We start from the raw sequence: 137,728 nt of genomic DNA on the forward strand, positions 1-137,728 counted from the left end.
CATAGTATATATCTCTGTTTCTTTAAGTATTTTTTGAATTCCTTTCTTTATCGTTTCGTAGCTTTCAGCATGCAGATCCTTCTTCACATACTTTTTCTGAGGCTTACACCTAAGTATTTCATCTTTTGGGTGCTATTGTAAATGATATTTAAAAAATTTTTGGCTTCCCAATGGTTCATTGCTAGTATATGGAATACAATTAGTTTTATATATTGACCTTGTATCCTAAACCCTTGCTCAACTTACATATTAGTTCTGGCAGGTTTTTACAAAAAGATTCCTTGGGATTTTCTATGTAGAAGATACTGTTTTCTGAAAATAGAAACAGTTTTATTCCTTCCTTTCCAACCTATATGGCTTTTATTTCTTCTTTTTGCCTGAGTTCACAGGCTAGACCAGCTTGTATAACCCTGACTAAGACACCCTTATCTAGTTTCCAGTCTCAGGAAGGAAAGAATTCAGTCTTTCACTGAACTGAGCATGCTGTTAGCTAGAGGGTTTTTTTTTTTTTTTTTCATAGATGCCATTTTTTAGGTTAAAGAAGTTCCCATCTATTTCTAGTTTGCTGAGGGTTTTTATCAGGGGTAGATATTGAATTTTGTCAAATGTCTTTTTGCATCTATTAAGATAATCATACAATTTTCCTCTTTAGTCTGTTGCTATCATGTATTACATTAATAGATTTTTTAAAAGTTGGGCCAGCCGTGCATTCCTAGGATAAACTCTACTTAGTTATGATACATTATCCTTTTATTTGCTGCTGTATTCAATTCGCTAGTATTTTGTTGAAGATTTTTACGTTTATGTTCATGAGGGATATTGGTTTGTAGTCTTTTTTCTTATAATGTCTTTGCCTGGTTTTGGTATCCGGGTAATGCTGGTCTCATAAAAGGAGTTGGGAAATTTTCCCTCCTCTTACGTTTTCTGGTTGAATTCTTCCTTAAAAGTTTGGTAATATGCAGTGGTGAAGGTATTTGGGCCTGACATTTTCTTTGTTGGAAGATTTAAAAGTACACATTCAATTCTTTCTGTACATATAGAGCTATTCACGAAGGACTGGCTACACAATTTGTGGGGCTCAGTATAAAACAGAAATACAAGGCCCCTTGTCAAAAATTATTAAGAATTTTGGTGCTGGCCCATTGGCGCAGCAGTTAAGTGCGCACGTTCTGCTTTGGTGGCCCGGGGTTCGCAGGTTCGGATCCCGGGTGCAGACATGTCTCCGCTTGTCAAGCCATGCTGTGGCAGGCGTCCCACATATAAAGTAGAGGAAGATGGCATGGATGTTAGCTCAGGGCCAGTATTCCTCAGAAAAAAGAGGAGGATTCGCAGCATATGTTGACTCAGGGCTAATCTTCCTCAAAAAAAAATTATTAAGAATTTCAAGATCCTGAAAATGGTCATTAAACCATGCCTGGGGACTGTCTGTGGTATAGGATCCTGTGTGATAGCATGGGACACACGCCCATGGAGCCAGCCCTGCATTCAGGTGATCTATTTCTTCTTGAATGAGCTTTGTAGTTTGTGTCTTTCAAGGAATCTATCCACTTCATCTAGATCCCCAAATTTGTGGGCATAAAATTGTTCACAATATTCCTTTATCATCCTTTTAATATCTGTTGTGTCTGTAGAGATGTCCCCTGTTTCATTCCTAATATTGCTAATTTTTGTCTTCTCTCTCTCTCTCTTTTTTTGCCTTCATTTCTGAAGGATAGTTTTGCTGGATTAGAATTCTGGGTTGACAGCGCTTTAGAGATGTTGTTCCACTGTCTTCATAGCCTTCTGTCATAGTCCACTGTCTTTCATAGTTTCTAACAAGAAATCTGCAGTAATTTGAATACTTGTCTCCTACGCATACTGTCATTTTTCTCTAGCTTAAAAAATATTTTTTCCAATCTTCTTTTCTCCTTATTCTTCAGACTGGATAATTTCTATTAACTTATCTCTAAGTCATGGACTCTTTCTTTTGTCCTCTGCTTTTTGCTACGGGGCCCATAGGTGATTTTTAAAATTTCAAATATAGTATTTTTCAGTTCTAAAATTTCCATTTGGTTCTGTTTTTGTGGTTTCTATTTTCTGCTGGGAACTTCTGTCTTTGCATTCACTTCAAATGTGTTTACTTCTATCTCATGGAACATAATTATAACAGTGCTTTTTCTCTGTGTGATAATTCCAACAACTGTATCATCTCGGGATTGGCGTCTGTTGATTTTCTTTCCTCTGGAGAATTGGCTGCATTTTCCTGGCTTCTTGAATGTCAAAATAATTTTAGATCATATCCTGGGCATTTAAAATATTGTGCTGTGTAGAGTATCAGTCCTGCTTAAATCCTCTGGAGAAATTTCAGATGGGTTTTGTTTGGTTTTAGCGGGAATCAGCCTAATTAGGTTCGGACTGAAAGTTCTTCTGTGGGCAATGGTTCCACACGCAGCTCAGCTGCCCAAGCTTTTGCTTGCTGCTTTGTGTCTGCTCTGTGCATATCCCGCTTAGGCGTTTGTCTGAAACTCGGGCCATGGTTTCAATCTCATTGCAGTTCTCAAAGTCATTGGCACACCGCTTTGGGTCTCTCATGCACATACAGCTCCAGGGAGAGCCCAGGACTTGTGTGGATTTATGCACAGAGGGATCCCCTCCTCCAACTTTCCTCTCCCCCGTCTGCTTTCTTTTACAGGTGTCCCTTTTCCTGCTCCCTCCGGTTAGAAAGATGAGCTTTCTATTGGAGTCTTAGCTGGTCATGCTGATGGTTCACAGCCCCACAACTGGAGCCGACCCTCAGCTCACAGCTGTGTACGCAGAAGGAAAAAAAAGACAGGGGTCACTGCTTCGTGCTTTGTCCTTCTGCTACAATCTACCTGGTTTTGCTTACTTTTCAGAGTCTTCCAATCATTGCTTTTAAATTTTATCCAGAGTTTTTAGTTGTAATCAGTGGGAGAGACAGGCTCTAATCGGCTTCCTCCAACATGGATGGAACTGGAAGTCGACTTGATTCTAACAGGACCCCCTGGCTGTTTTTGAGGACAGACTGAAGGAGGGTGAGTGGAGAAGCAGAGAGCAAGAGTGATGGCAGTTTGCCCTCAGTGGTGGCCGTGGAGGTGGTGAGAAGCGGTTGGATTCTGGATATCATTTGAAGGCTAAAAGGACAAGATTTGCTGATGGATTACATGTGGGGATGTGAGAGAAAGAGAGGGAGTAAGGATGACACCAAGGCTTTTTTTGGCTTAAGCAACTGAACAGAATTGCCATTACTATGGGGGGGAGCAGCATAGGAAGGGAAGAAGGAAGATGAGTTTGTTTTTGGACATGTTTAGTTTGAGATGCCCATTCGATACACACACGGAGATGTCCATGAGCAAACTGGATATACCAGCTTGCAGTTATTGGAAGGTCTGGGCTGGAACCATAAGCTCAGGGGTTCCTGGAATAGGGAGGGCATTGAAAGCCACAAGACTGACTGAGAGAGATCACCTACAGGGTAGCATGGAGAGGGAAGAGAAGAAATCTGATGACAGGAGGTGAGGAGTCCAGTGTTGGCATGTCTGTTGCAAGAGTTTGGAAGCAATACCGTCCAGGGGGCACGTGTCAGTCAGGGTCCCATGAGGGGACAGTGGCACACAGTAACTTGAACAGGGAAAGTTTCATATGGATAATATCAGGGGTTGGAGTGATGAGGGGCTGGCTAGTGAGAAGCACAGAGAACTCTAAAGAGTATACAGATGACGATGTGAGGAACAGCCACTACCCCTAGGGCTGGGATCGAGGCCCCGTGGAAAGGCCACAGCTGAGGTCCAGACCTCGTTGGGGAGGGCACAGCCAGTGCTCACTGGATTCTGGAGAAGCCATGTGGTGCCACACCAAATGAGCTTGCTGGAGGTCTTCCATCCAGAACTGACCTAAAGCCCACCCTCTAGGCTGCCGGGGAAAGCTTTTCACAAGGAGGTGTCTTGCTGGAAGCCCTCTGCTATGAAACTGCCCCAGAGGGATGCTGAGGGAGCTGCTAGGTGCTGCTGCTGCTGCTGTGCACTGCAGGGGCCTGATAACACAGAGGCCACCTGTGCTGCAGCAATCAGGTGCTAGAGAAACCGCTGAGCGAGGGCACTGGAAGCAAAGTCCCCTACTCCCGTGAGGTCTCTCCAATGTCTATGGAAATGCCTACTGACAAGGCTTAATGTGCCAACTGGCAAAAGAAATTATTTAAAGGGATCAGCTCCCTTTCCACAGAGTAGGCAATAAGGGTGAATTTGGAGTGGAGGCAATAAATCGACAACTAGCACAGGCAGACGTGGGTCTGGCTGAGGAGACGCACCAAGGCCAGAAGGAGGCAGCCTTGATGTTGCCACCACCTGAGGGATGTGTGGGACTTTGCACACGGGAGATGAGCTGGGAAGCCAGGAGCCTCTGGAAGCGGGAGGGCAGGTGGTTGGTGAGTCCAGGGTCGGGCAGGCCTTAGGCCGTGAGCAGAGGAACCCTGTAAGATCTCAGGTTGCTGGCTGAGGCCTGGGCAAGGCAGAATCTATAAAGACGGAAGATGGGCTTCCTCCTTTCTAAGAAGGAGCAAGCTGGGCATGATCTCTCCAACCTCTTGGTTTCTGGGCACACTGTTGCCTCTGCCCGGGACACTTCCCTTTGCTTAGTAAGGCTAATTCCTTATCCTTCACATCTATGCGGTGACATCACATCCTCCAGGAAGCTTTTAAGGATGCCTACATCTGGGTTGGGCCTCCTCTGTGCACAGCAGCATTGATTCTACTCTTCTTTTTTTTTAAAATTCTTTTTTTTTTGTAGGTAAAGATTCACCCTGAGCTAACATCTGCTGCCAGTCTTCCTCTTTTTTTTTTTTTTCCATGCCCAAAGCCCCAGTGCATGCTTGTATATCCTAGTTGTAAGTCCTTTTGTGTGAGCCGCTGCCACAGCATGGCAACTGGCTGATGGGTGGTGTGGTTCCCTCACCAGGAAATGTACCTGGGCTACTGAAGCGGTGAATGTCAAACTTTAACCACTAGGCCTTCAGGGCTGGCTCACATTGATTCTACTCTTAACACAGCAATTAGTGTATCAAGTCATAAATGCTTGTTTACTGGCATGTCCATCAGGCCTGAGTCTAAGCTCTTTGAGGGCAAGGACCCAGTCTTACTCTCTGCAGTTTCCCAGCATCATGCTTGGCTAATACAGCAAGTGCTAATCAAGCGTTTGTTGGATGAACGAGTAAAGGGTGAGAGGCCGAAAGCGGGGTGCATGGTGGGGGTGGGGAAGGCAGGGGGTGGAAATGCATGAGCCCATCACCAAGGGCTCATATGGCACATTGAGAAGTTTGGGCTACTTCTGGAAGGCAATAGGGAGCCACTGAGGGCTCTAAGCAGAGGAGAGCTATCATCAGTTTTCTGTGTGAGAAAGACCTCTCTAGCAGCATCATGGTGAATGAGTTGGATGCGGACAAGAGTGGAGACAGAAAGATGAGGAGGCGCCTGCAATGATCCCAGTGGAACTGGGTAGGGGGAGGTGGGACCTGGGGAACAGGTGGAAGGGTTTCCCTTGGTCAGGAGGAGGGTACCTACGGGGTGTAGGGCCGTGTCTGGAGAGAAGGTGGCTGCTCAGCCCTTGTTCAGAGCCTTTTCCTGTGCCTCCTCTCCCTTGCTGAACTGTGAGCCCCTCTGGGGAGGGGCCTGAGCCCTCTTTCCTCAGCGCCTCCCCGGTGCCCAGGACACTAGCCTCTGCCCTTTGCAAGTCCCCAGTGGGGTGGCCTGGTGAGTGTAGGAGGCAATCTCTCTCCTTCCCAGTGTGATCCAGAAGGACAGACCGGAGTCCTAGCGATGTGAGCTTGGCAAGTTTATTGAAAACCCAGGAACACAGAGAGCAGTACAAACAGGCCCCTCACCCACCCCAGGCCTTCCTGGAGGGTACAGACAGAAACCCTCCGGCAGCAGCCAGGGCTGGGCCTCCCGCACACCACAACAGGGCGGGGCCGCCCGAGCGTTGCAGAGCCCACCTCTCCACCAGCACGCCACCCGCCTCGTGGACACACATGCCAGAGTTAAGCCAACAACCCAGGAAGAGAAGCAGCCAGGACATACGCCGCTCGGAGAAGAACCATCTCAGGGGACTTAGGGATCCTTTGGGCCACCGAGGACTGTGGGTCCTTCTGGGTCAGGAAGAGAAGGAAAGAACCTTCTCCTGCCAAGGAAAGGAAGAGGAAGGAAGCAAAGGACAGTGGGCTAAGGGTGCTCGCGGTGTGGACGGTCAACTCTCCAGTTTCCAAGTTGCTCCAAAGCCATGGATGGTGGTGGTGCCCAAACACATTCTTTTTGGCTTTGAACGGTTCCTTTTTCCCCTGGCGCCCTGATTTTGGTAATTGTATTGAATCTGCATTTCTTGAGGCTGTTAGCTGGATGGTGGGGAGTGATCCAAAGGAAGGAAATTGGGAGTCAGGGAGAAGCCCGTCTAGGGGGTGCTGTGGATGGAGTGCTTAGCTGGCGACAAAATCCCCCCAGAGGATGGTGGCCAGGCAGAGCAGCCCTTGGGGCGGGGAAGGAGAGCTGAATGTGGCTTCCTGGCAGGAGTGGGGGTAGCTGGAGACCCCTCGGGCTCAGAGTCCAGGCGCTTTGGGGACAGAAGCAGGAGACATTGAGCTGGTTCTTCTCTGGGTGGTGGCTGGCTGGGGCTTGCATCTCAATATTTGGTTCTGCGTGAGGTGGTGGTGGTCACGAAGCGGACGCTGGAGCTGCGGCTGCTGCGGCCCCCGCTACAGCTGCTGAAGCCCCCCTCGGTGGGCAGCGGGCAGGGGACACTGGGGGCGCAGGCGTCGCCCACCAGCACCGAGCACCCCCGGGAGCCAGCACTCAGCAGGTCACCACTGGACCGGATGCTGCTGCCGCTGGAGAAGGTGAGCCCACTGCGCGAGAGGGTGGAGCTGGTGACTAGGGACTCAGGCCCGCATAGCACGCCGCCCCGGGAGCTGCTCACGGCTGCGGGAGGAAGAAACCATCAGTGGGGCTGCCATGTCCCCATGCTCCCTGCTGCGGGGGAGGGGAGGCAGGACTGGTGGCCCCAGGGGGTCCTTATTTCTACACAGTCAGTGCCTACTTTCCCTTCTCTTGTCTCGGTGCCTCAAAGGCTGTGACTCCATAATGTCAAACACTCAGATTAAAATGGAAGAATTCACCCAATTCCCCAGGTGTTTGCATACAGCTATCTGCTGACTATCATTTATTTGTGGCTGGGTGGTCTGAGGGAGGCGTGAGCTGGACTTTCCAGACAGCTGGAGCAGTAGCCCGGGTAAAGCCCCGGGCTTCTCTCTCAGTTATATCGAGCCCCTTGGTGTTCCCCACGTTGCCCCTCCAAGAGTCCTCGTCAGTTCTGTTCAGCCGCTGATAGCTCTGCTCTGTAGCCCTGTGGTCTCTACTGGGCACACCTCCATGCCTCGGGACCCTAATCCGACTAAATTTCGCTTAGACATGCCCCGCCTGTGGAGGGGCCCCCCTCTTCTTCCCAGAATCCTTCTCGCCACCTGTGACCTCCACTCAAGCTTGACCTTCTGCAGAAAGCCATTCCTTGCGGCTTCCCCCTCTCTGTGGCGCTGTCCTCTGACCACATGAAGCTCTGACCATCTAACCACCCAGCTTAGGCCTCAGTTCCACGACACATCTGCATATATTTGTGATTGGGGTCAGAAATCTGGGTTTGACTTCTGGCTGTGCCACTGACTAGCTTTGCGACTTCTGGCAATTCACGTATTTTCTCCGAATTAGCAAAAGGGAGATGCACCAATGCCTAGGCACCCCCCCCTGCCCCCGACCCCCGGGCTCTGAGGATTAGGCAGACAGTGGATAGGACTCATCTTATCAAGAAGACTGTAATTCTAGGGAGCAGGGCTGGGGCTCGCCTTCTCTGTGTCCCCACCCGGCAGTGCCCAGCACAGCATGCTCTGCCTGGCAGCAGCCGGGGGACTTCTGCTCAGCCTTGTCCCATCCCTCGCCATCTCAGGGGGTGGGTGTCGGGGAACTCCTTGGCACAGGCCTTTCACTTCCTTCCCTGGCCTTTGCCCTTGAAGGGCAAAGCCACTCAAAGCAAAAAGGCTGCCTCTCTTCCGGAACCCTCTCCCACCAATAAGCCTGAAAACCCTCGCCATCGCTTAGCTCTGGGGAAGGCGGGCTCTGCGGAGATCTCAGACCTGGGCTAAGGGGATGCTCCCCGTCCAGGGCCCAAGGTGGTCCCTGCTCCCCTGACTGTCACAGCCAGCCCAGCCATGGGCTCCTGATCCCAAGGTGGGCCTGAGTTTAAAGGAAATTGGAAGGGCTCCAGGAGATAAATGGGAAGAGGAAAAGACTTAAGTTTCTTACATATGTTTACTGGTCCAACACCTTCGCAGATCCTGGAGAGAGAAAGAAACAAGTCAGCTCACAGGGGGGGTTCTTCCCTGGAAACCTGCTTGCTCTCAGAAGGGCTTCTCCGCTGAGTGGACAGTGTGGACCACTGGCTCTCACCCCTGGCCATACAAGCTTCTGGGGAGCTTTGAAAAACTACGTGTTCCTAGACCCTACCCCAAAGCTGTTGAATCAAGATATTTCAGGAAGTGTGTTATTACTATTATTTCTAATCAGCTAACCAATCAAGAAAAACTCCTTAGGATTCTGGGGCAGCCTGTCCTCAAACTTGGGTTCAGCAGGCACAGACCTCCAGCATTCTTCTAAAACCCTGCCAAGGGCAGAAAAGCTACTGTCACCTCCAGAGACCGCTTATTTCAGAGATTCACCTGGGCCCCTCCCCCACTTAGTCTCTTGGGGTGTCTGAGTCTGACCCCTAGCCCTCCCGCTGCCCTGAGAGCGCTCACCGGATCTCCTCGCCCTCCAGCAGGCGCCTGTAGGTGGCGATCTCGATGTCCAGGCCCAGCTTGGCGTTCATGAGCTCCTGGTACTCGCGCAGCTGCCGCGCCATGTCCTGCTTGGCCTGCTGCAGCGCGCCCTCCAGATCTGCCAGCTTGCACTTGGCGTCGTTGAGGGCCGCCTCACCCTGCTGCTCCGCCTGGGCCACCGCGGCCTCCAGCTTGACCCGCTGCCGGGGGAGGGGGCAGTTGGCAGGTGGGCTTTAGCAGGGACTAGGGGAACCCCGGGGGCGGGGGGCTGGGGGAGAGGCTAGAAACACTGGCCTCTGTTGGTGGGGACACAGCCTGGTGCCAAGTCAGGGATGGAGCCCACGGTGGCTGCTTTCTGTGGGATTGTGATCCTATAGTTCGAGGTCGCTAGCGGGTAGGGCATTGCTTTTCTGCTGTTTCCATCCCCACTGATTTTATACTTCCTGATTTCTGCTACTCCGAGACCCATGGGGTCCAGAGAGTAAAGCTATTCTTTCTGCTTCACCTGCCTCTCTAAGTTGGCCCCAGCCTTTCCTTCTATATGGGAGACTCCTTCCCTTTCACATTTTCCTCCTCCAGGAAGTCTTCCTGGACTAATCCCTCCATTCCTTTGATCCTGGGTCTTGGTGGTCTCCCCATGTCTTCAGACTTGGGGCTCCCCAAAGCTTGGGGGCCCTGCCTGTCCTCCCTTTGGGGCTTTCTCTCCTCTCCTTTGCCCACCTGAGCCTTAGCGTGCTCGATCTCCGCCTTCAGCCGCTGGATCAGGCGAGTCAGCTCATTGATCTCATCCCGTGTATTGCGCAGGTTGTCACAGTGTTGGCCAGCTGTCACCCGCATCTCTTCATACTGGGGGGGAGAGAAGATGTTCCGAGGTTTCAAAGGTTGGGTCAAGACTACATCCCCAACTGAGTTGGGGGCCTCAGACCTTCACTGAGTCCACTCCGCAGTACTCGAGTCTTACCCAGGGCTGCTACACCCCTTCCCAGCGCCCCTGCCCACCTTGGTCTGGTACCAGGCCTCAGCATCAGCCCGACTTCGCCTGGCGACCTCTTCATACTGGGCCTTGATTTCGGCAATGATCCCGTCAAGGTCCAGGTCTCTGCTGTTGTCCATCTTCACGATGACCGATGTCTCTGAGATGTGTGACTGCAGCAACTGGATTTCCTGTGTCGGAGGATCAGCAAGAGAGAGGGGCTCAGAATCCCCTCAGTGTCCAGGACTCTGTATAGGGTCCCCAGGATGCAGTGTCAAGAGCAGAGAGCATTGCTCACTTGTTCAGACCAAAGCAATGGAGCAGACTATCCAAACCCAGGGCAAAGAAAGAGATGACGGAGAACCATTTCTCTTTGACTTTAAACATTTCTTATATACTTGGAGACCTCGCTTTAACCCCCAACTTTGCTTAGGTGACTATTAAGGCCAGGCGGGCCTGGGGCCTCGGAGGAGGGATGAGAGCCATGCTGGGGCTTAAACTCCTCTTTGGCTTATCTTCAAAGTGGCTGTGCTGGTCATAGATCATTGAGAGCTGACAATATTTTAGGACATGGTGGTCTAGGAGTTCCTATATCCCAAGTTCTTAATAGAACTGAGGGTCTTGGAACTGGCCTGTGAGGTGAGGGCTCCAGAGGAGCTTTTTCAGCCTTTCCACTCAGAGCCAGGCATTCAACTCTGGCAGGGTCTGCCCCAGACCAAACGGACCACTTACGGAGCAAAAGAGAGCAAGTTCTTTTGGCTAATCAGGTCAAATGCAATTTTTCTTATATCTCCTAGCAAATCGGTTTTCCAGAGTCTTCTCAGCAGATAGGAAGTCTAGACATTCCTAGACTCCAGTCTTTGATTGGCCAGCAAGGAGCCGGATCATAGATCCAAGGAGTATATTCATAGACCTGAGTCAGGCTGCTGAGAAGCCTGCTTACCTCACTTCTCCACCTGTAGACACATCGACACATAGGGGACATGGATTTGGGTGGGAGGCAAGATGCATGACACCAAATGTTAGAAAACAGGCTAGTCCAGAGGAAGCCCCCCGGGTGTCCGGGCCAAGCTGATCTCCTTGGATGGCTCAGAGGGGAGGAGCCCTTACCGCCATGTAGAGGGTTTTCAGGAAGTCGATTTCCTGAATTAGGGTGTCCACGTTGGCCTCTAGGTCAGCCTTGTTTAAGAAAGCTGCATCCACATCCTGCATGAGAGAGAGAAGGATGAAGTGCTCATTACCCGTGCACTACTTCACCGTCCCCCATTGGCAGGGTCCAGAGGTGGGTGGGAAGATCAGGCCAATCCCCACAGGGCCAGGCCAGGCTTTGGGATGGGTGGTGAAGGCATTGGGTGGAAATGCAGCTTAGTGACTCCTGTTCTTCTCCCCACTACAGCTTGAAAACTCCCCCAGGGGCTGCTGGACATTTCCTGATGCTTATTTAGAGGTGAGGAAAATCTGGATAATCCAAGACTCTTAAAATGTCACTCTTCAGACCTCTGCTTCACGAAGATCTGATCCTAAATAATCTGAGGTTGAATCAGAACTTCTAAGGGAGCCTGTTGTGCTTTTAGGGGTTCCACTCTGTGTGAGTGATCCCAGACTCCACAGGGCTTCCCGGGCAGTCTCCTGGGGTGTCTTGAGAACATTTGCCTGTCTGGAGGAGGAGTCTAATCGGCTCTGTCGCTCTCCCTTACCTTCTTCAGAGCCACAAACTCATTCTCGGCATTGGCGCGGAATCCTACTTCCTCTTCATACCTGGATGACAAGGATTAAGAGAGTGGGTTCTTGCCCTGAACTGAGAGCCAATTACTCCCAACCCCACAGTGAGCCTCTTCTGCTCTCTCTGCTCCACCCAGAAGCATGGCGCCCTGTTGCCACCTATACGCTATCCTCCGCTCTGTCCCATCTTTAAGATCTTTATGAGCCAGTGGCCCTCAGTTTCTCCAAATCCCTTTTACTTTCTCCAACTGGATGTGGGGGTCTGAAAATCTGGACCACTGCTATGCTCCTCTGCTGGAGAAGACTTAGGGTCATTGTGCTTGACCATAGAGGAGGCAGGACCCAACTCACTGCTGAACCTGGGCAGTGTTCTCAAAATCAAAGGGTTCCTTTTTCTGGGGTCAACTACCCATTCCCACAGGCAGGATTAGGGACAAACAACGCCCAATTGCAAATCTCCTTTCTCCTCAGGACCCATGGACGGCCTTCTCCTCCTCCTCCACACATCACTGCCCCCACCCCTGTCTCCAGGCTGGGGACTGAAACCCGCATTCAACCCTGATCCTTCCAGCTCCTCTCCTCTGAGCTTGGCTGCTGCTTTGGGGATGAGCCCATGCCCGTCCTTGGTCAGGGCAGTTAGATGCCACTCACTTCTTCTTGAAACCCTCAAGGACATCTTGCAGGTGGTTCCTCTCAGCCTCGAACCGGGCCTGTTCGCTGGTCACTACGTCCAGCTGCCTCTGCAGGCTGGTGATGTAGTTCTCGAAGAGGGGCTCCAGGTTGCTCTTGGCACATTTCTGCTCTTGGAGGAAGCTCCACTTGGTCTCTAGGAGCTTATTCTGCTGCTCCAGGAACCGCACCTAAATCCACGGGGGCAAAGAAATAGTGATTGAACAGCTTGATAGGGTCATCTACATATTGACCTGTACTTGAGTTGGCTAGAGATGACTCTCAACCGTGTGTTGACATCGTTCTCTCCAGTAGGAGCTGGAAGAGCAGGTCTGTGAGTCCTCCTCATGCTCAGCCAGGATTAGCTACAAACAGAGGCTTTCAAACCAAAGCACTTCAGTACCATTTCCCCTTCTACCTTCTGAGAAGGGTATAAGCCAGTTCACCGGGAAGTTGGAGAGACTGATTCTGCCTGGGCTGGGGTTTTGCCTCTATCTAAAAGCAGATGTCAACAATCCCTGGCAGGAATGAGGAGCAGAGTAAAGTACATATGGGGTGGGATGCGGCATTAGGGAGTGGGAATTCTCAGCTCGTAAGTCATCCCCACCATCCCAGATATTCCGTCAGCTGAGACTTGTAGGCTTGGAGGAGAAACTGGAGAGCATTTGCTCCAACCCTCGTTTAGAGATGAGGAAACTGAAGCTCACAAAGGTTAGTTTCTATTCTCTGACACAATCACCACATTCCTGCCCCACGGAGACGTGGTTTGTGGGACGTCAGTTCCACATCACTGGTCTTCTCATCAGCCTGAAGATCAGGGACTACCCGAGGTGGTGCCTAACTCTTTCCCTCATTCCAGGCAACTTAGCTGAATCTTGGGCGATTAAATTCTTTGTTTTGTACAAAAATCACTCAGCTCCATTCACCACTTTCCTAAGCCTGAACAGATGTGGCCACCCAACCTCAGAAACTATGAAAACCTCAAGAAAAGCATGAAGACCTCAAGGATAAAACCTTTAAACATATCCCAGCCAACACCTGGCCAAAGTCCTAATGTCTCTAGCCTGTTTGGGGGATATTTCTAAGTGACTAGGTGGCGGGTCTTAGTTTGTCCGGAGACCCTCAGACTTGGATGGGTGTTCCGCTTTCCTCCAGAAGACACAACCACTGTCTTAGTCTATCCCACTGCACAGCCTCTCCTCAGGCTTGTCCTTGCTCTGCAGCAGAGCCACCCAGAAACCATACTGCAGCGCCTTTGGTTGACACCTGAAGGATCTGGGGTCAAGGTCAATGTCCCAGCACCCCAGTACATTTTAGCTCTCATCATCCAGATCCAGAGACTGAACTGTCATAGGTACCTTGTCGATGAAGGAGGCAAATTTGTTGTTGAGGGTCTTGATTTGCTCCTTCTCATCCCTCTTCACCCTCTGGGCGTTGGGGTCAATCTCCAGGTTGAGGGGGGTCAGCAGGCTCTGGTTAACAGTCACTGCTGTGATAGATGGAGCCGCCGGGATGCCAAATCCTCCAACTCTGTAGCCAAAGCCAGGGCCGCCGAAGCCATAGCCAAGGCCACTGCCGACCCCACACCCCAGACCAGCACCAATGCCATCACCAAAGCCAAAGGCCACCCCACTGCCAGCACCAAAGCCGACTCCACAGCGGATGGGATGAGGGCCTACAGCCGCTATCCGGGGTGAGCATGATCCAAGGGTGATGACGCTCCGACTGCCAAAGCCGCCGACGCCCCGGAAGCTGGGCCCACTCCTGCAGGAGACAGAGCTGGCCCGGAAGCGGTTCAGGTTGGGGAGGGTCCCTGCTGAGCAAGAGCTGAAGTTGCCCACACGGCGGCAAGAGCTGACTCGGTAGGAGCGGCAAGACATGGTGGCTTCCTGGATGAGAGCAGAGGTGTGATCGCAGAGTGGGGCGAGCGGGAGCTGGGAGTCCTCTGAGGCTAGTGGATCCCTCTCACCCCTTTTATGTGTGTGGGGACCTGAGGACTGGCCCCATAAAAACGAAAAAAGCCATTTGGCAGCATTTATGAGCTTGGGGAGTTAGCAGAAACTCTTCAAGCCTATAACCTCCTCAGCAATGAGCTAATCACAGACACACCTATACTCCTCAGGATCAGGGCTATAACATCAAACCTATAAACATTAAAAACACATAAACACATAAATATTATGGTCCTATTGTTTCCCACAAGTCCACCACAATTGCCATTATGGGGACGTTAATTTGCTTTAGCCATAAATCCAATAGATTTTTTCACTGCAAGTGTGGCTAACCACCAGAAAGTTAGGGTGGTAACAGCTCCAGCAAGAGGCTTGCAAAGGACGCATCTACAGATAGAACCCCCTAAATAGATAGAGGGTGCGCAGGAGAGGGACAGGGCCTGCACAGCTCTGAGTAAGAAATGATACGGTGAGAATACAGTTTAATGCATCTCTGTAGATGGGTTAAAAAATCCAGAAACCTTTGGCAGTGTTTCATCTATCCTCCATGAGCTTCTTTGGCTGTTTATGTAAGAGTCGAATCTTCAGTAAAGCTCTTTGGGTTACTGTAGACACATCTCTGATTTGAGACACTCAAAGGAGATTCATTCATTCATTCACCAATCATCAGGTGCCTACTCTGTCCCAGGCACTGTGCCTGGTACTGAGGGTACAGAGATAAAAACGAGAGTCTCTATCCTCATGGTGGTGGTGGAATATTAATCCAGAGGACTTCTGCCAGTCAACACTTTTGGGGCATAATTTGAGGCCAAAGCGTGTCAATAATTTGGCCATGTGTCTGTGTGAAAAGTTAGCCACATGATTTTGAGCACCCCACATACACTTTAGGGCTGATCTGTAGTCCAGCCTACGTAGGTTCCTTGAATTGTTGATGAATCGTTGGTTAGGATAGAGAGACAAAAAGCAGATAGAAAATGCAAAGTTCTAAGTAACTGGGTATTATCAATATGGCAGGCCGCTGTTTACCTTTTCTGTTCTAGTGTGTGATGTGGCTCGTCCCACCTGTCTTGTGCCTGGGGAGCTCGTGTTTGACTGGACCCTTGGAAGGGGATGAGTACTTTGGATCAGCTCACATCTTCACTATTTCCTTCCTTCCCAATCTCTATAACTTTTATCTCCTTTTCTTGTCTTATTGCATTAGCCAGGACTTCCAGGACAATGTTGAAAAGCAGTGGTGAGAGGGGACCTCTTCGCTTAGTCCTGATTTCTTGAGAAAGCTTCAAGTTTCTCACCATTAAGTATGATGTTAGTTGTAGGTTGTTTGGTAGATACTCGTTGAGGAAGTTTCCCTCTGTTCCTGGTTTACTACTATTTTTCATAGACCCACCTATCAGGTGTATGTCTAAAGGGAGAAGAAGTAGAAAAATGATATTAAGGGAAGACTGCTTGTGAAGGTTACCGGTGACCTTCATGTTGCTAAATTCAGTGGTCTGTTCTAGCCCTCATTTAACTAATCAGCACTGTTTGACTATTTTACATGGCTAGTTGATCATTTCCTTTTCCTTGGAACACTCTCTTTTTTTGGTTTCTAGGCATCCTGCTTTCCTGATTTTCTTGCCATTACTGGCTGCTTCTTTTCAGTCTTCTTAGCCAGTTTCTCCTCATATCCCCAACCTCTCCACTCCACAGCATCCTTGGGCTCAGCCCCTGTACCTGTTCACATCTTTATCTACACTCTTTTCCTTGGTGACATCGTACAACCTCATGACTTTAAATACTATCTATCCACTGATGACTGCCAAGGCATATTTCCATCCTGGACATTCCTTCTGTGCTCCACATGTATATTTTGATCAACATTTCTATTCGGATGTCAAATAGGCATCTCAACCTTAACAGATCCAAAACTGTTCTCCTAATTGTTCCTACTAAGTTTGTTCCACTTGCCACTATCCCTGCAGTAGCTTAGGCCAAAAATCTGGGAGTCATCCTTTATTCCTGTTATTCCATATCCCACATTCACTGCACTGGAAAATCCTACCATCAAAAGGTATCTGGACTCCTACTGCTTCTCACCACCCCCACTGCTACCACATTGGCCCGAGCCCCTCCTTTCTCATGGGGGCAGTTCAAGTGACCTCCAGCCAGGTGCCCTGCCTCCTCCTTTACCCCTTCAGTCTTTTCTTAACACCATAGTCAGAGTGATCCTTTTAAAACACGTTAGATCATGTCATTTCCGTGCTCGAACCCCTCCAGGGGTTTCCCATTTCACTCAGAGTAAATGCCATACAGGACTCGACAGAGTCTCTCCCCCCTCCCTTCACCTCTATCCATCCCACTGTCACCCCACCCTAGCCACCCTGGGCGCCTGGCTGTCCATCAGATGGGCAGGAGAACTCCTGCCCGGGACGCTTTCCCACCTGTTGGTTTCTCTGCTGGGAAGTGTTTTTCCTCAGATAACTGCAAGCCCAGGTCCCTTAATTCTTCCAGGTCTTCGTTCATACGTCACCCCCTATTTAAAGCCCCTCCCCCATACACCCCACATCCCGCTCCCTGCTTCTTCCCCTTCTTAGCAGTTCTCGCCATCAGAGAGCCTCTCCTGCCCGCTTGCTTGTTCCCTGACTGCCCTCCCCGGCTGGGGCACAGGCTCCAGAAGGCAGGCACGGTTGTGTGCTTTGTTCTTCCTGTGTTCCCAGCGCTCAGCAGAGCGGGGCCACGAGGTGGGCGGGCTATGTAGCTTTCCTGAATGAATGAACACACTGCAAAGATTAAAAGCAGGAGGGAAAAGGGGAGAAAGGAGCAGGGACGAAAAAGAAGAGGAATTCTGGCTCTAGCTTTCACAGATCTTTCGGGAAGAGAAGTCTCTAGTCTCCAAAATGGAGAGGAACGGGCCTGAGGATGATCGCGGTGCAGGAACTCAAGTGCTCACAGAGGACCAACCCTCTTTGCCCTCCAGCTCTGGCCTCTTGGGCTGCTGGACGAAAAGGCATCCCCTCCCCCAACGCCAGGCAAGGGGATCCAGGAGACTGGGAAGGGGCCCCAAGGCCCCTGTGGAGGTGAAGGGGGAGGGGAGCAGGAGGAACTCCAGTGAGTGGAGTGTGCCTGGCCGAGGACAGAAGAAGCGACACCGCCCTCTGAGTCTCACGGACCGGGTTCAATCCCAGTTTTCCCACCTGCCAGCAGGGTGACCTTGGACGGCAGGGTGGTGTCAGGGCTCTGCTCTGGGCACAGGCGATAAGGGGGCTTGTCTGAGAGCATTTAAACACAATAATACAACCAACTGAACATCGGTCTGCTTTTCATTATCACTGTGCACCAGCCACTCTGAACAATGTTAGTCAGCAAACGCTCCCCTCCACGGTACATGATGACCTGGGGGAGCTGCTTAACTTCTCTAAGCCTCAGCTTCCTCGTCTGTAAAGTGGAATGATACCTACGTCGAGGTACAGTCACGCGCCGCAGCACGACACTTCTGTCAGCGAGGGACTGCACATACGACAGTAGACCCATTAGTACCGTGCAGCCTAGCTGTGCAGGAGGCTAGACTATCCAGGTTTGTGTGAGTACACTCTATGATGTTTGCACAACGACAAAATCGCCTAACGATGTGTTTCTCAGAGCGTAGCCTGTCATTAAGTGAGCCACGTCTGTACAGTGAGGATTAACTATGAAAGTGTTTGCAGTGCACACTGCGTGGGCCTGGCGTGGTTCTTGTTGTCCATTTCCTCCCCTCGCTCTCTTTCCTCCCTCCCTCCCTCTCTCCTTCTCTCTGCCCCTTCCCCTCTCTTGTGCACAACCCTCCCTTCACTTCTAAGCAGTGGGCCCTGTTCCCCTCCGGCACCCCACCTCCCTCCTGAGCCCGCAGCTGTGGCATTCATTACCCATCAGCCATTCCTGGGGCTGTCCCTAACCTGTCTCGGTTTCCTCCAACCCTGACCAGGCTGGGCGCGGTGGGGGTAATTGGGACCAGTCAAGCGTAACCCCTGCTCTGGGATGAGGCACCACCATCAGCAGTTTTCAGTTCTGAGGCATTATTTCGCCAGGTGATGCATAGCACCGTCACTTACTAGGGGTGGCAGGTGGGGAGGGGGGAGGAGTTGCCCTGGAAACACCGGGTGGAGGTTTTGCTGCCCTGACAGTTTCTTCTTCCTGTTGTCACCCCCAGATCTGCCGGCTGCGCCCAGCGACAGGCTTCACCGGGCCACCGCAGGACAGCTGCTGGCTCATGGGGATGCTGTCTGCCTAGCGGGGAGGAGGAAGAACTGCTGACGAGGGGAGGGGAGGGGAGGGGAGGGGCGGGGAGGGGAGGGGAGGGGAGGGGAGGGGCGGGGAGGCGGGGGTGGGGGCGGGGCCCTGTCCTGGTTGGTTAAGCAGCGTCTGGGAACACCGGGCACAAAGCTGTGGCTGCGAGTGTGTGTGTGTGTGTGTGTGTGTGTGTGCGTGTGCGCGCACGCACGCACCCGTGGGAAGGAGGGAGAGTGACAGGAAACCCCAGGTGCTGAGAGAAGGCTTTCCTAAAGGATGCCTTCTTCAGAGTGTTTCCGTCTTGCTCCGGGACAAGTTTGTGCTGAGAGAGGCGCTCAGTGGGAGGTGTTCATGTTGAGACCTGTCTCTGGGGAAGGGAAGCTCCGGAGTCCCCAGAAGGAGGGGGGCGGTGGGGAGAGGCTGAGTCCACCCCTGCGTAGGCCCTCCAGCCGTCTGCCCTCTCGGACGAATGACGCTTGGATGGAATCCCAGCACGTCCCAGGACGGACAAAGTTGTTGGGCCCAGCCCCACCCTTCCAGGCAGGATGATTTTTTTCAGGTTTAACCTAAATTTCTCGCATTGCCCACACAGCCGTCACCTGTCCAGGGTGAAAATCTTGCTCCTGGAACAGGGAAGGTCTGTTTGCTTCAACAGACCTTTTTGGGTGCCGATGGGTGCCCGGTGTGGCATTTAGATGCTGGGGCGGCTGCTGGGGCGCAGCCCTCTCCTTCTCTCAGACTCGGCGATGCTAAGTGCCCCCTCCTCTGCCCACAGTACCATTTCTGAAGCCGTTTCCCACAATCTGAGTCCTGAGTGGAGAGTGGCAGTCGGGGGTGCGCCCGGGGCCACTGAAGGAACTGGGATGAGGAAGGGATCCTGCAGACCAAGGGCCTCTGGGGGCAGAGGCAGAGGGGACCTGAGGGAGAGGGCAGTGCGGCAAAGAAGAGCCACGCGGGGAGAAGAGAGGCCCCGGGTCAGAAGAGGGACGAGGAAATGGGAGAGATTCTGTGGGGAGAGACACAGAAACAAGGAGGTCCCATCCGGTTCTTCCAGCCTTCCCCAGGCCTCCTCTCTGTTCCTCATCTGTCCTCACGGGGGCGCTCTGGAAGGGGCAGGATTTGGATGAAGCGGAAGGCACCGAGGCTCTGGCTTCAGGCAGAGGTCTCCCTTCCTCCCCAAGGCCAGGAGGCCGGGCCTGACCATGCCCCTCCCTGGATCCCAGCACTGGGCGTGGGGCAGGCCTCCTGAGGAGCTCAGGGGATGTTTGCCCAGGTGAATGGAGTGTGAACCAGGCCACCACCAGGAGGCACTTTTGTCCCGCCTGCCTTGAGTCACCTCCTCCCTGGGGACGGAGGGAGAATGGGGGCACTGCTGCCCAGAAAGGAGGGGGATCCCCAGGTGGAAGCCCTGGAGCGGGGTTGCCCAGGCCCCTGAGCCTGTGTCCAGGATGGAGCTGGGGCGCCCCCACTGTTGGGATGAGTCATGCCTAGTGGAAGGTTCCAGACAGCCGCCCCTCCCCAGGGCCTGGGCACTCAGAAACGGGAAGTTCTGCAGGGCTCATGGCCAAGCCGATCTTCCCTCCCTCTCCTCCTTTATCCCATAGGCTGTTCCGGGCTCGGGTTGTCATCTGTGGGGCAGAACTGGGTGGTCTATGGAATCTCTCTGTTTTTGCCCGGGCCAGAGCATCCTTGTAGTTTTCGGAGCTTTGAGTTATTAATCAGCAAGGAACTTAGCTGGCTCCAGGGCCAGGTCCAGAGTGACCCAGCTTCAAGTGGGAGCTGAGGCTGTGAGGCCCCACTGTTCCACCCGCTCCTTCCCTGCATGTGGACTTGAAGCCCTGGAATCACGGATGTTCACCGGGGCAGGCGCCGTGCACTCTGGCTCACAGCCACCGATCCCCTAGCCTGGAACCTCCTGCTTCCTTCCGCTAAGTTCTGCTGTCCTTCAGGACCCAGCTGGCCTGCCCCACTTCCTGGGGACCTTCCTGACGCCCATGACTAGGGTGGGACCCTCGGTTATGTCCCCCTTCACAACAGTCCCCGCACCTATAATTTCCTGTTCCAGGTCTGTATTCCCTGCAGGGCTGTCAGCCTCATGAGTACGGACAGGGGCCAGGGCCCCATCTTCTTTAAACAGCATTATTGAGATATAATTCACATACCATATCATTCATTGAAAATGTACAATTCAGTGGTTTAGTATTTTCCCAGATATGTGCAACCATCCACCACAGTCATCATCGTCCTGAGAAGACACCCTGAGCTATCACCCCGTTCCTCTACCTCACCCCGTCTTCCCCTCCCTCCAGCCCTAAGCAACCACTGATCTGCTTTCCGTCTCTGCAGATTTCCCTGTTCTGGTCTTGCATGTGAAGGGAATCGCAGAGTACGGGTTTTTGTGTCTTTCTGCTTTCATTCAGCATAGTGTTTTTGGGTTTGTCCGTGTTGTAACATGTGTCAGCACGCCATTCCTTTCCAGGGCTGAATCATAGTCCACTGCATGGATATACTACATTTCGATTATCCAGTCGTCCATCGATGGACATTTGGGTTGTTTCCACCTTTTGGCTACTGTGAGCAGTACTGCTGTGACCATTCACCTACAGGTTTTTGTGCGGATGCGTGTCTTCACTTCTCTTGGGTGTAGACCCGGGAGTGGAATGGCTGGCTCTTGTGGTAACTCCATGTTCAGTATTTTGGGGAACTGCCAGACTGTTTCCAAAGTGGCTGCACCATTTTACAGTCCCTACCATGGGCTCTGGGTACTGTACCTACTGGGTAAGTTGCCCTGATGGGGTTGTCTTGTCTATCACCGTCGGTCACTGCCAGCCCCTGGGTGGCCTGACCCATAGCAGATGCTTGATAAATATGTATTGAGTGAGTGAAAAAGTGAATGGGTGGGTTCTTCTGAATATGCCGCCCACAAATCTGTAAGCCCAGACTTCCATTCAGCCTCCGTCCTTACAATCTTCTCTGAGAACCTCCCTCTGACCCCCCTTCCCGGCATAATCATTAGCAGCTTTTTCTTGTTGCTCCCAAACTCTCTGGTTCTCATTATTTATGACTCCTCTGTGAGGCCGAGAGTCCCTCCGGGGATAAGAAGGTGTCTTACTCACCTCTATATCACCAGCTTTTAATGCAGAGGTTGGCACAGAATAGATGCTCCATGTGGGCCTGTGGGGGAAGAGGAGCCGCACCCCAGTGCTTAGGAGACGGGAGCCCCAAGGTGGAGTTTGTGGTGGGGGGATTGTTACGGGGGATCAATGAAGCAACGGGGAGGGCATCGGGGTCCCGCAGAGGGGAGAACTGATGCTACCAAGTCCCATCTCCAGGGGTGGGGCCCCCTGAGAGGGAGAGGAGACTAGTGAGTCCACCTCCCTGGCCGGCTGGCTGCCCATCTTCAGTGCTTTCCCCAGGCTGCACCTGTCCTGCACTGAGAGGGGTCTAGGACGGGGAGGCAGAGCCCAGGGCTCGGAGGCTGCTAAGTGTAGATGTGTTGGGGGTCCTGCAGACTTTCTCCAGGGCGTATGCAGGGGAGCATGTGGGGAGCAGGCCTGTGGTTTTTAACACGGCAAGTGATTTGCAAACTTTTGGAGTGTGATGTGCAAGTTTTAAGTGTGATATGTATGGATCCAAATTTATTTATTCCACAGGCCACTTACAAATCATTCGTATGCAGTTTTCTCATTTGTGTAATAACTTTCATTTCTACTCCCAGGTCCCCAGCCCGCAGCCCCCAAAGGCTGCTCATCGGTCCCCCCTCAGCCTTATTGCACCCCACAGAGTACGGTAAATAATCCTGATTCCTGTAGCCTGTGAACAGTCAGTTTATTGGGAAGAGATAAGCCCAGAGGCTCACGGCAGAGACAGGGGACCCTTGCGTGGGTATGGCTTCTGCAGGACGTGGCACGAGGGGCGGGGCCTCTGGGGAGGTGGGGTCAGCCCAGCGCCTGCTCCTCCCTCACAGACCCCGAGCCAGAGCCTCGGAGTCCACAGGGGCAGCCCCACGTCACTGTACTCAGGAAGACATGTTCACATCAGACCCAAAGCCAGAGAACTAAAGGGAGAGAGAGTAGGATCAGGGAAGCTATGTACAGAAGGGGGGGGGGGGGCGGGGCTCGATCCCATTGAGCGATGACGTCAGCTCCTGAGTGTCCCTCTGTCCAGTAAATGCTCCATGTTCCCTGCCTTTGTTCTATCCGTTTTCCCACCAGCAGCTGCCAATGTGAGCTCAGGAAAAAGACGTATTTTTGTAGCGTGAGTTCCACACACCTGAGCAAGTGGGTCTACCGCCCAAAGACCACCTCTTGATTCTGTGTGCTAACTGGGAGGAACACGGACAGGCCCTGAGTGACCCTGAAATCCTGGCCTTTGGTTTTGGAATTCATAATGGGATTTCGGAATGTCTCCTTTTGATATTTGCAGTGAGGCGTGTTTGAGGTGGCTCTTAAAAGTTCACTTTTCTTAGGGGCATGAGAGCCAGAGGTAAGGGAGGCGGGGACCCTCTGGGGGTCAGGGAGAGGCCGGCTTTGTGGGGAAACTTCCTTGGGATAATCCACCAAGCAGAACTGTGATGCGCCCAGTTGGCCTTCTCATCCGGAAGAGAAGCCGTTGGGGACTATTGCTCTTCTCTTGGTCATTCTAGAGCCTGACTGTCAGCAGTCCAGGGGACATGGCGACTCATTCTCCTTCTTTGCATCCTCCCACCCCCACCCCCAGGGCCCAGCTGATGGTCTGCATGCAGCTAAGCGGAAGCTGACTCTTGAAGACATGGATGGACCTGAGGGGCAACTGCCAGTGAAAACCCAAGGGACACCTGGGGTCACTACAGGAAGGTGTGGGTTTGGAATATCCTTGTCTTCAGCCCTGATGGTGGGGGCAACATCCAGGCTGCAGGCTGGTGCCCTGACCCGGGGCTTCCAGCCGCTGGGGCAGTGTTAACACTTGTGGCAGGAGGAGCTGCCCCCAGCCCCCAGCTTTGTGCTGGGGCCTCGCCTGCTCCCACAGCCCAGTGGTCCCTGGGGCTCGCAGGGGATGTAGAGTTCACCGGTGCCCACGATGCTGCAGCTCCCACTGCTCTTGAGGACACCGGCGCCCCCTGGGCAGTACTCGGTCCTCAGCACGGGGGTGCTGACCACGCATGGCTCATACAGGATGGCACCTTTGGAGCTGCTCACGGCTGTGGGGACAGGAAGGATGCTCAGGGCTCTGCACTGTGTGGCCCTGACACATCTCAGCCAGGACACGCCCCCCACCTGCCACCACCACTCCCTTCTAAGGACACCTCCATCCCAGCTACCGGCTTCTGTGTCTCCCACCCAGCCACAGAAAGTGCTTAGAAGTTCCCTAATGTCTCTCCTCTTTCCCCAGAGCCTCGGCAAGGCCGGGCCTGAGATCTCCTTCCCGTTCTCTCAGTTTCTGCTTGTCTGAACCTGCTGCAAATCCTCTTTCTCCAGAAAAGCATCCTCTTGGCAGGATTGTTCCTGGCAGCTTCTGGGCCCTGAAGCACTGGGACCAGGCTGCACATCTGCTCCTCATTCAGACTCCCAAAGACTTGGACAGCCCTGGGGAGAGCTTCTCCATCCAACTAGGAGCTCCTGGCAGACAGCTCCTCCTTGGGTTGGGGGAGGCATGCCGAGGTCTGGGTAGGGGTGGTGTGGTCTGTGTTGGGTTGATCAGCCCCCAAGACCCCAGAACCCTCAGGGAGGGCTCATCTACTCACAGATATTCACGGGTCCGATGCCTTCGCACAGCCTGGGGGTGAGAGGAGAAAGAAGACGCAAGATGACGGCATCTAAGAGAACAAGGCTGACACACGTGTGGCACCTGCCCCCTCCGCCCGCACCACAGACTGTGTTAGTGAGAAGGGCCTATGGACCGCACGCTGTTTTGGATTTTCCACAACCACAGGATGGGCAACGGCAGTAGCAGCCAGGGGTCAGGTGAATAAACATACCTGGCCCACACTTGACTCACCTGTGCTCCTCACCTTCCAGCAGGCGCCTGTAGGTGGCGATCTCAATGTCCAGGCCCAGCTTGGAGTTCATCACCTCCTGGTACTCCCTGAGCAGGCAGGCCATGTCCTGCTTGGCCTTCTGCAGGGCCTCCTCCAGCCCGGCCAGCTTGCACTTGGCGTCGGTGAGGGCCGCCTCACCTTGCTGCTCTGCCTGGGTCACTGTGGCCTCCAGCTTGCAGCGCTGGGGGAGAGGGCATAGAGAGACATTACTGGGGGTCCCTGGAGCCCTAGGTGGACTCTCAGAAGAACAGAGAGAACATTGTCATTGTAAGATAATAGAAACTATATATCTTGGTCTCTGTGCCCAGTTCCTGGCACAGGGCTCCTAAATCCCTTGGAATTTCCTGATTACAGCAGTCAGTGTCTTTTGTTCTAATGAGGTGGCTCTCGGTGGGCTCCTGGACGGGGTTACTCACCAGAAAGAACAAGCCATGATTAGAAGCTTGGAACTTCCAGAGAGGGGAGAGAGGGGCTGGAAATGGAGTGAATAATTGATCATGCCTCAGTGAGGATGCCTCCATAAAACCCCCATAGTACGGGGTTCGGAGAGCTCCTGGGTTTTGGTGAACACGTGGAGGTGCTGGGAGGCTGGTGCCTGGAGAGCGTGGAAACGCTGCCTCCCTTCCCATTTACCTGGCCCTGTGCCTCTCTTCCATCTGGATGTTCATCTGTACCCTTTATCATATCTTTTTATAATAAATTGGTAAATAACAAAGTACTTTCCTGAGTTCTGTGAGCCACTCTAGCAAATTAATGGAACCTGAGGAGGGGGTTATGGGAACCTCAGATTCACAGCCCATCGGTCAGAAGCACGGGTGACAACCTGGACTCGGGATTGGCGTCTGAAATGGGGGCAGTTTTGTGGGACTGAGCCCTTAACCTGTGGGCTCTGATGGTATCTCCAGGTAGAGAAATGTCAAAATCGAGTTAAACTGTAGGACACCCAGGTGGTGCGGCAGAATGGGTTGGTGTGGGAAACCCCACCCGTCTGGTGTCAGACGTGTTGTGGGTGTGGTGGCAATGTGAGAGGAGAGGAGAGACGCAGGAGGAAGGGTGAGTTTTCCTACAGTCGTGTTTAGATGCCAGATGAAATCCGCTGTAGGTTTCACCCTAGGCTTGTGACATGCCCTTCCTCCAGAGAAGCGGGACCAGTTCTCCTGTCTACAACACCTCGAGGAGATCTGAGGGTTCCCTCTTAGACAGGCTGAGCAATTTCTTCGGGGCTGAGAGATTTTAAGTGTCTGGCTGGTCTTCACCAGCCTAGGAGAACAGGGCGGGCCTGATTTTATGGACTCCTCAGTGTCACCTTAAATTTCAGGATCATGGAATTACAGTCTCCAGGTTGGAAGGGACTGTGGAGACCGTCTTTTTGATGCTCCGCCCTCGTGAAGCATCCTTGCTCTGTCGTCTCTGACAGCAGATCTCCCAGTCTCTGTTGGGGCCTCTTGTCTCCTGAGGCAGCCCCTCCTGCTGTGGCTCACCTGTTTTGTAGACAGGGCCTGCTCCCTCTTAAGTGAGGCAGCTTATTCCCCCTTCATCAGTGCTCCCAGGGAGGAGGGGGCCGCCCCACTTGACCAGACGGTGGCTCAGCCTGTGAGATGCCCTCAGAGCCAGGTCTCCCCTGGCCTCACCTGGGCTTTGACGTTCTCAATGTCCTGCTGCAGCCGCTGGATCAGCTTGTTCATTTCCAGGATCTCGTTCTTGCGGGTTCGGAGGTTGTCGCAGTGGTTCCCGGCTGTCAGCCTCAGTTCCTCATACTGCAGGACTGAGAGATCAGAACCCCGGCGCCCACACCAGCTCCCTTCCGCACTGTCCCCCCCTCCTCCCGGGACTTCCTAGCTCATGTGCTCTCCGGATTCTGACACTTGTTCTGTCCCCATCCCCTTTCCATTTTGGGTCCATTTTGGAGTCCTCTGTGGGTGGCTTCTCACGCCCTTCTCACCTCCCAGCCCAGAACCTTCAGGCTTGTTAAATTCTCCTCCGAGCTCCAAGCACCCCTCCTCTCTGTTTAGCTGTTTTACGTCTCGTCCTTTTCTCTCTGCCCCAGAGCCCCAGGGTCTCCCTCCCTGTTAGATGTCGCTCTGGACCTTGCAGGGGGTTTCTGTGCTCGGCCTGGAATGCCTGACAGACCAAGGACAGACAGACTACATCGGCCCACCATGGTGAGTACATTTGTATATTCTCCTTTGACATAACTGAAAACAAAATGCAATGTTACTTCCTACCTTGGCACTTTTTAATACAAGCTTTGCACTCTGAATCCAATTTCTGAATAGTGTGTTGTAGATTATATTTATGGATTTTAAAAAATCAGCCCACTTTAGATTTCCTGCACATAATGGGTGGGAGCATTGCCATAGAAAGTGCAAAACAGGAGATAGGCATAAATCACTCTCTTTGGCTCTTCTGTTATCTGGTTATTGTGGGAAAGCCTGTAGTTGCCTAATCAATATTCACTGTCCTCTTCTTCAAACAGAACCCTGCTTTTATGTGGGGTGGCAACAAGCCCAGAGAAGAGAATATTTTTCAGCCTTCTCATCAATGAGATCTATGGCTGTTGCTGGGTAGGGCTTCCAGGAAAGTGGAGGATGACTCAGTTGGCATGTTTCTTTTGCCCTCTGTTCTTCTTCTTGCCTGGAATGAGCATGTGAGATTGCTGGTATGGCAACCATTTTGGGACATGAGGCAACCATCAGGATTAAAGCCATGTGTTAAGGATTGCAGAATAGAGGGCTAGAAGAAGCATGTGTCCCTGATGGTGACAGAACCCCCATGTTATCCAGGGGCACTATATTTCTGTACTTTAAGTTATTTGAGAAAAAAGTAAAAACTGAATATGTTTCAACTATTTTTTCTTTTGATTCTGATCTTTGCAACTAAATACAATCCTTAAATAATAGAGCTGTGTTTCTGGTTCTGACTTAGGAGGATGGAAACTGAGGTGGTTTTCCCCGAGCCCACCTGACTGATGGGCAGCCCAGGACAGCATCCAGAGGTGGCATCAGCAGGGTGAAACCCAGCCGTGGATGGGCCATGGACTGAGTCACCAGGAGCTGACTCCAGGCCAGGGTCTGATGCCTTTGCCCGCCATGGATCTCCAGAAAATGGGCAGAGCATTGCTTGGGACACTCCCTGGGCAGTGGGACCCTTTGCCTTCAGGACAATTCCACAGTACTCAGCACGGCTCTGCAGACCTGCCTTATCTGACTGATGCCAGCCCTCCGGCCCAGCCCCTTCAGAGGGCTCCACGCTGGGCACCTGCCCTGCAAGCTTCTCATCCCGGCCCCCGCTACCCCTCACCTGACCCTCCTTCCCCCATGCTCTGCTTACTGAAATCTTACTCGGCCTTTGAGATAAAGATCGAATGCCATTGCCTCTGCCCTCCCCCACACCGTCGGCCCTCGCCCTCGGCCATCGTCTCACGCTGCCTTGTGTTTCTTTGGTTGGTTACATGTTTCTCTCCCCTGGACTGTAACCTCCCTGAGGACAGGGATGGTCGACTCAGTATCCTCCTGGTGCCACATCCGTCCCTGGCCACCCTATTTCAAACCACGTTCCTGCACACTCCCTGGGCTTCACCTGATTTGTTTTCTCCACAGCACGCCGTCACCATCCAACACACACACACTCACTCGCCTTGTCTGCTCTCTGTCCCTCCCCGGCCCCTGCTCTAGAACGAAAGTGACATGCAGGCTGGGATGGCTGTCTGTTCTGTTCCCTGTTGGATCTTCAGCATCTAGAATGGTGACTGGCACATGATGGGTGCTCAGTAAACAGTTGTTGAATGAATGAATGAATGAGTGAATGAATGAATTCATGGTGACTTTCGCAGACAGGCCAGGTGAGACTGGGATGATAATGTTTGTAAAATCAAATTGCCCTTGGGGCCACCCACTGCTCTCCCAGCAAGCCCCTAATTACCGAAGTCTGGGGCCACCTTAATCACCGTTTCTGCTCCACCATTGTAACCACTCTGTGCCATTAGCCTCCTCCCACGCCTCGACGCCCAGAGCCCTCTTTGCCATCATTGCCAATTATTATTCCTTGAGTGCTGCTTAGGGGAGCACTTCCAGGGAGTCTGTGGGTGAATGAAGCTCAGGCACCTGGCACTCTGATGACAGGCCTGGGATGTCTGTGGGGTCCCCTCCCACATGCTCCACAGGGACCTGGCAGAGGCAGCAGGCGCTGAGGTTTATGGGGCTCTCTGTCGCTGTGGCAGGGCACAGCTCTGTCATTATCTCCTCACCCACTTCCTGGGGGACAGTGGCTCTGCGGTCCCCCCCCAGCACCGCCCGGGCCTCACCCGGCACTGGTACCAGGCCTCTGCTTCGGCTTTGCTGCGGCTGGCGATCTCATCATACTGGGCCTTGATCTCGGCAACGATGCCATCCACGTCCAGCTCCCGGCCGTTGTCCATCTTCACAATGACCGAGGTTTCTGAGATCTGAGACTGGAGCAGGCAGACCTCCTGGGGGAGGGGCCCCAGGGGAGAACGGGTGAGCTCTCTGAGGATAAAGTGGGGAGGACAGGGGAGAGCGGGCTCTGCCCTTCCCAGAGCAGCTTCGCATGGGATTTGCATAGCTGTCCCTGGCCTTGCATCCCCAACCTGCTCCTCGTCCGCCCCCTGAAGTTACACAGAGACCAAGAGCCAAGGTCCAGGTGGCCCCACTCCCGGGGCATCACTGCCTGAGAGCCGCTGTCCCATGCTGATCGCTTCCCGGGCTCACTTCTAAGTTAGCTAGCCCTGAAACGCGTCCACTGGCCAGGGCTTCCCCGCCCAGCGTCCCACGGACCTGGCCCCTGACCGACCACCTGTGGTTGGCGTGGCTGCAGGTACCTCCTCATACAGGCTTTTCAGGAAGTCGATCTCCTGGACCAGAGCCTCCACGTTGGTCTCCAGGTCGGCTTTCGTGAGGAAGGCTGTGTCCACGTCCTGCGGCCAGACCAGTGACAGTCATGACCTGGGGTTGGGGAACGTGCACGGGCCATCCCCTCCACCAGCTTGCCTGGGAGGTGGCTGGTGTGGGACACACTTTTCCTCACTCAGGCCCACGTGGAAGTGAAGGGGTGACAGAGCCGAGGATGGAGGGAGGGGTCCCCAGCCCCAGGGCCCCATGCCTTGGCCTGCACCCTGCTGGGAAAGATCTGAAGGGAGTGGCGTTTGAAGGTGCCTTGAGTGCAGCGTCTCAGAGCTCACCGTGTGGAGCTCGGGCCGTCAATACCTCCCTATCTGTCTAGGAATCATCACTATTGTTTTCACCTGTTGGGGTTTGAGTCAGAGTTTTTGTTTTTGATTTGGCATTAGCCACATCTCCAGCTCCTTAGGCAGGTGTAGACACAACCCTTAACCAGGTTTGGCCCACATGAGTTGGGAGGCGGAGGCCAGGTGGGTCATCGCCCTTTAGCAAGGCGTGGGGGTAGGCTGGCCTTCCTCTCTCCTGGTGTCCACTGGGCAGCGCGGGGGTCCGGGGGCTGAGAGACCCGTTGGCGGGAGCAGGGGCTGCAGGGATGTTTGGACACAGTCGTGGGGCTGAGCATGCGGGGGCCGGCCGGGCCAGCTCTGGGGCTCCCCCTGCAGGGCCGCCCTCCCTCACCTTCTTCAAGGCCACAAACTCATTCTCAGCGCAGGGCCGCAGGGCCAGCTCCTCCTCGTATCTGGTGGAAAGGGCCAGAAACAAAGGTTTCAGTGGGCTTGTAGGGATGGAAGGGGCCTGGGGGCTAATCGGCCTCTGTGACGAATGCCCTGAGGAGCCTGCAGGGCCGGCTCAGGTCTCTGGACACCTCTAGCTCCTCCAGCCACTCAAGAAACATGGTCACGATCAGAGCCTCTTGTCAGGCACAACTCCCCCCCGCCCCCCAGCAGCCTGTTCCTGGATGAATCATCCTCGGGGAAGTCCTCCTTAAGGCTCCTTCCTCTGTCTTGCTGCTAAGGAACCCACTTCGTCTGGCCGTTTCCTCTGGGAAGGTGGTAAACAGCTGGCGGCCTGTCGCTGGCACAGCCGTCTTTTCTGAGTTGACCCCGCGTCCCTCCTCACAGGGAAAGCTCGGCCCCTGGCCTCCACAGCAGCTCCCCGGCAGAGGTACCAATTACCCACTTGACCAGACCCACGGAGACAGCCCGGCTCTTTCCTCTGGGCTCCGAGGGAGCTCCTCGCCCACACACTGCCCCTGAGGCAGCGGGATCAGCGTCAGGGGGTTCAGTCTGGCGGAATGACTCAGTCTGATGAGCGACATTGATCCATTAAAGCCTGCACTGTGCTTCCTGACGCCCATGCTTCCTTTTGCCAGAAGAACTCTGCTGGTGCACCGGCCTTGGACGCGGGAACCTACCGCTGGCGTTTGAATCCCGGCTCCGTCACGCGCTAGTCGTGTGACTTTGGGCAAGTGACTTGGCCTCTCTGTGCTGCTGCTTCATCGTAGAGCTGTTGTGAGTTACGTGTCACATGAGTTAACGTCTGCCAAGCACTGGGCCAGGGCCTGGCACGGGGTACGTGCTGTGTAAGCGTTGGCTGTTGTTAAAATACCACTGATCTCCTCCTTCTCCTATTGCCCCACGTTTAAAATCCAGAGTCCTCATCTTGAGCTGCAAACTGCATCTCCTGATCATCTTGGATCTTATGCGATCAGAAAGGCGTTGCTTCTGCTGAGAGGGCTGGCCTTCACCCCTCCCATGGCCTTGCCACATCTCGCCTGTCACAGTCTGCCTGGGTTGTCCCCTTTCAGTTGGCACATGCTGGCCTCGCTTGTCACCTGTTCCTGTCCCTTCCCCCTTTTCCGGGGTCTACTTTGGACTCCTCTTTAATAAGAAGCAACTGGAATGAAACATATCCTTCAAGACCCCGGGCAAATGACACCTCCCCTAGGAAGCCTTCCCGGGCCCCTTGTGCTCGCTCACTCTCTTGGAATTCCTCTCCCCTTTTGCCCTGCACCACGTTGTAGCTGTTGGTGTGCAGGCACGGAGGTCTGTGCTTCCTGGATGGAGGCATCTGGAGGGAAGGAGCTGGCCGAGCCTGGTGTCTGGCACCAAGTAGGCAAGTGGTTGACACCTGGAGTGTGAGTGACACCCACGTGGCTCCCTTCCACTGACCCACATCCTTGATGAACCTTGCTCTCAGCAAATCACACTATTTCTTGTCACTGTCTCTCTCAACCCTCCCCACCAACGTGCGCTCCATGAGACTCTGGGTCAGAGAGACCCACGCAGGACCATGAGGCAATTTATCTGGGTCTCAGCCTCTTGCAAGCCCTGGATCTACTAGCCTGCAAGCTCTGCGTTAGTACATGCTTATCAATTACATTCTCCCCTGTGAGTCAGGCCCCGGAGCCGCCCTCAGCGAGGACAAGTCTAGCAGCTACAGCACCTGAGCCACAAAGAACCGGGAAGGGAGCGGGGGAGACAGAGCCCTGACAGTGAGGGGAGGGGTGATGACTTCCTGCTGTGACAGGGGGGATGTGACATGTTAGCCTGGATGTGACGTGAAGAGATGCTGAGAGGGGCTCACCGGGAAGAAGAGACAGTGGGAGCAAAAGCTTGGAGGGAAGAGGGTTTGGGGGTCTGTTTTGGGAATAGAAGTAGATCAGGATCTGCCAAGGGATGGATGGAAATAAGGCAGAACAGGTGGTTTGGAGCAGAGCCCTGGAGCACCGCAAATGCTGGAGAAAGACCTTGTCCTATGTTGAGAGAGAGGGCGAGGGGCCTGCTTAGCCAGGGTGATGGGAAGGGAGGTGAAGACAAATGACAATTTCAGAGCTCCTACCGTGTGCCAGACGGGCAGTACACTCAATGCGCTGCTGCATTATCCCACCCAATTGTTCTGCCACCTAAGCAACTAAGTTTCAGCTTTCTGTTTTATAGATGGGGAAACTGAGGCCCAGACTGTTGACATGGCTTGCCCTAGATCCCCTGGTGGGGCGAAAGCTGAGAGACTCACTTCTTCTTGTAGCCCTCCAGCGCGTCCTGGAGGCTGCAGAGCTCCGACTCCAGCCTGGCCCGGTCCCCGGCCACGCAGTCCAGCTGCCTCCGGAGGGCACAGATGTAGGCCTCGAAGATGGGCTCGATGTTGCTCTGGCAGCACCTCTGCTGCTGCATGAAGTTCCACTTGGTCTCCAGCAGCTTGTTCTTCTGCTCCAGGAACCGGACCTGCAGCCAAGAATGGGATGTCACAGAGCAGCAGCGACCCTGGGGACCACGGCTGGGAGAGAGCAAATGGTGGTGGGGGCATGGAATCAGTTCGCGCTGTCTCTCTCAATGCACCGCTGCCTATGTGCTAAAATTTGCAAAGATTACAGTCTGCATAGACTGGCACCTGAGGATGTGTCTCTGGGTCTCCCCTGCCTGGGGGAGCTTATAGGACCCGATCTTCTCCTCAGGGGGGTCCACATGTTATAGTGGAAAGAGTGTGCTGCCCGAAGAGCCCGGGGCAGGTCTGCCTTCCAGCCCTGCCCGCCTGCCTCCCCGCAGCCTTGTAACCATATCGGAGCCAGCACATCCCTTCGAGCCTCGCTTTGCTTCCTACAGCTCCTCGTTGGGATGGTGTATGGGAACACTTTACTAGTGTAAACCAGTGGCGTTATACTGGGGAGTCGGGCCCGGGGGCCCTCAGGGGAGAAGGGCAGATCAAAGGCTCTGTCTCGGCACTCTGAGCTCTTTTCACCCCCTTTGCTGTGTCCTGCGTGGCTGCCTCCAAAAAACGTCCCTGTCACAGCAATGTGGAGAGCGGCTGGCCCACCTTCTCTATTTTCGTGGCCTGGGGACCCAGATTACGAGAAGCTGGGCGAGGTGACCACGACCCCCTAGCTGGTCACTGGCAGAGGGAGCACGGTCTCTAGGGCTCGCCCTGGGATTCCCCAGATGGCACATTGTCTCTCAAGAAAACTGCAGAGGAAGTGACGTTGCCCTACTTCTGGTCAATGGCCGGGTCCCCAGGAGGCTCCCAGCCTCAAGGAAGGTGGCGTGACACATCTGACAACCAGGGCCCACGTCATTAGAGTGAATTTAGAACCAGTACTTAACACACCTACAAAACAAAACCCAGAGTGTAACAGTTCCCATTCACTAAAACAAATTTCTTTTTGGAGCACTTTTGCATATACAACTTCCTTTAATTCTTCCATCAGCATCACCCCTTCCCCACGGGCAGCAGGGTCCCTGAGGCAGGGGGTGAGGGGTTTGCACAGGGCATCAGGGGAACAGGCAGGGGTGGTGCCAGTGCCAGGCCCCAGGTCTCCTGACTTCCGGCCCAGGACTCTGCCTTAAACCTTGGGGTCACTGGAAACACTGGCTCAGCCCGTGGCAGGTATTCTGACCCCAAGGGGCTCCCTGGGGGGTGGGGACAGGCAGCTGAGGGTGACAGGCCATCTCAGTGCCTTCCACAGGCCACACATCCCCCTTCCACGAAGCCTCTCAGAGCCGTGGCTCTGGGGCTGACATGCGTAAGACTTTGCTCATGGCCACACGTCCTTGGCTCTGAGGCCTCCACCTTCTCCTCATCCCAGGTCTAAGGCAATGGCAAATTTGGGGGTCACAGCGCCCATCCCCACGCCCAGGCCCAAGGGTCTCACTGCAGCTCATGCACTCAGAAGGCAGCTCTTTTGTTAAAGTCTCATTGGGAAGGTCTTTGGCTGTTCCTTTTCAGTGTCTATCACTGTTTTGGAAGTTCTTCTTGTAGTCTGACCTTAGGCAACCTTGGGGATTTTATCAGATCACATGCAGAGAGAGACGACATATTAAAAAAGAGCTAGCCAGGGGCTGGCCCCGTGGCTGAGTGGTTAAGTTTGTGAGCTCTGCTGCAGGCGGCCCAGTGTTTCGTTGGTTCGAATGCTGGGCGCGGACATGGCACTGCTCATCAAACCACGCTGAGGCAGCGTCCCACATGCCACAACTAGAAGGACCCACAATGAAGAATATACAACTATGTACCAGGGGGCTTTGGGGAGAAAAAGGAAAAAATAAAATCTGAAAAAAAAAAAAAAAAGAACTAGCCAGCAGAAAGGTTTAGTGCTGAGGCTGATCTGACCAGCTTTCAACGATTAGCAGTTGTGGAGTACGGGAGAGGCCAATGATCAATGTGGCTTCTCCATGGCCGTCTCTTCCTGGCCCCCTGGACCAGACAAAAGGCGTTCTCTGCAACCCCCAGCCCTGGACCACTGGGCGCTCCCTCTTACCTTGTTGATGAAGGATGCAAAGCGGTTATTGAGGCACTTGATCTGCTCCTTTTCGTCCCTCTTCACCCGCTGAACGGTCGGGTCGATCTCCAGCTCCAGTGGGACCAACAGGCTCTCATTGATGGTGACGGGGGCGATGCAGGCAGAAGGTCCACAGGTGGCCCCCAGTCGGTACCCGAAGCCAGGCAGGCTGCACCTGGAGGCGACCCGGGGCCTTCCAAAGCCCACGTTGCACAGGCTCCGAGAGCCGAGGCAGCCCAGGGCGCGGAGGCCCCCGCTGCCTCCGAGCTGGAATGGCCCCTTGCTCACTGTGTAGTGGGTGACCATCCGCGGGAGGACGGCCGAGTTCGAGCTGAAGCTCCGACTGCCACATCTGGAGCCCTGCTGGAAGGAGCGGCAGGACATGGCGGAGCGCAGAAGAGAGACCGGGCCTGGGGGGAGAACAGGAGGCTGAGTTATCAGGCAGCTCGGCTTCCACCCTTATATCCGGTAGAGGATAGAGGGCTGAGCTGGGTCAACCCCTAAATCACCATTAAATCAGGTTTATGAGCTTGGGATATTGGCAGCTGCTAAGTACCAAGGTGGATAATTAGGGTAGCGAAGAGCAAAGGGAAGGAACCAGTGGCCGATGCCGGTGGGCCCTATAAAAGGCCCATTTGTCCTCCTTCCTTGTTTATGGGGGTGATGAAAGGGGCCAACTGGGCAGATGTGTTGGGTGTATGCGGTGGCTCGGCCTCAAGGAAAGGGAGAGTTGGGACTTTGTGCCATTTCATGGGGTGGGGAGCATGAATTATACACCCTGCTGCTCCGGACTAGAGTCTAAATTAGACAAGCTTGAGGATGCTCTGTTTCCCCAAGGCTGTTTTTATGTTTTTCTGCAGATGCTCCAGACCCGAGGGCCTTCCACGGGCTCCTGGGTGATCCTAGAAGCTCCCAGGGAGGAAGGCTTTTGGGGTTGGAGAAGCCTCCCTAAGCTGGCTGGGCCCTGCCCCTGCTCAGGCCAGGCGGGGTCCTGGCTCTGGCTCAGCCACCCCCCGTCTCGCTAGGGCTCCTGCGATAGGAGGCTCCAGACATAGACTTGTCTCCAGAGCCCGTTTGGTCCAAAATAGCTGCAGGGGCCTCAAGAGGAGATGCCTTGTGCTTGAGCAACGAAGAAGAAGGGATGCTCGCCCAAAACATGCGATGATGTCAGCCACTAGGTTGGGGTTCCACGTCACTGTTCCTTTCCCTTTCTTCTGTATCCCGAGCCTCCTGGAGGTAGACAGAGCCTGCTCCGGCCCGAGGACATCTCTGGGGACAGTCGTTGTCCTCTGGAACTGTTCAGGTGGGTGCAGAACACAGGCTTTCTCCCCAGCACCTGGGTCACAGCTCTTTGGAGATGCTTGAAGCCTCCCCCTCCGCTTCTCCTCCCTCCCTCTTTCCATCAGTCCCATCCGTGAAACCTCTGCTGTGGCTGCCTGGTCTTTCCCTTCCACACTGTGACTTTGTTCCAGGTCAAAATCAAGGCAATAATAGTAATAGTAACATCTATTGGGTGCTTACTCTGGGTGGGGACCACTCCGAGCTCTCCATCCATTATCTCATTTAATTCTCATGACATTATGATGTAGTTTCTATTTTACAGATAAGTGAGTGGCCATCACTCCCCAAGCCACACAGCTTGTCCCTGATAGGCTGGGATTCAGTCTCATTCTTTCTGATGTCACCAGACTCTGCTGCTCCCGTGGAGAGAAGCCTGGACTAGGATTCGGGGGTCTGCCGCCTATATGCATGACGTCAACCCTGTTCCTCGGCTTCCCCGCCGGCAGATTAGGAGATTGGAACTCAAAAGTTTCTTGTGCTTGGAAATTCTCGGTCTACTTGTGACATTTCACACTGACCCCTTTTACAGAGTCTTGACTTTGGGTCCTAGAGTGCTTGGAGGGAAGGTTGGGACCTGGGGAGGTAAGGGGTGTGACATGAGACCAAGGGCGGGGGGGGGGGGGCAGAGGTGGAGAGGGGTGGGGTCCTGGTGCATGGTGTGGGGAAGGTGATTCTTTTTTTTTTTTTTGTGGTGAGGAAGATTGTCCCTGAACTAATATCTGTGCCCATCTTCCTCTATTTTGTATGTGGGATGCTGCCACAGCATGGCTTGACAAGTGGTGTGTAGGTCTGCCCCAGGGATCTGAACCTGCGAACCCCTGACCACCAAAGTGGAGTGTGCGAACTTAACCACTATGCCACCCTGGCCCCAAGGGGAAGGCGATTCTCATTCCCCACTGGAGTAAGCATCACAGAAGTGGGCCCAGGAGATGGTGTTAACAGTGATGGTGACCCTAAGAAGCCAGACCGGAGAGCAGACTCCTGCCAGAGGGAATGGGTGAGACAGCGGGCAGAGCTGTGAGCCAGGGCTCACGGGAGCCATGTGGACACAGCAGAGCCTCCCCCACTGCACCTGGGCTGGCGGGTGGTCTCAGTGACCGTGCTGGGCTCCCTGCAGCCCAGGGCCAGAGCTTGTGAGCGGATGTTGGACGGTTCACTGGATGGGTTGTGGGCAGAAGGCACCTGCTCGGAGAGAACACCAGTTCCAAGGCTGCCTTCTGAGGGTGAGGCAGGACAGACGCAGCCAAGACCCAGAAAGCTCGGTGACATTTTATTGAAGCTATTTCAGGAAACAGGCAGGCACAGGGAGCGGGCAGTTCAGGAGGGTTTGAAACGATCAGAGCCACATGGGAGGGACATTTTTCTGAAGCAGTGAACTTCCTGTCCTCACGTCAGCAGCATGGCGCCAGTCTCTACTTGCCCTTGGCACGCATTCTGATCTTGATGCCTGGCAGGTGTTTTGAGGGTTTCTAACTCTTCAGACTAAGTAAGGAAATCACCCCGTGAATGCCAGCCTCACAAAGGTCTCCGGCCTACCCCACTCTCCTATTACACCCCCACCTCTGCTTCCTTCACGGGGCTGAGCAACGCGTCCGCTCTGTGCGAGGAACAGATAGCGCCCCTCTTCCCAGTTGGCTCCCTGTGGGGCAGGGAGTCCGGTGGACTGCCTTCAAGAGTTTCGGTTCTGGCTAGGGCTGGTGGGGATGGGCAAATCCAAACCGCGGACATTTCAGAGACAGGCAGATCGAAAAAGAAAGGTCAGGAGAGAGAGCAGGAAATAACATTGCCAAACAGATGAGTGGGAGAGGAAGAAAAGGAAGAGGGAAAGGCGAGAAATAAAGGCAAGGAGAGGGGCTGCGAGTGGACGCTGGGTGGTAGAGGAGGACAAGGAGGTAGAGACGAAAGGGACTTTCCAGAAGAGAGACGTGGCTACTGCAGAGGAAAGAAAACAGGTCCTGAGCCTTGATTACTTTGCAGGAGAACTCTCCCACGGGGTCCTAACACAGGCTAAGGGGGGTCCTTTTCCTGGTGCCTCTGCTGCAGGCGTCTGGTGCAGAGCAGCCGTCCACACGCCCTCACGTGGCCTCCTTTCCTCATGGGAATTTTGGTTTGGGACAGTAATTCTAATGTTGGCTTAAATGGGGCCAGTTTGGAAGGAATTTGGCTATGAACTATCAGCTAACGCAGCCCCAGGCCATGGAGAACGTTCGAGTTCTTGATAAAATTATTCCATTCCAGTCTGAGTCATCGAGTTGGTCCTATTTTGAAGGGCGTTGATTTCTCATCAAATATTCTGCTGGTGGGAGGTGACAGGGGAAGTGGCTGGGGGCCCGGGTGAGGACACAAAGAAGGAGGTGAGGAGGCAATATGGAGGCAGGGTTTGCAACATTCCCTGGCCTGAGCGACCTGTAGGAAAGCGTTCTGTCTGCGTGAGAAGCCGCACAGGTGGAGGCTCCGGCGCAGACTGCGCCTACTTCTTTGGGGGCACCAGGTCTGTTCTAACCCCCCACCCCCCAGTGAAGCACTCTGGCCGCAGTGGATGGGGGTCAGACAGAGAGAGGAAGGCCACTGCACCCACGCTCTGGAAGGGCCAAGTCCTTGCCCTGGTCTTGGCACAGAGCAATCGAGGCAGTGTTAGTTGGAATGGATGCCTGTGGACCCTGGAGGGTCTGGGATGAGGAGCGAGTGGGGTACCTTTGTGGGGACCTGTCTGGAGGCAGAGCGATGGACGAGGTGACCTGAGAACTCACAGGCCACTTCCCTGCTCCCCGTGCCTTCTGCTATTGATTGTGCGTGGGGGGCGGGTCAGCAAAGCGGCAGGCCCTAGGGCTGGGAGCTGGGGCCTGAGCGGGGAGGCAGCCGAGGCGAGGGTGGGGCCTTTAGCTCCTATAACTCCTCTTGGTCGAAGTCTTGGAGATGATGCGCATGCTGGAGGTGCTGCCGCCCATGCTGCGGCCACTGGTGGAGCTGAAGCCAGCGCCATAGCCGCTCCCGCCCACACAGAGGCCGCCGCCCCCGCTGTAGCCTGTGCCCCCGGAGGAGGAGACCACGGCTGTGGAGAGAAGGCACAGGGGCATGGCAGGCTCCTCTGATTTCCCAAGAGCCACCCTCCCTGGATCTCCCGCCCAGGCCAGCTCCCTTCCAGGGCACTTCCTCAGGGAACAGGAATCTCCGCGTTCCCCGGGGGCCAGGGTCAGAGCAGGTGGCAGGGACTCCCCGTCCCCATCCCACGCTGCCTCAATGTGAGCATCGCACACAGGGCGTCACAACTTTCAAAGCACTTTCACAGCTGTGATCACGAGGATCTCACAGGCCGGAGAGGACCCGTTGCTAAGATCACCCCCATTTTATAGAGGGGTAAACGGACGTGCAAGACAGCAAGTGACACACCCAGGGTCACACCACCTGCCAGGAACCGAGGCTTTAGGCTCCTATGCTGTGTTCATTCCACATTAAGACCAGGGGCTCTCATAGTGGATGGACCGCGAGGCCTCACATCTCTGCGGGGATCACAGACTCCCATGCTGGAAGACGCCCGAAGGCCGTCCAGATGGCCCTCCCCCAGGGCTGGAATCCCCTTGACTGCATCCCTGAGAGGCAATCACTCAGCTTCTGCTCAATGCTTTCAGCGACGGGGAGCTCACTACCTCGGGACATAGCTCTCCGCAGCCTGTCAAATGTTCCAAGATGGCTCTTTGGCTGCCCCACTCAGTGTCCATTTCCCCAGGGGAGGCACACCTGTTTCTCTTATTCATTGGTTTCAAGTTCCTGATCCTGGTTTTCCAGCCTCCCTCACGTGCTCTGACCCCCATGGGGCCCAGGGGCCTCTCCTTCCCCTGCCCAGGACTCGGGGCCCCACGGATGCCGCCTAAGTCCTGCTGGGTAATCTGTGAGATGACTCCTCCCCAGACGGGGAGCTCCCCTGGGAGCTGAGGCCAAGCCGGATCAGTCGCTACTCTACCTGTTCAATTAATTTGCTTCAATTCTAAATACGGGTCTGTACATTTAGCCTGTTTGATAGCCTCTTGTTAGTTATGTGAGTTTGGATTCCTGCCAGAACCAGCTGAGAAATCAGGCATTCGGACTGGAGACCTATTGCTCTGTGGGTAGTCCCGTCCTGTAACTGCAACCCTCCAGGGCCAGGGTGGAGTCATTCCTGTGGACATGTGACCCCACTGGGACTGGCCCTGGGGGTGAGGGGTCACCACACATCTCTCTTGACCCCACTGGGAGGAAGGGCCAAGGAAGAGAGGGGCCCCCATAGGACCCCTAAGAAGGTCTTAGTGCCATCCCTGCCCAGCTCGTGCTTTATCATTCACCAAATCCTTGCTAGTGACGCTATTAGCTTCCACTTTGTCCCCCACTTTTCTATCATCCCAAGACATTTACTCACAGATGTTCACGGGTCCGACGCCTTCCCCAGTGAGTCTGTTGCAGGTGGGGAGAGAAAGGGACATTTCATTTGCTGAGAAGTGAAAGGGCCCTGGGTTCTTTGTGTTTGAAGCACCCAGCACTGAGTGCTGACTGCGTGCGGGCTCTGTGCTTGGCGAGGCTTTCGTCCACCTCATTAGCTTTAGGAAGCTACTGTGGATTTGTGAGGGGACATCTAGAGAGAGATCAAGTCAAGATACACAGAGAAATGGGGAGAGGGCCCGTGCTCACTAGGTGCAGAGGGACTGTCAGAGGGTAGGCATCTCTGGGTAAACAGGAGCCGCTGAGGCTCATCCCAAGTGTGGCCTCCTTTGTCAAAGGGTCTGGGCAGAAATGTCCTTATGGCCTTCCAGGTAGTCACAGGCCACCTCTCCCTGACAGCTTTCCTCCCGCCCCCTGCCCTGGGTCCAACAGGTGCTATGGGAGTGTCTGCAACTGCTGGACGCCTCCAGGCAGCAGCTGCATTTTAACTCCATTTCCGCCCCTGCAATTTCCATCTGGGTCCTGACACTGTGGGGTTCTGGCCCTGCGGCATTGCTAGTGCTCTGGTGGCATCTGTTGGAGCCACGCTGGGAGAGAAGGCTGCCCACCTGCACTCCTCGCCCTCCAGCAGCTTGCGGTAGGTGGCGATCTCGATGTCCAGGGCCAGCTTGACGTTCATGAGCTCCTGGTACTCGCGCAGTTGCCGCGCCATGTCCTGCTTGGCCTTCTGCAGGGCGTCCTCCAGCTCGGTCAGCTTGTGCTTGGCGTCCTTGAGGGCCAGCTCCCCACGCTGCTCGGCATCACTGATGGCGGCCTGGAGCGTGGCACACTGCCGGGAGGACACAAGAGTTTGTGAAATTGTCCAGAGGGAATGCAGTACGATGTGGGCTTTGGGTTAACAATATGGAAGAACTTCCTGAAATGGATTTCACGCAAAGGAGGTCGGAGCTTCATCATCTTTAAAAATAAGATTAATCTCTGTCCCCCTTGGATAATTTGAGATGTAGCCAGGATGGAGAGAACAATTTTGGGGGTCCTTTTCAATGCTGAACTTCTCTGGGCAGTGGGGAAGCAAAGTGGTTCAACGTTTTGCCCCTGTATGCGTCCAGAGGACAGAACCTTTTCTAGAGGGAATGATGTTGGACTGATCTCAGAAAGAAGGTCCTGACCTCCCTGGTGAGGTGGGAGACCGCAGGTTTCCATTCCCAGAGGGTCACTCATCTGGGGAGGCTTCTCTCTGCACGGGCTGAGTTAGGACAAGGCCCAGCTCTGCCCCGGGGACAGGGGCACGGATGGGACGCACTGGGAGCTCAGCCCCACCTGCTTCTTCAGGTTATCGATCTCAGAACGCAGCCTCTGTATCATCCGGTTCAGCTCGGAGATCTCCATCTTGGTGGTGCGGAGGTCGTCCCCGTGCCGACCAGCGGACTGCTGCAGCTCCTCGTACTGGAGTGAAGGAGAAGCAGGAGGCAGCGATGGTTAGGCCAGAGAAGAGAAGGCGGCGGCTTCCCAGGGCCCACAGGCTGCCAAGGCGCTGCATGGAGACGCCTCCCTGTGCCCCCCTCCATCAAATCCCTCCGCGTTTTCTCTTGGCTCTGCCCCTGGCTGTGTCCTCAGGCTCCACCCACAGCCAGACTCTAATTGTACTGGTCCTTCTTCCTTCTCCCTCCACACCAGTATCTCACCCTCACAAACTCAGCATCATGCAGGGATGCCTGTCGCTTTCTGATTTTAAAGCTCTTTCGTGTTTGTTTTCTTTGGCATCACATCTCATATCCCCGAGTGACCCCGCAGCTCAGAGTGTTTGCTCTAACCTGGAAACTCTCACCGTGTGCCCCATATCCAGCCTTTGCCCCCAGCCCCTCCGCCCCAGCCAGTTCCACCTGTCTTCTCTGGATGCACATTCCCTCTCTTGCTCCTGCTGGCACTGATGGCTGGTACCGTCCCTCCTCTCTCCTCTACAGGGCACTGGAGGTGTGTCCATCCACCCCCTGGAGAAGGACTGGCCACCTCCTGCTTTCGTCTGGCTGTTCCCCCAGGGCCTGACGGTACTGCTGGAGGCTGAACTCAGTTCTCTTCGACCCCATCAGACTGGACGTCCGAGAGGACAAGGCTCTTACCTAATTTGCCTTTGAAATCCCATTTCTGTACGATTATTTCATGAACTTGGCCTTGACACCTCACCTTGATCTGGTACCAGGACTCAGCCTCCGCCCGGCTGCGATTGGCAATGTCCTCGTACTGGGCTTTGACCTCGGCGATGATGCTGTCCAGGTCCAGCTTGCGGTTGTTGTCCATGGAGAGGACCACGGAGGTCTCGGAGATCTGGGCCTGAAGCTGAGCCAGCTCCTGTGACGGGGCCCAGACAGGAGAGCTGAAGCAGGGTGTGCATGTGCGTGTGTACATGTATGCATGTGGATGTGCAAGTGCATGCATGTTGAGAGACTGTGACTAGGCTGCTGGAACAGACCCTGACATCAAGGGTCTCACTTTCACTGTTGGGGTGGGGCATCCTGCTTAGGTCTGAAAGGGCTGGGAAGGACATTAGAGAGGTCACAGAGTTTACTCCGTTCTTTATCGTCTCGTCATCTGCACAGAGGGAGCAGCAACACAGGTAACTAGCCAGAATTCTCCAGAAGTCACTCCCATTGTCAAGGAAGTGCACCCTGCCGTGACCTGTCAATGCCGTGACGTCTCGTGTTCTGAGAAAACACAGACTTTCACACCAAATGAAGAAATCATCTTGTGAAAGAAAATTGAGTCAGAAGGAGATACAAAGCTCTGCTCCCTCCCAGTCCTGTTTCCCGACTTCGCTCCTCCCTGCTCCTTGGGCATGGGAAATGGAAATCAGCTGGAAATAGCACAAAGGGCGCCAGACTGAAAAACTCAAGTCTTGGATCTGCCAAGCGGGTTGGATAGCATCGCGGGGTCCCAGGGGACTTGTCATAGCACTGCTTCGTGTGCTCTCTATGAGGATCAAATAAATTCATGGCCATATAAGATGGTTGTTGAGACGGTAAACCCACAGTTAATTTGTTAATAATCACTTTTCAGAGTCACCTAAGGCGGTGGTTCCCAAGATGCGATCCTCGGACCAGCGGTGTCAGCATCACCTGAGAACTTGATTGAAATGCAACAGTTTGGGCCCCACCCAGACTTGCTAAATCAGGACTGGTTTTCCAATAAGCCCTCTAGAAGATTCTGATGAGCTGTAAAATTTGAGAATCATTGGTCCAAATCACACATCTAAGCGAAAATGTCCCTTTCCTTTCTGTATTAGCAATTGGTTCACGCATTTCCTGCTTCCAGAAATTATTTTGTTGTTGTTGTGTGGCAATTTGTTTTCCCCGAGTAGTTTTTCCTAGTAGCTGACCTGGCTTGGAGGGGGTCTCAGCCCAGAGGCCTGCTGTTCGGAATTCGGAGCCAGCACCACACTGGTTGTCAGCATTGAAGTGAATAAGCAGAGGAGGTGATGCTTTTCTGCTCCAGGTGGCAGTGGGGTGGTCACTGAACTTACCCGAGGACACAGAGCCCATGCCCCTTCTCCTGGAACATGACCACCTCTGTTGGGCACCAAACATATGTAACCCCATGGGCATATCACCTGTCCTCACCAGGCCTGCCTGGAGGTACACGATGCACCTATGGCCCAGCCGCAACATTGCCGACCCCATCTCCTCCCCTCACTCTACTCCAGCCACCTGGGCCTCCTTCTGGATTCCTCAGTCCTCAATTCCTTCAGACTTCTCTTCAAATCTCACCCACCGTCTGCCTGCCTCTGCCCCCTGTTGTATTTTTTCTCTGTCGCCCCTACAGTGCCTGAAATGGTGTGGTTATTTGATTCTCTCTGTGCGGCCTGCACCTCCCACCGTCATGGAAGCTCCAAGACCTTGGGGGCTTGACTGCTTCTGCTCAGTGCTGTACTCACAGCCCCGAGAACAGTGTCAGGCGTACAGAGGCACATGGCAAAACCTGTCTTCAGGAGAGCAGGGCAATTGTGTCGTGTACTTTGAGAAGCACCTGAGGGCTCACTAATTGCCTCAGTTTGCATAATTGCCTCACCCTGCAGCTGCTCTAAGAAGAGGAGCAGGTAAGTCTGAGCAGGCCTGGTGAGCCAGGTGGGTTGGATAGTTCTGCGGAAACCATGCATAATTCAATGACAGGTGGTTCTTCTGTCTGGCCAACAGAATATGCCTGGTCCAGGTGGTCAAGTTTGAATTTCTCCCCTCGTCTGACCCATCAGCTGCCCCAGGGACCCTCATGGTCTCCCTTGGTAGGAGAGGCAGCATCTTCTCCATGAATTTCCAACTCAGGGATGGAGTGAGGAGCTGCGGGGAGACCAGGGAAGGAGCCGGGAGCCTCTGCGCCCAGTGAGGCCCCTCGGCCTCCAGCCCTCCTGAGGGGGAGCACCTGGCACCGCTTACCGCGTCATAGAAAGCCCTCAGGAAGTTGATCTCGTCCATTAGGGCGTCCACCTTGGCCTCCAGCTCCACCTTGTTCATATAGGCGGCGTCCACGTCCTGGGCACAGAACAAGCTGTCACTCTGGGTCCCATCCTTCCCGCTTAACCAGCCCCTCTGTCTGTGAGTGAGGCGAGAGATCTTCAGGAACCCAGGAACCGCGGATGAGAGCCTTTCTCTGTTCCAGGCAATGGGGTGGGACTTGCAGGGGGTCCAAATGGTGTGAGGACTAGAGCTCTTAGGGAATGCCACCTGCTCATCAGCTGGTGCCACCTGGGGAGATCTCCGATGTCCCCTCCTGGTGATGAGGATGACCCCATCCTGGGCACTTGGTCCTCTGCTGCCTCTGGCCTCTCCCAGCCTCGGCATCCCCTGCTCCTCACACTCCGCCCCTTCCTCCCCGTCACCCACTGCTGCTCCATCCCTCCTCCTCCAGCTTAGCTGGGGGGTGGTTCTCCCCATCCCTTGGCCCAGCCCGCTAAGCAGGAAGGATCCCTGTCCTGTCCCGATCTGTCCTCCCGAGACGCACTCTGCGCGAGGCCCAGTTGGTTCCCTCTCCCCGCACTGGACTCCGTGTGGGGCGGGGCTGGGGTTGTGATTTACAGCTCAGACTCTGGAGTCCTGGATCCTCACTCCCTCCTGATTATCTGGGTAACCGTGGGCAGCTTGCTTAGCCTCCCTGAGCCTGAGTTTCCTCACTTGTAATGTAAAGCCTGCCTCCAAGATTGCTCCGGAAATTAAATGAAGCCTTGCACGCAAGGCCCCTGGCTTAAGCGGCAGCTGTCACTCAGGTAGGGCTGCCTGGGCCCTGCAGTCAGGAGGGAGCATCCCCATCCCCTCACCTTTTTGAGCACCACGAACTCGTTCTCGGCCGCTGTGCGCCTGTTGATCTCTTCTTCGTACCTGCAGGGGGGATCAAGGAGCGGACCCATGTGAGGAGTGGAGCTCTGGGGGTGAGGGCAGATGGCAGGGGCTATAGTGGACAGGCGATGGTGCGTCTCCAGAGCAGACTTGGAAAACGTGCGAGGATGGCCTGGCTCCTTTGGCACGTGTGGGCCCGCCCCCATCCCAAATCAATCAAGCAACCCCTTCTGTCCAGACAAACCCACACCCCAAAGGACAGCAGCGCAGGACCACCCTTGTTCTTTCTGAGGCCGTTTCCTTGGCTGTGCTCCTGAGAGTGTGCAGGTCCTTAGCAACCCCACGCCCTCCCTGCCCCCAGGGGCACGTGGAGGTGCCCCCTGCTCACTGATCCCTGAGAAGGAAGGTTCCCTTCTGCTCCAGGTGACCCGCTTCCCATCCAACCCTCCTGAGTGTCCGTGAGTCCCACCCCCTCAGCGGCTCGGGACAGCTGTCATTTGGCTTCGTCTCCTTCACCACCCAGCTGCGTCCCCCGGGCGGTCACTTAACCTCGGAGCCCCTTCCCATCTATGAAGCGGCCTGTCCATATTCTTTTAAAACCACCAATACTGTCGCACATGACGTTCACAGCCAGGATCTCTCCTGCCTTTGGGTTGCTCTTCTGTCCACTAGAATCTGAGAAAGGCTCTTTCCTGTCACTGGGTCTTCAGTCCTGGCCTTTCTCCCACGTTCTCTGGGAAAACTGACCTGGTTCTCCTTACTGTCTCCTCCTGTCGCCTTTCCGTTAAATCTTTTTGTCACCTGATCCCATGCACCTGTCCTTGTCTCCTATGTTCCCCAGCTCCCAGGCCCTTTGCCAGAGGGCAAGCATCACGTGGCCCTGCACAGGCCTCTTACATGCCTGCCACAGGAACGTTGCCGTCCATTGACCGGACCACGCTCTCCAACAGATCCCCCCATAGTCCTCTCTGTGCCTCTTTCCTTCTCAACCTTGACTTTTCATCTTCTCCTCCAGGAAGCCTTCTTGGACTGAAACACTATTACTCCATGTTTGCATACATATTATAAATTATCTGTCTGTGCTTGCTTCTCCTGTCTGTGTCTGCGTCACTACAAGCATGTACCTCATCATCAATACAATAAGATTAGCCAGCACTTATTAACAATCTCCTCTGTGCCAGGCACTGGGCACCCCACCAAGTATTACACATCTAAGTTTTGATTTAATGCTCTCAACCCCTCTATAAGGTGGGTGCTATTAATACCCCCTTTAACAGACAAAGGGACTGGGGCTTAGAGAGGCTAGTTTTCTTTAGGTCATCCAGCTAGTAAGTGGGGTTGAGCCAAGATTCTAAATTCTAGAACTTTCTGCGATGATGGAAATGCTCTATTTCTGCATCCACTAGGGGACCCATTAGCCGCATGTGGTGACTGAGCACTTGAAAGGTGGCTAGTGCGATTGAGGAGCTGAGTTTTAAATTTTATTTAATTTCAATTAATTTAAATTTAAATAGCCATGTGGCTAGCGACTACTTGTTAGCACAGCTCTCAAACCTGAAACTCTTACTATGTTATACAAACAGAAACCAACACTGCTTCTTTAGTCACTTATTTTGTTTGGATCAAGACAATTAGAAATAAATTAGAACAATAAAAATAAGAAATTACTCACATCTACAGGCACAAGCATAATTGTATGATTAGTGGTGTGTGTGTGTGTGTGTGTGTGTGTGGTTCTAGGGAGAGGGCAGCAAATATGTGTATTTTTCCTCTCTTCCCCGGCCCCTTGGCCAGGGTTGGGGTGGATGTGTGAACACCGCGTAAGGCAGCAATGGAACTGAGCTGAACAATGTGGGAGTGAGTTGAGTTCCTAACTCACTTGTTGCCGCCGTATAACCTTGGACGATGGGTTGCTATCTCAGACCTCACTTTCCTAACCTGCAGAGTTTACGAGGTCGTTGTGTATAACGTGTTCTTTGTGCCCATGTGAGTTATGGGCACCTGTAACCCAGCTCCTCCCCTCCACTGCAGGGTCCCAGTGCTTGTTCTGACTCCACCTCCATGCCCTAAGTGTGCGCCCCATTTCCTCGCTGCACGGGGCACTTCCGGAGAGCAGAGCGGCCCCAGGCGCCTCAGGGAAGGCCCTGCATGGGGGTGGCTGGACATCCACTCACTTGTTCTTGAAGTCCTCCACCACGTCCTGCATGCTCTTCAGCTCCGTCTCGAGCCTCCCCCGCTCTCCGCCCAGCCCCTCCAGCTGCCGCCTCAGGTTGCTGATGTAGGCTTCAAACATGGGCTCGATGTTGGCCCTGGTGGTCTTTTGCTCCTGCAGGAGGCTCCATTTGGTCTCCAGGACCTTGTTCTGCTGCTCCAGGAACCGCACCTGCCCCCGCCAGAGATGAGAGACTGTGAGGGCTTCCCGGCAGCAGCCTCCCGAAGGGCTCTGGGATGCAGGACCCCCTAACAGTGCAGTGGGGCCCTGCGAGGCCTCAGAGTCCAGGTGGCAGGCTCCTCCTCTTCCTCCACCCGGAAGGAGCCTAGAATGTAGAATGCCAAGCAAATGTTGGTGCAATGGGCTTGGGAGATAGGTGGTGGCTTGGTTTGTAGGTAGAAGCAAGGAGGGCCACAGAGGCTGGAAACCATCTGAATACACCAAACCATGTCGAGGTGTGGGAGCTGAAGAACAGAACACTGGGCCATCACATTACCAGGTGAGATTCTGATTCCCGTTAAATGGGCGTTTTCCTTCTGCCGTGCTTTCTCTGGTTCTAAAATCTGGACTTGGTTGCCCATAGACTCCAGGGTTGCTGGAATGGGTCACTCTGGAGTTGCATTGAGGGGACCTGGGCACAATCCCAGCTGTGTCCCCAACTAGCTGTGTGGCCTGGGGCAAGCCCCTCCTTTTTTCTGCTCTCTCAGGTCCCTTGTGGTCTTGTGCTGCTAATTTCTCGAATTGCACTCATCTGCTCCTCAGTCTGGGAGGCAACCTTGGGGATATGCAAAACCTTGCTCCTCAAACAAAGTCCTACCATTGGGAAAAGCTGAAACGACAGCCTCAGAGAACGAGGGAACAGAGACTCCCAGACCTTGGAGGTGGCAGAGTGCCTACAGAGGGTCTTTAACAACACCCCCTCGGGGGCCCCAGCTTTCTCTTTCATTGTCAGAGGAAGGAAGGCAGTCCTGGCTCTGAGTCCCTCCCTAGTCACATCCCCTCCTTCCCTAGGTCCCCTCCAGACGAACCAAAGAAAGGCAGGGCCCACATCTTCTCCTCAGAGCCAGGCTCCTGGAAATCTCACGTCTGTTGGTGCAAACACCAGGCCAGGTGGGGTGACATGGGGGATAAAGGTGAGGAACCAGCGCCTCAGCTGTCCTGTGGGTTAGGTTTACCCATTCGAAGAACTGGGTGCATGGGATGAGACATTTCACAGCCCGTCAGATCTGCAAAGGGACCTCAGAGTCCATCTGTCTGACTCAACCGAGGACCGAGCAGCTATGGCTGCTCCTAGCAGTAAAGCCAAAGACAGAACCCAGGCTGGTGGCCTCGTAGGCTTGCCCTCTTCCTTCCAGATCCCAGGTATGGAGCCTTAATGATCCAGATCCTTGATTTGCTTCTTCCCAGGCAAAAAACAACGAGCTCAGGTGTGCACCGGTGATGGTGCAAAAAGAGAATCATTTCTTTCGCCAGAACTGGGCAAATCCCCAGGATTCCAGGCCACACAGCAGGGTGGCCTCAGGACTGATGTCGCAGCTTCCTCTCAATACAAGAAAAGTGCGGAACGCTTTGAGCACCCGTCTCACCAACCACCCAGATTCCCAGATACCCAAATCACAAGGGATGTTGCCACGGGAGGACGTGCCCCTGTTAACCAGGCAGGAAAATGGGACCCCAGCCCGTTGCTGTGAACAAAACTCATAACCTTTCGTTCTTTGATCCCCTTCCCTCCATGCTGGTCCCTTCCGCTGACTAATTTTAAGCCCTGTACATGATCATCATCCATGGAAAGAGCTGTGTCCTTGCAGTGGGTCAGATGGCTCTGGAGTCTGGAGATGGACATTTTTCTGCTCCTACCTCAGTAAGGTGGGAAACCAATCCCCCCCACCCCATCAGCAGTCTGCATGGCCCCCAGGATCGCAGGTCCTGGGCAAATCACAGTTGACCTCAGAAAAGCACAGAAAGCAGAGATCCCCGTGGGAGCCCCCTGCTCTCATGGTGGGGACCCCACTTGCCTCTCACCTTGTCGATAAAGGAGGCGAACTTGTTGTTGAGAGTCTTGATCTGCTCCCGCTCCTCCTTCCGCACCCGCTGGAGAGACGGGTCGATCTCCAGGTGGAGGGGGGTCAGGAGGCTCTGGTTGACGGTGACCTCCTGGATGCCCCCAGCGCCAGACATCATCCCACTTCCAAATCCAAACCCACTGCAGGCTCCCCCGACTCGGTACCCTGTGCCCCCAAGACCCAGCCCATAGCCAGCTCCACCAAAGCCGGCACGGCTGGAGTGGTAGCTCCCGCTGACGGAGATTCTCTTGCTACCCCCAAGGTTGTGGAGACTCCTGGTCCCAAAGCCGCCCCCAAAGCCACCTCCGAAGCTCTTCCCGCCCTGGGACACGGAGAAAGAGCTGAAGCTGGGCCGGCAGCCTGAGAGGAGGCTGGCTGAGGAAGCGCTGAAGTTCCGGGTGCCCCCGGACTTGATGGTGACAGAGGACCGTTGGGTCATGGTGGGAGCTGGTGCCAGAGTGTCAGAGGAGCAAAGACGTCAAAGAGATGAGGAGCCTTCACAGTCTAGCTCTCCCAAACCCTCCTTGACTTTTATCCCTTGCAAGAACTGGGCTTGTCCGGAGAAGATCAAAGGCCACTCTGTTGAGTTCATTCCAATGGCATGTCTGGCCACGGCCCATCTTCTGCCCCGCTAATCATGCTGGGGAACACCCTACCAGGGCAGGACCAGGCCTGGGGATTCGGGCCTGGGGCAGGCCACAGGGCCAAGCCCCCCACCCACCCAGGTTCTCAGCCTCATGCTGCAGGCACTCCCACTGCCTCTCATCCACTCCTCTCTTCTCGACTCCTGGATCTTGCACTCCGAACCCGGGCATTGATTATGCCCCTCCCAGCACGGGCAGTTATGAAGGAAATAAACCCCATTTACTGAGGTCCAGACCGTGTGCCAGACCGTGTGGCAGGCCCATTGCAGGCATTATATCATTTGATTCTCATAATGACATTGGGGGTGGGCAGTGACACGTGTAATAACAATTGCCAACATTTACTGAGCAGCTATGACAGGTCACTGCTCTACACCCATCTTCTCAGTAATCTGTATGCAGCACCAGGGGATGGCTATTATCATTATTCTTGTTTCGCGCAAGAAGCAGTCGAGGCATAGGGTAGCTAAGAGACCTGGTGGTGACGCCACAGGGTGAGTGCCGGGCTGATGTGAGGCCCAGTGGTCTGACTGCAGATTCCCCCTTCACATCTCCACAGCTCATGTGATGGAGAACAAGAGGTTGTCCAAGGGTGGCAGGCTCAGATTTCACTCCAAATTCCTGTTCCTGCTACTCTTCTCGTCCCTAGGGACGAGAAATGTTTAATAATTGTCCCCAGTGTCATTTCTCTCTTTCCTGCCATCCTCTCTCTCCCAACCCTTCCAAATTTTAGCTCCTGGCTTTACCCTCATCTTCTCTCGTCCTGGTTCATGGCCCGTCCCTTCCCTGCCACTTAACTTCCCACTCCTTCACCCTGGACAATTGTGTTTCAGATCCCTGGTTCCCACCAGTTGCGAGCCTGGTCCTGAGCACTGAACTCACTCCCTCCAGGCCCTCCGGGGCACCGCCTGGGGCTCAGGCCTTACGGGAGGGGTTCTGGAGACTGTGGACTCAGGAATATGGGAGCTCCCTGGGTGTCTCACTGTTGCCTGCAATTATGGGCCTAAATGGCTCCTCTGCTTGGCGCAAGCATTGCCCCCAGGGCTGACTTTTAACTCCTCTCCTGGCCTGTTATTTCTCTGCTTAGGTCTGCAAGTTTGAAGCTGCCAGGGAACAATCGGCCCCTTTTCTGGAGGAGGGCTGAGCCGCCCACCCTGCGTCAGTGTCCTCGGAACACAGTTTGGCGTTGGGAGGGGATGGCGTCAACCTGCATGACATACGGAGCGGGGAGGCTGGGCAGAGATTCTGCCTAGGGCCTTGGGCTCCTCAAAGAAGGCATCCTACAGAGAGGTAGGAGGAAGTGGGCAGAAGCTCCAGGAGGGAGGACGGCTGGCAGTCTGCCCTCGGGTCCCTCTCATCTCCCAGTCCCGCCTTCTTAGCTCTGAGGGAGGGGGTAGGTCTGACGTGCTCTGAGCTCTCCTTGTGTGGGGCCCTGTGCTGGGAGGAGACCAGGAGGAGAAGAATTTCTCTGTGCAACATCACCCCTCCAAACAGAGGGCCGGACACCAAACACATTACACATGCGTTTAATTGACACATTCCAGGGAGGGAAGAGGGGAGCCCTCACTCCCAGCAGACAGCTTATAAGCACCGTGAGACAGGCGGGCTGCCGACCTGGCAGTGAGATGGGAGACACAGGCTCCCCACCTGTGCATCTGGAGTGAGGAGGAGAAGCCGAGGGGAGAGTCCCCACAAGACAAGCTGAATGTGAATCTTGAAAGACAGCGGGCTTGGCACAGAGAGGGTGTCAGGAACGGTCAGGAGGGCAGAGGCTGGTTTAGGTGGGGATGGGGTTTAGCCAGGACCCCAGGCTTCCCAGCAGCACAGGTGGGCCTTGTGGAGGCAGAAGACGGGGAAGGACCCAGGTGTCCAGGGTGATGCAGACAGGCCAGGTCAGCGGGCAGAGCTGGCTTCAGGGCAGGGGTGAGGGAGCAGGCAGCTGCACTCAGTGCTTGTAGCTCTTCCGGCTGGAGGAGGTAGTGGAGACGAACTTGACGCTGGAGCCACTGCCCCCGGGGCCCCGGCTGCTGCTGGCACTGAAGCCGGAGCCCCCCAGGCCCGCCCCCAGGCCGTGCCCACCGCTGGTGGTGAAGGAGTAGCCGCTGCCCCCGCTGAGACCCAGGCTTCCACCTCCAATGCCGCTGCTGCCGCCATAGCCACTGGAAACGGTGGAGGTGACCACGGCTGCCGGAAGAGAGGAGACGTGGTCAGAATTTAGGGCAGGACAGAAGATGCCCGTGGTGTCAGGGCCTGGGCCCTGATGGCCGTGGCGTGGGGCCAGGATGGTCTTGTCGGGCAGCTGTTTGCCTCTTCTCAATTTTCCCACCCACTTGGTGAGGTCACTGTCCTCTGTCCCAGCCTGGTTTTCCCTGTGCTGTAGTGCCGTCATTCTCCCAGTCTGGAATGGCTTCTTGCCTCCCCTCTGCTACTGGGTGCCTCTCTTTTCCTTCCAGAACTTCCTGGGGACTCTCTCCTTCAGGAAGCTCTTCTGGTCCTCCTGCCTTCCCTTTTCATCCTGTCACCCTTTCCCCTGCTGCTCTGTCCCCATCTCCCTCTGTGGGCCTGGCTCTGGTGTCTCCCTTCCTTCTGAAAGCTCATGGCAGGGCACGTATGTGCTTCCCTTGGTGTCCCCCAGCCTCCGCACTCTGAATCCCAGAGGGAGGCTGGAATATTCTTAACAGACCAAGTGATAGATGATGCCTTTTCTCCCCTTCCATCTGCTCTTTTCCTAATTTTTATCACCACCCATCATCTTAAACATCTAGTACCCTAGATGGGCTTTTCAGAAGGAAAATAAAAATGAGAAAGGGACTCTGTTATGGGATGAACTGTGTCCTCGAAAAAGTACGTTGGAGACCTGACCCCCCAATACCTGTGAACGGGACCTTATTTGGAAATAAGATCTTGCCGATGTAATTAAGTTAAGGTAAAGCCATTAGGGTGGGCCCTGAGCCGGTGTGACTGGCGCCCTAGAGGAAGATGGACACCGTCACGTGAAGACACACGCGGGGACAGGGCCACATGATCACAGGGCAGATTGCAGTGATGCAATGCGAGGGCCCCGAGGACGGACAGCTGCCACCAGATGCTGTGAAGAGGCAGGGAAGGACTGTCCCCTGCAGGTCCCAGAGGGACCATGGCCCTGCCGACACCTCGATTTTGGACGTCTAGCCGCCAGAACTGGGAGACAAGACGTTGCTGCTGTGTTCAGGTGCCCAGGGTGTGGTCCTTTGCTGCAGCAGCCTAGGGAGCGAGTACTGACTTCTAGGTGCTTTAAGAGAAAGGAAACTGTAGAATTTATACTATCTATTCCCAAAATTAGCTGTGAGGATCTCTGGAGCCACTAGACAGGGATATCAGTGAAGGAGGACACCACACCGGGGTGGTTCAGAGGCCTTCGCCTTCTGGAACCCTCAGTTAATGTAGCCATTGCTATTATGAAGCCTGTGCTGAGAAAACCAAGCTCCCTTGTAGAGCGTAAGTTGCAAAGTCCTTTCTGTCGGCCTCATGATGCCAGCGCTGAGCTCTGAGTGACGACTTCTGCTCTTACTGGCTCGGGGCCGGGCCAGCTTGCTGACTCCTCACCCGTTTCCAGCAGCTGCCCCCACCGCTGTGTCTCACAGTGCCCTTGCTGCCTTGCAAACCCTTGGTGACTTTCTGCAGTGATGCTCTGAGAGTTAGCAAGCAGTGGGGCTTCTCCCCACACTGTCCTGGGAAGAGGCTGGCCTGTCGGCCATGCTCTTGTGTCCACTGAGAAGCCTCCCTCCAAAGGTTGAAGGCCGACCGGGAGTTTTCATAAATCCTGTCGACACTGAACGCTCATCTCTGAGCTGGACTTGCAGCCCCAGCAAGAAAGGTGTGGCATCCTGGGTGGCGGGAGGTGTGGCTCACGGGTCTTCTAAACCCATGCAGAAGGGTTACAGCAAACCTCCCACGGCCCCTCTGTGGTGCTCTCTCTTGCAAAGAGGTCAGAATGGTGACATTAAATACTCTTTCCCATATGGCTCTCTTTTTAAAGAATCCAAAACCTCAAAGCTTCTCAAAATGAACCTTACCAGTGGGATCCCCTCCAAGGCCCCATGTGTGCCCTCCACCCTCTGGCTTGCCCACCACCTTCCCAGCCCGCCAACCACATACACTCCAAATGGCAGAGGGGGCTGTCATACTCACAGATGTTGACTGGAGAAACGCCCTCTCCGCTCAGCCTGATTGGGAGGACAGGGGAGAAAGAAGGTTACTATTGCGTCCAGCAGCTTGCGGGCCTTTGAAATGACATTTTTGTAACTGTTTTAAATTCACTTAAAAACCCGTTATTATTTTTATTGCAGGAGTAATGGAGGTTGAAATATTTAAATACTAGTAGTATTAAAAATAATAATCTAATGACTGAAATAATATGGAGTTTGAGGTTCATAGGAGTAAAACCTGTAATCTTGGAATTTTTGATTTAAAGTAGGTAGACAGCTTACGAAAATTAAAGGAATCGTACGCCGGTCTCAGTTGGAAAGCCAGGGCTTGTTCTAGAACAAGAAGGGTTCTGTCAACAATGGACTGTTGTCATGCACTGGGCAGTGCTGAGTTATTACAGGTGTGGAGAGACTCTGAGTCATAAATGTAACAATAGCAATAATCGGTCTATTCTTGTGGAAGCAACTAGAGTAATTTTGTTTTAGCATCTTGAGGACAGAACTGGCATTCATTCATAAACACATACCTAGAACCTTAATAAGAGCTAACATTTATTGAGGACCTGTTCCCTACATTTGTGCCACTTAATTCTCTCAACAACCCCACTAGGTAGGTATTATTGTCCCAGTTTTACAGATGGGAAAATTGAATCTCAGAGGGGTTAATTAACTTGCCTGTGATCACAAAGCTGGATTTGAAGCCAGATTCATTTGACTCCAAAACCCGTGTCTTTGGCCCCTAAACTGAAGGATAGCTAACATTTGATGGACACTTGGGTAACATGCGTTAGTTTAAGAGCTTCACGTATATTCCATTATTTCAACCCTCTTAAAAACATGTGAGAGAGAAACTGTGCTTATACCCATTTTACAGATGAGGACACTGAGGAGTGGAGAGGCTAAGTAATTTGCCCTCGGTCATACAGCGGGTAATTGGCAGAGCTCAAAGCTCCCATTGAGGTTGGGGATCATGTGACCTGGCTTCTTTATTCCATTGTTGAAGAAATTGAGGGCCGGAGAGAGGATACTGACTTTCCTAAGGTGACGGCGCTGGTTAGTGGCAGACCTGTAAGCCCCCATCCTAGGGCAGTTTATTCTCAGTCCAGAGCCTTTCATACCACATTCCAGTCCTGCTATGTAACCAAACATCTCCTTTGATAGAACTTGATTACTTAGACCTGGTCAGGTCCTGGATTTCCATGGGGTGCTAAAAGTAGTTATACCTCGAATATGGGAATCTGATAATGATTTACTAGCCTGGAAAGAAATTGCTCTGTGTACTTTGTCATAGCCCAGTTCCACCTGCATCTTGCTCCCTTTTCCAGATGATGAGGGGGCTGCAGCAATCTGAGCCCAGGCAGCCAGGATGGAGTCAGCGCCTCTGCCCTCACCTGCACTCCTCGCCCTCCAGCAGCTTCCTGTAGGTGGCGATCTCCACGTCCAGGGCCAGCTTGACGTTCATCAGCTCCTGGTACTCCCGCAGCAACCGGGCCATGTCCTGCTTGGCCTTCTGCAGGGCCTCCTCCAGCTCCACCAGCTTGGCCCGTGCATCCTTGAGGGCCAGTTCTCCACGCTGCTCTCCATCGGCGATGGCCGTCTGCAGGCTGGAACACTGCAGGGAGAGGAGGAAGCCAGGAGCCTTATGGGCGCCCTTGGAGGTGTGGTGCTCCTTGAGGCCTGTAAGCATGGCAGAATGACCCAGAATAATGAGTGTGTGAGCAGCTCACGGCCCTGGCATGACTTTACCTGCTTCTTGACGCTGTCGACCTCGGCTCTCAGCCTCTGGATCATTCGGTTCATCTCGGAGATCTCTTGTTTGGTGTTTCGGAGATCATCGCCGTGTCTGCCCGCCGTGACCTGCAGCTCTTCGTACTGAGAGAACCAGAGCAGACCCAGTCCCCGCATCAAACGCCTGACCTGGGCACTCCCTGTGCACACAGCCTGGCCCTTGGTGCCACAGCAGGCGTATCCACACACAATCATTCACGCCTACACTTGCTCATTTATTCGGGTGACATTTCTTGAGCACATCTACTTGCCAGGCATGTACTAGACTCTGGGAAAATCATGAAAAGCATAATCAGACTCCTTGTTGCAGTTTATTGGAGGGAGATAGACATTAATCGAATTAGCATATTATCAAATTTATAGTTCCAAACCAAGATAGCACCTCTTAGGAAACGAAAAGGGTCCTACGAGAGTGTAATAAAGGAATCTGACTCAAATATGGAATTGGGGGGTGGGGTCATGGGTGTCCTTCCAGAGATGGAGGTGCTCCAGCTGTGCTCTGAAGATGGAAGGAGTGATCTAAGTGACCGGCTCGGGGAGAGAATATTCCAGGCAGAGGAAACGGCCTGCGTGGGGCAGGAAGGACATGGTGAGCTCTAGGAGGGAGAGGTGACTTGATCACTGTCCCTGAGGAGTTCCTGATCACGGGGCATACCTCCAGACCAATTGTGACCATGAATTTTGGTAGCCCTCCAGACCCCAGGGCTGGGGCAACAGGGAGGAGATGCAAGGACACGGCGTTGGATGGAGCCGAGGGACACAGCTCTGAAGACTTCGTAACAGGATCCTCTATCTCAGGGAGCTCTTTGTCTAATGGCGCATATCCAAGATACACTCATTTAGGAGAAATAAATGCAGCCTGTCTCCTCCCGCAGACGGAGTACACCTACACCTCTCCCAGTGGAAGCAGAGCGCCCGCCGGAGTGAAGATGTGCCCGGTTTTGAAAGTGTGGACTAGCTCAGGTTTTGTATTTCTAGATGCACATGGTTAAAGGGAGCAACAGCCTTGCCAGCAAAAGGAATCATTCCCTATAAACTTCAAGCACTCCACCTGGGGGTCAAGGGGCTGCTCTGCACTGGTCACCCTGGCCCCTGACACCCACACTGCAGTGGTGGGGACTAAGGCAGTGCACAGAGCAGGACAAGGGTTGGAAGCCAGCTTGCAGGGGAGCAGCTGCCCTGAGAAGGGTCTGGATGTGGCAGGGAGGTGATCCCAGGGGCTGGACTCTCCAGTCGCCCACACCCTCCAGAGCCAGGGCTCCTGGCCATCTGCGCCTGTGGACACCAGCTCTCTATGGTCATCCGCACCTCACTCTTCCTGATGCAAACTCTCTTGCGTGGCAAAGTGCTCACTTCTGCCTTCGAGCCCCGAAGGGCTGCCTGCTCAGCCTTAACACCTCCCCCCTCCTTGGCAATCTTTTGTCCCCTGCTGTTTCCAAAATGGACCAAAACCCCACCTCTTCTTGGAAGGTTTTTAGTAATGCTGTCTTTTTCCCTCCCATGATTGTCTATTTACTTCATGGCCTCCCAGACCTTGGAGTCTCTGTTCGCAGTTTGTTTATTTACGACTCTGAACCCTGCTTGGCGTCCAGCGGGAGCTCCGTAAACACGCGTTGAATAAATAAGCCCTTTAGAAACAGCTGTGTGGCTGTTTCTTGGTTGTTTTGGAGTCTCACCCAGCTCCCAACCAGATCATAAATGCCACGGGCATTGTGGCTGTCCTGAGCACCCCAGATCATGTGGCCATGTGTTAGTATGTATGGTTGGATTTCCACATGCATTTCAAGCTAAGTTTTCATAGCATCAAAGATGCTTCTGCCAAGATACAAGAAATGGAATTGCTTGCATGTTTCCTGAGGCATGTAGTGAATGGTTAAATGGTGATTTGGGGCTTCAGAGAGCACTAGCCCTGGAACCTATCACGGAGGTGCCCACACCCACCTTGGTCTGATACCAGGACTCTGCCTCTGCCCGGCTGCGGTTTGCGATGTCCTCGTACTGGGCCTTGACCTCGGCGATGATGCTGTCCAGGTCCAGGCTGCGATTGTTGTCCATGGAGAGGACCACAGATGTGTCTGAGATGCGTGTCTGCATCTGGGATAGCTCCTGCAGAGCCAGTAAACTCAGCGTCACCGAGGCATAAAGAGAAGGGATCTTGAAATCACACGGTTGACTAGCCATCTAGGTCAGGAATCCCTTTGGCATCCCTGGCAAGGATTCTTCTAGCTCTTCCCTGGGCACTCCCAACCATTTAGGGGGTCTCATGCCAATCCCTGAGAAGTTCCCGGGTCATAGATCAGTGTGACGGGAGTGTGTCCCCCAGTGTCCTTCCCAAGACTCCCATCTCTGTGCTTTCCCTGAGTGGGAAGGATGGGAAAAAGTGCTCTGATCCAAATTACATCGACTTGAATACGACATATGTCGATTCGTATGCCAGCACAAAATATTTCTTCAGGATCGTGTGGTTTTTAGGACCCTGTTGCCCTCCCACACAGCATGACGTCACCACTCCCTACCTCTCTCTCCCTTTCCACAGACCGGCTCTCTGCCTTCAGTGTGGCAGTGCCCAGAACGAGGCATCTTCAGAGGGCACGACGTGCCCTGACCAATGAGCCGAGGGGGAGCGTGCCTTTTTGATCTTTTCCAGGAGAGGGAAGGGAGAGGTGGCTCTCGATTCCTTGGGACTGTTACCCAGTGACCTGGAATTTGGGAATCAGCTCTCCCTCCTTGCTAGGCCACGGGGTGGGAGGAGAAGCCTCAGAGCTGGGGTAGGGTTTACTGTGGCAAGATTTCAAGTGGTTCTCCTAGGACCCTCCAACCCCCAGCTGGGAGTATCTGGGACGCGATGTCAGGTAGGGGCCCTGCATGGATGGCACTCTTTGCAGCACCCTTTCCTTCCCAGGCTCCAGACCTAGGAGGGACACAAGCATTCACAGGCTCTTACTGTCTCAAAGAGAGTCTGGAAGCAGTTGATCTCGTCGGTCAGACAGTTGACCTTGGCCTCCAGCTCCACCTTGTTCATGTAGGCGGCGTCCACGTCCTGGAACGACAGCACAGGATGCTCCTCTGAGACCCTGACCCCAAGCAGTGAGTCCAAAAGAAGCTGGGCAGCTCCTCCCTGGCCCTTCTAGGTTGGATTTCAGCCAACTCTGTGTCTGGGGACTGCAGTCGGGAGTGGATGACTGCTGGGGACTGGGGGCTTGAGTTCCCCGGGTTACAGAAACGCCAGCAGGGTCAGTGGGACCGTAAACACCGAGGGAACATTTTGGCAGGTTTAAGCTCTCTAGATACTCTCAAGGTTGATGCCACATTTCTTGGGTGGCCTCAGGGTCAGGTCACCCCACACTCCAAGATTCAGCTTTGGATCTTCTCCTTTGAGAGACGTTTCCACCCACCTTCTTCAGGGCCACAAACTCATTCTCAGCAGCCGTGCGCTTGTTAATTTCATCCTCGTACCTGTAAGCACAGAGGAGAGGGGGCGTGTGGTTGAGCAAGGGTTCGATTGAACTCTTCCCAGGCTGAGGAGGATGGACTGGACTGCAGGAAGACTTAAGAGACCTCAGATCCTTCTCAGCTCTTCCCTGACCTGCGTGTGACTTTGAGTGATTCACTTAACCTCTATTTCCCCCTCTATAAAAGAGGAATCATTTCTTCTGCCAGAAGTTTTTTTCTTCTTTCTTTTGTAAGACTAGAAGGTGAGCGTGGAACTTACAAGAATAGAAATATGTACTTATGCAACTCTATCTTAGAGATGCACAATTCCAATCTTAAAAAAATTTTGCTGCCCCAAGTGCCTGCTTGAACAGTGGGGTAAACTATCCATCAGGACACTATTCCCAGTAGATTTTGATATATTTTCTCTGAACCTCAGGGCGGCCATTGAGCAGTGTGTTTTTTGTAGCTAGGTGGAACCCAAACGAAGAAACCAAGGGTCAGCCAGCTAAGGGGTTTCCATTGGATGTCTCAGCTCTGCAACCCAGATGATGCACAAAGCTCGCCTCCCCGAGGAGGATCAGACTGTCTTGTTTGTACTCTAGTGCACATCCTGGAAATGCAAGCCATCTCAGCAATACAGCCCACATCCAGAGACTTAAATAACACGCTGACCATGAAATCATATTATACTTCCCAGAGTAGCAAAGTTTTGTTAGATGATACAGATATCCCTTTGCAGTCATGGAGGCAGACAAAGAATAGGCTTCTTGTTAATGGTGAGGCATGAGATGAGGGTCCCTTTGTCACCCACACCAGGCTGTCTTCCTCTTACAGGATAACGATGGCAGGCTCCAAACCTCCCGATGACATTGCATTGGGTCCTTTGCATCTCTCTGGTCCTCGTTAAAAGGAGCCCTGGGAGGACTGTGTGTCACCAGACTATGTGTCTGCCCGTTTCCCACTCACCTGACTTTGAAATCCTCCACGACGTCCTGCATGTTCCTCAGCTCGGCGTCCAGCCTCCCCCTCTCGGAGGTGATGCTGTCCAGCTGCCGGCGGAGGTCATTGATGTAGGTGTCAAATAAGGGCTCCAGGTTCTGCCTCACCGTCTTGGAGCCCTGCTCCTGTAGGAGGCTCCACTTTGTCTCCAGGACCTTGTTCTGCTGCTCCAGGAAGCGCACCTGGAAGGGGGAAGAAGAGAATGAAATCTTGAGAAACTAGGGAGGCAGAGCCAGACGCTCCAGTGAATAAGGGAGAGAAGAAAAATATACTTTTCACCTGACACCCATCTGTCCACTATTGTATTGACAACTCCAGCTCAGAATGGGAAAGCCCTTGAAGCTACCTTGGAACTCTTGGGGGTTTCCATAGAGCTAGTGTGGTGGGGCTTGGAGGCCTCTGTGGGGAGCCTCTGCTGTTGGGTTGAGTGTCTAGACAACGCCTGCTCTGGGGTAGGTCAGGTTGCTCAGAGGAAACTCCTGTGGAGAAGAACTTAACTCTTCCCTTGCTGTTGACTGACCCGGGCTGCATGGCTCCCGAGGAGGATGAGGGGAAATTTCCACAATGTCTTGTGGGACAAGCTGGAAAACGCTTCAGCCCCTGGGAGGTACTTATCGAGCAGATGAGCTTCCTCACAGGGAGGACACTGCATTACTACTGCTCGCCCTCCGGGCCAGGGCCTCTCCAAGAGTTCATGCTGCCCTAACCCAATGGAGGAGAGGCAGCTCCCGGCTCACCTTGTCGATGAAGGAGGCGAACTTGTTGTTGAGGGTCTTGATCTGCTCCCGCTCTTCTTTCCGTACCCGCTGGATGGTGGGGTCGATTTGCAGGTTGAGAGGGGTCAGGAGACTCTGGTTGACGGTGACCTCTTGGATGCCTCCAGAGGAGGGGAAGCTAGAGCCCCCATAGCCCCCTCCGACCCCACCCCCGTAGCCAAATCCACCGCTGACCCCAAACCCGCCGCTTGCCCTGCCACCAAAGCCACTTCGGAAGTTGCTGCCACACCCACTCATGGAGACCCGCTTGGTCCCCCCCAGGTTGTAGAGGCTGCGGCTTCCAAAGCCGGTGCCAGCGCCACTGATCCTTCCCAGCCCTCCACTGCCTCCTGTGGAGCGGGTCGTGGAGACGGAGCTGAAACGGGAGCGTCCGGTGGCTAGGGTGGTGGCCGAGGCAGTGCTGAAGCCCCTGCGCCCGCTGGTCTGGAAGGTGATGGTGGACTGCCTGGACATGGTGGCTGAGAAAGGCTGGCGAGAAGAGCTCCTGAGGTGGGTGCGTGAGAAGGCGGATAGAGAGGACAGGGCATCTGGGGAGCCCCAGGCCCCTCTGCTTTTATGGGCCTCAAGGAGGGGCGGGCACTGCTAATGGAGGCCTCTGATGGCATCCCCTAGGCATTCGCCAACCCTGAGCTCACACTCACCTCCCCTCTGGAAATGATAAAAGCTGCTGGTTGGTTCCCCAGCACCCCCTCCCCCCCCGTCCCCATGTGGAAACACATTTCTAGTTGCAACTTGATCACCAGACGAATGAGAAGCACGTTAATTGCTTTCAGTCATGTCCTAATCTTGCGTCTTATATTGGACTCGAAAAACACTGCCTCATTTCTATGCCGCTTTCTTAGGCCTGGGACCGACTCTCTCCTGTCCAAACATCTTGTGTCAACACAAGAGACTGCTATTCCCTGTTTCCTGCCCCTTCCTGCTCCTTGGATGAGCTTCCTATTCTGGAGCGTGTTCTCGGCAGTGACTGCCCAGTCCCCTGCCCCCCACGCTGTCCCTCCAGATCTTGAAAATCCTGCTTTAGCTCATCTTCCTTAGGAATCCATCCAGTTTTGGTTGCCCCTTTCTCTGACTCTTACGCTTCCATCTCTGTGGTGACATTGATTTTCTGGAGCAGGAGCATGTGCATGCATGTGGGTGTGTGCGCATGTATGTCCTGTCTCCTCCAATCTCACGTGACTCTCAAGACAGGTCCTCTGTCTGTGGGAAGAAGCCATGAGGGTGGGAGGACAGGGGTCTCGATCCCAGCCCTGCCATGTGAGACCCGGGGCCAGTCATGAAAATTCTCTGAGTCTCAGTTTGGGTGTCTGTGAAGTGGGGTTGGTGACGAGTATTCATGTGGGAGAATGACTTTCGTGATGCCCAGGGGACATGTGAGCACTGAGCGTTTGTTTCATCTTCTCTCCTTCTGATGCCATCAAGCGAGTATGAATGAGGCGCCAGCAGTGTGTCCATCCCGTGGCAAGTCCTGTGGGGATTTGAAAGAAGCGCAATACACGTTTTTCCTTTACTGGTGGGCTCATGATCGTCTTGGGAAGGCAGCACTGAAGCCTGTTATGTAATTTAGGGAAGGGTGGTATACGATAAAGTGCTACCTCCCTACTCTGTGGGAGGCTGCCATACCCCAGAAGTCCCAGACTAGCCACCCCACCTGCTAGGGGCCAGGGACCCCAACCCTGGAGTCCTTCGTGGAAAGAGCTCCAGTGGTTGCACTGAGTAGAGGAGTCCTTTTTTCCCCTCGTCTTGTGGGCCGTGCCCTACATCCACCATCAGTCTAAAGCTGGTATGGCTCTACAAGCTCCTCGTCCACTTGGCTCTGCATCTCATCTCCCCGCCTCTCCCGTGGGGGCAGCCGGACAGAGAAACTGTTAGATCTTCTTCCGCCTGGCGACGTTTTGCTTCTTGCAGTTTTGAAGGATGGAAGAGTGAGAGAGGAGCTGAAATGTATTCGTCTCCATCTTGTGGATGAGGAAACTGAGGCCCTGAAAGGGACACTAAGTAGATCAACATCGCTGGCTAGTGAGAGGCAGAGCTGGCTTCCGCGGTCTCTCCTCACAGGCACATGGGGAACCAATGGGTTGGCGGATGCTCACCTGCCTGGAATGGCGCTTGGACCGGTGGTTCTCTGTTCTCAGAGCTATCTCCTCCTTGGGGCTGAGGCCAGGAGGTGGGCCTCTCCTCCATCCAGAGACTGTTTGAGAGTCTCAGTTTCCACAGGGAACCTATGAATCATGGCTTTTGTTGACACAGGCCAAGAGGAGTGCTGGAGCTCTCTCGCCTGGTTGCCAGTGTCCTGGCTAGGGTGGTGCATGCGGCTGGGGTGGGAAGAATAATCGTCGTTGTGTTTTACACTCATTGCATGATAATCCTTCTCCCCGAAGAAGGGACACTTGTTTCCTGAGCCGTGCCGACTAAACCCTTCGAAGTTTTCCATGGAACAAAGGCTGGTGGAGGGTCAAGGCCTGGGGACCGCCTTCGCGGGCACGCCCTTGGGAGTGGGGCCCACCGCGGCTTTCTCCCATCAGGCTCGGTGAGGAAGCTGGCTCCAGTCTCCTTCAAGCTGGGGCCAGGCCTTTCCCACACCCTCTCCCGGGAGCCGTGGTCCCAGGCATTGCCGTCTCATTCTGTTTCCTCTCAGCCCTCACCTCTTGTCTGGGGCTGCCCGCTTCCTTCCTTCCCTCCCTCCTCTCTCTAATTTTTCTACCTGGACTCGTTTCTGAAGCTGGACTGTCGCACTCACTGACTTTGGTGAGATAGATGGAAATAGAGAAATCTTTCACCTCTCTTCCTCCTTCACTCCCTCTTCTGTGACCTTCACCTGGTGGATGATGTCTATATGAATGCCTAGGATTCTCTGGCCTCCCTGACAGCCTGTGTCACCACCCCCTTTAAAACCTCAACGCTTCGAGACTGCTAACACCTTCTTCTTTCCTTTCTGCCAAAGAAGGTCTTCTGTTTTAATTTTAACTTCCTTTGTAATTCTGTCTAGAACTCTCCCCCAAGAAGCCCTCCGAGATAAACTGTGTCCAGGTATCAACCCCCTTACACCTGTTCCCTGTGAACGCCTGTGTGTGGCTTGCACGTCAGTGTATTTGTCCACCTGCTTGGTTTTCTGGTGCTCTGGGTGTCGCTTTACCTCTGGGGGTCAGGGGTGCTTCTCCTGGCCCCAGCCTTGTCTCCTGGCACCCTACGTGGAACTGTTGCAGAAGTTCAGCCAACACAGGTTGTCTAATTTCAATAAGAGCTACGTATTCCTTTCTGTTTTCAAATCTGCTGAGTCTCTCCCACTCAGGGTTATTGGGTCTGTCTGGAGGAATTTTCTTGAGGTTTTGGGAGTGGTGGATTCAAGAGCTATGGAATGTGCTCTGGTGCCCCAGGCTGGCAGTGCCAAACCTCTCTGTTTCCCTGTCCCCTGCCTGTCCTGCTCAGAGAGTTCTCTCCCATCCTCGGAGGGACACGGAGGCCCTTGGCTGTGGTGGATTTCAAGGACACTGGGCTGGAGTGGCAGCCAGGGCTGTGGAGGTCGGTGGAGGAGGAGGGGAAGGCGTGGAGGTAGGCCTCCTAAGGCTGAGGGAGTAGGGGGCGCACCAGTAGCTTTGGATTCCAACCAGGCCGAGGTGAGAGGCGGGAAGGCTGGATGGGACAGGCTGGATGGGGGCAGAGTGGGTTAGGCAATCCCCTGGAGCAGGCTGGCCTGGCGCACAGTGTCAGAGGACCCAGGCCCCAGCCACCCACCTCCAATCCCTCAACACGTTAGATCCCTCCTGGACAGAGCTCTCCTACTAGCTCAGGAGTCCCACCTTTAGTTACTAACTACTTACTAGCCCCACTGTGTGCCAGGGGCTCACTGCTCCAGGCACAGGGGACACAGCATTGAACAAAGCAGACAACCGCCCCCTCCAGGAGCTTATACTGAAAGTGCAAGGGGAGCTGAGGCCATTGGAGTTGCAGTCACAACCGGGGTGTCCCAGCTTATGACTCCTAGGGGCTGAGTGTAGACAGGATAATTCTGTCGTGGTGGAACCTGAGACATCCCAGCCAGGAACGCTTTTCAACCTTGACTGTTCATGCCGGGGCAGGCGACTTCCTCCATATTTGGCATCTCTAGTAGGCACCACCCAGCCCGCCTCCACCTTACGGCCCCCTTTCTTCCTGCATTCAGTGCCAACAACTGCTCTCCAAAAGGCACCAAACATGTCAGTTGATCTCAAGAAGCCACGAAGATTCAGGACTTGGGCCATCTCCTTGCACACGGCCAGATCTCCCCTGAGCTGCTCCCTTCACTGCCGACATCGCCAGGTGTTTCTCTTGGGCCCAGATCCGCCGGGCAGGGGCAGAGCCTCGTGCATCTGGATGGGCAGCCCGCGAGTCCCCTTCAGTCAATTTTAGCAACAAAATAGGTTGCTCTTTTCGTTCAAACTGTGCTTGAGAGAAGCCAGATGGAGAACCCCCTCCCGCCCCGATCAGGTCCTGCAGACACACCCAACAGATGTGCACGTGCAAAGTACCGACTTGGGGACACGCACGTCTTAAAAAGATTCGCAAAACGACAGACTATGCACAGAAGAATGTGGTGCCGACGGGGTGTGTCAGGGTAGAGAAGTGAAGTGAAGGAGCAGAGTTTGTCTTTAGAGGCTGAAGGAGCCCTAGAGAGGATGACCCCAGGACAAGAACTCAAAGGCCGTACAGCCATGTCGTGGCCGAGCTGGGGCTCCTAATTCCTTCTGACACCCGCGTTTGCCTCGAGCATCCCTCATATCATAGAGCCCGGCAAGAAAAGCCCCCTGTGGCCTGGGAAGCACAGTGGGTGCTCTCTTGGAGGGCGGGGGCGGTTGATGCCAGCATCTCAAGGACCTTTGCTGTGCTCCCCCACAAAGAGCATCTGAAGGGATTTAGACAAGAAAGGATTCCAGGTGTGTCTTGGCCAGTCACCTCTGACGATGTTAATGGCCTCATTTGTTCCCAGGATGGGGTGCTTCCCTGAGTCTCTCTGGCTGGTGCTGAAGAGGAACTGCCAAACAGGGGCACTGCTGGGAGAGGAGGGGGGAGGAAACGGGGAGCCCCTGTGGCACTTCCTGGCGGGCGGGGACCCAGAGGCCCTCTGTGCACAGAGGAGCCCAGTGCCCAGAAACCCCAGCGAGGCACACATGGCATGTAGCCATAGCCTCTGGGCTCAGGCTGGGTGGGCTGGGCGATACTGGGAGGCTGTTTACACCATCGCGTTGGCTTGGTACTGGGCTTGGGGTTGCTGTTGAGGGTTGGGTGTGTGTCACCAGCTGGGAAGTAACAGCCAGAAGTGGTGGCCTCACTCCCATGCTGGGCTTGGCACCGCCTCTGGATCTCATGAACTTGGACATCATCGGAAGTCTTTCCTCTGTCCCACTTTCTAGTCTTTCTCCCACCCCCAGTTACATCTGAGAGGCACTGCTGACCTGCGCCTTCAAACAAGGTGCATTTGTTTGTTCCTTTACTTATTCCTTCAACAGATATTTGTTGGGACCTACGATGTGCTAGGCACTGGGATACGACAGTGATGGAGGCCCCGTCACCAACACTGCTTCAGGAGAATGGACCATTACGACAGGGTGTCACCGTATGGATATGAGTAGGCACAGGATGGGCACAGGGAGCTCTGAGACTCCTGGCAGGAGCGCTCCTCCTCGGAGGCCAGGCTGTGACCCTGGGGTCTGGACCCCAAGCCCTTGCTGTTCGCCTCTGCTCCAGAAGAGTTCACCAAGTGCACGTTACAGAGGTTTCCTATTTTACGGATGGGAAGACTGAGGCCCAGAGTCCCACCAGAAGTTGAGAGTGAAGCTGGAGCTAGGCCCGTGGTTTCCCGTCCCCTGGCACAGAGCTTGTGCCCATGTTACAGCAGTCCTGGTACACTAGATATAAAGTCATTGTTTTGTGTGATTCCCACCCCCAGTGGCCTGCTGGGTCGTGAGGAACACAAAACTGACACACAGGAAACAAGAAAAGTCATATAAAATGGCATATAACAGAATTTAAAAATCTGAAATTTGGACAGTGAGTGGCATGATTGATCCCAGGATGGACCTGGAGGGCTTCAGGTGATCCTTGCTCTTCCTGTCGGCTCCAAGGGCCACATTTCAGGCCCAAACAGGAGGACCAGCCTCCTGAGCACGGGAGGAGAGGCTGGGGAGCTGAAGGGGTTGAACATTTCTCACAGATAAATCACAGGGTGAATCCATCCACAGATACTCAAGATGCGCCTGTGTTTATCTGCTGAACACACACCCACCTTGTCTGTGAAGCTGCATCCCTGTCTGAGACATCCCAGTGGTGCATCATTTACCTGGATGCTTCCACTGGCAGGAGCTTCTGGCTAAGGGGCTGTGTTTTCCACCATCCTCAGGAGGCATCCAGCCTTGGCCTGGGAGTCCGTGCCTCATGCTGGGTGTCACGCTGAGCTGTCTGATGCCCAGCTGACCTGTGGGCACCGAGTGAGCACACACTGATGATGAGGATGGTGACAATGACAATGAAGTTGGGAAACTGAGAGCCATTAATCTGGAAGTGATTGATTCAAGGTAACTGGAGAATGGGTGCCTCTGTGTGCTCTGCTTTAAGAGTGGTAAACATTCAAAAGCCCAGACACAGAGGGATGAAAAATTAGGGGTTGTGACTCATTATTTCAAACAATTTGTCTCTTTGAGGACTCTGCTCAGCAGAGCGCTCTTTCAGTTAGCCAGCCCTCTGTGTGCACTCAAAGTGCAATTGATTAATATGCAGCTTGGCAGGAGGGCTTCTAGGGTGCAAAACCAGAGATGTTTCTGGAATCTGGTGGGATGAAATCGTTTCCACTGAACAGACCAGCATGTTGTCTACAAAACAGGTTACATCGAGCAGCCAGGACACTCCCCTTCTGGAATAGGGCTAAGATGGCGTATGCTCCCACAGGCAGATGCCCCAGCGCCCTCTGCCTGATTCCCTCCGGTGGATATTCTGGATATGCTCCCATCTGGCCAATGAGAGACACTCATTCCCTTTAAAGGAATGCTTCAAAGTGCTTTTCATTCACCCCGAGCACTGGTTTATTAAGCAAGAGTTGGCCAACCTGGAGTGAGCCCAGAGACTAATGAAAAGGACGAGGGTGTTGGGAAACAGGAGGTGTGTGGAAGGGCACGATGGCAGGAGACCAGTCTGTTCCCTTGTTGCTGTAGGACAAGAATACACTTGAACCCAGGAGGGAGAATTCACTTCAGTATCCAGGGGCATCTACGGTCTAATGGAAAACAGGGAAATTCTCTTTCCAGGGAAGTCGTGAGATGTCTATAGATTCTTTCTGGAATGGCTTAGAGGGTGTCATTGTGCAATACATGGCATTCTTTTTGCTTGTTTGTTTCTCCGGAGCATGTAATGTCTGTGAGTTAAGCACCTGTGCTCTCCATCCTGGTGAGGTTGTTTGGGCATCACAGCATTCCACGGATTTAGTTCTAAAATGCGGTTTCTCTACTTCTTTAAAAATGTCCCCTTGAAGGAACTGACGCTCTCTTAGCCTCTCTGAAGCTGGACCTGCCATTGCTCAGGTACCTTCTCACTTTGCATGCATTGCCCTTGCCTCTTAATTTGTGTGGTGAGTGTGTGTGTGTGTCTGGGTGCAGTTCTGGCTCTGCCAGGTAAGAGGAATTTTTCTCAAGGGTGCACACGTAATTCAGTTGAATCCAACATGCACTTAGTAATGCACCTAACTTCTTTTAAATTTTCTGCAGAACCCGGCTATGCCACAGGTCTTAAACTGTGTTGCTGAGTGACTTTGCTGGGTTGCTGAGTGACAGAGGGCATATATGAGCAAATAATGAGGCTTGGTAGGCATTTTTTGAGGCGAAGGTAATACAGGCTAAAGACAGTCACGTTCCACTCATCACTCCCTCATCACTGAAGGATAAACGAAAAGTCAGAGAAGGGAAAACAAGGTTCAGAGACTAGTAAAGTCTTTCCGGAAGAGGAAAGACACGGTGGAGCTTGGATCAGGTCCAGAGCTGGGGGAGGAGAGCACGTACGCTGTGCCAGCTTGGGCAAAAGCAGTCACTCCTCTTCCTCCCAGTGTGGGCTGAGATTCTCAAGCTCAAGGACAACACTGCTTGGCGTTTGCCCTTGTTAGGTGGCTATGTCACTAGCTGATGTCATTGTCCAGCAGATGCCCCATTTAGGCGAGGAGCCCACTCCTGTTTTTGCTCTTGAACCCCAGGGCTGTGCTATCTCCACCAGAGGGCAGTTAAAGCAGAGAAGGGCTGGAGTGGTGGGGGCAGGACAGGCCAGTCCCTCCTCCTTCACACTTACACCTCTCCCCATGGCCAGACAGGGAATTGATGGGCAAGACCACAGCTCCTGAGCCCTGGGAAAGAGCACAGATCCCGAAAGGAGGCGGATGAGTCCTTGGATCCTGGCTTTGCCTCTTCCTTGCCTCAATCTTTATAACTAGCATAAAGTTTAGTGAGGTGGTTGGGTACAGAAATCAATAATTCCCATGCACTGCCTTTCAGTAATTAGAAAATGTGACAGAAAAGAAAGGGTTCTGATTCACAGCAAAAAAACCTCTCAGATACCTAAGGATCCTCAATAGCAGCAAGAAGAAGAAGAAGAAGACAAAATGCACAAGAAGAACCAGAAAACATCGACAGCAAACGAACAATGAGGAAGAATTGCTGTATCAGAAACCAACACAGAATAGACAGCTTTAGTAACTGCAATGGTGTGATCGCACAATGAGGTCGATGGAACACAAAAGAAAATGTCTGAATTCAGCATGTAATAAAAGTGATATTTCAATGAAGGGAAGTGAGGATGTTTATCTTTATGTAGCAGAAAATTACAAAAAAGAACATAACAATTACCCAAATTCCCACTCCTCAGAATCCATCACTATTAATATTTTGGTTTATTTGCTTTCACCCTTTTTTCCATGTTAACATCTCTTAAAAAAAATCATATACATAAAAAGTAAACACAATTTCCTTTAAAAACAAGCCATGGCTCAAGTTCCAGTTAAGTTGGCCAATCAGCTGGTCCTGCTGTCGCCCTCCCCCAGGATCAATCCTGAGAAATTATAGAAACACTTGGAAGCTGTGGATGCTAGGAAGTACCAACGATGACCACAAAGCTGTGGGAAAGCACAGGGGAGCCCGAGGCCATTCGAGCTGATTTGTGTTGGGGCAGGTGGATCGCTGCCACCTGGAGCTGAGGCCTGAGGTCGCAGAGAGGGGGTGCTCTGGAGGAGAGGGTCTTAAGTTTGTCCTTGCCTGTTGTCTGCTCCTTTACAATAGAGATCCGGAACAGCAGCCCACCCACCACGGCCCTTGTCTGTAGTTCAATATGAGGGCAGATCTGCTTTGTAAGCAGGGCTACCAGATTTAGTAAATAAAAACACAAGATGTGCAGTTCAGTTTGAATTTCAGATAAACAACAAATAATTTTTTAGTATAAGTATGTTCCCTGCGATATTTGGGACATACTTATACTAATTTTTTTTTTTTTTTTGTCATTTAGGTGAAATTCAAAGTTAACTGAGTGTCCTATAGTTTGTCTGGGTGGCCCTGTTCATTGGTGATGGGGACAGCAATGCCTGCCCTGAGTATCAAGGCTACCGGCGTGTAGTTGGCCTCTACAGAGCTGGGTACTCGTCTGGCCTCCACTCTAGCGTGCAGAGGGAGGCCTGTGGGTAGCCTGCGGTCGTGGAGCTTGTCCTGTGGGGAGGGAGAACCAGAGTCTGAGCCTGGCTCATCAGGAGTTTCTCCATCAGCTTTTGGGACTTTGTACAGCATGGCAGGGCCTAAGCTCTGCTTCCACCATGCCCTTGAGCTCAAACCCTAGGGCTGTACAATATAAGATAGGGAGGTCACTAATCCTCAAAAGCTTCCCCCAGCTCCAAAGCTGCTGCCTAGTGGCCTGCTCAGAGGACGACCGTGGCCCACCTGCAGACAACCACGGAATAAGGCTAGACAGCAACTTGATTTGTGACCCAGGGCAGAGGGTCTCCGCTGTGGCTTCAAATTAGCAAAATATTATAACTGAGTTGGTTATTGTTGATCTTGTGGAATTTTTCCTTGCTTCTTTTTCTTTTGCATGCAGATAAGACCTGGTATGGAATGCCTGATTAGCCAAATTCTACAATAAGCTTGTATAAACATGACCTAAAAGGTAGAGAGTCCATTTCTGTCCCAAAGTCAAAATTATAACCTTGACACTGGTATCTGGGAAGATTCGAATAAACCTCTGACATCTATTTATCCTTGTCAAAATTTGCATGAAAGTTTCCACTGAAACTGGTGTTTGGATATCCTATCACAAAAGGAGAAGGTTCCCAGCCAGAGCCATCCCTCTGCTCATCTGAGGGTCATCTGTCAACATCGCATCTTTTTGCCAACAGCACTTCAAAATAAACTCTCTAACCAGCACTGTTTGGAAGTTTTCTGAATTCATTTTATTGACTTTCTGACAGCTTCATTTTATTTCAAGGTTATGAAGATGTAATTTACAGACAGCCAAATTCGCTGTTTTTAGGTGTACAGTTGTCTGAATTTTAACCGGCATTTGTTAAGAGATGTCCCTCAGTGGAACCCAAGTATCTTTGGGTGCAAAGGAAATCCATTCCAACTCATTTAGGACTACATTGCTTTAACTCCATCCACCAAGATCTGGGAATTTTCCTTGTCTGTACCAAATGGTTTGACCGACACATCTCAGATGTTGTGTCAAAGCAACCACTCTGTGGCAATAGTCCTTATTATCATAGAGAGGAATCAAGCATTTTGCCTCCCTGCCGACTCGCCTCTGTTCTGCTGGATCAGTGCAGTTTCCCCGGTGGTGGGAGGGGGCCGTGGGGATGTCTCTGAGGGAGTCTCAGAGATCGGCGTGGGGACCAAGCTACCAAAGGATGGAGGTGGAAAAACAAAACCTTTCAGTTATCAGACTATACTGATCCAGCCTCCATTTCCTACTGCTTTTTAAAGACCATTTTGAGAAAGAGTCCTGAGTGGCAGAGGGCTGAATGGTTGTTGGTAGTCATCCACCCGCAGGATAACTCAGCATCACATAACATGGACTGGCAGAGTTGGGTATGAAGCAGGGTAAGTTGTCAGTGGGGCTGAGAGATGGTTCTCCAAAGACGAGGATCAGTGTGTGGGATGAGGAATTTCAGAACCAATACGTGACAGGACTGTCATCTAACACAGAATCCTTATATCCGAAATCTGCTTTCTTCAACACAAGAAAAGAAAGCAAAGAGAGCAGAGAAAGGCAATGCAGGGATATAACTCTGCAGGTGAGAGGGTTGTGTCAATACCACTTCGGGACGCTGCACGGGAAGATCACAACCTACTTGTCCTATGGGAAAGCTCTTGAGTGAGGCTATAATGGACAGGACAGCCAGAAAGCAAAGGGAAGATCCCCCATTCTGTAGCATGATCCAGATGGAGTTTCAGTGTTCAACAGGGGCATGGGTCTTTTCTTCCCAGAATCATGAGACTGACATAATTGGTAATAAGATGGGAACATCGAAAGAATGTCTACTTGTCTGCGTAACACTGATCATTGACCTTCTGATGGTGAGTAATGGAAGCTCAGGAGCAGCAGGAGTAGACAGAGGAAATGAGGACTAGACAGCTTCAGCTCTAGCTCAGAGGCCAAGAGAAGGCAGAAGCAGGAGAAGAAACTGGAGGAGAGGACAGTGCAGCTGGAGAGGGTCCTGAGACGAAGAGGGGACCAAGAACTGATGGCAGGACTTCAGTGCTGGCAGCTCTTCCTGCTGGAGGTGGAGGAGGTGGTGTATTCAATGGTGGAACTGCCGCCCCCGGTGGAACTGAAGCCACCTCCAATGCCACTGCCATAGGAGTAGCCGCTGCCTCCACCCAGGCCTACGCCACCGCCAACGCTGCTGGAGCTGCCATAGCCTCTGGAGACGGTGGACTGCACCATGGCTGTGGACGGGAGAGGGACAAGGACACACAAGACTCGGTGAGCTCATTCTGCCAGCCTGAGTCCAGTCAGAAGAATACAAGGGCAAGGGAGGGAGGCAAGGAAAAGTACTTACAGATGTTGACTTGTCCAACGCCTTCCCCACTCAGCCTAGGAGGAAGAAAGACAGCGGCCATGAGACCTCAGAGAGCCACTGCTGGACCAGTGTGGGAAGCCTCGGTGTTAAGCACAGTACTTGGGGAAACTGCCTTTAAGTAGTTCTCTGAAAGTAGCAATTATGGCCACCACTAGAGTGCCTTAAACTCATGCTCACTGCCTGGACATTCTGGAGATGGACCCAGATGTTTAAGGAGGTTGTGTGAATTACCCACCTGCACTCCTCGCCTTCTAGCAACTTCCTGTAGGTGGCAATCTCCACATCCAGGGCCAGCTGGACATTCATCAGCTCCTGGTACTCCTTCAGCAGCTGGGCCATGTCTTGCTTGGCCTTTTGTAGGGCATCCTCCAGACCAGCCAGCTTATTCTTGGCATCCTGGAGGGCCAGCTCTCCACACTGCTCAGCACCAGCAGTGGTGGCCTGCAGGTTGGCACACTAGAGGGGGAACAGGCAGAATGAACTTGCAATCTGGACCTCCAGCGGAGACCAACCGTGATCCTTCCTCCTAGCGAGGAAGAGTCCTAGAGTGTAGAATTGAGGGAGAGGGAGTGATGAATCTTTCTGTCTAGCTCATTGACTACCTGTGAACCTTTTCCAGTCTGGGAGCTGGTTATCACCGCTCTATGCCTTTTGTGTTACCCACATGCATGCCGATGTGAGTGGTGACTGATATGGTACCCTACAGTGCACACAGGACCAGGGGACATTGGAAGAAGTGGATCACTGGTTTGTTTTGAGTGTTGTCTTCAAGGTCAAACCTGGACTATAGTCCATCGTGTCTTGTGTGACCACAGCTAAATTTGTACAATATTAAACATATGGTCCATTGAGATAGTGCGTTTTCTCCCGAGACTGTTGAGAACTTGCCCTCTCCCACCACAGAGCCCCTTACACCATTGGGAGGCACTGTGCTCTGCTTTCACTCCTCTCTCTTTTTCGTGGATCACGAGCAGATTTAAGACATCTTTCCTCAACTCTACGGCCTGCCTTTCCTTCCATGTGTTCCTTTGCATTTCCCAATCCAGCTATTCCTCTTAGACCAATCCTTTTTCCACACCTCCAGCCCATGCTCGCCCCTGTGAACAGTGAGATGCTTCTGTCCACACCTTTGATCACGCCCTTGGGATTGGACCCACCCTCCGAGAGACACCCAGTGGGGCCCACCAAGGGCAACATGTCCTTTCCGCCCTGGTTGTTTCCAGTGCCCAGGAATGTGTCCAAATGATGGTTGATGACTGGCTGCTGGTCAGGCAATGAAATGATGTTTCTCTTCACTATCCCTCCCCCACCTGCTCCATCAAACCTGCTTTTGGGTGCGGTTGGCGTCAGATCTCAGTCTCTGGATCACATGGTTGAGCTCAGCAGTCTCCTGCTTGGTGCTGTGTAGGTTGTCCCTTCGTCTGGCCACCTTGGTTTGCAGCTCCTCATCCTGTAGACCAGGAGAGAGGCAGTGTGTATAGGCTTTCACACATGAACAATGGCTTTCAATTCCCAGTCATTTAATAAACTTGTACCAAATGGTGTTACATCTCATCTAGGAAAAGTAAGGGCACAACATTATTTTCTTCTGTACAACTGAAAATTTCTGTAGGATCATTGAGCACCTGCGTTTTCAATAAACTAGTGATGTTCTTCATGATAGCTACGGGATTCACAGTCAAGAAGAGGCTGAAGGCAAAGCCTGGTAGTGCAATGTCCTTAAAGTCCTTCTGCCTTTGGTTTTCTCTTTTTACTCAATAGCTTAACTGTAAATTCTTTAGCTGTTTACATGAAAACAGCACTGATGGACCTCCTATGAAATTGTCCAGTGTCTTTGTACTTCAGACTCCATTCAAAGGCTACAGGAGGCTGGTGCAGCTGAGTAGAACCATCAGGGAGGGGGCACAGAGATGCCTCACCCATTGCTGGTGACTGCTCACGTTGGTCTGTATAAGGACTCAGCCTTGAAAGATTCGAAGGAGGCAGCCTGAGGCTCCTGGAGCAGGGTCCACCGGTGTCTAGGACCTTGTTCTGCTGCTCCAAGAATTGCCCCTGGAGGAAGACAAGATGGTTATTTGCAGGACATAGCAAGAAAGTAAGAAGTGTCTATGTTATTAGGTTTCCAAGCAGACCAGGATGTGCTCCATGGTGCTGGGCTGCGTAAGGAACGTTACAGAGGCTCAGATCAGGAGGCGCCCTCCCCTGAATCTTTTTCCTTCTCAACTTACAGACTCACTCATGAAATTCCCCCACAGGCTTTCGTGTTATTCCTGCTCTATGAGTTATCCTGCCGACTGGTGATTTTCTATCACTTCTTCCCCCTCTCTTGACAAGCAGAGTCACAAATGTAATTTAAAATAGTTTTTATCAGATATGTTGTACAAAGCTTTTATTTTGCATAGGATCTCAGTAAAAGAGGTGTTAAATACTATCTGATGGTTTGATTCTAATCTAAGCTCCTATTTATTGCACGTATCTCTTCCAAAACATTCTTGATAAATCATCATGCTCTGTTTTTAGAATAAATTCTTTTTTTTAAATGGATTATACATGTTTGTGTATCTCAAATGTTCCTTTGTCTCATATGGACAGCAAAGAATTTTATTTTTCTTTCTTCTCTTTGTTTTTCTTTCTTTCTTTTTTTTCTACCCAGAGCCTCAGGGCAGGTTGTGACTGGCCTTTGTTTCTCACTGTAGACCCTTCAGAGGTAATTGTTAACCCATTGCATTCTCTCTTTTCCTCATATATGCTTCAGAGTTATCAACAGTTGAGAATTCTTTCTAGGAAGGAATGAGGGACGTTTAAGGGCTCAGTAGCTCTAGATGATGTCCATTACCTCCTGCCTGTGCTCAAAACAGAGCCCACCTGGCATCCCAGGGGACACCTAGCCTGCATCCCCTTATCCCTCTCCCCTCGTCTCCGCCTAGTAGGACGTTCGTGGTTCTCTAGTTTGGGGACTCTGAAATCCTCCTGGAGGGCCGGTCCTCCTGGCTCACCTTGTCGATGAAGGAGGCGAACTTGTTGTTGAGGGTCTTGATCTGCTCCCGCTCCTCAGTCCTCACCCGCTGGATGGTGGGGTCGATTTGCAGGTTCAGAGGAGTGAGGAGGCTCTGGTTGACGGTGACCTCTTGGATGCCTCCAGGAGGGCACACAGGGAAGCCAGAGCCACCATAGCCACCAACAAAGCCAGCGCCACCACCGAGCCCAAAGCCAGCACCAGCTGCACCGCCGAAACCAAATCCACTCCCGGCTCCACCTCCAAAGCCAAAGCCACCTCCAACTCTGCCACCATATCCACCACTGATGGCACAGCTGCCCCCTCCGATGGAGATCCTCTTGGAGCCCCCCAGGTTATAGAGGCTGCGGCTGCCGAAGCCAGCTCCTCCACACACTCCACCGAGCCCGCCACTGCCCCTGGAGCGGGACACGGAGATGCTGCTGAAGCCAGAGTGGCCGGCCCCAGGGAGTCTGGCTGAGCCGGCACTGAAGCCATGGTGGGTGATGGTTTGGCTCTTCCTGATGGATTTGCTAGACATGGTTCCTGAAGATGAGAAGGCTTTAGAAAGTGCGAGAGGCTGGAGGGTAGAACTGAGGGGAGCAGATGTGTGAGCTGAGCTTCCTGGCAGCCGTTTATATAGGGTGAAAATGGGCTGGGCTCCCTCCTGGAAGGTGAGCTTGCTGGTTGGGAAGGACTAGGCGTTAAAAATGTTGAGACTTCACCTAGGTTATTAAAAAAGGTACAAAATGTGAAGATTGCTTTTCTGGCTTTCTTTAGCCAGGGAAAATTTTTCTTAGCTTTGATCTTTGGTTTGATCTCAATACAGTGGAACTATTCTCGATTCACTGAGGCTAGGAGTTCGACTTTGTCTCCAACAGAGGTTGAATATGTCATGCTTGTGTACCAGAATGTGCAGAGCGCTCTCCCTCCAACCTCCTCTTTTGTAACAGCTGAGAACTTAGAAATAGAAAATCAATCTATTGCTTGTGTCCTAACAGAAAGATTTCCATTTTCCCAACGATTTCAAATATGCTAAGTCTGATTTCTTTTTCCTGTTATGTAACATTTTGATCAGATAGAAAAGCATAAGAACAACATAATAGATTCCTAGATGCCCGTCACCAGTTTTTTCAATTGTTATCTCAATGTTGGCCTCATTTCATCCATAACTCCACCCGCTTTCTTCATCCACCTTAAATTGTTTGAAAGGATGTTCCAGAAGATGAAACGATTTCATCAGTAAATAACTCAGTATTTCTGTCTAAATGATAGACTCTCTAAAAATAAAAGACCAAAATACTATTTTTAGATCTTAAAAATTAAACAGTAATTCTTCATCATCATGAAGTGTCTTGTGGACAAATTTCCCTGTATTCTTATTTATTTTTCATAACTTGTTTGTTCTATTCAGGATCCAAATAAGATCATCAGTGTTTATTTGGGTGACATATCCTTTCAATACCGTGTCCTTTAAATCACTTAACCATTCATCTTTTATTTTTCTTGCAACTTGTTAACTAAACTAGGTTAATCGTCCCATAGAGTGTTTTACTCTTTGGGTTTTGTGATTAGATCCTCTGCTGTCGTTTAATAGGTTACTCTCTCCTCTTTATTCCTGTAAACTGGTGCCTAAGTCTAGGAGGCTATTAAGTTTATATTATGTATTTAAAGTTTTACGAAGTAAGTGTAATTGAAAGCGTATAAGATTGAATATTGTTACTTATACCACATTTACATATTTAAAAATCAGTAAGTAAAGCACATTTGTCTATCAGAATAAATGCTCAAGGCAAATCCCCAGCCACTGAGTTGAAGATGTTTCTCTGCTTTTTGGGGAATAGCGCGTATGAGTTTGTGTGTGTATACTCTTTTCCTTTAAGTGTTCCAATTATGCTTACGTTGGATGGTCTTTGTCTTCTTTATCTGTACGTCCTCTTGACTCTCCTCTAACACTCTCTGACCCCCAGGTCACGCTTCCCTCTTTTCTCGAAATTCTGCTGTGGGTCCTTCATTGTGCATTCAGTGTGTTTATCACCCTTGTACTGATAGCAATCTGACGTTTATTTCCATGGGGGCTTTATTTTTCTCTCTGCTTCATATCTGACTTCTGTAAGTAATGTTTTATTTCTTATTATCTCATTCCATGTTTGTTCTCTAATTTGATAGAGGGTTTCTTTTATTAATTTTGGGCAATATTTTATAGTGATTCTGTTCTGGTGAGTGATCATTATCTGCCTGTTGTTTCTCCTGTTCCGTTCATTTTTCAGTGTTTATTACCTTTTGCGGGACCTGGTATCTTTCTGACTAATGCTCACCTTTGAATGAGGTGACCTCCTTCTTGACCTGTCATTTGCAGAAAGTATTCTAGGGGATGGGCTGGGGCCATGTGCAGGCTGTCAGGCTGTGTGAATAATTCTCTTCTTCCTTAAAACACCCAGCCCAATGCATCGCTGCAGAGCGGCCTACAACTCACAGTCTTTCTGCTTTTTTTCTCTCACCAACAAAAAGCTACCAACAGGACTTGTCTCTGATTCGTTGTTCAATTCTACCTTCACAGCTTCTTGAAACTTCATGACTAATGGGGTCCTACCTCAGGTCACCCTCCCAGTTCTGACCGTTGCAAACAAGGGATTCTTGGATTTGCACCCAAGGACCCGTGCTTTCCATTGACTTTAGTTGTGTTAAATGGTCAACAAGGCCTGACATGTAGTAAAACCTCAAGGTTAGGCTTCTCCTTCAGCCTGTGTTCAGCTATTGTTTTGACAGAGATTTTCTTGTATGCCAGGAGCTGAAACAAGCAAGAAACCAAAGTAACAAAACTGAGAACAACTGCCCTTCCCAGTGTTTGCACATTGCCCCTGTGATGGAACACTCCTTTACCACTTAGCTAGGCGTACTCGGAACCCAGAGGCCGGCACTGGGTGAATACTTAAGATCTTCTCAAGAGTCTTCCGAGCATGTGTCTTGCCTGGACATATGCACGGCTTTCTAAATTCTCTCATATACACAGCTGCTTTTGAATGTCCTAATTTCCCAAGAGTCTCACTCCAGCTTAACCTATAGACAGTAGATGGTCAGATGGTCTGTTGTGTGTCTCCTGGTCCCGGGACTCTGTGGGTTTGTGGTCTGCCTTCTCATTTTTCTTAGCTGTGCCTCCTGCTTCTCATGCCTGCATTAGGATTTATGTAAAACAAAGATGAGAACCTTGCATCAGTTCTTTGGTAATCCCCCAGATATATTTGGAGAAACTTCCACAGTAATTTGCAAACAGGGTCTGCAACTCTCTCTCTGGTTCTAGGTGCATGTGCTGTGTGGGAGGGGAAGTTAGAAGTGGGGAGAGAGTGAGGGGGCTGGAGGGGGAGAAGGGGGTCAGAGAAGAGTGTGGAACAAGGCAGCTGCCTGCTGTAGACCACAACTGCACCAGGTAGAGGGGAGGACAAGTGCTAAGAAAAATGTCACACAACTTCCTGTAATGTTGAAGATGGATTTTCTTGATTAGGTATTTGCTTAGTTGTTGTAAACTTTTGACTATCTTCCAGAGCTCCTACAAAGTTTGTTCAGCTAGCTTCTGGTTGTCTTTTGGTGTTTCTGTGGCAGAAGGAGAGCTTGGAGTTTCCTAGTGTGCCTTTTTGCTATCATCACCTGCACCCTAAGATTTTAATTAAATAAATCCATGTACACATATTGTTTTGCAAATTGCTTTTTGGTTTAATGCAATATCCTATATTATTGTACCGGTCAATTGCTTCCTTTGCCTTATTCCTCATGGGGACATAATAATATGAATGTTAAGTGGGCTTAGATTTTGGAACCCACTCATCACATATCTATTTTTGGGAAGTTCTGGGCAGAGAGTGAGGAGGTGCCAATGTGAGAGGCTGCCCATGTTGCTGGGGGAACATTTAGAGGTGAACACAGCAGAATACTGATACAACAGGATCCAGAGGCACTCTCTCTATATTATTGAAGCCAATAAATTTTCTCTTGTAATGTGGGAGCCTGGGGGCTGTTTCATGAGGAAACAGGGACAGGTGTGGCCAAAAGGCAGCACCAGTTGAATGATGAGCCTTGCACTGTACCCTGAGTTTTCATTTCCCGTGCATAGAAGTCAAACCACGCCAGGGCACACCAGAGAGGAATCGTGCGAGCTTCTCTTCTGAGAGCCACGGGCTCAGGCTCATCCATCTCCATGAGAGTCTTAGGTGTGAGAAGGCGGGAATTTCCATTCTTGTTTTGCCTTCACACATCAAGAAACCAGCATCTGCTTTTTGCGCCTGAGTCTTTGGATCCTTAATTTGATCACCTCTAGTGTTGCCAATTTCTCCCTGTTGTGAAGATTGTTGGGATTCACACCCTTATTCATACGTCTTCCTGCATTTGTCCTCTTTCCTCGGGATACATTTCTAGAAGTATAATTCCAGTTCATAATTATGCACATATCAATGTCGCTTGACATCCCTTGTCAGGCACCTTTCTTGATCATGAAGCTAATTCTAAGTAGAAATCAAATATCTTATCCCTTATTAAGTGTTCTTTTACTCTGATTGGAAAGAAACATGTGTCCCCAACTGAGCATTTAGGGTTTTTCCCTGGGGTAAGTGGGGAGAGATCTTAGAGATGAAGGACTTGAGACAAAGCCACTACTATCTGCTACCGTCAATAAACAGCAGAGTATACAACAGTGGTGGACAGATTGCTCCCACTCCACTTGACAGAGGCTGAGATGAAATGTGCGGTGGGAAAGAAGAGTGAGTGTCAAGATGCCAAAATGCTGGCTGTCGCGCCTCTTTCAAGAAGGGAGTGAAACACATGGGGATTGGGAATATCCATCATATCCGAACAGGTGTTTGCTGGATGAAAAGGCTCAAGAGCCACTGAAGACAAATCAAGGCAATAAAACATTGCATTATATAACAAACCTGCTTTTATTTAGCAATGAGAAGAGAGCAGAGGGCAGAGGAAACATCACAGGGAGACAGGCCCTGTACATCACAGAACTAGCCACTTGTGCTTTCATGACCACAGTGAGGGAGGAACTCAACACTTGGAAGACGGGGACTCCCTGGGCCAGTGGGACCCAGGGGCAGTTGGCCAGCTCTGGAGCAGAACCCAGGCAGTGACTTTCTGATGGTGAGCAGTGGGAGATCAGGAGGAGCAGGTGTAGGCAGAGAGGAGGAAGGAGGGTGCGCAGCAACTTCAGTTCTAACTGAAGGAGTAAGAGAAGTAGGAAGCAGGAGAGAAGAAGCAGCGTGAGGAGGGGACAATGCAGCTGGAGAAGGGGCCTGAGACAGCGTGGGACCGAGAGCCGGCGCCAGAAGTTCAGTGCTGGTAGCTCTTCCTGCTGGAGGTTGAGGTGGTGGTGTATTTGATGGTGGAACTGCCGCCCCCAGTGGAACTGAAGCCACCTCCAATGCCTCTGCCACTGCTGGAACTGAAGCCACCTCCAATGCCACTGCCATAGGAGTAGCCGCTGCCTCCACCCAGGCCTACGCCACCGCCAACGCTGCTGGAGCCGCCATAGCCGCCGGAGACGGTGGACTGCACCACGGCTGTGGACGGGAGAGGGACAAGGACACACAAGACTCGGTGAGCTCATTCTGCCAGCCTGAGTCCAGTCAGAAGAATACAAGGGCAAGGGAGGGAGGCAAGGAAAAGTACTTACAGATGTTGACTTGTCCAACGCCTTCCCCACTCAGCCTAGGAGGAAGGAAAGACAGAGGGCATGAGACCTCAGAGAGCCACCGCTGGACCAGTGAAGGAAGCCTTGGTGTTGAGCATAGTCCTTGGGGAAACTGCCTTTAAATAGTTCTCTGAAAGTAGCAATTATGGCCACCACTAGAGTGCCTTAAACTCATGCTCACTGCCTGGACATCCTGGAGATGGACCCAGATGTTTAGAAGGTTGTGTGAATTACCCACCTGCACTCCTCGCCTTCTATCAGCTTCCTGTAGGTGGCGATCTCCACGTCCAGGGCCAGCTTGACATTCATCAGCTCCTGGTACTCCTTCAGCAGCCGGGCCATGTCTTGCTTGGCCTTCTGCAGGGCATCCTCCAGACCAGCCAGCTTATTCTTGGCATCCTTGAGGGCCATTTCTCCACGCTGCTCAGCATCAGCAATGGCAGTCTGCAGGTTGGCGCACTACAGGGGGAACAGGCAGAATGAATCTATAATCTGGACTTCCAGAGGAGACTAACCCTGGTTCTTCTTTTCCATTAAGGAAGGTTTCTAGAGCCCAGAGTTCATGACTCTTTGTCCAGTCTTTGTCCATTCTGTAAACCTATCTAGTCTGGGAGCCAGTGAGAAAATCTACGCCTCTGTGTGTTAACCAGCCTGCATGAGGATGTGAGTGGCGACTGGTGGAAGTTACTACAGCAGACATAAGACCAGGGGATATTGGAAGAAATGGACTCACTGGTTTGTTTTGAATGTGACAGTTTTAGAAACATCCACATTTCATATGGATGCCACACTAACTTATAGAAACTACAAACATCCTCAGCGCGGTGATGAGTTTCACATCAAAGAGTCGAGACCTTGACTTCCTTCCACCTCACAATTTTAGGTAACAACGATCTTCATCCTGTGTTCTTACTTGACTGTCTTCTTCACATTGACTCTCGAGAAGGTGTGCAGCAATCTTCCTCACTTTCTGGTCTGCCCTTTCCTTTCTCAATTGCTCCTTGTATTCCCAAATCAACAGTTCTTACATAATCTCTTCTCAATGCCTCTAGACTATGTATTTACATCTCTGATCAGTCGGGATTGGTCCTGTCACGTGACTGTATCTTTCTCTAGTCTTTGCATGCATCTCTCCTAACCTGTGGGAACTCATTAAGGAGGAGCTGCGTGACCTCTGCTCCCTGCAGTTCCCTCAGCGCCCAGGAATTTCCCAGTGATGGTGAGAGTGCCTGCTGGTCTACTAAGGAGACGATGATGCTTTTCTTCCCCACAGTCCCCCAGCGTACCTGCTTCTTGACGTGGTCGATCTCAGATCTCAGCCTCTGGATCATGCGGTTGATCTCAGAAATCTCCTGCTTGGTGTTGCGCAGGTCGTCGCCGTGTCTGCCCGCTGTGACCTGCAGCTCCTCGTACTGCAGTCCAGAGGGAGAGAAGGCGGTGTATATGGGCTTTAACATGCTAAAGGTGACTTTCACTTCTGAATCAGACATTCATTAAACTTGGGCTTAATGCCTTCTCTACCAGGGATTTTAGGAAGAGTTGACATTATAAGATCATTGGATATCGTACACCGATCTCAGGCCATCTTTGTTATGGGACCACTGCCTGTCTAGTTCTCTTTGGGACCAGCAAGGGTCTGTACTTTGTTTCTGAGCCAGCATCAGAGTGAAGGTAAAGTAGAGATCACTAGCTGTTTATCTATGGTAGCTTTTCCTCTGCATTTGGTTTGACTTACAAGACTTGGACATAAATTCTGTAGATGTCTACCCTATGAGTGGATGGAACATATCCTGTGAGAGGACTCCAGCTTCCTCGAAGTCGATTTCCCCATCGAGCCTGTAGCCTGGTTGGTCTTGAGAGAGGGGGCAGAGGGGTTCCTCAGCAGCTGCCAACTCACTGCTCACCTTGCTCTGGTACCAGGACTCAGCCTCAGCCCGGCTCCTCTGAGCGATCTCCTCATATTGGGCTTTGACTTCGGCGATGATGCTGTCCAGATCCAGGCTACGGTTGTTGTCCATGGAGAGGACCACAGAAGTGTCTGAGATGTGGGTTTGCATCTGAGCCAGTTCCTGCGGAACACGAGATCATCAGATCATCTCTTCCTGTGACATTTACAAAGGGACCCAACCCAAGGTCTTGCACCCTTTGCAGAGCCCCACAGGGTAAATCCAAGGGGGTGGAGATGCTTACTGCGTCATAGAAGGCTCTCAAGAAGTTGATCTCATCTGTGAGGCTGTCTACCTTGGCTTGTAGTTCAACCTTATTCATGTAGGCAGCATCCACATCCTATGGAATAAGCCAACAGTTGAGTCAGCTGAGCTCTCCTTCCCAGTCTGCCCATCTTTTAGTCTCCCTACTATTCTCCTGTCTGATGTGGGCAGGGACCCCGTGTCCTCTCTTTCTGCAAACAAACATGAGCGCCTGACCTCAAGCAGCTCACCTTCTTCAGAGTGACAAATTCATTCTCTGCTGTCGTGCGCTTGTTGATTTCTTCTTCATATCTAGAATTAGAAAGGGATGAGGTGTAATTGAGCTGGTGGTGAAGATGATACTGAGAAGACAACCTAGAGTCTAAACTTTCCATACAATGGATACACCCAAATTGAGCTTTTCTGCCAGTGAGCCTGAAGGATGATTTTTTGAGTCCTTAAATATTTTCCTCTTTACTCTCCTCATCCACCTATATGGCCCATTTGCCCTCTGGGGTTTGCTTTTGGGCAATAACTGTGCTTTTCATGTCCATGGACATGTTTTTCTAGGATTCATGCCCACACCTGACCTGGTCACCCAGTAGTCTTGAACTGTGCACCTCAGGAAACTGAGCCCATGTCCCTCCTGGAACTCACTTATTCTTGAAGTCCTCCATCAGGTCCTGCATGCCCCTGAGCTCCGAGTCCAGGCGGCTTCTCTCCCCGAGGATACTGTCCAGCTGTCTCCTGAGGTTGTTGATGTACTGCTCGAACAAGGGTTCCAGGTTCTGCCTCACGGTCTTGGTGCCCTGCTCCTGGAGCAGGGTCCACTTGGTGTCCAGGACCTTGTTCTGCTGTTCCAGGAAGCGCACCTGGAGGAAGACAAGGTGGTTATTTGCCAGACAAAGGAAGGAAGCAAGAGATGTGAGTTATCAGGTCCCCAAGCAGGCCTGGTGGTCACCGCGATGCTGGGCCTCTACAGAGCATGTACAGAGGCTCAGGCTGACAGGTCTTGTGCCCCACATCGTTTACTTGCCCCCCCACAGATCTCACTGATGAAACCTACACCTGAATCTACTCCTTGCCCTCCAAGTTATGGAAGCTACAGTGCCCTTCAACATCTCATCTCTCTCTCTTATTGAGTGCCATCACAAATCTAGTTAAATCACAAATTTAATTAAAAATATTTTCCTGATATAATATGAAATTTTTTTCAGAGAGTCCCTTAGTTAAAGGGATGTCAAATCTTTAGAATCTAATGATTTTAAATTCCTTTCTACTTAATGAGTGGATTCCAATCTAACTCTCCATTTAGCGCCCTAGTGTCTTCTAAATAAACTTCCTCAATGGCCATATTCTGGTTCTACTAGTTTAGTATTTCTATGGATTTATCAATGCTTCTGAGTTCTTTTCTTCTAATCCAGCAAGAAAGTATTTTCTTTTTGTTTTTCTTTCCCTCTTGTCTAGAGCTCTAGCCAGTTTTCCATTGTAATTTTCTTCTTAACCTCTTCGACTCTTCAGAAGGTAAAGCCAGCCCATTGCATTCTCTCATTTCCCCATATCTGCTTCAAGGTTATCAACAGTTGAGAATTCTTTCTAGGCAGGAATGAGGGACGTTTAAAGGCTCAGTATCTCTAGAGCATGTCCATCACCTCCTGCCTGTGCTCAACATGGAGCCCACCTGGCATCCCCAGGAACAGCTAGCCTGGGTCCCCTCAACCCTCTCCCATCGTCTCCCCCTGTAGGACGTTTGTGGTTCTCTAGTTTGGGGACTCTGAAATCCTCCTGGAGGGCGGGTCCTCCTGGCTCACCTTGTCGATGAAGGAGGCGAACTTGTTGTTGAGGGTCTTGATCTGCTCCCGCTCCTCAGTCCTCACCCGCTGGATGGTGGGGTCGATTTGCAGGTTCAGAGGAGTGAGGAGGCTCTGGTTGACGGTGACCTCTTGGATGCCTCCAGGAGGGCACACAGGGAAGCCAGAGCCACCATAGCCACCAACAAAGCCAGCGCCACCACCGAGCCCAAAGCCAGCACCAGCTCCACCGCCGAAACCAAATCCACTCCCGGCTCCACCTCCAAAGCCAAAGCCACCTCCAACTCTGCCACCATATCCACCACTGATGGCACAGCTGCCCCCTCCGATGGAGATCCTCTTGGAGCCCCCCAGGTTATAGAGGCTGCGGCTGCCGAAGCCAGCTCCTCCACACACTCCACCGAGCCCGCCACTGCCCCTGGAGCGGGACACGGAGATGCTGCTGAAGCCAGAGTGGCCGGCCCCAGGGAGTCTGGCTGAGCCGGCGCTGAAGCCACAGTGGGTGATGGTTTGGCTCTTCCTGATGGATTTGCTAGACATGGTTCCTGAAGATGAGAAGGCTTTAGAAAGCGCGAGAGGCTGGAGGGTAGAGCTGAGGGGAGGAGATGTGTGAGCTAAGCCTCCCGGCAGCCATTTATATAGGGTGAAAATGGGCTGGGCTCAGTCTTGGAAGGTGAGCTTGCAGATTGGGAAGGGCTGGGCTTTACAAATAGTTAGATCACATCTGGATTAACATGAAAGTATGAAGATTGCATTTTTGGCTTCCTTTAGTCAGGGAAAATTTCTCCTGCCTTCCAGCTTTTACTTGTTCTCAGCACCCTAAGCCTATTGTCCATTAACTGAGCTCAGAGTTAGTCACTGTCTCAGACAGAAGTTCCACATGTCATGCTTGTGTGTCAGAAGGGACGAAGGGCTCTCCCTCCAGCTGGCATTTCATCCAGCAGAGTCGCTCAAGATCGAAATCACGGATGGCATGTGCCTTAACAGAAAGCTTCTCAGCCTCTTTCATCACGTATGAAAGTTGAATATCACTTTTTTCCTTTTATGTAATAAAAGAAGTGATAGACAAGTGTAATAACAACATAATGGGCCCTGAGTACCTATCACGCAGCCTGAAAAATCTCTCATGGCCACACTCACATCTTCCACACTCCCACCCAATTCTCTACCAACTCTAACTTATTTGAATGACAATCCGCAGATCACATCTTTTCTTTAGTAGAGAATTCTTTATTTATGTGTACATGACAGACTCTTAAAAAATACAACCAAATTCCATTTTTATTGTTTAAAAATTTATGTTCATTAACATCAACAAGCCTGTATTTAATCCCCAACTATTGCTATTTGCGTTATTTATCTTTCAGATTTTGATTTCCTAAATCTGGATCCAAATAAGCTCCATATATGTTGCATTTTGGTGACATAACTTTAACATAATTTGTATTTTAAATCATTAAATTCACCTTCATTCTTTTCCTTGCAGTTTATTTTTCTAAAAACCAGGTTATTTGTCCCGTGCTGCTTTTCGTTCTTTGGAGTTTTCTAATTGCGTGCTTACGGTGCGTCACAACACGCTACTGTGTCCTTCACAATCCTGTAAACTGAGAGCTCAACCAGAAACTTAATAAGCTATATAGTTAAACTTTCCAGATACAGATGGAGTAGAATGCCTATTTATATATTGAATATTGTTAATACACAGTTAGTTAACTATTTTAAAATTAAAAAGTAATATATGTTTAAGCAACAAAATACATGCTCAAGGCACTTCTCCAGCCACTCAATTCCTACATATCTGGAGGCAAGCTGTGTCCAATTTCTTGTGTCCTTGTTGTCACCTCACTTGGATATATTTTGGTGCTTTTCCTGGCATGGGGGTGTGTGTGTGTTTGTGTTTGTGTGTGTGTTTTACATACATAACATACATAAAATATTGTATGTATATATTTATGCATATATATCACGCACACGTATATTCTCTGTTCCCACTACTCTTGTGTTGTATCTGCTTTCTCCCTGTATCTGTGTTTCTCTTAGTCTCTTCCACGCTGTGACAGCTCTTTCATGACTGCCGCTGTTCTCCACCTGCACATGTGGGCCCGTTATTGCACACTCAGCAATGTGTTTTCCACTGTGTGCTGTTTTCAATTTAGCCTTCATTTCTATTGTGGATTTTTTTTCCTTCTCTGCTCCTTTCCTGGGCTCTTCAAGCTAATGTTTTAATCTTTTATTGTCTCACTACATTGCCCCTTTATTCTCTCATTTTATCACAGTGTGTTCATTTCAGTGAATGTTTTTTTCTTTTGGTGAGGAAGTTTGGCCCTGAGCTAAGACCTATGCCAGTCTTCCTCTACTTTGTATGTGGAATGTTGCCACAGCATGGCTTGATGAATGGTGTGTAGGTCCGCGCCCGGGGTCCGAACACACAAACCCCAGGTTGCCAAAGTGGAGCACACAAACTTAAATGTCTACACCATGGGGCTGGCCCCTCCTTAAAGTTTTGATGCTGTTTTATTGTGACTTTTCCTGTTGAGTGTTTTTTACATGTTTGTTGTTTCTCCTATTCCCTGCATTTTTTAATGTAAAATATCTTTTGTGGGTCCTGCAATGGTTCCTTTGTGACTCGTGCTCATCCTTGAATAAAGTGAGCAACTTCTGGGCCTGCCATTTGAAGAAAGTATTCTGGAGGAGGAGCCAAGGCCATATCCAGGCTAACAGGATTCTCCATATGACACAGGGCTGTGTGAATAATTCTTTTACTCTTCAACTCAGCTAAACCAACAGAGATCGCTGCCTAGTGGCTCACAGTTCAGCTCAGCTTTCTTTGCTTCACTAACAAAATGCTGACATTGGCCTTGACTCTGATTTGTTATTTAACCCTGCCTTCACTGTTTCTAGAAACTTCATGACAAATGGGGTCCTGCCTCCAGCCAACACACCCAGCTCTGACTGGTGCAAACAAGTGATTCTTGGATTTGCGCCTGAGGACCTGTCCTTTCCGCTGACTGGTGGGAGTTCCACGAGTCAGCAGAGGCCGGTGTGGTGACTCTCAGTGTCAGCTTGTGTGGTGCTCCTTGTGGTCGCCATGTTGTTTGGTTTGATTTGTCTGTGAGAATGTTCTTCCCTGGGTTCTTCTGAGATCTGCAGTGGAGGGCAACTAACCATTGTGTTAGTATGTTTCTGTTTCTGTGAGAATATCCCTCTAGTTTTTTGGTTTAGGGATTGTAAGATCCTTTGCTTTTGCTGGTTGAGAGTGGAGTTTACTTTTATGTTTCTTGTTCTTGTTCTTCTTTTTAGGTAATTTCTGAGAAGCCCTGCTGATCTACTGGTTAAGATTTGGTGCTTTCACTGCCGCAGCCCGGGTTCATTTCCTGGTCAGGAACCATACCACCCGTCAGTCAATTGTCCATTGGTTGTCATACTGTGACTGTGATGCTGAACCCTATGCCACTAGTATTTCAAATACCGCCAGGGTCACTGATTTTCAAATCTAACTTCCCAACAGTATTATATCTATTATAACCACCAGCCACTTCCTAAAGAAATCTCGTACTCACTTATATTCAAATTTCCCTGATTATCTCTAAGATGTCTTTTTACTGGTTTTTTTGGAGGCAGCATCCTTACTAGGTCACACATGTGACGGCTATGTCTCTTCAGGTTCTTTATTCTTAACAGCTTCCTTCCTCTTTTTTTATACCATTGATTTGTGGAGAAGTTGTTTTTTTCTATAGAATGTCTGTCTTCTAGATTTGGCTCATTGGCTCCTCTTGGTGCCACGTAACTTCTTCTATGCCCAGTTTTCCTGTGTACTGGTGGCTGTATTAGCGTTGACTGGATTTAGTTCCATTGTTTCAGGCAGGAGTATGTACTAGCTGGTGCTCTGTACTCCCTATTGCATCGTATCGTGAGGTACATAATGCTAGTTGCCCAGTGTTTAGTGATGTTAAAACTAGTCAGGGAATTTCTATGGTTTCAGCCCTATCTCTCCATTAAATAGTACACAATAAAACTTCATCTAAGCTTTTAATATCCATTGATCAATTCTCAGATGTATTATTTCATTAAGGATTGCAAAATGGCAACTTTCCGATTTTACCATCCTGTGTCTACATTCATCAGCTGGGAGCTGTCTGTGAAGAAGGACTCCTCATCGTTTACTTTTTAAGTAACCTAATATTTAATTCCTACAGGAAAGTCAGAATAAGTGCTTGATTCTTCCCCTTTATTTACCACTTTTCAGAATAGTGGATTGGGACCCTAGCAATTTCTGAAGGTAATCAGGAAGTGTTTTGTTTGGTCATTTGTTTTTGGTATAATTATAAATTCACAGTTTTTACAAAATACATTAGATATGTTTCAGTCCGTTGCCATCATTAATCCTTTTGGTGTGTAAATTGTCCCATTTTAGGCCAATGGGAGCTCTTCAGATTGGCTTCTGTATCCTCTAGATGGGACCCTGTTCTCTTTGAAAGCTTCTCTGTCTGGGACGAGATGTCTCAAGCGTACCTTGTCCTTATCTTGCAACAGACATGGAATCAGCCATAGCTCCCACTAGCTCTGGGTCCTTTTCTTCGGAAATGATATTCCTAAACTAGAATTTGGATGCTAGACTGCTCATTGTTATTGGGTTGTCTTTGCTTTGAAGTATTTTCAGCAGACAGAGCTAGGAAAAAATTAAGGTATATTAAAAAAAAACACAGAAGTTTATGCTGTTATTTCGAATTCAAATAGAAGATCACAGGCTGATTTTTTACCTGTATTTATTTTTTCTCACACTGAAAAGCTTGGCTCCGAATGACATAAGCCTATTACTTGTTTGCTTTATCCTGGAACATACCTATGATAGTATCAAAACATCAATACCAACATTACTGTTAAAAATAGGTCTACTGAATGCAGTTTATGATTTCTTTGTGGCTAGTTTCTCCAAGTGCCATGAAGGAAAACAAATTGGGCAAAGGGAGTGGAGAGTTAGAAACAGAGGATGAAGGAAAATTTTCATGAGCATCCAGATACATTCTAGGCTGGAGTTAAAAACGGGAGAGGAAGTGAGGTCATCCATTACTACAATTGATGGAGAAGAGTTTCTTAAGCGAGAGGTGCACAGGCATAGATGACAGTGGCCTTAAAAAGGGGGCTGCTACCAGAATCTGAGGAGATTGGGGACAGTAAGAGTATTAGGGGAAATGGCATCTCTGAGTGGGCTCACCTCCAATCCCAAAGAGGAAGATATTCCTGCCCCACACCCACTTTCTAGTGCCAAAAGGACCGTGGTGACCCTGGCGTCTGGGAAGTGATAGCATTGAGGAGAAGGGACTGCCCCACAGGAGTCATGGTCAAAGAGGGATACACCTATTGCTAGAAGTGGATGCCTCAACCCCTTTGTCCTCCCATCTTTGGATCTACTGCCAGCTTTTCTTAAAGCCAAATACAGTGAAGAGTTAGCTAGCGAGGAAGTCCATAGGGATTGCCTCCTGGGGCGCGGAGCAGGGCAGGGAAGAGCAACCGGCTCTCAGCACGTCTTTGAAATTTTTCCTCTTTGACTGTGCTGACCCTACTCCTCCCACCGTGAGATGTGATTCTGCGCTTTGGGGTGTGCTTGGGATTCTAGCCAATGTGGCTAGAGTCTACACTGGACGACTAACCAGCGATCATGCTGGATCACAGAAGATTCAGGTAAGGTGGACTTTGGATATGGCTTCTAACTAGCAATAAATTCTTCTACTTGAGGGTGTTATTGAAAAGATGTATTTCCTGTCTTTTCCAGATGCCTGGACTCTGTACTGGAGAAGGCAATTGGCTAGCCTCCTGAGGAGTCAAATCCACTATCTAACCACCATTGGTATAGAGCACTCCTTCCTTGCCTCAAAAACAAGTCTTTGCTGTTGCAAAAGAAATCTATTGCTTCTATTCAGCCCTCAGTGTTTTATTTTCATGGGCTTTACATCTAGAGATTAAATGTTTTGTCCCTTTGTGCCAAAAGGTGTAACCACGTTTAATCTCAATTGTCCAATAATTATGACATATCGGGAGAATTCTTTTTCCTTTCTCTTTTGAAAAATGTTTTAGTGATGAAAGTCACACATACTCAACATTTAAAAATTCAGAAAGTACACAACTTAAAATAGATATACATTACTTGGGTCTACACCAACTTGAGATAACCAACATTATTGTTTTAGCATGTGTCCAATTATTTCTCTGTTTCTCTCTCTCAATCTTAGTTGTTTTATAATTTTGTTTACAAAATTAGTGTTAGTTGAAGATACAGATGTCACTTTGAGCCTCATACCTTAAACACTTTTTGTAATAAACTTTTTATTTTAGAATTGTTTTAGATTTACAAAAAAATTGTGACGACAGTACAGAGAGTTCGTCTGTACCCCACACGCCCAGTTTCTCCTATTATGAATTCTTCACGTTAGTGTGCTACACCTGTCACAGTTAAGGAACCAATATAAATATATTATTACCGACTGGTCCATACCTCATTCTGATTTCCTTAGCTTTCACCCAGGGGCCTTTTTGGTGTTCCAGGACCTCATCCAGGATGTTACATTACATTTGGCCATCATGCCTCCTTAGACTCCTCTTGGTTGAGACAGTTTGTCTGGCTTTCCTTGTTTTGATGACCTTGAAAGTTTTGACGAACCGTGGCCAGGTAGTTTGTAAATGTCCACAATTGGGCTTTCTCTGACGTTTTCTCAGGATTAGACTGGAGTTATGGGGTTTTGAAAGGAAGACCACAGAGGAAATGTGCCCTTCTCATCACATCATATGAAGGGTACATGCTATCGACATGACTTATCGCTGTTGATGTTAACCTTGATCAACCGGCTGAGGGAGTGTTTGTCAGATTTCAATACCGTAAGGTTATTCTCCACCCCCTTTTCACACTGTACTCTTTGGAAGGAAGTCATTACACACGGCCCACAGTTAGAGGGGAGGAGTTATTCTCTACCTCCCAAGAGGGGTGCACCTATGTAAATAGTTGGCAATTCTTCTGCGTGAGAGGTGCCTTTCTTCCCTCATTAATTTATTTGTTCAATCATTTATTCATATGGGCTCATGAAAAGTTATTTTATGCTTTGGATTATAATCCAATACTTTATCTATTTTTTAATTTATGGCTCAAATTGTTCGAATTTGGCCATTGGGAGCTCTTTCAGTGAGTTTTTTGGACTATTTCCTTACTTTTTGGCAGTGAAAGAAGCTCCAGGGTTCATCATATATATTTCCTGCCCCATTCTTAGAATATGTCCTTTCTCCTTCATTCCTGATAAAGAAGCTTTCCTTCCTAATGGGATTAGTCAGGGTTCTCCAGAGAAACAGAACCAGTGGAAGACAGATGTACATAGAAAGAAATTTATTATTGGGGATTGGCTCATGTGATTTAGAGGCTGGCAAGGCCAGAATCTGCGGAACTGATGACCCAGTTCAAGTCTGAAGGCTGGGAGGTTATTGCAGACCTGGGAAGTGCCGGTGTCATAGTAGGAAGAAAATCAGGCAAGAGAATTCTCTCTTACTTAGTGGAATGTCAGCCTTTTTTTCTATTTAGGCCTTCAGTTGGTTGGATGAGGCCCACGTTTATTAGAGTGGGCAATCTACTTTACTCAGTCTCCAAATTTGAGGGTTCATCTAATCTGAAAACATCCTCACAGAAACACCCAGAATAATTTTGGCCATCTGGGCACTTTGTGGCCCAGTCAAGTTGATACATACAATTAACCATCACACTAATGTTGGGTAATGGTATTAGAAACCAAGATCTGGGTGCAAGATATGCTTGTTGCTATTGAGGTGTCATGGTTTCTAGGCACCATTAAGTGATAGAACAAAAATTTCTATGTGTATAGTTTAGCCTCTGTATGTACACACATATATAAATATTACCATATGGAACCACCTGTATCTATATCAAAACAAAATGTAAGTTCATGTTGATGTCTACAACTCTAATTCATTACCGTAGGGATCATTTTAGCTTTCTCCTTTGCTTATCTGTCACCTCACATACCAACAGTGATAAACTTGGCTCCAACCATCTGCCAGCTGTTTGCTTAATTTTTCAATCTCAGTATATGTGTAGAGTGGCTTCAGAATTATGAGGCCATCTCCCCAGGGAAACAACCTTATCAGCTAGAATACAGTGTTATTAACGTACAGGCCCTTTTGTATTTAGTCTTACAGATTTCACTCATTTCCAAAGTTACTCGGGTCAGCCTTTTAACTCTCCACTCCCTTCAGTGAGCTTGTTTCCTGCATTTGTAATACAGATAGATTATTTTTTTTCCCATTCTGGGATCCTTCAACCTCCTAATTTTTTTTTTAAAAATTTCAAACATTAAGGTTCACTCTGTGCTACAAATTCTATGAGTTTTGACAAATGCAGTGTCTTGAATTCACCATTACAGTATCATACAGAAGAGTTTCACCACTCTAAAAAATCCCCTTGTGTTTCACTTATGTAACCTTGCAAAGGTCTTTTGCCTTTCTGTATAAACTTTAGAATCAACTTGTTGATATCTATAAAAGAGCTTGATGAAATTTCAATGAGATGGTATTGAATTTATATATCAATCTGGGAAGAATTGACATCTTAACAATATTGAATCTTCCAACCCATGAATATGGAATATCTCTTCATATATTTACGCTTTTGATTTCTCTCATCAGTACTTTATAATTTTCCATATATAGACTGTCTAAGTATTCTGCTAGATTTATGTGTAAATATTTAATCTTTTGGTGCTATTGTAAATGGGATTGTTTTTTAATTTCAACTTTCAGTTCTTCATTGCTAGCATATAAGAAAGAAATTGACTTTTTAAAAAATTATTTTATTGAGGTAATATTGACTTATAACATTGTGTAAATTTCAGGTGCACATTATTATGTATCACTTTCTGTATAGGCTGCATCATGGTCACCACCAATAGTCTAGTTTTCATCCATCACCGTACATATGTGCCCTTTACCGCTTTCAGCCTCCCCGCCAACCGTCTTGCCCTCTGGTAACCACTAATCTGTTCGTATCTATGTGCAACTGACTTTTGTTTAATAATCTTTTATCCTGCCACATTGCTATACTGGCTTTTTCATTCCAGGAAGTTTTTGATGACATCTTTTAGATTTTCTACATAGACTATCATATCATCTGAGAATAAATAGCAGTTTTATTTCTTCCTTTCTAATCTGTATAACTTTCTTGCTTTCTCTTATCTTATTGCGCTACTTAGCACTTCCAGCACAAGGTTGAATAAAAGTGGAGGGAGAGCACATGCTTGTCTTGTTCTCAGTCTCGGAAGAAAAGGGTCCAGTCTCTCACCAGTCAGTGTGATATTAGCTATAGGATTTCTTTCTGCATGTTCTTTATTAAGATGAGGAAGTAGCCCTGTGTTTGTCGTTTGCTGAGAGTTTTTTATAAATCGCAAATGGATGTTGGATTATGTTGTACACATTTTCTGCATTAATTAGTATAATCATATGATTTTTCTTCTTGAGTCTTTTGATATGATGGATTGCATTGATTGATTTGGAATGTAGAACCAGCCATGCGTGTCTGGAATAAATTTCACTCGGTTGTGGCGGATAATTCTCTTTATACATTGTAGGATTCAGTTTGATGATATTTTGCTGAGCATTTTCCTGTGTACGTTCCTAAGAGGTATTGGACTCCACATGTCCTTTCTTAAATGTCTTTATCCGGTTTTGGTGTTAGAATAATGCTGATTTCACAGAATGAGTTAGAAAGTGTTCCTTTTGTTTCTATTTTCTAAAAAGAGTTTGTCAAGAATTGGTCCCATTTCTTTCTTAAATGTTTGGTAAAATTAACAAATGAAAATATCTGGAGTTGATGCTTTCTTTTTTGGAAGGTCATATATTACTGATTCAATTTCTTTGATAGAGATATAGGGCTATTCTGATGATCTGTTTCTCCTAGTGTAAGTTTTGGTAGTTTTGTGTCTTTCCAACTTGACCCATTTCATCTAACTTATCAGGTTTGTCAGCATAGAGTTATTTGTAGTTTTCCCTTATTATAGTTATAATGTCTATGCACTGTAAGATTTTAATTTAACTTATATCCATATATACATACATTGTTTTTAACCTCATTTTTGTGTATTTCTATATCCTAGATAATTTTCCTTGTCAGTTACTTGACTTTCAATTATTACTCATGGGCACACATTAGTATGTGTGGTGAGTGGGCTAAGACTTCGGACAATACTCATCACACGTCCGTCTGCTCTTGGGGGAATTCTGGGCACAAAGTGAAGAGGGGCCAAGGTGAGAGGCTGCCCACGTTCCTGGGGGGATGCTTAGAGGTGAACACAGCAGGACACTGATGCAGCAGGATCCAGAAACACCTTCTGTAAATCAATTCATGAACATTTCTCTTGTGAGGTGAGAGCCTGGGGAAGAGACACATGGAGAAAACGGACTGGAAACAGTGGCTGGCCCTCAGGAAGCAGAAATGGACAGACCATCCTTGCACGGTATCCTGAGTTTTCTGTTACTCATGCATAGAAGTCAAAGTGGGCCAGGGCGCACCTGAGAGAAGATGTGGGACCGTCTCTTCGCAGCAACAGGGACTCTGCATCTCTGAGTCACTGTGAGAGGATTACGGTGTGAGAAGGAAGACATTTCCATTCCTATTTTTCCTTCACACTTCGAGAAATCAGCATCTGAGCTTTGTGCCTGAGTCTTTGGATCGTTAATTTGACCATGTCTAGTGTTCCCATATTTCCATCTTATCAAGATTATTGGGATTCACATACACCTTCAGCATTTGTACAGTTTCCTCAGGATACATCTCTGGGAGTATGACGTCAGCCCAGGAGTGTGCACAAGTTAATTGCTCTGGACACATGTTGTCAGGCAAGTTTCGTGGTGATGAGGGTGATTGCAAGTACAAATCAAATATGTTATTCTCTTGTAAATGTTCTTTTACTCTAATTGGACAGTAATATGTTTCTCTGGGCTTTATGGGTGACCACTGGGGCAGGACAAGAAACAGCCTTAGAGACCAAGTCTGAGAGACTAAGGTGCTAGTGCCTGGAACTGTCAGAAAACAGATTTTGCGATGATGATGGACTAGAACCCTCATACTCCATTTGCCAAATTTTCATGGAACCTGATCTGGGAGGAATCCTGAACATCAGGATGCCAACTGATGTTTGTTGAAGCTATCTACAGGAGGGGAGTGAGCACATGTGGAGTGGGAATACCCTTCATTCATGAAACAGAATTCCTCAGATGAAAAGGCTCAAGAACCACTGGCAACCAAGTAAGGCAATATGAAACTGCATTATATTATAAATCTGCTTTATTTAGCAATTACAAGTGAGGAAAGAGCAGAGGAAACATCACAGGGAGACAGGCCCTGTACATCACAGAACTAGCCACTTGTGCTTTCATGACCACAGTGAGGGAGGAACTCAACACTTGGAAGACGGGGACTCCCTGGGCCAGTGGGAGCCAGGGGCAGTGGCCCAGCTCTGGAGCAGCACCCAGGCAGCAACCTTCTGATGGTGAGCAGTGGGAGCTCAGGAGGAGCAGGTGTAGGCAGAGAGGAGGAAGGAGGGTGCGCAGCAACTTCAGTTCTAACTGAAGGAGTAAGAGAAGTAGGAAGCAGGAGAGAAGAAGCAACGTGAGGAGGGGACAATACAGCTGGAGAAGGGGCCTGAGACAACGTGGGACCGAGAGCCGGTGCCAGAAGTTCAGTGCTGGTAGCTCTTCCTGCTGGAGGTTGAGGTGGTGGTGTATTTGATGGTGGAACTGCCGCCCCCAGTGGAACTGAAGCCACTTCCAATGCCTCTGCCACTGCCAGAACTGAAGCCACCTCCAATGCCACTGCCATAGGAGTAGCCGCTGCCTCCGCCCAGGCCTACGCCACCGCCAACGCTGCTGGAGCCGCCATAGCCGCCGGAGACGGTGGACTGCACCACGGCTGTGGACGGGAGAGGGACAAGGACACACAAGACTCGGTGAGCTCATTCTGCCAGCCTGAGTCCAGTCAGAAGAATACAAGGGCAAGGGAGGGAGGCAAGGAAAAGTACTTACAGATGTTGACTTGTCCAACGCCTTCCCCACTCAGCCTAGGAGGAAGGAAAGACAGAGGGCATGAGACCTCAGAGAGCCACCGCTGGACCAGTGTGGGAAGCCTTGGTGTTGAGCATAGTCAGTGGGGTAAATGCTTTTAAATAGTCCTCTGAAAGTAGCAATTATGGCCACCACTAGAGTGCCTTAACCTTCTGACTTCCTGGACATCCTGGAGATGGACCCAGATGTTTAGAAGGTTGTGTGAATTACCCACCTGCACTCCTCGCCCTCCAGCAGCTTCCTGTAGGTGGCGATCTCCACGTCCAGGGCCAGCTTGACATTCATCAGCTCCTGGTACTCCTTCAGCAGCCGGGCCATGTCTTGCTTGGCCTTCTGCAGGGCATCCTCCAGACCAGCCAGCTTATTCTTGGCATCCTTGAGGGCCATTTCTCCACGCTGCTCAGCATCAGCAATGGCAGTCTGCAGGTTGGCGCACTACAGGGGGAACAGGCAGAATGAACTTGCAATGTAGGCTTCCAGAGGAGACTTACCGTGGTTCTTCTTTCCTGTTAAGGAATAGTCCTAGAGCCCAGAGTTCATGAATCTTTTTGTCCGGTCTTTGTCCATTCTGTAAACCTATCTAGTCTGGGAGCCACTTGAGAAAACCTATGCCTCTGTGTTAACCAGCCTGCATGAGGATGTGAGTGGCGACTGGTGGAAGTTACCACAGCAGACATGAGACTAGGGGACACTGGAAGAAATGGACTCACTGGTTTGTTTTGAATGTGACAGTTTTAGATAATTTCCTATGGATGCCAGACTAGCTTATACAAAATTATAAACATCCTCAGTGAGGTGATGAGTTTCATACCAAACTATCGAGAACTTGCCTTCCTTCCACCTCACATTGTCAGGCAACACTGACCTTCATCCTGTGTGTTTGCCCTACTTTCCTTATCACGATGAATCTTGAGCAGATTTGCAACATTCTTCCTCAGTTTCTGGCCTGCTCTTTTCTTTCCCAATTTGCTTCTTGTATTACCAAATTGACCATCTTATTGGGCAATCTCCTTTCAATGCCTCTAGACTATGTATTTACATCTCTGATCAGTCGGGATTGGTCCTGTCACGTGACTGTATCTTTCTCTAGTCTTTGCATGCATCTCTCCTAACCTGTGGGAACTCATTAAGGAGGAGCTGCGTGCCCTCTGCTCCCTGCAGTTCCCTCAGCGCCCAGGAATTTCCCAGTGATGGTGAGAGTGCCTGCTGGTCTACTAAGGAGACGATGATGCTTTTCTTCCCCACAGTCCCCCAGCGTACCTGCTTCTTGACGTGGTCGATCTCAGATCTCAGCCTCTGGATCATGCGGTTGATCTCAGAAATCTCCTGCTTGGTGTTGCGCAGGTCGTCGCCGTGTCTGCCCGCTGTGACCTGCAGCTCTTCGTACTGCAGTCCAGAGGGAGAGAAGGCGGTGTATATGGGCTTTAACATGCTAAAGGTGACTTTCACTTCTGAATCAGACATTCATTAAACTTGGGCTTAATGCCTTCTCTACCAGGGATTTTAGGAAGAGTTGACATTATAAGATCATTGGATATCGTACACCGATCTCAGGCCATCTTTGTTATGGGACCACTGCCTGTCTAGTTCTCTTTGGGACCAGCAAGGGTCTGTACTTTGTTTCTGAGCCAGCATCAGAGTGAAGGTAAAGCAGAGATCACTAGCTGTTTCTCTATGGTAGCTTTTCCTCTGCATTTGGTTTGACTTACAAGACTTGGACATAAATTCTGTAGATGTCTACTCTATGAGTGAAGGGAACATATCCTGTGAGAGGACTCCAGCTTCCTTGAAGTCGATTTCCCCATCGAGCCTGTAGCCTGGTTGGTCTTGAGAGAGGGGGCAGAGGGGTTCCTCAGCAGCTGCCAACTCACTGCTCACCTTGCTCTGGTACCAGGACTCAGCCTCAGCCCGGCTCCTCTGAGCGATCTCCTCATATTGGGCTTTGACTTCGGCGATGATGCTGTCCAGATCCAGGCTACGGTTGTTGTCCATGGAGAGGACCACAGAAGTGTCTGAGATGTGGGTTTGCATCTGAGCCAGTTCCTGCGGAACACGAGATCGTCAGATCATCTCTTCCTGTGACATTTACAGAGGGACCCACCCCAAGGTCTTGCACCCTTTGCAGAGCCCCACAGGGTAAATCCAAGGGGGTGGAGATGCTTACTGCGTCATAGAAGGCTCTCAAGAAGTTGATCTCATCTGTGAGGCTGTCTACCTTGGCTTGTAGTTCAACCTTATTCATGTAGGCAGCATCCACATCCTATGGAATAAGCCAACAGTTGAGTCAGCTGAGCTCTCCTTCCCAGTCTGCCCATCTTTTAGTCTCCCTACTATTCTCCTGTCTGATGTGGGCAGGGACCCCGTGTCCTCTCTTTCTGCAAACAAACATGAGCGCCTGACCTCAAGCAGCTCACCTTCTTCAGAGTGACAAATTCATTCTCTGCTGCTGTGCGCTTGTTGATTTCTTCTTCATATCTAGAATTAGAAAGGGATGAGGTGTAATTGAGCTGGTGGTGAAGATGATACTGAAAAGACAGCCTACTGATCTAAACTTCCATATAATGGATACACCCAAATTGAGCTTTCTTGCCAGTGAGCCTGAAGGATGATTTTTTGAGTCCTTAAATATTTTCCTCTTTACTCTCCCCATCCACCTATATGGCCCATTTGCCCTCTGGGGTTTGCTTTTGGGCAATAATTGTGCTTTTCATGTCCGTGGACATGTTTTGCTAGGATTCATTCCCACAGCTGACCTGGTCACCCAGTAGTCTTGAACTGTGCGCCTCAGGAAACTGAGCCCATGTCCCTCCTGGAACTCACTTATTCTTGAAGTCCTCCACCAGGTCCTGCATGCCCCTGAGCTCCGAGTCCAGGCGGCTTCTCTCCCCGAGGATACTGTCCAGCTGTCTCCTGAGGTTGTTGATGTACTGCTCGAACAGAGGCTCCAGGTTCTGCCTCACGGTCTTGGTGCCCTGCTCCTGGAGCAGGGTCCACTTGGTGTCCAGGACCTTGTTCTGCTGTTCCAGGAAGCGCACCTGGAGGAAGACAAGGTGGTTATTTGCCAGACAAAGGAAGGAAGCAAGAGATGTGAGTTATCAGGTCCCCAAGCAGGCCTGGTGGTCACGGCGATGCTGGGCCTCTACAGAGCATGTACAGAGGCTCAGGCTGACAGGTCTGCTCCCACAAACCGTTTCCTTGCCCCCCACAGATCTCACTGATGAAACCTACCCCTGAGTCTACTCCTCACCCTCTAAGTTGTGGACCCTATGCGTGCCCTTCAACATTTCTTCTCTCTCTCTTAAAAAGTACAATTAGAATCTAGTTAAACTCACCAAGATGGTTAAAAGTAGTATTTCCCTATTATATTAGTCAAAGTTTCTTTTCTTTTCTTTTCTTTTTGAGGAAGATTCGCCCTGAGCCAACATCTGCTGCCAATCCTCCTCTTTTTGCTGAGGAAGACTGTCCTGAGCTAACATCCATGCCCATCTTCCTCTACTTTATACATGGGGCACCTGCCACAGCATGGTGTGCCAAACGGTGCCATGTCTGCACCCGGGATCCGAACTGGGGAACCCCGGGGTGCTGAAGCGGAACGTGCGCACTTAACGGCTGCGCCACCGGGCTGGCCCCTCAGTTTCTTTAAGATAGTACCTTAGTTAAAGGGATGTCAAACCTTTAGAATCTAACGATTAAATTCCTATCCACTTAATGAGTGGATTCCAATCTAACTTCCCGTTTAGTGCCTGAATCTAAAACAAACTCCCTTAATGGTCATATTCTGATTCTACTAGTTTAGTATTTCGATGGACGTATGAATGCTTCTGAGTTCTTTTTTTCTAATCCACCAAGAAATTCTTTTCTTTTTGTTTTCTTTCCCTCTTATCCCTCTTGTCCAGAGCTCTAGCCAGTTTTCCATAGAATGTTCTTTTTAACCTCTTAGATTCTTCAGAAGCTAAAGCCAGCCCATTGCATTCTCTCATTTCCCCATATCTGCTTCAAGGTTATCAAAAGTTGAGAATTCTTCCTAGGCAGGAATGAGGGACGTTTAAGGGCTCAGTATCTCTAGAGCATGTCCATCACCTCCTGCCTGTGCTCAACATGGAGCCCACCTGGCATCCCAGGGGATACCTAGCCTGCATCCCCTTATCCTTCTCCCCTCGTCTCCTCCTGGTAGGACATTCATGGTTCTCTAGTGTGGGGACTCTGAAATCCTCCTGGAGGGCAGGTCCTCCTGGCTCACCTTGTCGATGAAGGAGGCGAACTTGTTGTTGAGGGTCTTGATCTGCTCCCGCTCCTCAGTCCTCACCCGCTGGATGGTGGGGTCGATTTGCAGGTTCAGAGGAGTGAGGAGGCTCTGGTTGACGGTGACCTCTTGGATGCCTCCAGGAGGGCACACAGGGAAGCCAGAGCCACCATAGCCACCAACAAAGCCAGCGCCACCACCGAGCCCAAAGCCAGCACCAGCTCCACCGCCGAAACCAAATCCACTCCCGGCTCCACCTCCAAAGCCAAAGCCACCTCCAACTCTGCCACCATATCCGCCACTGATGGCACAGCTGCCCCCTCCGATGGAGATCCTCTTGGAGCCCCCCAGGTTATAGAGGCTGCGGCTGCCGAAGCCAGCTCCTCCACACACTCCACCGAGCCCGCCACTGCCCCTGGAGCGGGACACGGAGATGCTGCTGAAGCCAGAGCGGCCGGCCCCAGGGAGTCTGGCTGAGCCAGCGCTGAAGCCACGGTGGGTGATGGTTTGGCTCTTCCTGATGGATTTGCTAGACATGGTTCCTGAAGATGAGATGGCTTTAGAAAGCGCGAGAGGCTGGAGGGTAGAGCTGAGGGGAGCAGATGTGTGAGCTGAGCTTCCCGGCAGCCGTTTATATAGGGTGAAAATGGGCTGGGCTCAGTGCTGGAAGGTGAGCTTGCACATTGGGAAGGGCTGGGCTTTACAAACAGTGAGATCACATCTGGATTGTTAGGAAAGTTATGAAATACGAAGATTGCATTTTTGGCTTCCTTCAGTCAGGGAAAATTTCTCCTGCCTTCCAGCCTTTACTTGATGTCTGTACAATAAGCCTATTGTCCATTCACTGAGCTCGGAGTTAGTCACCATCTATAATAGAGGTTCCACATGTCATTCTTGTGTGTCAGAAGGGACGAAGTGCTCTCCTGTCTACCTGTTGTTCCATCCAGCAGAGATGCTGCAGATGGAAGTACTGGACGGCATGTGCCTTGACAGAAAGATTCTCATCCTCTTCATTATGTATGAAGATTACTTATGACTTTTTTTCCCTAAAATTTCACACAGCTCGAGAAGCAGAATAACAACATAATGGGCCGCTGTGTACCTATCACCCAGCTTCACAATCTCTCACGGTCAAACTCATGTCTTCCACAGTCCCACCCAATTCCCTACCAACTCTGCATTATTTCAATGCAAATCCGGAGATCACATAATTTCTGTAGTAGAAAGTTCTATACTGAAGTCTAAATGACAGACTCTTAGAAAATATAACCAAATGCCATTTTTATGTCTTAAAAATTTATGTTCATTAAATCAACAAATGTCTATTTAATCTTCAAATTTGCTGTTGGCCTTATTTATCTTTTAGATTTCAGTTTTCCAACTCAGAATCCAAATAAGCTCCATACATGTTGTATTTTGGTGACCTGTCTTTAAAATCATTTAAATCATTAGATGTCCCTTCATTTTTTTCATTGCAATTTATTTTTTATAAAAACCAGGTTATGTGGCTGCCCTGGTGGCGCGGTGGTTAAGTTTGAGTGCTTCACTTTGGCGGCCCTTGGTTCACAGGTTTGGATCCTGGGCACAGACCTAGTACTGCTCGTCATGCCACACTGTGGCGGCAGCATCCCACATAAAACAGAGGAAGATTGGCAACAGATGTTAGCTCAGGGCCAATCTTCCTCACAAAAAGAAAAACAAAAACAAAACCAGATTATTTGTCCTGTGCTGCTTTTCATTCTTTGGAGTTTTCTAATTGTGGACTCTCAGTGAGTCATAACACGCCACTGTGTCCTTCACATCCCTGTGTACTGAGAGCTCCACTAGAAGCTTACGAAGCTATATATTTAAACTTTCCAGATGCAGATGGAGAGGAATGCTTATTTATATATTGAATATTGTTACTTACACACTGATCTATACTTTAAAAAGTTAAATAAGTAACACGTGTTTAAGAAACAAAATACACACTGAAGGTCCTTCCCAAGCCACCCAATTCACACGTACGGAGGCGAGCAGAGTCCAGTTCCATGCGCATCCTCCTCAAATCACTTGGATATATTTCAGGGTTTTTCCTGAGGCAGGTGTGTGTGTGTGTGTGTGTGTTATATATAAAATTTACATACATATATAGAATATTTTTTACATATATGTGTATAGTTTACTTGTATATATATATATGTCACACACATATATTCTCTGTTCCCACTACACTTGTGTTGTATCTGCTTTCTCCCCATATCTGTTTCTCTTGGTCTCTTCCACGCTGTGACTGCTCTTTCATGATTGCCGCTGTCCTCCACCTGCACCTGTGGGCCCGTTATTCCACACTCAGCAATGTGGTTTCCTCTTTGTGCTGTTTTCAATTTGGCCTTCATTTCTATGGTGGCTTTATTTTTGTTCTCTGCTCCTTTTCTGGGCTCTACAAGTTAATGTTTTTACCTTTCATTGTCTCAGTACATTACCCCTTTCTTCCCTCATTTTATCATGGTGCGTATCTCATTGAAGTTTTTGGTACTATTTTGTCGAGTCTTTTTCTGTTGAGTGTTTATTTTTTATTTTTTTGAGGAAGATTAGCCCTGAGCTAACTACTGCCAATCCTCCTCTTTTTTCTGAAGAAGACTGGCCCTGAGCTAACATCCATGCCCATCTTCTTCTACTTTATATGTGGGACGCCTACCACAGCATGGCTTTTACCAAGTGGTGCCATGTCCGCACCTGGGATCAGAACTGGCGAACTCCAGGACAACGAGAAGTGGAATGTGTGAACTTAACCACTGCACCACCAGGCCAGCCCCCTGTTGAGTGTTTGCTATATGCCTTTTGTTTCTCCGATTCCCTGCATTGTGTGTGTGTGTGTGTGTGTGTGTGTGTGTGTGTGTGTGAGGAAGATTGGCCCTGAGCTAACATCTGTAGCCAATCTTTCTCCTTTGGCTTGAGGAAGATTGTTGCTGAGCTAACATCTGTCCCAATCTTCCTCCATTTTGTGTGCAGGATGCTGCCACAACATGGCTTGACAAGCAGTGTGTAGGTCTGTGCCTGGGATCTGAACCTGAGAACCCCGGGCTGTTGAAGCAGAGTGCGTGAACTTGACCACTATGCCACCAGGCTGCCTACATTTTTTAATGTAAAATATCTTTTGTGGGTCCTGCAATGGTTCCTTTGTGACTCGTGCTCATCCTTGAATAAAGTGAGCAACTTCTGGGCCTGCCATTTGAAGAAAGTATTCTGGAGGAGGAGCCAAGGCCATATCCAGGCTAACAGGATTCTCCGTATGACACAGGGCTGTGTGAATAATTCTTTTACTCTTCAACTCAGCTAAACCAACAAAGATTGCTGCCTAGTGGCTCACAGTTCAGCTCAGCTTTCTTTGCTTCACTAACAAAATGCTGACATTGGCCTTGACTCTGATTCGTTATTTAACCCTGCCTTCACTGTTTCTAGAAACTTCATGACAAATGGGGTCCTGCTTCCAGCCAACACACCCAGCTCTGACTGGTGCAAACAAGTGATTCTTGGATTTGCGCCTGAGGACCTGTCCTTTCCGCTGACTGGTGGGAGTTCCATGAGTCAGCAGAGGCCAGTGTGGTGACTCTCAGTGTCAGCTTTGTGTGGTGCTCCTTGTGGTCACCATGTTGTTTGGTTTGATTTGTCTGTGAGAATGTTCTTCCCTGGGTTCTTCTGAGATCTGCAGCTGAGGGCAAACACCTAACCATTGTGTTAGTATGTCTCTGTTTCTGTGAGAATATCCCTCTAGTTTTTTGGTTTGGGGATTGAAGATCTGTTTATTTTGGTGGTTGAGAGTGGAGTTTACCTTTGTTTCTTGTCTTCTTGCCACTTTTAGGTAATTTCTGAGAAGAGGGAAATGCCTCCTTTTCCTCCGTTAGGTTATATTCAGAACTCTCCTGTCTGTATATTTATATTAAAATATCATATTAATTAAAATATTAACTGAGTAACTTAAATTAGAAATATTATTTTTTCCTCTCTCACATTTTATGAAACAATTTCATTCAATGCAGCTGTCATTGTTCTCAGGGCCTCGCCCCTTCTTAGAGCCGTATTGTGTGTCACCTGAAAGATTTCTGCGGCACGTTGTCTTTACCATGCTGTAGATTTACATTCACCAGAAGTGTAATCCAGAAATACATCTGTGCTCTCCTCAGCATAAAAATCGACTTTACTGCTTAAACAAAATGTGTATCATTGAAACTTTCAAATAGATGCGGTGAAAGACAAGAGTATATAAACCACCATTTACCGATCACCCGTGAAATGATTATCAATATTTTCTGATAATTGTTTCTTCTAATTTCCCTGCTTTTCACATCTAAATCCTCTACTTCTTTGTTGAAGCATCTTAAAGGGAATCCAGACATGAAGTCATTTCATAGTAAATATTTGCATGCTTGTCTAAGTAATAATGACTTTTTAATCTAAGTGCAGAACTATATTATATCTATCATAATCAACAACCATTTCCTAATGAAATTAAAAACCAGCTATGTTCAAATTTCTGTGATTATCTCTAAGATGTCTTTTTCCTGGTTTTTCTTGAGGCAACATCCTAACTAGGTCACACAGTGCATGTCACTGCTATGTCTCTTCAGGTTCGTTATTCTTAACAGCTTCCTTCCTATTTTTTCATACCATTGATTTGTGGAGAAGATGTTTTTTCTATAGAATGGCTGTGTTCTGGATTTGGCTCATTGGTTCCTCTTGGTGCCACATAACTTCTTCTATGCCTGGTTTTCCTACGTACTAGTGGATGTATTAGAGTTGACTGGACTTCGTTCCGTTGTTTCAGGCAAGAGTGCCTACTAGCTGGTGCTCTGTACTCCCTATTGCATCGTATCATGAGGTACATAATGCTAGTTGCCCAGTGTTTAGTGATGTTAAGACTGACCAGGGAATTTCTGTGATTTCTGCCCTATCCCTCCATTAAACAGTACATAGTAAAAGTTCATCTAAGATTTTAGTATCCATTGATAAATTTCCAGATGGATTGTTTCATTAGGGATTGCAAAATGGCAACTTTCTGATTTTACCATCCTGTGTCTGTGTTTATTGGCTCAGAGTTGTCTATGAAGAAAGACTTCTCATCGTTTACTTTTTAGGTAACCTCATATTTAATTCCTACAAGACAATCAGAATAAGTGCTTGATTCTTTCCCTTTATTTGCCACTTTTCAATGTAATGGATTGGGACTCTAGCAATTTCTGAAGGTAATCAGGAAGTGTTTTGTTTGGTTATTTCTTTTGTGTTTTGTTTTTGGTATAATTATAAATTCATAGTTTTTTAAAAAATACATTAGATATGTTTCAGTCCATTGCCGCCATTAATCCTTTTGGTGCTTAAATTGTCCCATTTTAGGCCAATGGGAGCTCTTCAGATTGACTTCTGTGTCCCCTGGATGGGCCCCTGTTCGCTTTGAAAGCTTCTCTGTTTCTGGGACGAGATGTCTCAAGCGTACCTTGTCCTTATCGTGGAGCAGACATGGAATCAGCTGTAGCTCCGAGCAGCTCTGGGTCCTTTTAATGGGAACTGATATTCCTAAACTAGAATTTGGATGCTAGAGTGCTCATTGTTATTGGGTTGTCTTTGCTTTGAAGTGTTTTCAGGGGACAGAGCTAGGAAAAAGTCAACATATATTTAAAAAAACCAAATCAGAAGTTTATACTGATATTTCCAATTCAAATAGAAGATGACAGGCTGATTTTTTTACCTGTATTTATTTTTTCTCACACTGAAAAGCTTGGCTCTGAATGACACAAGCCTGTTACTTATTTGCTTTATCCTGGAACATATCTATGATAGTATCAAAACATCAATACCAACATTACTGTTAAAAATAGGTCTACTGAATGCAGTTTATGATTTCTTTGAGGCTACTTTAATTCTAGGATATATCCTACTAGGGATGTAAATTAAATCAAGTATTTTAAAGTCACTTAAAATAACATTTTTCTCTGTACGGTTTCAGTACCAGTTGACCTAGAGCTTATTTCATCTGTTTTCCATTTGGGGGATGGCTTTCTTGTTCCTTTTGATTTTCAAAAAATTTTGTAAAGCCCTTATGTGGTTCCAAAGTAAAAAACAACAACAACAACTTCCATTCGCAGAAGACTTACTGCCTTCCGCTTCTCCTGCCTTCTCCCTGGCTCCCCCACGCCAGCCCCAGCCTGACAGGGAATCATTCTTATTAGGTCTGGCTTATCCTTACAATCCTTACTTTTAAAAACATACAAGCAAACACGTCTCTATATGTTTATATTCCTCCTTCTTGCTGACTCAAAATTAAATATTCTATAAATGCTGTTTTCTGCCACTGGCTTTTGTCATTAAAATAAAAATATACATTTTTTTAGAAAAATACTAAATAAATAAATATGCATGTTACTGCTTTTCAGAGTGCTCTTTAGAAGGTGTGTCTACTATTCACCTACTTGATGGACATTTATTGAGGGTCTCTATATGCCAGTATGGTTTTAGGTATGGCTGAAGATGAAGACCCCATGCTTCGGAGTTTACATTCCGGGGTGGGGCGAAATTGTCAATTAACTGACGAATATACAAAAAATGTGGTGAGTGACAAGTACGCCCTAACTCAATAAGTGTGTAGTCTGACAAAGTGAGATTCATTGACTCATTGTAGTGAGGGAGATCACAGACAGAGGAACTGCGGGTGTATCTGCAAACACAGGGAAAGGCAGAGTCATTAGAGGATTTGGGGAAGGGAGGAGTCTAGGCAAAATTTAAAAGAAGCCTTGTTTTGATGGTTCAAAGCAAAGTGCTGTGTGAAAAGGTCAGTCAACACCAGGTTACGTGCACAGTGGACTCATGGTCCTGTTTCTTTGGAAACAGGAAAGTTAAGCTAGATGTGGATGTCCAGAGACTTTTTATCTGAAGCTCTGTGCCTGGCTTGGAAATTGAGATTGCCTCTCTGTGTCAAAGCGACTTAGGTCCGCCAGGTCCTGGTAGGGCGTTTCATTTCTTACTGATATAATTTCAAGCAGTAAAATTTCTGAGCCCACGTTTTTAGACAATAAAGTTTGTCGGTGACTAAGAGAGCAGCTGTCATTCAAAGAAGGTGGTTTCATAGAACTTCGCAGCCGTAACTTACCTTTAGGAAAAAATTGTTTTCTGTTAACTTCACAGCTGGCTTTATCTCTGTTATTCCAGTGTGATATACGGCAGGGCATTGTTACACAGTCCGGGGTTTTGGTTTTTAACTTTCTTCAAGTGCTACGAAGAAAAATTAGGCAAAGGGAATGGAGATTTAGAAAAAGGGGATGGAGGAAGATGTTCATGAGCATCCAGATAAATTCTAGGCTGGAGATTAAAACAGAAGTGGGAAGTAAGGTCCTCTGTTATTACAATTGATGGAGAAGAGTTTGTTAAGTGAGAGGAGCACAGATACAGATGACAGTGGCCTTAGAGTAGGGGCTGCTACAGGAGCATGAGGAGATTGGGGACAGTAAGAGTGTTGGGGGAAACGGTGCCTCCGAGTGGGCTCCCCTCTAATCCTAAAGAGGGTGGTTTTTCTGCCCCACCCCCACTTGCTAGTGCCAAAGGGAGAGGCTGCTAGACAAAGTCACAGGTCTTGGTTCTCGGCTCTAGACAGGTTTCGGTGAAACAGCTCAACCTCAGTCAGAGCTCAGACTCTGGTTTGGAGAAGATGGAGTGTGGCACTCGGAAGGGGAGAGCTCCTGCTTCCTGATCATCAGCTAGAATCCCTGCTGTGTCACCTAGGGTCCCAGGAGGAAGCAGAATGCTCTCCAAAGAAGGCTGATTAAGGGACTACTAGAGAAGTCAAAGGAAGAAACAAGGGCTGTCAGGTCTCCAAAAACACACACAGAGAACACATGCTCGAGAGGTGAGGAGAGGAAGAGATGAGAAAGGAAATGGTGCCCCTGGAGTCCAGTAAGTGACAGCGTTGAGGAGAAGGGACTGCCCCACAGGAGTCATGGTCAAAGAGGGATACAGCTACTACCAGAGGTGGACACCTTTGTCCTCCCATCTTTGGATCTACCGCCAGCTTTTCTTAAGGCCACAACAATGAAGAGTTAGCTGGCAAGGAAGTCCATGGGGATTGCCCCCTGGGACGCGGAGCAGGGCAGGGAAGAGCATCCTACTCTCAGCACGTCTTTGAAGCATTTCCTCCCTGACTGTGATGATCCTGCTGCTCCCACTGTGAGATGTGATTCCATGCATTGGGATGTGCTTAGGATTCTAGCCAATGTGTCTAGAATGTACACTGGATGGCTCACAAGTGATCATGCTGGATCACAGAAGATTCAGGCAAGGTGAACTTTGGATATGGCTTCTAACTAGCAATAAATTCTTCTACTTGAGGGTGTTATTGAAAAGGTGTATTTCCTGTCTTTTCCAGATACACAGACTCAGTACTGGAGAAGGCAATTGGCTAGCCTCCTTAGGTGTCCAAGCCAGTATCCAACCACCATTGGTACAGAGCACTCCTTCCTTGCCTCAAAAACAAGTTTTTTTGCTGTTGCAAAAGAAATCTGCTCCTTCCATTCAGTCTTCAGTGGGCAAAGGAATGCAACCCAATGTTTCACCCTCATGGGCCTTGGGTCTAGAGACTGACTCTTCTCTCCCTTTGTCTCAAAAAGTGTAACCATCTCTAATCTCAGATGTCCTATAATTATGACATCATCAGGAAAACTCTTTTTTCCTTTCTTTTGAAATAACTTTTTCGTGATGAATGTAACACATGCTCAACATTAAAAAATTCAGAAAGTCATGCAATTTAAAACAAATACAGGTTACTTGGGTCTACACCAACTTGAGACAACCAGTATTATTGTTTTAGCACTTGTCCTTCAATTATTTCTCTCTCTCTCTCTCAGTTGTTTTATAATTTTGTTTACAAAATTAGTGTTAGTTAAACACACAGATGTCACCTTGAGCCCCACACCTTAAGCGCTTTTTGTAATAAACTTCTCATTTTAGAATTGTTTTAGATTTACAAAAAAATGTGAAGACAGCACAGAGGTCCTCTACACTCTGCACATCCAGTTTCTCCTATTATGAATTCTTCACTTTAGTGTGCTACACCTGTCACAATTAAGGAACCAATATAAATATATTATTACCGACTGGTCCATACCTCATTCTGATTTCCTTAGCTTTCACCCAGGGGCCTTTTTTGTGTTCCAGGACCTCATCCAGGATGTTACATTACATTTGGCCATCATGCCTCCTTAGACTCCTCTTGGTTGAGACAGTTTGTCTGGCTTTCCTTGTTTTGATGACCTTGAAAGTTTTGACGAACCGTGGCCAGGTAGTTTGTAAATGTCCACAATTGGGCTTTCTCTGACGTTTTCTCAGGATTAGACTGGAGTTATGGGGTTTTGAAAGGAAGACCACAGAGGAAATGTGCCCTTCTCATCACATCATATGAAGGGGACATGCTATCAACATGACTTATCGCTGTTGATGTTAACCTTGATCAACCGGCTGAGGGAGTGTTTGTCAGATTTCAATACCGTAAGGTTATTCTCCACCCCCTTTTCACACTGTACTCTTTGGAAGGAAGTCATTACACACAGCCCACAGTTAAGGGGGAGGAGTTTTTCTCTACCTCTCGAGGGGGGGTGCACCTATGTAAATAGTTGGGAATTCTTCTGCATGAGAGTTGTCTTTCTTCCCTCATTAATTTATTTATTCAATCATTTATTCATATGAATATAGGCTCATGAACATTTATTTTATACTTTGGGTTATATTCCAATTCTTTCTCCTTTCCTTCCTTCCTTCCAGGCTCAAATTGTTCGAGTTTGGCCATTGGGAGCTCTCTCAGTGGGCTTTCTGACGATTTCCTTCTTTTTTGGCACTGAAAGCTGCTCTAGGATCATATGTTCCCATCGCAGTCCTAAATCGCTCATTTCTCCAAGGAGCCTTTTTCATTTCTAATAGTGTTAGTCAGGGTTCTCCAGAGAAATAGAACCAAGAGAAGACAGATGCATATATAGCATATATATATTTGTTTATGTATTTATTATAGATTTATTATATATAATTTACATAATTCTACAGTGTGTAATGTAAATTTATTATATATAACACATAATTGTATTTAATAAATCAACAAACAATTGTATATATGCTATATATATAATCATGAGCCAATTCCTTATAGGAAACGTTTTTTCACATATATATGTCAGAAATTTTGTTTATATATACATATATGCACACACACAAACAAACACAAAAAGAGATTTATTATAACGAATTTGGTCATGTGATTTGGAGGCTGGCAAGTGCAAAATCTGCAGGACTGACATCCCAGATCAAGTCCGAGGACCAGCAGGCTTTTGCAGAGCTGGGAAGTGCCAGCGTCCCAGTCGGAAGAGAGTCCGGCGAGAGGATTCTGTCTTTTAGTGGAGGGTCAGCGTTTTTGTTCTGTTTAGACTTCCAATTGATCAGATGAGGCCCACCTATATCATGATGGGCAACCTACTTTACTCACGCTACCAATTTAAACGTTAATCTTATCTAAAAACATCCCCACAGAAACACCCAGAATAATTTTTAACTAAATACCTGGGCACCTTCCCAGTCAAGTTGATACGTAAAATTAATCATCACACTAATATTGGGTAATGGTATTTGAAACCAAGATTGGGCTGTAAGATGTGCTCATTGCCATTCAGGTGTCATTGTTTCTAGGCACCATTAGGTAATAGAGCAAAAATATATGTGTCTATTCCAGCCCCTGTATACACACACATATATGAATATTACCATATGGAACCACCTGTATCTATATCAAACCAAAACATAAGTTCATGCTGACGTCTACAACTCTAATTCATTACTGTAAGGATCATTTTAGCTTCTCTTTTGCTTATCTGTCACCTCACACACCAACGGTGATAAACCTGGCTCCAACCATCTGCCAGCCTTTTACTTAATTTTTCAATCTCAGTATATGTGTATAGTGGCTTCAGAATTATGAGACCATCTCCCCAGGGAAACAACCTTGTCAGCTAGAGTGCAGTGTTAATGTACAGGCCTTTTAGTCTTATAGACTCCACTCATTTCCAGAGCTACTTAGGTCAGCCTTTTAACCCCTATCCACTTCAGTGAGGTCGTTTCATACATTTGTAATACAGATAGATTCTTTTCTTTACATTCTATATTTCTTTTTCTTTTTAAAGATTGGCACCTGAGCTAACAACTGTATCCAATCTTCTTCTTCTTTTTTTCTTTCCTGCTTTTTTCTCCCCAAATCCCCCCAGCACATAGTTACATATTTTAGTTGTGGGTCCTTCTAGTTGTGGTCTGGGGGACACCACCTCAACATGGCCAAACGAGTGGTGCTATGTCCGCGCCAAGGATCCGAACCCTGGGCCGCCGAAGCGGAGCACGCACTTAACCACTCGGCCATGGGTCCGGCCCCTGCATTCTACGTTTCCACACTGGGTTCTCTCAACCACATAAATTTTTTAAAAATTTCAAATGATAAAGTTTACTCTGTGCTACAAAATTCTATGACTTTTAATAAATGCAGTGTCATGAATTCACCTTTACAGTATCACACAGAAGAGCTTCACCAACCTGAGAAAATCCCCCTGTGCATCACTTATGTAACCTTGCAGAGGTCTTTTGCCTTTCTGTACAAACTTCACAATAAACTTGTTGGTATCTATGAAAGAACTTGCTGAAATTTCAATTGAGATGGTGTTGAATCTATATATCAATTTGGCAAGAATTGACATCTTAGTGATATTGAACCTTCCAACCCGTGAATATGAACTATCTATTCACATATTTACACCTTTGATTTCTTTCATCAGTATTTTATAATTTTCCACTTATAAATTCTCTATGTATTTTGTTAGATTTATGTGTAAGTATTTCATCTTTTGCTTTTATCATAAATGGTGCTGTGTTCTTCATTGCTGGTATTTCAGTTCCTCAACTGCTGGAAAACAGCTGACCTTTGCATAGTAATCTTACATCCCGTGACTTTGCTGTACTGGATTGTTCATTCCAGGGAGTTTTGGAAAGCATCTTTCAGATTTTCAACAGTGACTATCATGTCATCTGAGAATAAAGACGGTTGTATTTCTTCCTTTCTAAATCTAGTATAACTTTCTTGCTTTCTCTCATCTTATTGCAATACTTAGGACTTCCAGCACAATGTTGAATAAAAGCGGAGGGAGAGCACATGCTTGTCTTGTTCTCAGTCTCAGAAGAAAGGGGTCCAGTCTCTCACCGGTAGGTGTGATGTAAGCTATAGGATTTTTTTTGGTATGTTCTTCATTGAGATGAGAGAGTTGCTATCTATTTCTTGTTTACTGAGAGTTTTTAAAAAAATTATGAGTGGATGTTGGATTATAATATGTTTTTTTCTGCATTAATTAATATTATCATATTTTTTTTCTCTTGAGTCTTCTGATATGGTGGATTGCATTGACTGACTTGGAATGTCGAACCTGCCTTATGTATCTGGAATAAATCTCACTTGATTGTGGTATATAATTTCTTTTTACATTGTAGGATTCAATTTGATGCTATTTTGTTGAGCATTTCCTGTCTATGTTCATAAGAGGTATTGGACTGCAGACTTCCTTTCCTCAATGTCTTTGTCTAGTTTTGGTGCTGGAGTGATGCTGACCTAGAATAAGTTAGAAAGTGTTCCTCCTGCTTCTATTTTCTGGAAGAGATTGGCAAGAATTAGCATCATTTCCTTTTTAAATGTTTGGTAGAAAAATCAATGAAAATATCTGGGCTTCGTGCTTCCTTTTTTGGAAGGTCATATTTTACTGATTCAATTTCTTTAACTGAGATACAGGGCTATTCTGAGTATCTATTTCTCCTAGTGTAAGTTGTGCTAGTTTTGTGTCTTTCTCATTTGACCCATTTCATCTAAATTATCAAATTTGTCAGCATAGAGTTGTTTACAGTTTTCCTTTATTATAGTTTTAATATCCATGTACTATAAGATTGTAATTTAACTTAAATCTATATACAGTCACGCGCCACATAACAGCCCTTTGGTCAAAAATGAACCATGCATCTGACGGTGATTAGTATCATATAGTCTAGGTGTGTATAGGCTATATCACCTAGGTTTGCGTAGACACAATCTGTGATTTTCGCACAACGACGAAATCGCCTAACGATGCGTTTCTCGGAATGTACTCCCATCGTTAAGTGCTGCACGACTGTGTGTATACACTGTTCTAATCCCCTTTTGGTGTGTTGCTATGTCCTAGATAATTTTCCTAGTCAGTTACTTGACTTTCGATTATCACTCGTGGGCACACATTAGTATGTGTGGTGAGTGGGCTTAGACTGCGGACACCACTCACCACACGTCCGTCTGCTCTTGGGGAAATTCTGGGCACAAAGTGAAGAGGGGCCAAGGTGAGAGGCTGCCCACGTTCCTGGGGGGATGCTTAGAGGTGAACACAGCAGGACACTGATGCAGCAGGATCCAGAAACACCTTCTGTAAATCAATTCATGAACATTTCTCTTGTGAGGTGAGAGCCTGGGGAAGAGACACATGGAGAAAACGGACTGGAAACAGTGGCTGGCCCTCAGGAAGCAGAAATGGACAGACCATCCTTGCACGGTATCCCGAGTTTTCCGTTACTCATGCATAGAAGTCAAAGTGGGCCAGGGCGCACCTGAGAGAAGATGTGGGACCGTCTCTTCGCAGCAACAGGGACTCTGCATCTCTGAGTCACTGTGAGAGGATTACGGTGTGAGAAGGAAGACATTTCCATTCCTATTTTTCCTTCACACTTCGAGAAATCAGCATCTGAGCTTTGTGCCTGAGTCTTTGGATCGTTAGTTTGACCATGTCTAGTGTTCCCATATTTCCATCTTATCAAGATTATTGGGATTCACATACACCTTCAGCATTTGTACAGTTTCCTCAGGATACATCTCTGGGAGTATGACGTCAGCCCAGGAGTGTGCACAAGTTAATTGCTCTGGACACATGTTGTCAGGCAAGTTTCTTACTCATGAAAGTGATTGTAAGAATAAATCAAATATCTTAATCTCTTGTAAATGTTCTTTCGCTCTAATTGGACAGTAATTTGTTTCTCTGGGCTTTATGGGTGACCACTGGGGTAGGAGGAAAATAGTCTTAGAGACCAAGTCTGAGAGACTAAGGTGCTAGTGCCTGGAACTGTCAGAAAACAGACTTTGCAATGATGATAGACAACATCCTTCCCACTCTACTAGCCAAAAAGACTGACGGAAACTGATCTGGGAAAAATCCTTAACGTCAGGATGCCAAACTGCTTTTCATTGAAGCTGTCTACAGGAGGCGAGTGAGCACGTGGGGAGTGGGAATACCCTTCATTCAGGAAACAGTGTCTCTCAGATGAAAAAGCTCAAGAGCCACTGGAGACAAATCAAGGCAATAAAACATTGCATTATATAACAAACCTGCTTTTATTTAGCAATGAGAAGAGAGCAGAGGGCAGAGGAAACATCACAGGGAGACAGGCCCTGTACATCACAGAACTAGCCACTTGTGCTTTCATGACCACAGTGAGGGAGGAACTCAACACTTGGAAGACGGGGAAATCCCTGGGCCAGTGGGAGCCAGGGGCAGTGGCCCAGCTCTGGAGCAGCACCCAGGCAGCAACCTTCTGATGGTGAGCAGTGGGAGCTCAGGAGGAGCAGGTGTAGGCAGAGAGGAGGAAGGAGGGTGCGCAGCAACTTCAGTTCTAACTGAAGGAGTAAGAGAAGTAGGAAGCAGGAGAGAAGAAGCAGCGTGAGGAGGGGACAATGCAGCTGGAGAAGGGGCCTGAGACAGCGTGGGACCGAGAGCCGGCGCCAGAAGTTCAGTGCTGGTAGCTCTTCCTGCTGGAGGTTGAGGTGGTGGTGTATTTGATGGTGGAACTGCCGCCCCCAGTGGAACTGAAGCCACCTCCAATGCCTCTGCCACTGCCGGAACTGAAGCCACCTCCAATGCCTCTGCCACTGCCGGAACTGAAGCCACCTCCAATGCCACTGCCATAGGAGTAGCTGCTGCCTCCGCCCAGGCCTACGCCACCGCCAACACTGCTGGAGCCGCCATAGCCGCCAGAGACGGTGGACTGCACCACAGCTGTGGACGGGAGAGGGACAAGGACACACAAGACTCAGTGAGCTCATTCTGCCAGCCTGAGTCCAGTCAGAAGAATACAAGGGCAAGGGAGGGAGGCAAGGAAAAGTACTTACAGATGTTGACTTGTCCAACGCCTTCCCCACTCAGCCTAGGAGGAAGGAAAGACAGAGGGCATGAGACCTCAGAGAGCCACCGTTGGACCAGTGTGGGAAGCCTCGGTGTTGAGCATAGTCAGTGGGGAAAATGCCTTTAAATAGTTCTCCGAGAGTAGCAATTATGGCCACCACTAGAGTGCCTTAAACTCTGCTCACTGCCTGGACATCCTGGAGATGGCCCAGATGTTTAGAAGGTTGTGTGAATTACCCACCTGCACTCCTCGCCCTCCAGCAGCTTCCTGTAGGTGGCGATCTCCACGTCCAGGGCCAGCTTGACATTCATCAGCTCCTGGTACTCCTTCAGCAGCCGGGCCATGTCTTGCTTGGCCTTCTGCAGGGCATCCTCCAGACCAGCCAGCTTATTCTTGGCATCCTGGAGGGCCATTTCTCCACGCTGCTCAGCATCAGCAATGGCAGTCTGCAGATTGGCGCACTAAGGGGGAACAGGCAGAATGAACTTACAATGTAGGCTTCCAGAGGAGACAAAGCTTGGTTCTTGTTTTCCATTAAGGTAGAGTTCCAGAACCCAGAATTCATGACTGTTTTTGTCCAGTTTGTCGATTCTGCAAACATGGTCTAGTCTGGGAACCACTTGAGAAAACCTATGCCTCTGTCTTAACCAGCCTGCACGAGGATATGAGTGGTGACTGGTGGAAGTTACCACAGCAGACATAAGACCAGGGGACATTGGAAGAAATGGACTCACTGGTTTGTTTTGAATGTGGCAGTTTTAGTTAATCTCATATGGATGCCGGACTAGCTTATACAAAATTATAAACATCCTCAGTGAGGTGATGAGTTTCACATCAAACTGTTGAGACCTTGCCTTCCTACCACCTCACAGTTATGAGTAACACTCATCTTCATCCTGTGTCTTTACTTGGCTTTCTTTAATTGAATCTTGAGCAGATCTGCAACATTCTTCCTCACTTACTGGCCTGCCCTTTTCTTTCCCGACTTGCTTCTTGTATTCCCAAATCTACCATCCTTATTAGGCAATCTCCTTTCAATGCTTTCAGACTATATTTTTACAACTCTGATCAGTCGGGATTGGTCCTGTCACGTGACTGTATCTTTCTCTAGTCTTTGCATGCATCTCTCCTAACCTGTGGGAACTCATTAAGGAGGAGCTGCGTGCCCTCTGCTCCCTGCAGTTCCCTCAGCGCCCAGGAATTTCCCAGTGATGGTGAGAGTGCCTGCTGGTCTACTAAGGAGACGATGATGCTTTTCTTCCCCACAGTCCCCCAGCGTACCTGCTTCTTGACGTGGTCGATCTCAGATCTCAGCCTCTGGATCATGCGGTTGATCTCAGAAATCTCCTGCTTGGTGTTGCGCAGGTCGTCGCCGTGTCTGCCCGCTGTGACCTGCAGCTCTTCGTACTGCAGTCCAGAGGGAGAGAAGGCGGTGTATATGGGCTTTAACATGCTAAAGGTGACTTTCACTTCTGAATCAGACATTCATTAAACTTGGGCTTAATGCCTTCTCTACCAGGGATTTTAGGAAGAGTTGACATTACAAGATCATTGGATATCGTACACCGATCTCAGGCCATCTTTGTTATGGGACCACTGCCTGTCTAGTTCTCTTTGGGACCAGCAAGGGTCTGTACTTTGTTTCTGAGCCAGCATCAGAGTGAAGGTAAAGCAGAGATCACTAGCTCTTTATCTATGGTAGCTTTTCTTCTGCATTTGGTTTGACTTACAAGACTTGGACATGAATTCTGTAAATGTCTACTCTATGAGTGAAGGGAACACATCCTGTGAGAGGACTCCAGCTTCCTCGAAGTCGATTTCCCCATCGAGCCTGTAGCCTGGTTGGTCTTGAGAGAGGGGGCAGAGGGGTTCCTCAGCAGCTGCCAACTCACTGCTCACCTTGCTCTGGTACCAGGACTCAGCCTCAGCCCGGCTCCTCTGAGCGATCTCCTCATATTGGGCTTTGACTTCGGCGATGATGCTGTCCAGATCCAGGCTACGGTTGTTGTCCATGGAGAGGACCACAGAAGTGTCTGAGATGTGGGTTTGCATCTGAGCCAGTTCCTGCGGAACACGAGATCGTCAGATCATCTCTTCCTGTGACATTTACAGAGGGACCCACCCCAAGGTCTTGCACCCTTTGCAGAGCCCCACAGGGTAAATCCAAGGGGGTGGAGATGCTTACTGCGTCATAGAAGGCTCTCAAGAAGTTGATCTCATCTGTGAGGCTGTCTACCTTGGCTTGTAGTTCAACCTTATTCATGTAGGCAGCATCCACATCCTATGGAATAAGCCAACAGTTGAGTCAGCTGAGCTCTCCTTCCCAGTCTGCCCATCTTTTAGTCTCCCTACTATTCTCCTGTCTGATGTGGGCAGGGACCCCTTTCTGCAAACAAACATGAGCGCCTGACCTCAAGCAGCTCACCTTCTTCAGAGTGACAAATTCATTCTCTGCTGCTGTGCGCTTGTTGATTTCTTCTTCATATCTAGAATTAGAAAGGGATGAGGTGTAATTGAGCTGGTGGTAAAGATGATACTGAAAAGACAGCCTACGATCTAAACTTCCATATAATGGATACACCCAAATTGAGCTTTCCTGCCTGTGAGCCTGAAGGATGATTTTTTGAGTCCTTAAATATTTTCCTCTTTACTCTCCCCATCCACCTATATGGCCCATTTGTCTTCTGGGGTTTGCTTTTGGGCAATAATTGTGCTTTTCATGTCCGTGGACATGTTTTTCTAGGATTCATGCCCACAGCTGTCCTGGTCACAGTAGTCTTGAACTGTGCACCTCAGGAAACTGAGCCCATGTCCCTCCTGGAACTCACTTATTCTTGAAGTCCTCCACCAGGTCCTGCATGCCCCTGAGCTCCGAGTCCAGGCGGCTTCTCTCCCCGAGGATACTGTCCAGCTGTCTCCTGAGGTTGTTGATGTACTGCTCGAACAGAGGCTCTAGGTTCTGCCTCACGGTCTTGGTGCCTTGCTCCTGGAGCAGGGTCCACTTGGTGTCCAGGACCTTGTTCTGCTGTTCCAGGAAGCGCACCTGGAGGAAGACAAGATGGTTATTTGCCAGACAAAGGAAGGAAGCAAGAGATGTGAGTTATCAGGTCCCCAAGCAGGCCTGGTGGTCACGGCGATGCTGGGCCTCTACAGAGCATGTACAGAGGCTCAGGCTGACAGGTCTTGTGCCCCACATCGTTTCCTTGCCCCCAACAGATCTCATTGATGAAACCTACACCTGAGTCTACTCCTCACCCTCTGAGCTATGGAGCCTATCCGTGCCCTTCAATATTCCTCTCTCTCTCTTAACGAGTGCCATCACAAATCTAGTTAAATCACAAATTCAATTAAAAATAGTATTTCCCTGATATATCTCAAAGTTTCTATTTAGTTAGGATCTAATTTAATGAGATATCAGCTATTTAGAATCTAATGATTAAATTCTAGACTAATTAATGATTAGATTCCTATCTGACTTCCCATTTAAGCATGAATTGCCTCAAAGACTTCCTCGTTTAATCATCATTCTCTGTTTCTAAAATAAAATTAATATTTCTATGGATATGCAAACGTTTTTGAGTCTTTTTTTTAACCCAGCCATAATATCCTTCTTTCCTTTTTTCTTTCATTCTTTCTCCCCACTCAGAGTTCTACAGCAGTTTCCACCGGAATTTTCTTTTTAATCTTTAGATTCTTCAGAAGGTAAAGCCAGCCCATCACATTCTCTCATTTCCCCATATCTGCTTCAAGGTTATCAACAGTTGAGAATTCTTCCTAGGCAGGAATGAGGGACATTTAAGGCTCAGTATCTCTAGATGATGTCCATCACCTCCTGCCTGTGCTCAACATGGAGCCCACCTGGCATCCCAGGGGACAGCTAGCCTGGGTCCCCTTACCCCTCTCCCCTCGTCTCCCCCTGTAGGACGTTTGTGGTTCTCTAGTTTGGGGACTCTGAAATCCTCCTGGAGGGCGGGTCCTCCTGGCTCACCTTGTCGATGAAGGAGGCGAACTTGTTGTTGAGGGTCTTGATCTGCTCCCGCTCCTCAGTTCTCACCCGCTGGATGGTGGGGTCGATTTGCAGGTTCAGAGGAGTGAGGAGGCTCTGGTTGACGGTGACCTCTTGGATGCCTCCAGGAGGGCACACAGGGAAGCCAGAGCCACCATAGCCACCAACAAAGCCAGCGCCACCACCGAGCCCAAAGCCAGCACCAGCTCCACCGCCGAAACCAAATCCACTCCCGGCTCCACCTCCAAAGCCAAAGCCACCTCCAACTCTGCCACCATATCCGCCACTGATGGCACAGCTGCCCCCTCCGATGGAGATCCTCTTGGAGCCCCCCAGGTTATAGAGGCTGCGGCTGCCGAAGCCAGCTCCTCCACACACTCCACCGAGCCCGCCACTGCCCCTGGAGCGGGACACGGAGATGCTGCTGAAGCCAGAGCGGCCGGCCCCAGGGAGTCTGGCTGAGCCGGCACTGAAGCCGCGGTGGGTAATGGTTTGGCTCTTCCTGATAGATTTGCTAGACATGGTTCCTGAAGATGAGAAGGCTTTAGAAAGTGCGAGAGGCTGGAGGGCAGCGCTGAGGGGAGCAGGTGTGTGAGCTGAGCTTCCCGGCAGCCGTTTATATAGGATGAAAATGGGCTGGGCTCAGTGCTGGAAGGTGAGCTTGCAGATTGGGAAGGGCTGAGCTTTACAAACAGTGAGATCACCCCAGCCTCTAGATAGGTATGAAATATGAAGATTGCCTCTTTGGCTTCCTGTAGTCATGGAGAAATTCTTCTGCCTTCCAGCCTTAACTTGATCCCAACACAATAAGTTTGGATATGAATTCACTGAAGTCATGAGTTAGTCATGTTCTCAAACAAAGGAGACAAGGAACTGATCTGCAATAATTGCCCCTTTTTTCTGCTTACTCAGACACTCCTCTGTGTGCCCCCTTCCCACACAGGTTTTCTCTTCCACCAGCACCACCCTTCCCATCAGGGAGGGACTGTCTTCAAGGCTTATAGGCATTTGCCCAATGGGCTGAGCAAGAAGTGGCCTGCTGTGTTGTTTCCACCATGTTTGAACCTGTCCCTTAGGAGCCTCTGGCTGTCCTTCCTGGTGGCCTGGCCATGGGAATGGGGGCTCCTTGGTGACATAACCCTCCATTGAAAGGCAAGAGTGACAAAGGAGTTGTGTTCTAATGGTGTAAGGGCAACATATGCTCTTTATATTGTGTGATAACCTGTTCGATTGTCAGTTTTCTGAGAGGGCAGGAGACACCAGCCAAGGCCACTCTGCACAGAGACCCAAGTTCTGCACCCAGTTTCTATTCATTTCTGCACTTCCCTCCAGTTTGCTTTCCCACTGAGCTGATGATCATGCAAACTTTTCTTTCCAACTGGGATTCATAGACACGTTTTCTCTGCTGTTTAAGAATATTCACTTAGGGCTTAACTTAAAGGATCAAAATAAAGAGAATAAAACTCATTAAGGAATTCACTAAATTTTTATTCCCACAGATTTTGACATTTCCTAAGAATCGAGAATCACACATCTTAATGGGGCGTGTACAGAAAGTTGAGGGGCTTATAGAAGCAGTGAATCATAAAGATGTGCCCTTACAAGTGTGATGATGTCACAAGTAAATTCCAAATTTATATTTCTAATCTAGGCACTTGAAATCTCAAATCCCTACACTCCTCCTTAGAGAGAGGGAAGACTGTCCAGTGAGCGTGGTGTTTGGTTTACAGGGGAAGAAGTTTCATTTTTTCCAGTCCATACATTAAGTACTCAGCATGAAGACCGTTTAGAGCAATTGTAGGCATGTTGTTCTATGAGAACATCTGGTGAAATGGGTGTCAGAGGAGGAAAGACAAACCCCACATGGCAATGAGCCTGAGGGAAGCTCTTGTTACTATTTTATAAGCGGTCCCATCTCTCCAATGTTTTGGAGGACACAGCATCCAAGAGGGCAGGGCTTTCCTTGCCCAAAGGAGGTGCTAACTCAGCGTCTGGCAGGAAAGAGAGACGTCCTCAGGACAACAGAAGCAGCTCCCCTCTCTCCACCCCAGTTGCACAATAACCACAATAGCAAAGAAATGTGTTTCCACCCAGTTCTGGGAAAGAAGTTCTTCTGCCCATGCCAGGGTGTCCTGACCCACTCTGCTGTCTTGGGATAGAGGCTTTAGACTTAGCATGGATGATGCCAGGAGGGGTAGGAAGGGCTGGCAAATCAAGTGAGAGCAGCATGCAACTGCCCAATGTCCAATGTCTATGTCAATGTCCAATGTCTATGTCATTGTCCAATGTCTATGTCAATGTCCAATGTCTATGTCAATGTCCAACATCTATGGTGGCTTTCATACTACAATGGTGGAGTTGAGCAGTTGCAACAAAGTGTATGGCTCACAAAGCCTAGAAGATTTACTATTTGGCCCTTTAAAGAATAAGCTTCCTAACTTTTTAGCAAAAAGGAGACAGGGCTCTGGAGACAGTGCTCAGGCTCATAACTAGGCTCCCATATGCCTTTATGCAAATTATTCATTTTACAGCTGTAACCTGGAGGTAAAAATAGTACCTACCTCACAGTGTTGTGGGACTACATGAAATAAGTAACGTAAAAACCTTAGCATTGTTCTCAGTGAAGATGAGCTAAAATCATTATTGTAGTGGAAATATGAAGCAGCTTGGTGTGTTCATGGACCCACAAGAAGCTTCAAGAATTGGAACACAGGTGCAGTTTGTGTGTGTGTAGGTGGTGGCAGAATGAAAGAAAATGATACCAACATTGCAGGTTTGTGCCACATCAGTAAGGACCTAGAAACCACACGTAGGGGTTGCCCTTGCTCCTGGAGGCCATGCAGGGCCGCTGCAGGCAAAAGAGCCACAGGATCAGAAGGATGATGAGCAAGCTTGCTGGCACTCAGAGCAGCAGGACGGGGAAGAGCTTCGCTCCGGGGCGGGTGCAGCTCCTTGCCCAAGTGGCTGGAAGGAAACTGTGGTGGGAGGCAGGGAGGATCCGAGTCCTCGGAGGGGGCCCAGCAGGCTGTTCTCGCCCTCCTGTGGTGTCAGACTCCACTGTGTCACCCTCTGCTGGGTCCTTGTCTGTCCTCTGGGCTGTGCACACAGCGACAGGCTCCTATCAGCCAGCATAGGTGGCCGGATCAGTACCTCTTTTAGTACTGATTTCATATCTTTTCCAAGGTGGGAGCAGATTCGTCCCGGAACGAACTGTACAATTCATTTGCAGCAGGAAACTCACATTCAACATTTAGCCTGTCAGAGGATGCCTTAACTTCAACATATGACTCAATCCCAAGCTTGGCATGGGCACCTGATAGCACCAGCAATATAGTGTATCACGGTTAGTTTCCTGACACCAGTATTTCTCCTATTGGTAGATTTATAAAACATTCTCCAATATATATATACATATATAATATCTAATTCTCTAATATATTATATATAGTATATCATTCTCTAATATATATACATTCTCATATATATGTATATATACTCTCTATTATATATAAAGACACATATTTTCTATTTCTCTAAATTCCTGTCACCACCGGCCAGGGAATGATGCCCTGGGAACCACTTCCAGTGACCCTGACCATGAGTGAGGTCAGCTGAGAGGGCTCCTAAGAAACAGAGGCGTTAGAGAAGATGACTCTGCGGCAGGTGCATTTCTGGTTCCATGCTCTCCCAACCCCACTGCCCTTAAAAGGACAAGTGTGTACCTGATTCATTTGCCCTTGACAATCTATATCTTTCTTTGTCTGGGCGTGGGGAGGGGCCCGGTGCTCCCTAAAAAAAGCCTCTGCAGACTGCCGCCCCGGCCTGGTTGTACTCCTTTCCTCCTCCAGAGTCCAGCACTCTGCCCTGTCCCCCTGCTTGGGCGCCCAGGAGAGGGTTGTGTTTATAGGTAGTGGGGACCCACCGGATGGCTAGAAGATTGACTTCTCAGGTGAAATCTCCTCAGGGCTCCCGAAACAGGCCCCGTGGTGGAGCCCAGGGGAGTTATGTTTTCCCACAGGAGCAGGGTGGAGAAAGCCAGGCCTTCATAATAAGATTGGAACAAAGGATGATAATTCAGGCAGCTATGCGAGAGAAACCGAAGCGGGCAGTGTGAGTAACGCCAGCGGCAGGCGGGCTCCTCCCCTCAGGCAGCTGAGCCCGGCCTCGCCTCCCTGCCAGCAGAGCCCCCATCCTGTCCGGAGCTGTCTCTGGTTGCCATGGAAGGAGGAAGGCATTTGTTCTAGGGCCCAGGGGTTCACCTGCACTTCCAGCATTTTTCCCTGCACGGGGGAAGGCAGGAGGGGACCCCTGAAACCTGAACCCATGGGAAGTCCGCCTCGGAGGATTTGCCTTGTCCTTCTGCCTCCCCGGGTGGGGCTGGCAGATAAGAATGAGGGATAAGCTATTGTCATCATCCGTCAAAACTTCAGACTCAGTGCCTAATCCTGCAAGTCCCAGCACAGGATGATGCTGTTCAGAGGGAATCCCGCAGACCCAGTCCCGTCCCTGGGGAGCACCCATCGAAAGACAAACACGAGCAGCCATATGTGTAGACAACGTAGAGAGGGGAACCAAAGTTGGCGTGCAAAGTGCAGCCTTCTGTGATATACAGACTGGTTCCGAAAGTCTTGAAACTTTCCGGATAGTATGATTTAGCAATGAGGCCGTTTATGAACATGCAGTAAGCACGAGATTGCAGAGCTTCCGTTGTATTGCTCAATTTTCACACACGCCGTCCACCCACTTTTTGCAGAGCACACAGTGATCGGGTCGCGTATCTGGATGTGATACCCGAGTGTCCATTTATACCTATCCACAGCGGCAGGAAGTTTCTGCTCACGTCATTTCCTACTGGGATGGGGATCTTCCTCAGGTCGATTGTGGGGTCCAGAGGTCATTGAAAGAGCATCTCCCACTGTGCTCAGTGAGACGCTCCCGTCAAAGCACTGACCTGCCTCCGGATCTGTGGTCCCACATGCCCAGATGTCACTCCATGTGACATGTGGTGGGGATAAGTCAAGAACCTCATATTTGTCCCACCTCTTCCTCGTAGTCTGGAGGAGAGGAAGAAACGCACTGTGGCAGCCATTTCAACCAACAAAAGTCATAGGAACGAAGGGTCTGGGATGAGTCGGGGCGCAGTCTCTAGTGTACAGGATCGATGCACGTGCCTGGAGGGACACAAACTGAGTGTTTGTACAATTATTTGAAAAGACTCTGTTAGTTCCCTTCTGTTGATCTGGGTACATGCGCTTATAAAGCCTGGTTACTGAGTAATACATTTTTGAAAGTATTCATTTCTTTCTGACTCACCCGTGCATACCAGTATTGGGTAGGTAGGTGCACTTGGGTGTTTAGGTAACTGATAAGGATATCCCTGGGCTGGGGACTGAAGGGCACATTCAGATGGACGTGACAGCCCTCGGCTTTCCTACCAACACAGGGAATCTAGCTGGAGGAGGGGCAACAACGTGTGTCTCACGACGGAGGCTCTTTGATGCTCTGAGGCAAGAAGTGATGTTGGAGGTGAAAAGAAGTGCTTTAGAGAAGCTGGGAGGACGGGAAGAGAGCGAGCCGAGCAGGGCTGGTGTAGATGAGGCCGGGGATGAGCAGGGCAACCGGGGTGGATGAGGGAACGAGGGCCGGGTCCTCCTTCCGTCACGTGTCCGAGGTCCTTGATAAGAACAGGGGTCAAAGAGAGCCAAACCAGGGCTCCAGAGGGGCCAATAAAATCTCCAAGGAGAGTCCCCATGGGCCTGGTTTTTCCCTCCATGCCTCCCTCATGTCCCTGCCTCCCTCTCTTCCTGTCTCCTTGGAGCTTCTGTTTTCTACCTCCTCACCACGGCAGGGGCCACCTCACTACACTGTGTCACTAAAAAAACAATTTTTCTAAGTGTAGTTGGGTAAAAACACTCCAACAATCCTCTAATGAGGTCGCCCCGTACCTGACTTAAATTATGTGCTGGGTCAGGGGAGACGCAGCCTTAAGGAATGATGTCTGACTACTTCTGCCTTCTGCTTAAATTCCCTTTGCTTCAGGAAAGGGGAAATATCCGGTCATTGTGAATGTACTGGGTAATTCTCCTCAATTCAGGGTGATTTGGAGTAATTCCTCCCCAAAAAGTTCATCTGGAATTCATCTGACTCTTAGAGTATGAATATCCTAGAGAGCGAGCACGCCTCAGACGGTCTCCTCTCAGGTTTCTCAGCATTTCATGGCTGCTTCCGTCTGTCCATCCGTTATAATCTCACTTGAAGCCTAGGGCTGGGATTACTGATGAATCATCGATACTCTGGCACAAGTCTGTGGAAGTGGCAAAGGAGGCCTCAGGAGATCTTGTAACAGGCTCTTCACACCAGCCCTGATATCAGTTCCCCCACATTGAGCCCAGCGTATATGGGGTTAAAACTAAAACCCACCACCCCCTTTCCCGCTTCTCTATCTCCACTCATGTAAATACCTGTTTCTTTAAAGTTTGACTCGTTGAGCTTTACAACTAAATGGGAGTTACAAATTGTTCAAAGCCCAGGTGGCCTGGAGTTGGAGGCACAAAGTTTAGCTGATCATGTGTCTTTGAACTTTGCCAGGAAAGCCGCTGTCTCAAGAATATCAAGGAGCGGAGTCTTCCAGACCTCAACTCCTCGACTCGCGCCGCTCCCCACCCCCCCTCCCCCCCCACCCCATCCCCGGCCTCGCTGCAGGCTGGTGGGAGAGTGCTGACCTGCACAAGCTCCATGCTCCCCCTCCCCTACCCAAAACCCCAAATAAAAATCCCTACCCTTTCCTCATCGGGAGGCCAGCAATTTTTGAGGTGTGAGCCCTTGCTCTGCTCCCTGTGCCTGGCATAGTAAAAAACTTTCTTCTTCCACTCAAGACTCTGTTCTCGTTATTTGGATTGGCATCGGGTTCAGGGACCAAACTTTCGGTTACGATCTGATAAATTTAACTTCTGATTTTCCTCTGCCCTTCTCTCAGCCCCTTCCAGGAAACAGCCTGGAGTTTTCCAAATAGAAAGGGAAGGACACCTGATGCGGCTAGGAAAGTGTGCACCCTGCGGCGGGAACTGTTGATCGGCTAATCTAGATTCCATGCCAATTCCCTTCTTTCTGTCCCATCTCCACTGGAGAAACTTGAAAAGTGAAATAGTCTTTCTCTTTTTTTAAAAAAAAATTGTTTTTTGAGATATAATTTACATACAGTGAAATGCACAGATCTTAAGTGTAGAGTTCAACCAATTTTGACAAATTCATGCCCTTCTAGAACCCACACACTATCAGGATATAGAACATTTCCATTGCTCCAGAAAATTCCTCTGTGCCCTTTCCCCATAATCCCTCTGCCCCAAGCCATCACTGTTTGATTTTTCCAGTTTGGATTCATTTGTTTATTTTAGGATTTTATATAAATGGAATCATGCAACATCTATTTTTAAAGTATGTGTATATATATATATTTGTGTGTGCATCTGGCTTTTTTTGCTTGGCAAAATGTTTTTGAGATTCATCCAGATTGTGTGAATATTGGTAGTTCACTCTTTATTTTATTGCCGAGTGATGTGCCGTCATATGAATATACCAGTTTCTTTATTCATCCAGACTGATGGGTTCCTAAAATATTTCCAGTTTGGGGTTACCATCCCCAAAACAGTGATGAACATACTTGTGAATCTTTATGAGGACGTATGTTTTCATTTTGCTTAAATAAATATCTAGGAATAGAATTACCGCCTCAAGAGTAAATGTGTGGCCAGCCCAGCCAGGCACATCTCGCCTGTCCATAATCAGAGCCACGATAAATTCCATTTCAGACACACACATGTACACATACACATGCACAGTCACACGCACACGAGCAAATGTATGTTAGTTTTCCAAAATGGTTGTTCTACTTTTAAAAACAGGCTTTAATTTTTAGAGCAGTTTTAGGTTCACGGCAAAACTGAGCTGAAAGTACAGAGATTCCCAGTATACGCCCCGACGTTGCCTACACACATAGCCTCCTCTACCATCAACGTCCCGCGCCAGAGTGGGACTTTTGTTACAATCAGGGGATCCATACTGGTAGAACATCATGTGCAGGTTTTTGTGTGGACGTAAGTTTTCAGCTCATTTGGGTAAATACTAAGGAGTGTGATTGCTGGATCGTATGCTAAGAGTAAGTTTAGTTCTGTAAGAAACTGCCAAACTGTTTCCAACATGGCTGTATCATTTGTATTCCTGCCAACAACGAATGAGATTTCTTGTTGCTCCTCAGCCTCCCCGGAATTTGGTGTCATCAGAGCTTTGGCATTCCATCGTTCTAATAGATGAGTAGTGATAGCTCACTGTTTTAACTTGCATTTCTCTAATGACACATGAATTGGAGCATCTTTTCAGATGCTTATTTGCCATCTGTCTATCTTCTTTGGTGAGGTGTCTCTTAAGGTCTTTGGCGCATTTCTAATTGGGTTGTTTTTGGCTGTTGAGTTTTAAGAGCTCTTAATATTTTGGATAACAGTCATTTTATTGAATATGTCTTTTGAAAATATTTTCTCTCAGTCTCTGGCTTGGCTTCTCATTCTCTTCACAGTGTCTGTGGCAGAGCAGAAGTTTTTAATTTTAATGAAGTCCAACTTATCAATGATTTCCTTCATGAATCATGCCTTTGGTGTTCTATCTAAAAAGTCACTGCCAAACCCAAGGTCATCTAGATTTTCTCCTATGTTATCTTCTAGGTATTTTATAGTTTTGTATTTTACGTTTAGGTCTGATGATGTGTTTTGAGTAGTCTTTGTGACGGGTGTAAGGTCTGTGTTTAGATTAGTTTTTTGCAAGTCCAGTAGTTCTGGTACTATTTGTTAAAAAGGCTATCTTTTTTCAATTGTATTGCTTTTGTTCATTTGTCAACGACCAGTTGACTAAATTTGTGTGGGTCTACTTCTGGGCTCTCTATTCTGTTCCATTGACCTATTTGTCTACTCTTTCACCAATATCACACTATCTTAACTACCAAAGCTTTACAGTAAGTCTTGAGGTTGGATAGCTTCAATCATACAACTTTGTTCTTCTCCTTCAAAATTGTGTTGGCTGTTCTGGGTCTTTTGCTTCTGCATAGAAACTTTAGAATCAGTTTGTTGATATTCACAAAGTAACTGACTGTGTTTTTGATTGAGATTGCATTGATCTACAGATTAATTTGGGAAGAACTGACATCTTGACAATATTGAGTCTTCCTATTCATGAATATAGAATGTCTCTTCACTATTTAGTTCTTCTTGATTTTGTTCATCAGAGTTTTGTAGTTTTCCTCTTATAGATCTGGTAAATATTTTGTTGATTTATACCTAAGTATTTCACTTTGGGGAGTGCTCATGTAAGTGGTGTGGGGTTTTTAATTTCAAATTCCAATTGCTGATATGCAGCAAAGCAATAGACTTTTATATATTAACTTTTTATCCTACCATCTTGCTATAATCACTTCTTAGTTTCAGAAGTACTTTTCATCAATTCTTTTGTATTTTCTGCAGACAATCAAGTCATTGGCAAACAAAGATCGTCTCATTTCTTTCTTCCCAATTTGTATACCTTTTCTTTTCTTGTCTTACTGCTTTAGCTAGGAATTGCAGTACAATATTGAACAGGTGTGGTGAGGGGGGACATCCTTGCCTTGTTCCTGACTTTAGCAGGAAAGCTTCTAGTTTCTCACCATTAAGTATGATGTTAACTGTAGGTTTTATGTAGGTGCTCGTTATTAAGTAGAGGAAGTTCCCCTCTATTCCTAGTTTGTCGAGAGCTTTTATCATGAATGAGTGTTGGATTCTGTCAAATACTTTTTCTGCATCTATCGATATAATCACGTCATTTTTCTTCTATAGTTTGCTGATGTGATGGATTATATTAATTGAGTTTTGGATGTTGAACCAGCCTTATATACCTGGGATAAATCCCACTTGATCATGGTGCATAATTCTTTTCATACATTGATGGATTTGACTTGATAATGTTTTGCTGAGGATTTTTGTGTTTATGTTCATGAGAGAGATTGGTCCATAGTTTTCCTTTCTTGTAATGTCTGGTTTTGGTATTAGGGCAATGCTGGCCTCAGAGAATGAATTAGGAAGTATTCTCTTTGCTTCTATCTCCTGGAAGAAATTGTAGAAAACTGATATAATTTCTGCCTTAAATGTTACACAGAATTCACCATTGAACTCATCTGGGCCTGATGCTTTCTGTTTTGGAAGGTTATTAATTATCAATTCAATTTTTAAATAGATATAGGCTTATTGAGATAGTCTATTTCTTCTTGTGTGAATTTTGGAAGATTTTGTCTTTCAAGGAAATGATCCATTCCATCTAGGTTATCAAATTTGTGGGCATAGAGATTTTCATAGTATTTCTTTAATATCTTTTCAAGGTCCATGGGATTTATAGTGATGTCCACTCATTCATTTCCAATATTAGTAATTCGTGTCTTTTCTCTCTTTCTTTTCTTAGTTATCCTGGCTACAGGCTTACTGATTTTATTAGTCTTCTCAGAGAAATAGCTTTTGGGTTCACTGATTTTTTTCTATTAATTTCTTGTTTTCATTTCATTGATTTCTGCTCTCATTTTTTATTATTTCTTTTCTTTTGCTTACTTTGGATTTAATTTGCCCTTCTTTTTCCAGTTTCCAAAAGAGGACGCTTAATTTATCGATTTTAGATCTTCTTTTCTAATATAGGCATTCAGTGATATAAATTTCTTTCTAAGCACTGTTTTTGCTGCATCCCACAAATTTTGATAAGTTGTATTTTCATTCAGTTCAAAATATTTTAAAATGTCTCCTGAGATTTCTTCTTTGACACACGTGTTCTTTAGAAGTATCTTCTTTAATCTCCTCATATTTTCGGATATTTTTCTTCTTTCAGTTATTCATTTCTTATTTACTTCCATTGTGGTCTGAGAACATAGATTGTATGATTTCTATTCTTTCTATCCTGGTGAATGTTCCATGTAAGCTTGAGAAGAATGTGTATTATATTGTCGTTGGATGAAGCGTTCTGTAGACGTCAATTATATCCAGTTGATTGATGGTGCTGTTGAGTTCAACCAAGTCCTTACTGATTTTCTGCTTGCTAGATCTGCCCGTTACTGATAGAAGGATGTTGAAGTCTCCAGCTATAATAGTAGAGTCATCTATTTCTCCTTGCAATTCTATCAGCTTTTGCCTCATGTATTTTGATGCTCTGTTGTTAGGTGCAGACACATTAAAGATTGTTATATCTTCTTGGAGAATTGATCCCTTTAGCATTAGGTGATGACCCTCTTTATCCCTGATCATTTTCCTTGCTCTGAAGTCTACTCTTTCTTAAATTAATACAACTACTCCAGCCTTCTTTTAATTGGTGTTAGTGTGGTAGGCGTCTTTCTCCATCCTTTTACTTTTAATCTGTACATGTATGTCTTCATATTTAAAGTGGGTTTCTTGTAGGCAACCTGTAGTTGGGTCTTGTATTTTGATCCTTTCTGATAATCTTTGTCTTTTAATTGGTGTATTTAGATCATTGACATTTAAAATGATTTTTGATATAGTTTGATTAATATCTACCATATTTGTTACTGTTTTCTAGTCATTACCTCTGTTCTTTTTTCCTATTTTTGTCTTCCACTCTTTGTCTAACTTTGGTAGTTTTAAGTGAGCATTTTATATGATTCCATTTTCTCTCCTTTCTTAGCATGTTAATTATACATGTCTTTTTACTTCTTTTAGTGGTTGCCCTGGAGTTGCAGTATGCATTTACAACTAATCCAAGTCTACCTTCAGATCGGACTGTCCCACTTCACGAGTAGTCCAAGTGCCTTATAATAACCAAGTATTCCAAATTCCTCCCTCCCATTCCTTGTATCATTGCCGTTTCATTTTACTTATACATAAGCTGTAAACATCGAATACATTGTTGCTGTTATTATTTTGAACAAATATCTGTTGGATCAATTCAGAAGAAGGAAAAGGAAAGTTTTTACTTTACTTTCACTTATTCCTTCTTTAATGCTCCTCCTTTCTTTAAATAGATCTGAGTTTTTGATCTATATCATTTTCTTTCCTTATGAAAAACTTCTTTGAACGTTTCTTGCAAGGCAGGACTACTAGTAACAAATTCCTTCAATTTTTATTTGTCTAAGGAAGTCTTTATTTCTCTTTCATTTTTGAATGATAATTTTGCAGATACAGAATTCTAGGTTGGTGTTTTTTGCCTCTCACCATTTTAAATATTTTACTCCATTCTCGTCTTGCCTGCATGGTTTCTGAGGAGACGTCAGGTGTAATTCTTATCTTTGCTCCTCTATAGGTAAGCTGTTTTTTCCTCAGGCTTTTTTCAAGACTTTTTTTCTTTATCTTTGATTTTTTTCAGTTTGAATCTGCCTAGATATCTTCTTTGCTGTTGTTTTTTTTGTGTGTGTTTTTTTAAATCATTTATCCTGTTTGGTGTTCTCTGAGCTTCCTGGATCTGTGGTTTGGTGTCTGACAATAACTTTGGGAAATTTTAAATCCTTACAGCCTCCAATATTACTTCTGTTCCCTTCTCTCTTTCCTCTTCTGGTGTTCCCATTACACATGTGTTATACCTTTTGTATCTGTCCCACAGTCCTTGGATATTGTATCCTGGTTGTTTTTTTTTTTTTCCCCCAGTCTTTTCTCTCTTTGTCTTTCATTTTTGGAAGTTTCTGTTGACATATCCTCAAGCTCAGGGATTCTTTCCTCAGCTGTGCCTCATCTACTGAGAACATCAAAGGCGTTCTCCACTTCTGTTATAACGTTTTTGGTCTCTAATATTTATTTTTTATTCTTTCTTAGAATTTCCATCTCTCTGCTTACGTGATCCATGTGTTCTTGCATTCTGTCTACTTTTTGGATTAGTGTCCTACACATACCAGTCATAGTTATTTTAAATTCCTAGGCTGATAATTCCAACATCCCCACTATAGTTGTGTCTGATGCTGGTGCTTTCTCTGTGTCTTCAAACAGTTTTTTCCTCCTTTGAATATGCCTTGTAATTTTTTGTTGGAAGATAAGCATGATGCACTGGGTAAAGGAGCTGTGTTGATAGGCCTTTAGTGATGTGGTGTTTAGGTGTGGGGGAAAGAAAGCATCCTACAGTCCTGTGATAAGGTCTTGCTCTTTTAGGGAGCCTGTACTCCTGAACTGTGAAATTGGCACGTACTTGTCAGGTTATTTTCCCCCCTTTAGTGGGACAAGATGGCTAAAGGGGGTTGGAGTTGGGTATTTCTCTTCCCCCAAGTTGATTAGGCTGTGACAAAACCCAGAGAGTTTAGGCTCTGACAAAGTAGTTTCTTTTGAGGGCAAGCCTTGTTAAGACTGCCCTGATGCATTTCAAAATGGTTACTTTTCTCCTCCCTCTGCCAGAAGCACAAAGTGATTTTTCCCTGGTTTTCGCTGGGTAGAGCTCCTGGAGGAAAAACTCACAAAAGTGTGGGCATCTCTTTAAGACTGGGTCTCACTGGAGTTTTTAACTCCCAAGCTTATCTGTACTAAGCCTCCAACACTTTGTCAATTATGATTCAGCATTTTCTACCCCAGTATTAGTTTAAAAATAATAAAACCTCAAACAGTGTTGGTTAGAGGCTTTGTTTAGAAGTGCTGTTAGTAAAAAGATGAGATTGAAAGATGGTCCATGTTGACAGATGACCCTCAGACGAGCACGGAGGTGGTTCTGGCTGGAAACATTCTCCTTTTGTGATAGGCTATGCAAACACCATTTTCAGTATAAACTTTATGCAAATTTTGACAAGCTAAAATAGATGTTGGAGATTCATTCAAATCTTCCCAGATATCAGTGTCAGGGTTAAAATTTTGACTTTTAAACAGAAATGGATTCTCTACCATTTAGGCCATGCATACACAAGCTTATTCTAGAAAGTGGCTAATCAGGCATTCCATACCAGGTCTTATCTGCATGCAAAAGAATAAAAAGCAAGAAAAAATCCATAAGAACAACAATAACCAACTCGGTTATAATTAATATTTTGCTAATTTGAAGCCATGGCAGAGACCCTCTGCCCTGGGTCACAAATCAAGTTGCTGTCTAGCCTTATTCCATGGTTGTCCACAGGTAGGCCACGGTCGTCCTCTGAGGAAGTCTCTAGGCAGCAGCTTTGGAGCTGGGGAAGCTTTTGAGGATTAGTGACCTCCCTGTCTTCTGTTATGCAGCTTTAGAATTTGAGATCAAGGGCATGGTGGAAGCAGAGCTTAGGCCCTGCCATGCTGTACAAAGTCCCAAAAGCTGATGGAGAAACTCTCAATGAGCCAGGCTCGGACTCTGGTTCTCCCTCCCCACAGGACAAGCTCCACGACCGCAGGCTACCCACAGGCCTCCCTCTGCACGGTTGAGTGGAGGCCAGACGAGTACCCAGTTCTGTAGAGGCCAACTACACGCCAGCAGCCTTGATACTCAGGGTGGGCATTGCTGTCCCCATCACTTATCAATAGGGCTGACCAGAAAAAATAGAAGATGCCTAGTTAAATTTGAATCTCACATAAACACTTAAAAAAATTAGTATTTAGTATGTCCTAAATATTGCCTGGAACATACTGACATTAAATTTGTAATTTAGTTGACCTTAAACTTGATAAATTTGTTATTTATCTATAATTCAAATTGAACTGTGCATCTTGTATTTTTATTTGCTAAATCTCACAACCTTGCCTATGAAGTAGATCTGCCCGTGTATTGAACTACAGACAGGGCACTGGTGGTGGCCTGCCATTCCAGATCCCTATTGTAAGTGGCAGACAATAGGCAAGGGCAAACTTAACACCCTCTCCTCCAAATCATCCCCTCGTTGAGGAACCCATAGGTTACTTAGAAGTATTTTGTTTAATTTCCAAAAAATTAGGATTTCTGAGATATTTTATTGTTTTTTATTTCTAATTTAATATACGGTGGCCATAGGACATAGTCTATATAATTTCAACCTTTTGAAATTGGCTCAGTATGTGGTCTATCCTTGTGAATATCCCACGTATACTTGAGAAGAATGTTGTTGTGGATAATGTTTTGTATTTCTTTGTATATTCTGTGTGCAATTTCTTTGAGGGATATATGTATTGTAAATATCTTTTCATGGGTCGTGGCTTGCTGCTTTGCTCTCTTCACATTGCTTTATGAACAGATGTTTATGCTGTTTTTAAGGTAAGCAATTTTTTATGGTGTTTAAGGAATTTTGCCCACCCTCAGATCACAATGATACGTTCTATTTTCTTCTAAACATATTATTGTTTTACTTTTCACATATAGGACTATAATACAGCTGAAACTGATTTTTGTGAATGGTGTGAATTAGGACTTGTGATACGTTTTTTTCCCATACGGAGAGTCAACTGACCTTGTACCATTTTTTGTGCAAAGCCATTCTTTCCCTATTGCACTGTGATGGCACCATTGTTGTAAATCTAGTGAACATATATGTGGTTTGTTTCTAAATTCTATATATTGTTACATTGGTCCATTTTTCAGTTATTTCCCTAATACTACACTCTCTTAATAAATATATCTTCCTAATAAGTCTCGGTACCTGGAACTATAAGACCTTTGTTCTTTTTCAAGATCGTTTTGACTATT

At 49.1% G+C, this 137,728-nt stretch overlaps 8 protein-coding genes and 2 long non-coding RNA genes across 11 annotated transcripts; 2 read left to right on the top strand and 8 right to left on the bottom strand.

Annotated features, from left to right (window-relative positions):
- Positions 1-5,810: 5,810 nt before the first annotated feature.
- Positions 5,811-15,563, bottom strand: KRT84 (keratin 84). Its single transcript, XM_008532098.2, has 9 exons — positions 13,568-15,563; positions 12,192-12,400; positions 11,516-11,576; positions 10,929-11,024; positions 9,845-10,009; positions 9,566-9,691; positions 8,825-9,045; positions 8,334-8,365; positions 5,811-6,959 (listed from the first exon to the last, which is right to left on the bottom strand). The coding sequence occupies exons 1-9, from the start codon at positions 14,087-14,089 to the stop codon at positions 6,664-6,666; spliced, it is 1,728 nt and encodes a 575-aa protein (XP_008530320.1). The 5' UTR covers positions 14,090-15,563; the 3' UTR covers positions 5,811-6,663.
- Positions 15,564-22,217: 6,654 nt separating this feature from the next.
- On the bottom strand, positions 22,218-35,082 carry KRT82 (keratin 82). Of its 2 annotated transcripts, none has more exons than XM_008532097.2 (9): positions 34,587-35,082; positions 32,354-32,562; positions 30,017-30,077; positions 29,260-29,355; positions 28,726-28,890; positions 26,054-26,179; positions 24,383-24,603; positions 24,129-24,160; positions 22,218-23,585 (listed from the first exon to the last, which is right to left on the bottom strand). In XM_008532097.2, the coding sequence occupies exons 1-9, from the start codon at positions 34,989-34,991 to the stop codon at positions 23,344-23,346; spliced, it is 1,557 nt and encodes a 518-aa protein (XP_008530319.2). In that variant the 5' UTR covers positions 34,992-35,082; the 3' UTR covers positions 22,218-23,343. The 2 variants fall into 2 exon arrangements, with proteins under 2 accessions (XP_008530319.2, XP_070477495.1); XM_070621394.1 differs by having other exon boundaries at positions 28,669-28,890; positions 34,587-35,066.
- On the top strand, positions 26,470-27,791 carry LOC139083597 (uncharacterized). Its single transcript, XR_011540452.1, has 2 exons — positions 26,470-26,584; positions 27,348-27,791. It is a non-coding gene; the product is annotated as an uncharacterized lncRNA (long non-coding RNA).
- A 2,123-nt stretch (positions 35,083-37,205) lies between the features above and the next one.
- LOC103558884 (keratin, type II cytoskeletal 5-like) lies at positions 37,206-51,440 on the bottom strand. The gene is made up of 9 exons (XM_008532115.2): positions 49,917-51,440; positions 47,857-48,065; positions 45,664-45,724; positions 44,786-44,881; positions 42,546-42,710; positions 41,682-41,807; positions 40,970-41,190; positions 40,342-40,376; positions 37,206-39,000 (listed from the first exon to the last, which is right to left on the bottom strand). The coding sequence occupies exons 1-9, from the start codon at positions 50,394-50,396 to the stop codon at positions 38,828-38,830; spliced, it is 1,566 nt and encodes a 521-aa protein (XP_008530337.2). The 5' UTR covers positions 50,397-51,440; the 3' UTR covers positions 37,206-38,827.
- Positions 51,441-52,111: 671 nt separating this feature from the next.
- Positions 52,112-62,557, bottom strand: KRT75 (keratin 75). The gene is made up of 9 exons (XM_008532113.2): positions 61,748-62,557; positions 60,978-61,192; positions 59,972-60,032; positions 59,521-59,616; positions 58,518-58,682; positions 56,535-56,660; positions 56,180-56,400; positions 54,772-54,806; positions 52,112-52,785 (listed from the first exon to the last, which is right to left on the bottom strand). Exons 1-9 carry the CDS (start codon positions 62,237-62,239, stop codon positions 52,547-52,549), a joined length of 1,650 nt encoding a protein of 549 aa, XP_008530335.2. The 5' UTR covers positions 62,240-62,557; the 3' UTR covers positions 52,112-52,546.
- Positions 52,156-58,215, top strand: LOC139083598 (uncharacterized). Its single transcript, XR_011540453.1, has 2 exons — positions 52,156-53,812; positions 56,114-58,215. It is a non-coding gene; the product is annotated as an uncharacterized lncRNA (long non-coding RNA).
- Positions 62,558-72,207: 9,650 nt separating the features above from the next.
- Positions 72,208-77,491, bottom strand: LOC103558882 (keratin, type II cytoskeletal 6A-like). Its single transcript, XM_070619708.1, has 5 exons — positions 76,811-77,491; positions 75,184-75,309; positions 74,095-74,315; positions 73,839-73,873; positions 72,208-73,725 (listed from the first exon to the last, which is right to left on the bottom strand). The coding sequence occupies exons 1-5, from the start codon at positions 77,393-77,395 to the stop codon at positions 73,532-73,534; spliced, it is 1,161 nt and encodes a 386-aa protein (XP_070475809.1). The 5' UTR covers positions 77,396-77,491; the 3' UTR covers positions 72,208-73,531.
- Positions 77,492-81,763: 4,272 nt separating this feature from the next.
- Positions 81,764-87,220, bottom strand: LOC103545129 (keratin, type II cytoskeletal 6A-like). Its single transcript, XM_070621397.1, has 9 exons — positions 86,538-87,220; positions 85,384-85,598; positions 84,978-85,038; positions 84,728-84,823; positions 84,442-84,606; positions 83,824-83,949; positions 82,776-82,996; positions 82,520-82,554; positions 81,764-82,406 (listed from the first exon to the last, which is right to left on the bottom strand). Exons 1-9 carry the CDS (start codon positions 87,075-87,077, stop codon positions 82,177-82,179), a joined length of 1,689 nt encoding a protein of 562 aa, XP_070477498.1. The 5' UTR covers positions 87,078-87,220; the 3' UTR covers positions 81,764-82,176.
- Positions 87,221-97,854: 10,634 nt separating this feature from the next.
- Positions 97,855-103,602, bottom strand: LOC139083387 (keratin, type II cytoskeletal 6A-like). The gene is made up of 9 exons (XM_070619584.1): positions 102,889-103,602; positions 101,469-101,683; positions 101,063-101,123; positions 100,813-100,908; positions 100,527-100,691; positions 99,909-100,034; positions 98,863-99,083; positions 98,610-98,644; positions 97,855-98,496 (listed from the first exon to the last, which is right to left on the bottom strand). Exons 1-9 carry the CDS (start codon positions 103,426-103,428, stop codon positions 98,267-98,269), a joined length of 1,689 nt encoding a protein of 562 aa, XP_070475685.1. The 5' UTR covers positions 103,429-103,602; the 3' UTR covers positions 97,855-98,266.
- Positions 103,603-117,315: 13,713 nt separating this feature from the next.
- Positions 117,316-122,980, bottom strand: LOC103545848 (keratin, type II cytoskeletal 6A). The gene is made up of 9 exons (XM_070621396.1): positions 122,111-122,980; positions 120,951-121,165; positions 120,548-120,608; positions 120,308-120,403; positions 120,022-120,186; positions 119,404-119,529; positions 118,363-118,583; positions 118,109-118,143; positions 117,316-117,995 (listed from the first exon to the last, which is right to left on the bottom strand). The coding sequence occupies exons 1-9, from the start codon at positions 122,648-122,650 to the stop codon at positions 117,730-117,732; spliced, it is 1,725 nt and encodes a 574-aa protein (XP_070477497.1). The 5' UTR covers positions 122,651-122,980; the 3' UTR covers positions 117,316-117,729.
- Between the last annotated feature and the right edge of the window lie 14,748 nt (positions 122,981-137,728).

Source organism: Equus przewalskii, chromosome 5, assembly GCF_037783145.1.
Source record: "Equus przewalskii isolate Varuska chromosome 5, EquPr2, whole genome shotgun sequence".
In the NCBI taxonomy this organism is placed as follows: domain Eukaryota; kingdom Metazoa; phylum Chordata; class Mammalia; order Perissodactyla; family Equidae; genus Equus; species Equus przewalskii.

What these genes read in the sequence shown, in the direction of transcription:
- KRT84 (XM_008532098.2), bottom strand. Translation starts at nt 14,089, where the DNA reads ATGTCTTGCCGCTCCTACCGAGTCAGCTCTTGCCGCCGTGTGGGCAAC. An exon ending in AGTTTGTGGCTCTGAAGAAG is followed by an intron (nt 11,025 to 11,515) that starts GTAAGGGAGAGC and finishes TCTCTCATGCAG; the next exon opens with GATGTGGATGCAGCTTTCTT. An exon ending in TGAAAACCCTCTACATGGCG is followed by an intron (nt 10,010 to 10,928) that starts GTAAGGGCTCCT and finishes CCTCCGACACAG; the next exon opens with GAAATCCAGTTGCTGCAGTC.
- KRT82 (XM_070621394.1), bottom strand. Translation starts at nt 34,991, where the DNA reads ATGTCCTGCCGCTCCTTCCAGCAGGGCTCCAGATGTGGCAGTCGGAGC. An exon ending in TTGCATCCTTCATCAACAAG is followed by an intron (nt 32,563 to 34,586) that starts GTAAGAGGGAGC and finishes TCTTGGCTGCAG; the next exon opens with GTCCGGTTCCTGGAGCAGAA. An exon ending in TGAAAAGCCTGTATGAGGAG is followed by an intron (nt 28,891 to 29,259) that starts GTACCTGCAGCC and finishes CCCCTCCCCCAG; the next exon opens with GAGGTCTGCCTGCTCCAGTC.
- LOC103558884 (XM_008532115.2), bottom strand. Translation starts at nt 50,396, where the DNA reads ATGACCCAACGGTCCTCTGTCACCATCAAGTCCGGGGGCACCCGGAAC. An exon ending in GTGGAGGACTTCAAGAACAA is followed by an intron (nt 45,725 to 47,856) that starts GTGAGTGGATGT and finishes TCCCCCCTGCAG; the next exon opens with GTACGAAGAAGAGATCAACA. An exon ending in TGAGGGCTTTCTATGACGCG is followed by an intron (nt 42,711 to 44,785) that starts GTAAGCGGTGCC and finishes GCCCCGTCACAG; the next exon opens with GAGCTGGCTCAGCTTCAGGC.
- KRT75 (XM_008532113.2), bottom strand. Translation starts at nt 62,239, where the DNA reads ATGTCCAGGCAGTCCACCATCACCTTCCAGACCAGCGGGCGCAGGGGC. An exon ending in TCCAGACTCTCTTTGAGACA is followed by an intron (nt 58,683 to 59,520) that starts GTAAGAGCCTGT and finishes CTGGCTCTGCAG; the next exon opens with GAGCTATCCCAGATGCAGAC. An exon ending in AGTCCTGGTATCAGACCAAG is followed by an intron (nt 56,661 to 58,517) that starts GTGGGTGTGGGC and finishes TGGTTCTCTCAG; the next exon opens with TACGAAGAGCTGCAGGTCAC.
- LOC103558882 (XM_070619708.1), bottom strand. Translation starts at nt 77,395, where the DNA reads ATGTCTAGCAAATCCATCAGGAAGAGCCAAACCATCACCCACCATGGC. An exon ending in GGAGGATTTCAGAGTCCCCA is followed by an intron (nt 75,310 to 76,810) that starts AACTAGAGAACC and finishes CCTGGTCTACAG; the next exon opens with GATGAGGAGCTGCAAACCAA. An exon ending in CTAGAAGGCGAGGAGTGCAG is followed by an intron (nt 73,874 to 74,094) that starts GTGGGTAATTCA and finishes TCTTCCTCCTAG; the next exon opens with GCTGAGTGGGGAAGGCGTTG.
- LOC103545129 (XM_070621397.1), bottom strand. Translation starts at nt 87,077, where the DNA reads ATGTCTAGCAAATCCATCAGGAAGAGCCAAACCATCACCCACTGTGGC. An exon ending in TCGACCACGTCAAGAAGCAG is followed by an intron (nt 82,997 to 83,823) that starts GTACGCTGGGGG and finishes TTCCCCCTGTAG; the next exon opens with TGCGCCAACCTGCAGACTGC. An exon ending in CGTTGGACAAGTCAACATCT is followed by an intron (nt 82,407 to 82,519) that starts GTAAGTACTTTT and finishes TCCCGTCCACAG; the next exon opens with CCGTGGTGCAGTCCACCGTC.
- LOC139083387 (XM_070619584.1), bottom strand. Translation starts at nt 103,428, where the DNA reads ATGTCTAGCAAATCCATCAGGAAGAGCCAAACCATCACCCACCGTGGC. An exon ending in GTGGAGGACTTCAAGAATAA is followed by an intron (nt 101,124 to 101,468) that starts GTGAGTTCCAGG and finishes TTCTAATTCTAG; the next exon opens with ATATGAAGAAGAAATCAACA. An exon ending in AATTTGTCACTCTGAAGAAG is followed by an intron (nt 100,909 to 101,062) that starts GTGAGCTGCTTG and finishes CTTATTCCATAG; the next exon opens with GATGTGGATGCTGCCTACAT.
- LOC103545848 (XM_070621396.1), bottom strand. Translation starts at nt 122,650, where the DNA reads ATGTCTAGCAAATCTATCAGGAAGAGCCAAACCATTACCCACCGCGGC. An exon ending in GTGGAGGACTTCAAGAATAA is followed by an intron (nt 120,609 to 120,950) that starts GTGAGTTCCAGG and finishes TTCTAATTCTAG; the next exon opens with ATATGAAGAAGAAATCAACA. An exon ending in TGAGAGCCTTCTATGACGCA is followed by an intron (nt 120,187 to 120,307) that starts GTAAGCATCTCC and finishes CGTGTTCCGCAG; the next exon opens with GAACTGGCTCAGATGCAAAC.